Consider the following 144,179-nt stretch of genomic DNA (forward strand, 5'->3'; position numbering starts at 1 on the left):
TCAGCCGACCAATCAAATACCGCAATGTAATTGAACTCGCGCGCGAGTTCTCGTACCGTCTAAATGAGCCTAGTCCCATTTTGTAACTGTATATTTTTTTATATTAAAGTTTAAATAAATAAATAAAGCGTCTAAATTCCCGCGTGAAATGTATTTGATATTGAATTTCGTACTAGTCGCAACTCGGCTCTGCCCAAAAGCCGGGATTCTGAAGATTTGTTGAAATGCTCTTTTCAATAAACCCCTTTTACGAAATTCAACTTGAATATTGTCTAGTGCTTGGATAGTCGCATTTTGTTGTTGTGTTGGATAAATATTGATATAAATAGGTTGTGAACTTTCTTTAAACTTAAATGAAGGTTTGACAGATAGAAATACATAAAGATATAATAATACCTAGTTTTAATGGAATAGCATAAGTTTACATTTACACAGAATGTAATTTTAATTTGTATAATTTTTCAGGAAACATTTCTTAATGATTTGGTGCCGTGAGAAAAGTACACTCACGCCTTGAGTAGGTATGCCTATTTTATCTACATCTACATTATTATCCAAGTATTTATGTATCACTAAGATATCTTTAACTTACGTAATGAAGCTGCACCGTGTAGATGACATCCCTTTGCACACCAGATAGCTAAGTGAAAATCAATGAAGATATTATTATCTCACGTCCCGTATATGCAGACTCCAGACAAAGGTTTTAGGGCCACCCCACACTTCGTCTTTTGAGCGTCGGCGTCTAGTCAGGCCCCGTAGACAACAAGCCAATCGCTAACGCTACGTGGCGGACGAAACGCAACCTTATGTTTGATATTGTCAGTGACTCATGGTACGGGTACAGGATCTATAGAAGAGTGTCGTGTCGTAAGCATAATTATTAAACCGCAGTAATAAGTCCTTTGAATTTTACCCTCACAATTGTAATTTAGCCTTCGAAATAATCACACCTTCTTCACAAATCGGACTTCAGTGATTCTATGTAGCTCTTAGCGTAATGGCACTACCTGGTTAAATTGTTATCTTAAAAAACCGGCCAAGTGCGAGTCGGACTCGCGCACGGAGGGTTCCGCACCATCACCAAAAAATAGAGCAAAACAAGCAAAAAAAACGGTCATCCATCCAAGTACTGACCCCGCCCGACGTTGCTTAACTTCGGTCAAAAATCACGTTTGTTGTATGGGAGCCCCACTTAAATCTTTATTTTATTCTGTTTTTTTAGTATTTGTTGTTATAGCGGCAACAGAAATACATCATCTGTGAAAATTTCAACTGTCTAGCTATCACGGTTCGTGAGATACAGCCTGGTGACAGACGGACGGACGGACGGACGGACAGACGGACAGCGGAATCTTAGTAATAGGGTCCCGTTTTTACCCTTTGGGTACGGAACCCTAAAACCGGCAACGTGCTTGCAATCCCCGCTAACGTCTACGTAATTTACTTTCTATACATCTCGCTCGCATTAATATACGAGTACGAGCGAGATGCATAAAAAGTAAGTTACGTTCTAACATAAAATAAATAACGCAATGTACCTTTTGTCAAAGTGGTTCTCTGTTAACGGCATGCAACTAAACATAGATAAAACGAACGTTATGCACTTTAAATTAAAAGCAAACAAAAATATTTTAAGTATATCACTTGACGGGATCAACGTTCCGCAAGTAGACCAGGTTCAATACCTAGGCTGCACCATTGACTCCGGACTCACGTGGTCCCCCCACATTCAGTCGCTGTGTGATAGGTTGGCATCAGCGTGCTTCGCACTCTCTAGACTGGCCAAAACCCTATCATTCGAAAACTTAAAAAAGGCCTATTATGGGTATTTTCATTCCTTATTAACTCAAGCGGTAGATCTATGGGGCACAGCAGCCGACCGCGACAGAGCATTCAAAATGCAGAAGCGAGCCATAAGAATACTAACACGCAAACCTTACGACCACCCCGCGAAAGACCTGTTCAAGGAGTCCAAAATACTTACGCTGCCAGGAGTCTACATCTTAACTGCATGTAAGTATGTTCGAGCTAACTTACTCAGCTACGACATGACCCATGCACACAGCAGGAGCACTCGTAGGCGTAATCTATTGTTAATTCCACAACGTAGACTTGCCAAATCTAAGAAGTCCCTCGGCGTCATAGGAGCCAAATTATACAATTCACTCCCACTGGAAATATCGGAAGTACAGAGTGACAGATTGTTTGCTAACAAACTCAAAACGTTGCTAACAAACCTAGCCTGTTATAATATTGACGAATTCGTTGATGGGGTTGCTGGCTGAAAACTAATAAATAATAAGTACCTCAAGTGATAACACTGATAACCAACCAAAGTACATACTTGCCATACAAACTAATTTTTAAATTGATAACCTATCGTGTGTTGATAAATATTATTATCTATTAATAATAACAATAATTTGTTAATAATATTAATGACAAAAATAAAATGAATGGATTAAAATGTAATATAATTGTATATATAATGTAATCATTGACATGTAAAATGTATTGTACCATTTTATCAATAAATAAATGAAATGAAAAAACACTAGATAGCGCTAAAAGGTATAAGTCGTATTTTATGCCACTATCTGGGGCCCGTTTCTCAAAAGCTTGTAACTTATAATACAAGTTGAAGTTCCTTTCTAACAAAAGCTGTCAAAAAGTGACATCCGCTTGTATTACAAGTTACAAGCTTTTGAGAAACGGGCCCCAGATGTGCCACACGTATAATGTACTAATCCACCGGCTGCCATTTTCAATGTGCCTATATACATTATGTATCCTGTGGCTGGCATTTTCAATGTGCCTATACATTATGTATCCTGTGGCTGGCATTTTCAATGTGCCTATACATTATGTATGGCAGAAGCGATGGAGTCCGTCCGGAGCCGAGCGCGTCCGAAGCAGCCGACTGGCTTGCGGCCGTACAAATGTGAAATTAATTCTCCAGCTAGCTAACAAAACGTATATAGCTAATTCTACATCAAAAGTGATCATTTCAATAAACTTAGTTCCATGTTTTAGTGGTGAGAGAGAGGCTTAAGAGACGCAACAAGAACGCTTACGAGTAGATTAGATTAGATTTATTTATTTCACAACATATAATTACAGTACAAATTACATTAATGTCAATTTATAAGAATCTATATTGTGATCACAAACTTTCGCAATGTCGATGCTTCTTACGCTTGTTTTGCGTTGTAGTTGTGGGGCAGATGCTTCATAGTGCGGTGTCTATACATGGTAATCTATGGTTGACCCAGATGTCGATACCGTGCCGATGACCGGCCTGAACCCCCTGACCCCTCTGACCCCTCAACCCCCACTTAGTAGATACAATGACAGCAAACACAGGTAAACATGAGTACCTACAAGTGGCATGCATGCAGATGCACAGTTTATTGGAAAGGTAAATATTAAAAACAACCAATCTTGCTAATACTCCTGTAAGTATTAGCAAGATTGGTTGTTTTTAATAAACAAAAATAGTGAGGATCTATTTAAGGGCATTTTCAGCATCGTGTTCTGATTAGGAAAATAGAAGAAAAAAAATGTTGACGCGGTAAATTTTTCTCCAGGGCGGCCGACTTACGACCTGGCCTGTGTGCCATAGATTTTTTTGCGTCAAAAAATGTTTTGTTCTCCTTTTTCCTAATCAGAACACGATACAGAATATGCCCTTAAACGGATCAACACTATATTTGTTACATTCTGTATAATACCGTTCGGATTAAGCATGTTGGTAAATAAATTGTGAAATATTTAATGTAGCACGAATCTTTGTCTTTTTTTTTCATTGTGACTTGGTAAAGCGATGATTTCATTGTATGTACCTATTAACTTTTGAATTAAAGGAGAGTTACTCAAAAGCCTTAAAAATAAACTCCGAAAACCCTAAATACTAAAACAAATGATTCAAAATTTGATAAAACATTGAAACATTGTCAAACTCAAACATCAGACAAAACCTAACGAACTAAAGTACAGTCAGCAGCAAAAGTTGCTAAGCGGACGAGGTGTTCAAGATTATCTTGACACGCTCTTATTCTCTTAACAATAAAGCCGCGTCAAGATCATTTTGAACACCTCGCTGGCTTAGAAACTTCTGCTGCTGACTGTACCTACTAAATTGAATAAAAGCCTTATTTAATAGAGTAATCTCCATGTTGTAGCGAGATCGGTTTTTGGGCCCGAACATTAATCGTGCCTGGACCTCCATTCGTCTCACTTAAGGTTCCGTCTCTTTCTTTCAAGATATCACTTTACTATTCGTCTTTATAAAGTTTCTAGAGTTCCGCAGACAAAATGGCAGACATATGTCGATAATGTCACTGATATTTTACTTATGAATAAAGTGTATGTGGGCCATTTTATATAAAGTTACACTACACTTTTTTTCACAAGCTCTTCCGATCCTAATATGAGTGTGAGAAAGAAAGTGTCCCAAGGTTTTTATTTCCAATCTGTATCATTTTTCATAGACTTGTATGATGACTTGATGAGCACGGATCTAATATCCGAACTTGAATAATACATACGAACTTGAAGAAGGGGGAGTAAACATCAAATCAATAAATATATCATATTATACAAGATTATATTTGTAAAATTCGAATGCCCCTCTCGTACGCCATAGAATCCCGCGTAAGGTGTCAAGGATTATGAGTTTGTGCTTAAATTTTTATCTTGTATGGCGAAGTAAGATTGGAAAGTTTATTTTCTCACAATTTACGATGGAAATCGAACATTGGAATACTATTATTTTCCACCACAAACATAAGAAATATAAGCTATAGAAATTACTTTATCTACACACAATTAGAAACCCTCTATGATGCGTTCAAAAACGCACCGCTGACATGTGGCCGGGCCCTTAGTACCTACTTGGAAATACTAAATATTTCTCATAGCACTTCTTAATTTTATTCTCAAAACTCCGCATCACTGTTTTCGCCTTTTTGTATTATCAACCTTCAGGTCTATACAACACGTAGGAAATTTCTCTTACACAACAAACTAAGATACGAGTTTGTCAAGTTAGTAGATATCTACTGCCTTTTGGGTCTTAACCCACTGCTCGATTATTTATCTATTATTCACCTTAAGTTCTATGTGACAAGGTCGAAATTATTTTAACAAAAGTGAACGAGATACTAGTTTGCCGATTTAGTAGATACATGCTGCCAATCGGGTCTTAAAGTAACTTTTAATGGTCTAAGTTTCATCCATGAATACGAATTAACATATTCATGCTTCGTTTTACTTATACAATTTTTTTCTGAAATAATATAATATTTAACGCTTTTTTGTGAAAGAAATAATAAACGGAACATTTTTCGACATTTTGACGTACGGTTTAGCCGGTTTAGTCCGGTTTAGGTGTATTCTGATTGTAATAACTGGTTAGGATAGTCTTCAAGGTCGTATCAAAACAAGATCAAACCCAATATCTATCTATCTATCTAATAGGTGAGTTTATTACCTCATCTAAAAAAAACTGAAATTTTCTTTGCATTTCGTTGAAAAAACCCATTTCCTTCTCTACCAAAGGAAAAAGTCCTTTACTTTATTGAACCCAAATAAAACACGATACATTCACCTACCTATATAAATACGTTTCTGAATGGGAGTTATTTTAACCTCAAAATGACGTAATTTGTGCCTTATTCCGTTGAATTTACAGTTGGTTGTCGAATGGCTTTAATAACGTAAATGAACTTTGGTTTTAAAATACTTTGTTTACAGAAATGATGAAAGAATATAGTAAATATTGAGTTTGTATCGAATCACGTGGAGGCACTTATGATGAAATAAAATCTTTTAGTTTCAGGGGAGTTTTATTTTTTAGAGTAGTAAATATTTGAAACATCAAATATGTTTAGATTATTTGTATGAGTACGAAATATAATTTAATGTGTGTACTGTGTAAGTACCTATGTAAATGTGTGACTCGCAATCTTCCGAATGTCATCCAATCAACGAGCCAATTAAGGGGCCCACTGATTACCAGTCCGCTGGACGATATCGGCCTGTCAGTTAAAAGCAAAAGTTGACAGTTCCGAACAACTGACAGGCCAATATCGTCTGGCGGACTGGTAATCAGTGGGCCCCTTAACGGACGCCAGGCGTTCCACTCATTCTGTTAACATTTTGGTCCAACTGCCATCATTTTTGAGGGCAACTGGACCAAATGGCATGGCATGCCAGGATCGCCATTTTAGTTTGGTAAGTCAATACGTCAGTAACCCACGTCTTGCACCTTGGGGCGGCATCGGATCTCGTCATTCCTCACTCGATCTTGAAGCTTGATACCGAGCATGCATATGGCGCGCTCCATGGCTCTCTGTGCTACTCGTATTTTATGCGCGAGTGAGCGTCATGTCTCGGCACTGTAAGTCATAGTGGGCAGGACACGTTCGAAGATCCTATAAAAAGATAGGACAGGATCCGAAGCAAGACCAAAGTTAGAGACATCATGGCCCATGGCATAGAGACGTCATAGCGCAAAGAAAGTGGACATGGGCGGGGCGCAATGTGAGAATGGACAAAAGTCGTTGGACAACTGACAAGACGAGTCCTTGAATGGAGGCCTTGAGCGAACACCCAAGGGAGCGGTAGACCACCGCAGCGCTGATGGGTGGACGACATCCGAAGAGACGGAAGTCGGGACTGTATGTTTTGGGCACAAGATCGAGTGGAAGAAGAGGGAAGAGGCCTACATCCAAGATTGGATCACCAAAAGTCGACCATGATGATGATTTAATTTATTTTAATTTAATTATTCGGGAAACATACAGCACATAATAACACGATAAGGTAAAAGATATAGTTAGAACATATTCGTCGGTGCGAATAAAAAAATCGCCATGTATTTTTTAGCTACTTTACAGGAGACAAAAAAAACTGTTTATTTTCCTGTTTGTAATATATTTGGTGCACCTGTATTTTTTTTCGTACATTTTTATAATATAAATTATTTTAACCAGAATTTTGCTACATAGCGACTTAAATTTGGTTCACTTAAAATCGTCATGTGTAAAGTTCACACATAGCGATTTGTTGCCAAAGTAACGTAGCACGAGAAATGATACATAGCGGATTTTAGGGTCAATAAATCGCCATGTGCAACATTATCGCCATCACCCTGGACGGAAAACAAGGCATTTAATTTCGTTATGTGCAAAAAAATCACATAGCTATTTTTTTGTACAAATTTTGTTAGTTATTTTCAAAACTAATATAGATATAAAAGAATATTGATATTGGTCGACGGGAAATTAAAAAAGGAATTAAAATATGCCAAAATCAAAAAATCTTAAAAAAACACATAGCGATTTTTTTATTCGCACCGACCTGTTTTGGCCAAAACAGTTTCTACTTATAGTTATTACAAAATTCCTTCAAAATTTTCTTGATGATGATAGGTACAAGTATAAGTTTGCATTTATATTTGTCTAATGAACGATGACGACCTTCACGGAGTTAAGTAGATATTTAGTTGCATTCCAGTAAATAGAAATCATTTAAAAGACACGTCTGAAGAAATATGATCAGCTCGCTTCACCGAGTTCTCTCCATCCAAGCAAGAAAACCGTTCTCGGAGAAATATCGAATTCCTTTTACAGTCTGTTTACTTTCAATCACTTTCGCAACCTCGCACCTTAATAAAACATGTTTATTTTAAAGTGAGCTCTGTGATTATCTTTTAAGGTTGGTTTTATAATGATTCTTTTAGCTGTTACGAGAGGTTTTGAAAGGGTTCACGCAACTTACACGGCTGTAACGAGGTACAACGATACGATTTGATACGGTTTATAAATAATAAAACACTATAGGTATAACGGTATATAACAGTCAGTATGGGACCACCATAAGGGCTGATTTAGACGGCGTGCGAACTCGTATGCGATTTTAAGTTACATTGAGGATTATTGATGGTTACATTTAATTCAGCCGACCAATCAAATACCGCAATGTAATTGAACTCGCGCGCGAGTTCTCGTACCGTCTAAATGAGCCTAGTCCCATTTTGTAACTGTATATTTTTTTATATTAAAGTTTAAATAAATAAATAAAGCGTCTAAATTCCCGCGTGAAATGTATTTGATATTGAATTTCGTACTAGTCGCAACTCGGCTCTGCCCAAAAGCCGGGATTCTGAAGATTTGTTGAAATGCTCTTTTCAATAAACCCCTTTTACGAAATTCAACTTGAATATTGTCTAGTGCTTGGATAGTCGCATTTTGTTGTTGTGTTGGATAAATATTGATATAAATAGGTTGTGAACTTTCTTTAAACTTAAATGAAGGTTTGACAGATAGAAATACATAAAGATATAATAATACCTAGTTTTAATGGAATAGCATAAGTTTACATTTACACAGAATGTAATTTTAATTTGTATAATTTTTCAGGAAACATTTCTTAATGATTTGGTGCCGTGAGAAAAGTACACTCACGCCTTGAGTAGGTATGCCTATTTTATCTACATCTACATTATTATCCAAGTATTTATGTATCACTAAGATATCTTTAACTTACGTAATGAAGCTGCACCGTGTAGATGACATCCCTTTGCACACCAGATAGCTAAGTGAAAATCAATGAAGATATTATTATCTCACGTCCCGTATATGCAGACTCCAGACAAAGGTTTTAGGGCCACCCCACACTTCGTCTTTTGAGCGTCGGCGTCTAGTCAGGCCCCGTAGACAACAAGCCAATCGCTAACGCTACGTGGCGGACGAAACGCAACCTTATGTTTGATATTGTCAGTGACTCATGGTACGGGTACAGGATCTATAGAAGAGTGTCGTGTCGTAAGCATAATTATTAAACCGCAGTAATAAGTCCTTTGAATTTTACCCTCACAATTGTAATTTAGCCTTCGAAATAATCACACCTTCTTCACAAATCGGACTTCAGTGATTCTATGTAGCTCTTAGCGTAATGGCACTACCTGGTTAAATTGTTATCTTAAAAAACCGGCCAAGTGCGAGTCGGACTCGCGCACGGAGGGTTCCGCACCATCACCAAAAAATAGAGCAAAACAAGCAAAAAAAACGGTCATCCATCCAAGTACTGACCCCGCCCGACGTTGCTTAACTTCGGTCAAAAATCACGTTTGTTGTATGGGAGCCCCACTTAAATCTTTATTTTATTCTGTTTTTTTAGTATTTGTTGTTATAGCGGCAACAGAAATACATCATCTGTGAAAATTTCAACTGTCTAGCTATCACGGTTCGTGAGATACAGCCTGGTGACAGACGGACGGACGGACGGACGGACAGACGGACAGCGGAATCTTAGTAATAGGGTCCCGTTTTTACCCTTTGGGTACGGAACCCTAAAACCGGCAACGTGCTTGCAATCCCCGCTAACGTCTACGTAATTTACTTTCTATACATCTCGCTCGCATTAATATACGAGTACGAGCGAGATGCATAAAAAGTAAGTTACGTTCTCGATAGCGTTTATGTCAGTGCCAAACTGGTGGTAGCTAACACTGGTCTATATTGCGACGTTACTGCAGCAACACTGAAATGAGTATTATTCGGTACCATTGTTGCTAACTGTACCAGAAAATATTTGCATGACAAACAAAATATACGATATGATGCATTAAAAAAAGCTAGAAACAACTCGTGGCAAATTTAATACCAAGCATATATATTTGCCATCTAAAAAAGCCTTTGGAAACTCAAAAGCGTATATGCATGTACACACCATGCATGCTTTTGAAAATTATTCAAAGAGAAACTACAGTATTCAAACACGAATTGTAAGCTGCACTTTATGAGGTAGAGAGGCTGATTCAGATTTAACAACTTGTAACGGGTTTGATACGAACTTGGTGATCGTCTTGGAGATTGGCGCGCATCTCACGCACGACTTTCATTTCATTTCGCATGCACCAATCAGCGTGAGCGTTCAAGTATCAAAATAAGATCAAAACCGTAATAAATAAGTTGTTTGATCCGAATCGGGATCCTGCTTGTTACATGGAAATGTAGTCAGGAGTCGTCTCATAAGGCGTCTCGCTCGCACTTATTGATGCGTGTGAGATACCTGATGGCACGACTAAAGATGATATTAAAATAAGGTAAAAACCTTATCAAGTTGTAAAAACAGAATTGCTTCCTGCACTTTATGAGGTAGGAGTGCATTTTAACGTGCATGCGATAAAATATAGTTCGCATGGCGCTTGCAATTAGAGCTCCGAGCCGACGTCAAATACATTTACCCTAAAAGCGAGTGGGATTGTTCGGAAACAAGAAATTTGAAAAAAATGAAATACCAATCTATCTAATAATAATACCTTTAAACGAGCAATTCTTGTTTATTTATTTATTTATATATACCTACTTTATACCTACCTATTTATTTCGGGGATCTAGGAAACGGCTCTAACAATTTCGATGAAATTTAGTATATGGGGGTTTTCGGGGGCGAAAAATCAATCTAGCTAGGTCTTATCTCTGGGAAAACGCGCATTTATGAGTTTTTATATATTTTCCGAGCAAAACTAGGTCTCCCAGATATTATGATATAACAAGTAAATATTATTTCTAAATTAAAACATTTAATGTCACATACCTTTATTTTTATATGTCTAAATTCAAATACTAAAAATATCTAGGTATATTTTATTTTTTATATTTACATAATTATACTTGTGTATTTTTACTAAATTAAAATATTAAAGTAATAAATAGGTTAAATGTTTCATAACTAAACATAAATTCAATACGTATTTGATGTAATTTCGATACATAGACCTGTACAAATCTGAATAACTGTCATGCCAACTATATTTTGTGAAAATCGCCCTTGCGCGTTACAAACTAAAGTCTTCAAAAACCACGCTGCGTGTGGACTTATCAAACTAAACTAGTCTCTGCTGCTCAGAAAATAAGAAACATTTAAGTTTTGGTTTCTAAAACAAAGTTTCTAATGCTAGTCTTTAGTTACGTTTTAATGCGAAAACACTATAACTCGAGTAACTATATTTTGTGGCGTCAATATTTAAAAAAATAAAAATTGTTTTTCATATTTTAAAATCCATATTGTGAGAGAAATTGTCAATATACGGTTACCTATTTACATATTATTATAATACAATTTCATGCTAACAAAAAGCCCGAACCGAAGGTCTCAAGAATTATAAAATAAAAAATACAAATGTCTTGACGATAAAATAGTTAAAATAACTGTGCACAGAAAAGTACAGCTGCGAGTAAAATCTTGTCTCAGTGAAAGTTACGTGTTTACACAAAATTAGAGTTACGAAAAATAATAAGGGATAAGTTCGCTTTTATACTGTCTATCCTGTGCCATATTTGTGTTTTTGTGTTATGCACAGTAAAGAATTTATACATACATAATTATTGTTGACTAGTTTCTTACAATACTTAGTATTTTACGAGATATTTATCTAAAGTATTTTATCATAAACAATCAACAAAAATCTGTTTATCTACCTCTCACAAGTACGACATTACCCACAACTTTTCCTCGTAAAAGGCGACTCTAAAGTCAATCCTTTAAAAATGGCAGTTTTTGAGATACAGTGGTTTGCATGAAATGGTACCCTAGGTTCAACTATAGTCCCTATGGTGGTATAAATAAGGTGCAAAGCATCCGCAACTATATAGTTTTATAGCAAGGGAGTGGCTTTCGTAGTTTTATATTTTATTAACACTTTAGTTTTACGCCATTTTATTTGGGTCTAAAATAGTACTTAGGGATTTAACTTTGAAAACTTTTGAGATAAAAATATTATCATCATATTTCTAGAGAAGCTTTTGGTAAAACTATTTATCAAAAATTGAAATACATGTTTGGCATTTCTTTTGGAAAATTTAAGATAAGCTAGATGCGTCGTAAAAGTGGGAATTTATGACCCGATCGTATCCGTAGTGGTCACAGCCAAGTCCTGTTTCAACAAGATAGATTCTAGCTGGCCCAACATTTATCAAAATAAATGAGCGTGTTGTTGTAGCTAAGCTTAGGATATACGTTATCTAGTATACATAGGTATCCAAGTTATAACTTATAACGTTTAGGTAAATATATTTAGTAACATATTTTAATTTTTTGATATAATTGCTTTAACCTTAATTGCTTTGTCTCATTTCATAAGACGAAACCATATTATAAATAGAGTCGTTAAGTTTGGATTTATCTGGGGGCACGGCCGTGCCCCCGCCAAGACGAGGCAATGGGCAAAAGGCAGTGTATATCTTTTCTCGGCGTGTTTCTTCGTATAGGTTTTTAGTGAATAAAACTATGTAAATACAAAATACGACTTTTTGTGGTCACAGATACAGGGTAAGTACCTAAGTAAATCAACAAAAATTTGTTTTAGTTGCAAAAATGTTTCCTTACAAATATGTAGCATCAGTACTATTTATTCCCGCTAAAAACTAATAAAATTGTTGACTGATTTGCCAAGTTCAATTGAAGTTTTTTTTTTTTTTTTATAATATGGGCCTCGTAGTTTCTTACAATTACCTACCGATTTTCCCTCACTGCCCATACGAGTATTCATGTGAGTATATAATTTCCTCTCCAGCACGTGTACTTGTGTAGGTATAAATTGTAATGTCCTGAATACAACATTGTCCGGCCCTCGAGTAGGACGAATCGCACTCGACCCTCCGGAGGTCACTCGAGGAATTTACCCGACCATAACTTGTATTCTTCACCTTACACACGGTTCTCTAGAGTTAGGTGCATTTTAAGTCTAACGCTGCGTCTTACGTAAGCGAACAACACGCGAACGCGAAGAACTCACAGCGGCGTTCGCGTTCGCAACGAGACGCCCACGTTACCCACGTAGGACACTTCTATAGGTGTCAAAGGATTGATTCACCCCGCGCCGCATCGCTTCGCTTCGCGTTCGCGTGTTGTTCGCCTACGTAGTACGCTGCGCCTGCGTAAAGACAGGCAAGAAAAGAACGACACGCGGTGCTACGGAATATATTGCGACATACGATGAGAATGTGGCATACTGTATTGGTTTGTGATATGTACGAATATTGGGATTATTTTACATTCTAATAAAACACCGTATTCTATAGGTGTATAAGTCAGCTAAAGGTAATATTTGGATTGCAACTGCACTAACTTAATCTACTACTGCATTGCTGTTCAGCATTGGTCGGCAACGCGCATGTAACACCTCTGGAGTTGCAGGCGTCCATAGGCTACGGTGACTGCTTACCATCAAGCGGCCCGTATGCTTGTTTGCCACCTATGTGGTATAAAAAAAATACCAAAGTCCATGTTGGTATCTTGAATAATTGACATTGACGCTGCATCTATATCACCGGGGCAGTTGGAATCTGAATAAAACCTTAAGTTATCCTGCCGTTACAACTGTGTGTATTGTATATATCTGAAGAACCTCTTGTATTATCGTATAAAACGAGGTTCGGGGTCGCGGCTCTACTGGATGTAATGCGACATATGATGACAACGTGGTATGGGTTGATTTCTGATACATAATATAAGGCAATTCGACATTGAATATGAAATATGAATCAAGACTACGTATTTATTCACGTAGACCCTACACTATTAGAAACGGACACTATTAACAATGGTAAATGAAGATTCTGTCAAAACTTAACAACATTTCATGTTTGATTTGACGGAGATTTACATGCATTTATGTATCTTAGGTACCGTCGGAGAAACAAAGTGCAAAGATACCTTACCGATTTGACAGAAATGGCTTTGGACAGAAAAGCATGGGGGGTTTTCGCAAAACGTTTTAGGTTTGATTTGCAAAATGCCCTTGAATCAGTTCGTAGATTCCAAACTGAGTAGAATTTATGGCTAAGTGGACGCTGCCTGGACCTGCGGCCTGAGTGGACGCTCGAGTTGGCGTGCAGCGGGGCGGGGCGTGCGGCGTGCATGTCAAACAAATGCAAGCGTATGGGAGCGGCTTTAGTGCACGCTGCTCAAATTACTTGTGAGCCCCACGCCACGCTGCACGCCCCGCCGAACGCTCCGCTTCCAGCGTCCACTCAGGCCTTACACTTAGATAGCCATCAATTACAAACTAAAAATGCTGTTAAACATTACAAACAAGTACACCAAATAATCTGCAACAGAGTTTCAACGAAGTAGCAAACAGAGCCGCGGGCACGGAAAGTTTCGAAATTCTAAAGTTTAGTGGATTCAGCGCCAGCCATGTCGATTTTCAGAACTTGGGAACTAATACTATTCGACAATTCTAAAAACTTTCGAACACAAGTTCAAGTTCAGAATACATGTTATGGTGAGGTCTCCTATATTGACAGTTTTATCCATAGAGTTGATAGAAAGATAGTGGTAGAATCGCTGAAAAAACTGAAACTTCATCACAACGATTTTGCATGTGCACATAAACTTATTAAGGTTCGTCTCTCTATCACTCTTCCACATTAGTGTGACAGAGACAGTTGCGTTTCGTTCGCTACATTGCGTCAGCGATTGGCATGTTGTCTACGGGCCCAGTTTTTTTAGTATGAAATCGTCGACAAAATAAATCAGTAAATAACGAATTTCTATAGTTTTCGACAACATCTGAATACAATTGAATGAATATGAAATGTGTGGAAAAGTGGCAAATGTTGGGTAATATTATATGCCAAGGACTGCTTGGCGATCATAAAGAAAAAGTTTTGAAGTACGTTATAAAATACTCTCCAAAGTTGTGCCGCGACTCCCGGAAAATTTCCCGACCATCGATTCATCGTCTAACTTGTTGTGCAACTAGTTGTACAACTTACGGCTTACGTAATGAGTTTGAAGCCTAATGGCCAAACTTTAAATATAAATTTTATCGATACATTTTGGCAATATTGGTATTTGCAGAGTCCAACGGCGAATTTTGTTGTAACGTTTTATTTATAATTATTGTAAATACCTATTTCGTTTTCAGCTTTGAATAATCCAATGAAAGCATTAGAAGAAAACAATTGCATTGAAAGGTTAATCGCAACATTCGATGGTGACCAATTAAGTAAAAAAGTCGTTAAAATATCTTTGAAGTTTCAACAGCTAACCAATTTACGAGTATGATATTGTTTGATTATGCTTAAAGTGAAATCAGACCTGATCAGGCTTGCGTAATACCCACACAGTTGGGAGACTCAGGCTGAGATGAGAACCAGAGTGGCGTCGAGATCCACCGGAAAGAAACATGACAAAGACTCCGTATTTCCAGGCCTCCTCCTCCGGACTCTCATCATATTTATGATTGTTGTGGCAGAAGATACCGCTTTGGTGTAGGAATTTACAGTCAACCTCATCCTACCCGACACTGAAACAATCATCTCCAACAGATGATGTGGAATTTAGATATATTTCGTCTGTAATAGACAAGCAATAATGATTGATTCCGATTCAGATAATTCATACAATACCAAACAGATTGAAGCTTATTTCAATATAATTATATCGCCCACCACGATCTCATTATAAGACCTGATTAAATTGACACACTTATATCGCTAATAAGCCTTAATAGAGAGCCTGATAAAAGTTGTCGCGAGGGAATTTCTTAATTAAAATTATGTCGAGGCGTTGACATTTTGCCAAGGCTTTAGAAAATTATTTTTTGATGTGCTTATTAATTTTGAATTGTATAACACGATGGCACTTTGATACTTACTCAATTAGTAATAGGGAAAAAGGAAATATATAGCGTTATACTCGTTTATTTAAAGTTTTTTTTGCTTGTTTCTGTTCGTCACAGCCTAACTTGTCGTAGTCTAATAGTCAACTATCTGAGCTCTCGATGACCTTGGTTCTTAGGCGAATCTCCCCATTTACATAAAATCAGATTCGTACCAAAAATCTGAGTTCTAGAATTATCCTAATAAGGTGGAATTCTTAACATGGCCTACAGCGCATGGTGCCGTTAGATTAGGAGTCATTGAGTTCACGACCAGTCATTGTAGAGAACTTTACAGAAAGACAAATATAAATCAATTTACACTAATGGTTTTATTGGCTGTATAGGTAGGTACTTCGCGAACCCCTACGACTCTGCCATTTTGAACAAATCCGCCATTTTGAGCAATAAGCATCCTAAATATAATGACCCGCATTCATTTTGCAATACTTAAGATGTTAAATTTAATTGTTAACTTTTAGGGTTGGCATCTTATTGCAATATGAACCTTTTTGCGTCGCAGTCGGAGAAAGATTAAAGATTCAGATTAAACGCCAGGTTATTTGGGAAACCAAATAACCTGGCGAAAATATTTCTTTTCCAATAATTCGATCGATCATTTTCAATATCGTCAACGCGGTGAAGGCTTCCGTGGAATTGTCGAGGAATATTGCGCAGAAACTGGAAGGGCTTTAACGTAGATTTTTTTTTTAGAAACGCTTAGTACGAGTGCGAAGTATAAAATTTCAAAAACACTAAGTTTATTTCTGGATTCAAAGACCATCATACTGAAAATTTTCCTATTTTTAAATCCTTAAGTTATTACTATTTTGTACTGCTGTACTGATTAAAACCAAAATATTTCTTTGCTAATCCGCGAAAAGCAAAGTAATATTTTTGTTCTTTTCGCGGATTAGCAAAGTAATATTTTGGTTTTAATTAATATGGATTTCCGCAAAGTAACGCCTGATTCTATTAATTACTGGTTGTACTGGTAAGAAAAAGAATAATGCGCGAAATTCAATTTTTTTTGGGAAGACAACCCTTTGTCCCTACATTTTTTAAATTCACCGCCTTTCTACTGACAAACTGGGTTGTGCCACAGTATATACAATCATTTCCAGTAGTACAAGGAATCTGATTCCTTGTAAACTCCTTGATTCCAGAAACATCCGCGGAGACATCCTGCTGCCGACATTCTAAATATAGCTTAACAATTTCCTGGCGCATTTTTTTTATCTATGCCGCGATTTATAAATGGCATGTAAATCTATAACTGCTTGCTCTCTTTCTAATTTATAAAATGAAACCAAAGTACTTTACGTCTTGCTTGCGCTAATAGGTTCATATAAATAAATGACATCGTTTAACTGTGATAAAACTTTTGAACCAATGCTATATGGTGTGCATTCTAAGTATGTGTTCCTTAAAATCATCGCATTGCATTTATCGCATTTTTGCGATATGTAAAAGGAATTTTGAGGTGCGGTGTACCTTACTCTTCGGAAAAAATCGGAAAGTGGCTGGCGGTAGAAAGTGGAAGGGGGCTGCTAGTCTTGAAACGCGTTTAACCATTCTTTAGTCAACACCCGGTAATCCATTGTGGCTATTTGCAAAGTCCAGTCCAAGTTTTAACATAGGCTAAATCATCATAAATTTAATGGAAGCCACAGAAGATACATACATACATATAATCACGCCTATTTACTGGAGGGGTAGGCAGAGACCATTGATTTCCACGTGCTACGATCCTGACATAATATCTCTTTCGCTTCCTTAATTTTCATAAAGAAGATATAAGCAAATTTCAATAACGTGCGGTGTACCTTACCCCGAGGAAAAAAATGGATGCGGAAAGTGGCAAAGAACAAAGAAGATTTATTGCCGTATTCGAACTTCAAGATATTCACAAGAGACGACACGTACTAGATCCTTTCTAAATACGTTATAGTTTAGATTTCAACTAGTTCTCTTTTGCAGCGCAATTCGGGCAACCAAATGTCACTTTTACGTTAGATAAAGTTAGATATCTATTCGATGTGAATTGGATCTCTAAGTCATATCTTGTGGAAATCGTTCATGCGTATCTCCAGAATCGCGCAAATGTGAAATGTGACAAGTTAGATCTTAAACATATCGTTATCGTATCTTGGTGATGTCTAAAAGATATCTAATAGATGTCTATTTCAAAATCAGAATCGGGCCCATAATGTATTGCAAGTATCTCTTAGCCAGTGAGCGTTCAAAGGCACATTCCATCAGGCTATCATTCCGGCTCGCTGCACGCACACGGCGACGTCACCGACATGGGCGATGTTTGTATTATATCATGTTCTTATATATTAGATACCCGATATTTATCTGTCTAGCGTAAACTAAACAAAAACGAAAAACATTCAAATGATGGGCATAGCTGTTTATAATACATATAAAATGAATAAATATTAGGGGACATCTTACACAGGTCAACCTAGCCCCAAACTAAGCAAAACTTGTACTATGGTTGCTAGTCGACGATATACATACTTATACAGATAAATATATACATACCTATTTATATACATAGAATACACACAGGACTCAGGAACAAGTATTTGTGTTCATCACTCAAATAAACGCCCTTACCGGGATTCGAACTCAGGACCATCGGCTTCACAGGCAGGGTCACTACCCATCAAATCAAATACACATCAAAAGTGTAATTTATTCAACCAAAAACGTCACTTTTGACACTGACAGATCATTATCATATCGGTGTGACATCTTATAAGCATTGTTCGAATCGGGCCAAAAGTGAAAAGTCTTTGGTGCGCTCCAATAGCATAATTATCCACGCTGCTCTGCCCTGCTGCTGGTCAGCGACCCATTGTCAACCCACAACACTCATCTCCCTCCCTAGATCACACGTCTCCCTCGCACTTCGCTTTCGAAAACTATTTGAATTCTAAACCGGAAATCTGCCGCCGGACACCCGAAAAAAGGCGATAAATATAGCCTTTTCAGTACCGTAGTCTACGAACATAACTAGATAATATATCAAAAGTAACCCGCTCCGTAAAGTGTCACGAGCATAACCCATAGCTTGTTACAGCGCTGATAAGAGTTTATGGCTTTCAGCGTTGTTCCGCTTCACAGCACCCGTGCAATGACACCCTGTATACTATCAAACACCGTCAATCAAGGCGCCAATCATAGCCATCCTTTTTTGTGAGAAATGGAGTGTAGTGGTCATACAACAGTCGCGTAACGCCCTGTATACTATCAAATACCGTCAATCAAGGCGTCATCAAATAACCATCATATCCAGAGGAGAACAGCATTAAGGTCAAAGGTGTGATATCGAAAGATCGAAAGATCTGACGATCAATATTTTAAACTAAAGTATATTTTCAGAGTAATTGGTCATATATTCCGTCGCACCTTATCTTTGGTTTCCTTATAATTTTCTAATTTTACACCCTCTGAAAAAAACCTACTGCAAAAAAATACCTACCTACTGCTGTGGTGTGATGACCCGAAGTGGATCTTGGCCTCCGACACCAAAGACCGCCATGCTTCTTTGTCGATAGCCGTTTCTGTCCAGTTGACTGCGCCGATTTAACTGATATTTATAGGGCATATAAAATATCAGCATATCTAAGTAGCAATAATAGTTATTTATAAAACGACACGTTAGACAACCCATCGCTGAACTAGGTATCTTCATGTCCCAACCGAACCACGCATGGAAACAATTTGTATTGATAACTGAACGTGTCTGGCGTCCTTAACACCGATACCTATCTTAATACAGTTTATAAAACATTTCTCTCCAAGGAATCCAGCGATTCCTTTGTGGTATTTCAACTTACATTTTCTAATAGAAACAACTATGAATTCTCAAAAAGGAACCTTATTTCGTTAACAGTAAGATGGACTTTTGTTCTGATGAAAGAAATGTAAAGCTGTCACACATAGGAAGTTGTGTGAGCTCTTTGCTGTTTCTGATGCATTTTGTGCCTTGTGAATGAGCTTTGGAACAAAGCTTATGAATACGGCGAAATCAACTTTTATGAACTCAGGCAATATTGAGCTAAAGGTGATTTTATGTTTTATTTGGTTAGATAGGTATTACTGAATCGCGATTAGAAAGGGATTGAGATAGCTGTCAATCCATATTGATTTTGACGTAAGTGTATGGAAATCTGTTATTTCTAATCCCTTTCTGATCGCGGCATGATAATATTTAAAGGGGGTGCAATCTTTTCGAGCGCGGGAGCCATACCTTTGCCCTAGTCTCGAGTAGAGGGCGTTACTTTTTGATATTTACCACATAGCAGTGAAACAACTACGATCAAAGTCAAATGGCATTCTAAAAGTTTTAATCTTCTGTCGAAATATGGGAGTAAATGGCTACATAACTAACCATGACAATAACTCTCTATTACACTCTATTCTCTTTGGTAAGAGTTAAGAGCAAAAACTAAACCATTATTGGGAGATCATACATACTTTAAAATGTAAAAAAACGACAGCTACTAACTAATCATATGGTTCCAAGAATTCCAATATCGGTTTGATGTCAGTGCACGTTCCAATTGGCCTAGTAAATTTATAGCCCACGATGTACAAAGGCAGCGTTAATACAATGAAGCCATTTTATACTCGTATAGCGTCTAATCAAGGCCTATCAAGCACATGGCTGACTGAGGGAAAGTGTAAGGACCCTTGAGGTCCAAAATCAATCGTGGGTAACATAAGGACCCTCCTGATTTGACGTAACGCAACTTCGGATCCTTTGTAGATCGGTTGTAGGTCAAATTATTGATGTTTTTCCTCGTTAATTTTAAGACTTACGGTAAGAAGTACGGTCATCATCTTCCTCGCGTTGTCCCGGCATTATTGCCACGGCTCATGGGAAACTGGGGTCCGCTTGGCAACTAATCCCAAGAATTGGCGTGGGCACTAGTTTTAAGAAAGCGACTGCCGTCTGACCTTTCAACCCAGAGGGTAAACTAGGCCCTTATTGAGATTAGCCCGGTTTCCTTACGATGTTTTCCTTCACCGAAAAGCGACTGGTATATATCGAATGATATTTCGTACATAAGTTCCGAAAAACTCATTGGTTCGAGCCGGGGTTTGAACCCGCGACCTCCGGATTGCAAGTCGCACGCTCTTACCGCTAGGCCACCAGCGCATCTTTTTATTATCGTCCACCAAATCTTCAAAACAGAATTGGCCCCATGTTCTCGGGTTGTTTTTACTGTAAGGCCCTGGTCTCCTATAAACGCCATCGGCCGCTTACAGCGTCTGCGTCACGATGCTTACTATAGAGATGTACTGTTGTGGTCTGTTTTAGACGTCGACGTCAGCGTCTTTTTTGTTCAAAAACGTTGACGCTGACGCCAGACGCCGCGTACAGCATAAAATAGGAGACCAGGGCCTTACGATACTAATACAAGAAGGAAGCGGAGAGAATTCTTAATTATTTACTCTTATTGCCAATAAAAGTACACAATTTAGACATTTTATAAAGAGGTATATAAAGTATTGAGACGAGAATTTCATATTTTTGAATTTAGTAAAATATGATGGTTTTTGTTAACATTCACGCATACATATCGCTCGTGCGAGACACGGCCGTATGATGGCAAAATTCTTGTTCGTTTTGATGGAAAATAGTAGTACTTACATATAACCTACACTTCTTTCTGCGATGGTGGCACATCATACCAGTCCACATTCCTCGTTCGGCGCATTCCTTGTCGCGCGCTCATAACAAGAATTTACAATGAAATTGAATTGAAGCGCGAAACCAAAGGCGAGGGCTTAATTAACACGAATTTGTAATTCCTGTATCGCTCGTGGCACACACAATGTGTTTCATCACACTTGTGAAGAAAAAAGGGAAATAAATAAACGTTCTTAATTTAGTACGTAAATTACAGCCGAAGGTCGAAATTTAGGATGTGCTGAAAATGTAAGTTTGAGTCTGAAAGTTGCACATACCGAAGGTTTTTTTTTTCAATATAATGTACAGTCACCTGCAGGGTACCACCCCTGCATACAAACTTCTATGCAGGGGTGGTACCTTTTTCTCTGCAGCTGACTGTACCTACTTGTTACAGAGTGCCCATCTGCCTATATGAACGCGAAGGCTTGGCCCATTAGTAAAAATAGTTAAATTTGATCTCCTGAACCAACGATGTAAATCTTGAAGGATCAAGAACCTTTTCCTAACTCAATCCCACTTGAAATCACATTCGCCGTATCAAACCGACCGCTATATTTTAGAGGAAGCCATCCCGGCACCAGCGGGGTAATTTACGTGAGTGATCTCAGGGCGCAATTACCCCACTTACCCCAATGCCCCGCTCTGCCGTTTAACTGGGAAAAGGAAGTACTTACTTTTTTGTTTTGTAATCAGGATGGGTCTAATGAATCGGCGACTATTTGTTAACTGAGTTAAGTGAAAAAGTTTAAGGGTGCGAAAACTCCATCTATACAAAGTATCTTGAGGGTGTTTTTTATCTAACCCTCCAAGTGGCAGAATCCGACTCCCGGACAATAACGTCAATTACATTTGATTTGTTAAAATAAAATCGAAGTTTAAACAAGTCAAAAATGACATATGCCACTTGAACTAAACAGTTCCGTTGCGTATAAATTCATAATTCGAAGTAGAAAGACCTTGAGATTTAAAACATTTTTTGTTCTTAAGATGTTATTGAGCTTCACTAAAAAAATATTTTCTGAAATTCAACCCAAGGTGTAAACAATATTACTTACAAAATAATATTACCTACTTCGTCTTCTGCAAAACATGTTTTAAGCGAGTTAACCAATTTATAAAATCAGTCACGTTTGACCTACTTGTTGAAAACATTAAGGGTAACATTCCATTTCTGACCGCAGCTGCACTACTGGTACTGAATGAACGCGTCGCTGTTACTGTCAATTTCCATACTTCCATAGTAAAATGAACAGTAGTGCAGCTGCGGTTGGAAATGGACTGTCACCTTTAGACTGTTGTTAACTAAATGACTTTAATTCTCGCTTCTTTTCATGTGGTTTTTCGTCGCAACGCTAAATCATGGAAACATGCTAAAACAATTGGCAATAACTACATATAAGTGGTTTAAAATAACAAACACCCATGTGCCCCATGCAATTTAGCACTTAGTACCCATGTACTAAAGTGCTAAATCGCATGGGTTGGCGTAGTATAGTCATGGACTTTAATTGTTTAATTACCTAACCACTAATACATATACGATTACCTGCCGCGTAGCCAACATGCCAATCGCTTACGCTTCGTAGCGATCGAAACGCAACTGCCACTGTCGCACTAATATGGAAGAGTGAATAGAGTGATAGAGTGACACAAAGCGATTCTATGGCGAAGGATTTTGAGTTACCGAAACGTCCCGCTTGGCGCGCTGTTCAAAATCCCATACAAAACTAGACACAACGCAAACGCTCGTCACGGGGACATTAAAATTCATAGCGTAGGCAGGCGTTGCTCACTCCGCGATTTCGTCGCTTTGCTACAGGTAGCTAATAAAAATACATCCGTTTCACACCAATTTTGGTGGCTAGCCATAAGCCGCGCGTGGCGCTGTCGCCACCTAGCGGCTATATCTGTGCTGATCGTAACATACGGATTTTGTTAGAGAGTGTGTTGAGTCTTCTGTACCTAGTACTATTATTTATTCTGTGGCGTAGGTAGGTACTAAAGGCGAGCACCCGAATGAGCTAGGAGTCCCAAACCAAGATCGAAATTAGAAATAGTTGAATGATTGCATTATTCTCGTATTTTTGTTCGAACCACTCGAATTCATTAGAATCATCAGTTATATATTATTGTCATTCTGATATAGTGTACGTTCGAATTAGCCTATATCCTCTAGCCGCCCATACGTCAAACCTTGCCAAGCAAAATGAAATTTTATTATGTCAACACAAAGTTCAAATTAGAATGGAACAGTAGACCTTTTTATAGGTCTTTGGGCGGCTAGAGGATATATAATAGTTAAGTAGGTATAGGTATATTAGACATCGGGCTTGGCGGTCAAGGTTGAGAGCTGTGGGGTGAGTGGAAACTTATACTTATCTATAGCAACCGATAAGTAGGTACGGTAGTAGGTAGGTAAGGTACTGCCGCGCGGCCACTTAAATATTAAGTAGATATCGATCGAGCCAGATTCAAATTTAATAAATCATTATATTTTTGAGCTGGTTTTAATACCACCCCGAGAGTCATCTTGTAGCTGACACCGTAAGATTGTGAACCCGTTAGTTTATAATCTAACGTAGGTTAGGTTAGGTTAGTTTATATTTATAATAATCTCCCTGCCGTCAGTTTATAATTTAACTAGCGAGATTATAATCTGACGAGTGTTTACAATTTTACGGTGACATAGCTACTGTATAACGTTGTACGATACATATTTGAATAGGTAATTTGCAACTCGTGCTGATTTAAAATACTCCCTTCGGTCGTGTTTTAATTTATCGCCACTCGTTGCAAATTTTCTATTTTTCGCACGTGTATCGTAACTATTATAAATTTGTAGACAGTCTTTAAGTATTATAATCTATTTGAGTCAAAAAGGCATTCATTCCTTATTTATAAGCTAACAGTAGACCTCTGAACTCAATAGTCTAAATAAGATTGAATATACCTAAACAAAAAAACTCTAGTGTTTTCGTCTGTACAGTTTTCTAAAACTGAATCAAACAATTATTCAACTTATTTCATTAATTAAACGCGTGAGAAAGTTTTCAACAAATAATTAGTTTTTACTTCGGGCAAAATAATGAATTATGTACGTTTGAGGCACAAAACTGGTACCTACCTACCTACGTTACGTAGGCTACGTAAAATTCTTATTGGTTGTAGGACTTAAGTTAGGGTTGCCATACGTCCCGTATATACGGGACTGTCACCGTATTTAAGTATCACGTCCTGTATTTTTACTGGTCCCGTTTTTGTCCCGTATTTTGTCGACCGGTCTGGCCTAGTGGGTAGTGACCCTGCCTATGAAGAATATGAAACCGATGGTTCCGGGTTCGAATCCTGGTAAGGGCATTTATTTGTATGGTGATACAGATATTTGTTCCTGCGTCATGGTTGTTTTCTATGTACTTATGTAAGTATTTATTTATATATTATATATATCGTTGTCCGAGTACCCATAACACAAGCCTTCTTGAACTTACCGTGGGGCTTAGTCAATTTGTGTAAAAACGTCCTATAATATTTAATTATTTATTAATAGCGCTCTAGAACAGGGCTCTCCAAACCCCAGCTCCAAACAGCAGAAACCAGATACACCCCCCCCCCCCGCGCGAAAGTTTCTGAGGCGCAATATGGCGCTAGAATACCACTATCCCTTATCAGCTCCGACTTATTATGGCAACCCTAACTTAAGTACCTTATTCTTTCTTATTTATTAATTACCTTATTAAAAATTTACTAGTAATGATGGAGTTTTTCTTCTCCCTACCTCTTTGTTATATTTTGTACTTAATAATTATAAAATAATAACTATTATATTGGAGTTACCGTAAGGCGCGAGTAGGGTCCAACCTGAAATAAGCGGCAGATTCCTGCAGCCGACCTGCCTCCACACTATTGGCTCGCCTTTCCTGTGGGTTAAGACAGTGAAGCCGAAAGGGTAATGCAGGTGCTGAGCATCCCTGCGTTTCCTTAATTCCGTACCAGGCGGTGTTAAGTCTGGAGAGGTCATTGTCTCTCCGATTTGCACCATAAATCGTCTGCAATAGACGCAAAGGCCAATGGAATTATAAAAACGCCGATTAAGAAAAATTTTGTCAGCTGTGTTTTTGTTAGTGAATACATGAATGTAAACGATGTATAGGTACATATTGTCGATTCACTACAAGGAGATTGGTTGCACGTGAGCGGAGGTCGGAGGATCTTGAGGGAAGTCTGAGACAAACAGCGTGTGCTTCTTATGGCGTATATTGGGAAAGTGTCATGAGTACATTAGAAATTCGCTAGCCTAAAATAATTATAACTAATTACAGCGCCACCTATGGACTGTATTGGGAACTATCTATCTTACTAGAGATGTACGAGTATCTATGTAGATCGATAAGCCATCTAGGGATTCTAGGGTTCGATAAAGTATGTGAGAGGTCACGTTGGCGCTGTTAACTGCACAAGTTATTAACAGAGATCTTGACATTATTTTGAAATCTAATTATCCTGTAATTATTTAACTTTTAGATTGATATTTTATGGATTATTCTTGTACTCGTACCTGTTTTGGTGATCACAAAATGAATTATTATAGATTGATATAGTTACTACCCAGTTAGTACTGCAATTTTACGCAGTATTATGAAATAAATAATATATCTAAATGTACTAAAACTTTATTTTTATTTACAGGTAAATATTCTAAAAGTAATAGTTTGTCTTTCGAATTTAAACTGTTCTGACATACTAACATTGAATAATTTTACGGTTTAGACGCTCGCACTGTTAGTGCTTGTGAAAGGAGGCCTAGGCTCTCCGAAACATGTCGCGCGAGTGACTTAAAACAAGTGAGTCTAAACCGTAAAATTTTTCAAAGTTTGTCTTTCTTCATTCATCTTCATTTGTTTGCCGAGATACACGTGTAGGTACACTGAAATAGTAACATTTCATAGTAAAGTCAGTTAAAGGGCAAAAAGACTTAAACCCACAAGAAGGCTTTTTTCTCGCTTTGTTTTGTTTTTCTGGTGGTAAAGTGTGTAAACTCGGTAATCCCCTTTCGTGACCTTTGGGGATCAATTACTTTTTTCATCTTGGCACGTTCCCGTTTGCATACTAAATGATGTTAAGACTTGTCTACAACCTTAACTGATAAATACTGCAGGGCTCTAGTTTAAATACATACATACATAATATATCACGCCTAATATTTCCCGGAAGGGTAGGCAGATACCACGGATTTCCATTTGCTACGATCCTGACATACCTCTTTCGCTTCCGTTACTTTCAAAACATTCCTCATACAGTTCTAAGTTTCTAGTTTAAAAACTCCGAAATATGACTTTAAAAATAAAAAAATAGATAAATTTTCTTTCTTCTTCGCAATCTCTGTGTATTTTGTACAAGCTTGAAACACAGCTTTTCACAATTACCGTGCAGAATAAGGGCAATAAAGAAAAATCTCACGTAAGTACACTTTTTTTGCTCATTTTGTCAATGCCAAAGTTGCGGTCCAGATAACACAATCTTTACGCTTTACAAACGACTACATACTTATATGTATTTACTGGTCTGACACACCATTTACTATTACATATTAGGGTTGAAGATGCTACTAAAGATAATACAAACACTATCTTCTCGGTGCTGTGATGTAGGTTACTACCGGTGGTGGTTTTTAATATTATTAAGTAGATTAATAACATGCCTAAATCAATCTGTATTTTCGTTTTCACATAAGAAAATACATATTCAATTACGATAGAGTCAACATCAACAGTAGCAGATGAGATTACGCGTGAAAGGTATCTCATTAACAAAAAGACATGTCTCTAATATGTAGAATAATTAGACTGTAACATATACTTTTGAAAGCACTTTATATATTCGATTTTATAATATAAAGCAGTAAATATTACGAGACGATCTTACACAGATCGCCCCACCTTAGTGTTGTGGGTACTAGACAACATTAATATAACAGAGAATACATAGAAAACGTACATAACCCAGGAACTTTACCATATAATATAACAGAGATATTATCTTTGCCGTTACTAAGGTTAGTGAAATATTTTTTCATTATTTCTTGAAGGTGTTCCGCCATTTTGCGTCGGCGGGCCGACAGTTGATTGTTCCACGATTCAATTTGTACGGCTTAGTGACAAGAATAGCTCTCAGTGGTCTAAATACGTTTCCATAAATAATCAGTTTTAAAAATACGCCAGTTTATTTTCGACTGTCCCCACCCTGAGGGGCTACCGCGAAAAGCGTATTTCGCAAATTGCGGGCATTTTTCGCTGTCACTATAATTACGCCTTCATTGGAGTAAAAGAGAAAGATCCCCGCAATTTGCGAAATTCGTTTTTCGCGGTGGCCCCTCTGCGACAGCAGACCTACGAATTGACACATTTTCAGTTCGATTAGCAACGCGATAAAATAGAGTTTAAGATGCTCGTGTAAATAATGTGCCAAGTATGGTTGCTTGTCCATTTCAAGTAGGTAAATTTTTTTCAACAACTTTCTTTTTACCACATTGCCATGGTTAAGCCAACATTGTTTCACCTGACCGACATAAGGCACACACATTGATGCGTATACAGACATGTCATGCTGACATAGATACTCAAAAGATTTCCGTATTAGGTTAAGGTGACATTCGAATCACGACTGTACCAGCAATCAGTATTGCAGGTGACATTCGAATCACGACTGTACCAGCAATCAGTATTGCTGGTACAGTCGTGATTCGAATGTCACCTTAACCTAATACGGAAATCTTTTGAGTATCTATGTCAGCATGACATGTCTGTATACGCATCAATGTGTGTGCCTTATGTCGGTCAGGTGAAACAATGTTGGCTTAACCATGGCAATGTGGTAAAAAGAAAGTTGTTGAAAAAAATGACGCGCGACGCCGTGCGGCGTAAGCGCCATCGACAATAAGGTCCCTTTTCATAGATCATGCCCCTTATATTTCGTGAAACCGCCCGCCCGCGTGAACGCTGCAGCAGTAACGTTGCAGTCAACGTTACTGCTGCAGCGTTCACGCGGGCGGGCGGTTTCACGAAATATAAGGGGCATGATCTATGAAAAGGGACCTTATTGTCGATGGCGCTTACGCCGCACGGCGTCGCGCGTCATTGTATTTATATCGGAGCATCGTTAATAATGACGTAAGCGCCATCGACAATAAGGTCCCTTTTCATAGATAACGTCACATATTACTTTCAGCATAAACGAGTTTTCAAATTGCATTTTTGTTTAAGTTTCATACTTCTCCCCGCGACCATTTGAGGAAATTGCTGTAGGGAATAACTTCCCCCCCTCTGAGACTATACTAGTATAACTAGTAACATAACCTACTCCTGGCTCTTATTCCGTTGCAGTAAAGTCTACAATGGGCAGTTAATATCGGTGATAGTGGATGTGATGCATATAAGTGTATTCTCTTGTAAAGAAAATTCAGTTAAGTTCTCGGGAAAACCAGTGTAATGCGAGCTTGAATTCTGCCAAAAATCTCACGGCTCCTGTGCTGCCCCCTATATGTACTTCATGCACGCTTATAAACGATTGTCATCTTGGCTCCCGTTTCTCTAAAGCTTGTAACTTGTAATACAAGCGGATGTCACTTTTTGACAATTTTTGTTAGAAAGGGACTTCCACTTGTATTACTTAAGTTACAAGCTTTTGAGAAACGGGCCCCTGGGCCCTAGCAGCTAAGTACGAATTGTCAAAAAACAGTTTAAGGCACAGTATGTATACTCTATGGTTTACGATGGGTGCTAGTGCTGCACTCTGGCGGCAGAACATTGCAGTAATACCCCCTATTAAATCCCCCATTCGCTCTTTTTGTTGTAAGCTATCGGAATGCCTCCCGACTCGACCGTAGACTCGTGGGATTGATCGAGTTGATCTAAACTTGGTTAGTTTGCTGCACTACCTACGTATTCCAGAGGGCCCACCGCGAACCACGTCCCACGTGTTGCCTCTCTGTCACACTTACGTACGAATTTACAAGTGCGACAAGGCAACACGTCAAACTTGGTTCGCGGTAGGTCCTCAGTTTCCAGTTTACGAAGATCCATTGCACCACGAAGCATACATTATAGGAACTGTTGATCGATGGGCCAAATGTTATACCAGTGCACTAAATTTTAATATTATCCACAGAGTTTCTTGCCGGTCCCATATTGGGATACCGTGCTCCATTTTGAGGAGGGATTTAAATCTTCTCGGGGCAGAGGTGTAGGGTTGGAGCCGGTGTAGCTTTATTTGACGTTCGTGAGCGCATTGTAATATGCCTACTTAAATAATAAACTCTTTATATGTACCTATGTACCTATATATAAGAAAAATCCTTATTTAGTTTCAATATTTTATTATTCTTGTACACAAACATATCAATCAATTAGTAACATGTCAATAAAACTTCTATAAAAAAAAAACAATCATGATAAGTCCGTCCACTTTACACCGGCTCAAACAGAACAAAGTGAAGGAGTGTCATAATATTATAAACGTCATATTTTCATAGAAATTAGACTTTAATGATGACACTAACAATACATACTTTGTCATTACAAGTTTATGCCATGCAGAGTTAGCTTGGTCCGTCTCTATTTTATTAGTTTTTAGGGTTCCGTACCTCAAAAGGAAAAAACGGAACCCTTATACCATCACTCGTGTGTCTGGCTGTCCGTCTGTCACAGCCTATTTGTTGTTTAACTGAGTGTTGTATATAACTTAACATTTTCGTGCGTTTACGTATTAGATACCTAAGTCTTAGATTTTTACAAAATTAACGTGGTCTGTCAAAAAATATGGCACGCAGGGCACGGATGTCACTTTTTGACAGCTTTTGATAGAAAGTGACTTCCACTTGTAGGTATTATAAGTTACAAGCTTTTGAGAAGCTGCCATTGAGTTGATGATTCCTTACATTCCTTTATACAACTCTTTCAGTCTTTTCTGGTGTTGCACCACTTGTGTCTAAAGCAAAAAAAACCTGTCACATAATTATAAATAAAGTTAATATACCTAAGATACCATTTAATATTTATACTTGAAATAGGTACTTTTTTACTTTTAAAATAAAACAACAAAAGGATCTGGGGCCCGTTTCTCAAAGCTTGTAACTTGTAATACAAGTGGGAGTCCCTTTCTAACAAGAGCTGTCAAAAAATGACACCCGCTTGTATTACAAGTTACAAACTTTTGAGAAACGGGCCCCAGAATTATATTATAATACCTAATCGTAAATATTTTACTAAAGTTAGCTAAATCAGCAGCGATATTGATAACACAGACTTGTGTAAACAGCGTAATTTTAAAACGTCAAACTTCTATGAAGTTATGCCGATAAATCTAACAATTTCATCATGTATTAAAATGACCAATGAACTAACGGCTACTGTTGATTGGATACGCTAACTGCTAAATAAAATTGAGGCCAAAGATCTTTTTTAAGTTTGGATTAAAAAAACTACTTACTCGAACTATTTTCTACTTCTTTCTCCTGTTTCGGCTCATTCCATGATTGTGGCTCACTGGTTCCGAACACCAGGTAGAAAGTGTTACCCAGCACGTAGAGCAAGGAGGAGAGGTAGAAGACATTTCTCCACTGACTTACATCAGTCTGAAATAAAACATTACCAGTTTGAACAAGAAATACGTGAAATACTAAACTGGAAACCTATTAATATGACAAAAATTTAGTATGTGTTAAAAAAATATAATAAGCCACATTATACACAGTATAATTTTATAATAGTTAGATATAGTTTCTAGCCAGTCACTTGTAAGTAAGGCTTATCATGCCTTCGTTTTCCTCATTCTCCGCTATGGAATAATTTTCTGGGGAAATTCAAGGTATTATTAAGTTTAGATGCATCGAATCTAAGGTTTGAATAATAAAGGTAACCTGTCTGAAAAATTTACAGTTTTTTGAAAGAAACGCTTAAAACTTAGAAAAAGTTCAGTAAAGAAAGATGGATTAAGTACCTCGTCTTTTATTATAGCTCCAGCAACTAGCGGTGAGATGAATGATATGAAGTTTGCGACGCAGTTCGTGATGGAGAGCATGAAACCCGCAAAGTTGGGAGCCATGTCCAGATACGCCAACTAAAACAACAAAAAATGGTTAATTCATAAATTACTGAAATGTTCGCAAAGATATTTATTGTAGTGATTAGTGATGTTTGTAAAGAATAAGTCCAGCGGTGAAAACTTCCTGCTAATAGTGGTGGTGGTCAAAAGTTTCTTAGAACTTACAGACTAAATGTCATTCTTCAGTAATCGTTTTCCAGTGCAGCATTAAGAGAACGGGATAATAAAGCTTAGTTCCTCCTCTAGGTTACATAACCAGATTTCCGTCAATTTTGTAACAACTGATGCCTGCATAAATATTTAGGATTAAATTAGATATTACGCATTTTCCACGTTTTTTTTCGCTCAGTAGGCTTTGCACGACGGATCCGAAATGTATGGAAAGATTCGCGGATCTGGATCCAGATCCGGATAATTTCATACATTTCGGATCCGGATTGCAAACCTAGTAGTAGCATAATCCGGGATTTTGCTAGTATGAAGCGGACATTGAAGACGATAAATCCAAATTTCAAGTTCCAAAAACCATTTACCATAAAGCCCGTGTAGTATCCTGCATTAAGCCCGACGACCACACACAGCAGTCCGACCGCCAAGCCGATATTCCCAGCAGGCACGAAGGCAAACCCGATGAGAGTCACGGCCGGCACGAGGTAAGCTGTAAATAGAAAATTAAGACAGAGTGTACCACCTTATTGGCCTTAGCGTCTATTGCAGACGATATGGTGTAAGACATTACACCGCGCCTGGGACGGAATTGAGGAAATGTAGGGATGCCCAGTACCTGCATTATCCTCTCAGCTTCACTGTCTCATCCCACAGGACAGGCGAGCCAATACGTGTGGAGACAGGTCGGCTGCAGGAATCTGCCGCTTATTTCAGGTTGGACCCTACTCCCGCCTTACGAAAACTCCATTCCATGTTTTATTTTGCGGTATCCTTCTCCTAAATGGATTGCAAACCAATGCTAAGAGGACCATCTCCGAAGGGTACCGAGGACCCAGCAATAAGATAACAATCGTGGATAATATAGAAAACACCAAAACTTTAATAATGTATAGAAATTCACCTGACTTTTTGGTTGTTACCTTGGCTAGGCCCCCTGGAGCCTAATTGCAGCCTGTGATTTATTGTCAACCATAACCAGTACCACCGTGATTTTGGGTTTTACCAAAATAGGGGGAAATATCTACATATTATCAGCTTTCAGACACAGAAGTAATAAATTAAAACCTTAATCTTCACTCAAGTTAAATTACATGTGGATGCAATATATCAAAAAAGGATTGTCTAAACATATAATTATCTTAAAAGTACTAGATTACCTTACCTATGCTATTGCTTAATTTTCTCGTAGTAGTTGCACTAAGCCAGCCCTTGGCTAGTATAAAGTCCGACGCTAGACCAAAGGGGAAGCTTAGCAGGTACATTGTGATGTAGGGGAGCGCCGAAAGAACGCCGTTCTGAACAAACAACACTCATTTTACTCATTAAGTCATGGCATCATGGTATTTGGGCTATACAAATTCATGTAACTATAATTGAAATACTCACTGCTTTAATATTAACTCCAAGCACTTGACTCATGTAAGACGGTATCTCCGTCATCAGCGTCCAGAATCCCCAGTTCTGGCAGCAGTGCACAACGATCAGGCTGATGAAGGGCAGAGATGTGAACACAGATTTCCAGGGCACGGAGTATGACTGGAACAGTAAGATTGGAATTGGGTTAGGTTGGCAATACATTATTGATTGATTGATTGAATCTTTTATTTGTGTGTCTACAATTTTATTTCAGGTCAGCTTCATGATAATCGTAATAAAAATGTTGGTTATAATATATATTCATCTTCCAGTTCAACATGAAAGCATTAAATCAATTAAGATATTCTTCTTAACAAGCGCTGGTGGCCTAGCGGTAAGAGCGTGCGACTTGCAATCCGGAGGTCGCAGGTTCAAACCCCGGCTCGTACCAATAAGTTTTTCGGAACTTTTTTACGAAATACCAGTCGCTTTTCGCAGTCGCTGTTACTAAAACCGGACTAATCCCAATAAGGGCCTAGTTTACCCTCTGGGTTGGAAGCTCAGATGGTAGTCGCTTTCGTAAAAACTAGTGCCGACGCCAATTCCTGGGATTAGTTGTCAAGCGGACCCCAGGTTCCTATGAGCCGTGGCAAAATGCCGGGACAACGCGAGGAAGATGACCTATAATAAAATTTAAAATTAATTGTACCTTATGACCACCCACATGTCCTAGCGAGCTCTGTATATACATCCTCTCCTCCTCGCTGATCATTTTCGAGCCCTGCGGGGAAGCTGATCCAATGAGGATGTAGATGGCCGTCCATATGACCCCACATATGCCGCTGGCGTAGAAGATGGAAGGCCAGCCCCAGTACTCGGCGAGGTAGCCGGCCAGCATCAGTTGAGCTGCTGTGCCGAATTGAGATCCTAAGAAATCAAGTACATTCTTTTGTAAAATACATCAATAGGAGAAAAAAAAATGTAGCAGCTGGATAAAAACAAATTCGATTTTTGCAAACAAAGATTTATTGAGTCGTAAATCACGGGAGCGTGAATTAAAAGTTGTGAATCAATGTGTTTGCGCTTTGGTGTAACTTGTCGTCACATGTTACTTACACCAAAACGTAGGTAACATTGATTCATAAGTTTTAATTCTGATTATATAAATATTTTAGCTAATGTAATATAAAAATAAAATTTTCATATAAGAACTTATTCAGTTTAGCTCTCTTTCAAACACAACAAAGCAATTTTTGTGTTATTTTTTAATTTTCTACGAGACAGAAAAGTAACACAAAAAAAGTTGATTCACCCAAATAATGAAGCAGAAATATAAAAACCGGCAAAGTGCGAGTCGGACTTGCATTCCAAGGGTTCCGTACATAAATTCCGACTCACGCTTGACTGCAATTTCTAATAGGTTTTCCTGTCATCTATAGGTAAAGAACTATTTTGTGTATTTTTTTTTAAATTTTACACCAAGTAGTTTCGAAGATAAAGGGGGGGGGGGAATGGTCGGACGGACAGACAGACAGACGCACGAGTGATCCTATAAGAGTTCCGTTTTTTCCTTTTGAGGTACGGAACCCTAAAAATGAATCACGGCGATGACGATAGTTCCTTACCTGAATAAATAAATGACATAAATCGACCTTTATCTTCCAAAGGCACCCATTTCCCGATGAGGTTGTGACTGCAAGGGAATAAGAAGCCCTGTGTCAAACCCTGTAGAACACGACATGCGCATACTGCCTGCCAGCCTCCCTAGAATCAAACGGACATCCATGTTTTAATAATCTGTAGGGCTACCGCGAAAACCGAAATTTGCAAATTGCGGGGATCTTTCTCTTTTACTCCAATGAAGGCGTAATTAGAGTGACAGAGAAAGATGCCCGCAATTTGCGAACTTCGATTTTCGCAGTTATAGCCAGATTAACCCTTTGAACGACACGCCTATCGTGTGCGGCGCGTCAACGTGAACCTTGTCAGAATGCACGAAGGTTTATTGCTGTTGCCGCGCGCATCAGTTGACGTCTTTGGCGGTCATATGGTTAATATTTTTAATGTGAACAATAAAGAGCTTTTGCTGAGTTGTTGGTAAGTCTATATCTACTCTCTGTAAAGCCCCAGCAAGACGTAAGAATCACGCTGGTTGCCATCATCATCTTTACCATCATGCCATTGCATTGTTAACGTGTCATCAGTGATGTGATTATGACCTTCGAACTTACACGATGAGAGAGATAAGGGTATGGCATTAATTCAATGCTATCATAAATAAACATCTTGGCCAGCAGTGCTTTGATTGTACCCAATAACATACAGAAATAGAAAAACGAAGAATGCATTATACTTGACAATAGAACTTACGTAAGTAGCAGCAGTAGGCAGAATGAGAGTGATGATGGAATTACATCCAATGCTGATGGTGATGAGAATACTGCCTCCGATCTTGTCTGCCAAAAGACTGCCAGGGATCTGCAGCACTACGTAGCCCCAGAAGAAGGATGAGAGGATCACGCTCTGGGTTTGCATGCTCCAATCGAATGTCTGGAAGATGTTGGTTTGTTATGGTGAGTTTGTAAAAAATCTATTGGTAGTCTAAAGATAATATAAGTGCTAAAGGGTCCAGTCGTATCCACTAATTCTGTTTTTAATTTACCTATCTTATTGTATTTATCGGCAGCACCTGCTGAAATTTTTCTTTTAACATGTATACTTTCTTTTACCTAATGTGTATGTATATACAACCTAATGTGTAAAAGAAACACACTTTTAACATATTCAACATCTATTACCCATACCCATAGGAGTATATTTTTTGACCACAACAACTTGTAAAGGATATACTCGTATACTAAAGATAATTATTCAAAAACTGAAGAGGAAGTTGCATGTTATCCACAAGAGAGGCAAAGTAATTTGTTGTTAGTATGTCTCACAACAGTTTAAATTCGATTAAATTCGATTTACTCATGTTGGTTGGTGGAGTTGACTTGTAAGTGTCGACTTTGAATGACAAAATATTTAATAACCTTCATTTGGATTTGGTTGCTAATGTTTTATAGTCAGCATTTTCCTCGTGTTGGTGTGGTGTAAAATTTTGTGTTTAACTCGGTAGCAAAGTTTGTTTTAATCCTCGTGGCTAGAAACCTCCGCAATAATTTTGGAACTCGCTTGTTTGGATATCAATATTAGCACAAGGAGTTGAACAACAACTTTGCGCCCTTGTAATACAAATAACTATTTAACGAAGCCCTACCGTCAGATTGCCAGCGCTAGCTAATAATATTACTAGCTTTTGCCCGCGACTTCGTCTGCGTAGAATCAGTAATATCAGCTATAGTAAGTATAACGCCTGGATAAAGTGTAATAGCAATCATTCAATTTGAGCATTGCTTACATTAATTAACAGGCAATTCGTTAATTTTCTCATTTCCGCCTCCCCTTTTCACCCTGTGAAAAGACCTGGATGATTTCCGACATAAAAACTATCCTATGTCCGTCCCCGGGACTCAAACTATCTCTATGCTAAATTTAAACTAAATCCGTTTAGCGGTTTAAGCGTGAAGAGGTAACAGACAGACAGAAAGACAGACACACTTTCGCAATTATAATATTATATATTAGTATGGATTAGTATGGATTTAGCAAATAAGCCAGCATTATAAACAATAACAATTTGTTATCAACTCAACGCGTGCTCAAGTGCCGATTACGAGTTTATCTGATCTTCTCATATCAACATGACGAACATCTCTGATTTGAAAACCAAATTGCATAATAAGTATAAATAATCTTGTCGTTCCTGTTTTTCTGTATAAGGCCAAGTTTAAGGTTCTCCCCCTGCTAGATGGTGTGCTCAAATTACTGCAACTATGTAATTAAAACTGCACGAGGCCATGCACTTGGCGAAGGACAGAAGCCTATGGAGATGGCAGAAGGAAGTGGTGTGGACGTATGTGTGTGTGAAGTGTTTTCTACTACTATAATATATCACAATCATAATTAAATAAGCACTGCGGGAACGACTGAAGAAGAAGAACCCTAAGTTTCAAAATATGCAGTTAAGTACACTCACATTGTCTGCAGAGGAGTCAGTCATAGCCACGATGGCCATGCTCATGTTGACTCGCATGGCATACCCGATGACTAACGCGAAGAACATCATCACAGCTTGCAGGTGTCTGATGCCAAAAGCGGCTTCTGAAAGACATGATTATTACCGACCGGATTATTGAACGGTCATATTGAATTCTTATTATTTATAGACTTGTTAAGTTGTGTTTATAGAAAACTGCACATTCTGAGAAGAACCTAGAACAGGAGGAAACCACGAGTATAGACACAACAACAAAAAGAAAAATAACGGCCAAGTGCGAGTCGGACTCGTGTTCCAATGGTACCGTAAATTAAGACCGACTCACGCTTGACTGATTTCTAATAGGTTTTCCTGTCATCTATAGGTAAAGAACTATTTATGAATTTTTTTCAAAACTTTAGATCCAGTTGTTTCGGAGATAAATGGGGGGGGGGGGTGGTCGGACAGACAGACAGACGCACGAACGATCCTATAAGGGTTCCGTTTTTTCCTTTTGAGGTACGGAACCATAATCCGCAAAAACTGGCGTCTACTCCACGGACAAGAGCCAGGCTCTTGAAAATTTATGTTGATGGCCTATTTCTATCTCTTAAGTCTTATTTGATCTACCTAAATAAAAGTTATATATATACTTACCCCCTTATTCATAAAACTTTACTGGCCTGATTTAGTTAAATTATGTTTTATCCCTTTCTTATAAATACATAAGTCAAAATGACAGATAAGGACGAACGATCATTAGCTAATTGAGTTTTATGAATAAGGGGTTAGAATATTTTTCTCACTCGGTTTCTTAGCATCCTGCATCTTGGCACTTTAAACAATAAATTCACTTTTGTAAAAAAATCACTTTTATGCAAAAACTCTGAACAAGTTGGGATGCGCACTGATTATTTATTGATTTTCTTTCAAATCTAAGAGTAAATCGATGTAATCTACAAATCAAATTATATCTGCGTGGGACGTGTGAAGTGATTTCACTTTCAAGTGGTTTTGCCTTAAATCTGAACCACTTGTAGGTGCAGCATCCACAATGCAGATGAAAAAGATTAGCTTATCTTGACTAGAGTGCTCATTATCAGTCAGTCTCTGAGTAGCTATCATCCAAACGATGCGCTGTCTAAAACAGCATCTTTTTGTACAAACCACGACCTAAATAGACCACGCATTATTAATTAAATTAATTAATTACAATCTTTATTTCAGGCAACTAAAGGTGTACCTAGGTGTGGCTACTCTGGTGTGTACCCTGGTGTAGTTTTCCTTTTCAAATATTATTGTACGTTAAGTAAGTTTGTCTATCTAATTTGATTTTTGCACTCATTAACTCTAATTTTAGCTGGAAGAGATCCCTTATAGGGATAAGTTCGCCGTTGTACCTAAATTTATGTGAAATTCATGTGAACCTGTTTTTATACACTAAAGTGATTTACTAACTATACGCATAGATAATAGTATTTTATACAATCGTGTGGTGTGCCTAAGTAAAGGTACGAAATTGAAAAGCTTGATTATATCACTATTGTATACAATACTTTTTCTACGAGTCAACAAAAAAAATACTTAAAACTAGTAGAAGAATCATATATGTAGGTAAAAAAACCACACACAGCTAAGATACGCGAGCAGCCGCGATACCTTCATACTCGTACCCCCGGCCGGTTGGTCAACGACACCTTCTCGTAACTCATGAGGCCCTGGTACTTGCTCCGCGCTTTCGATTGGTCAATTTCATTATAGATGACTAAACTGTATCGAAATGAGTATTATAGTTGACTAAACGGTATCGAAATTAATATTATAGTTGACTAAACTGTATCGAAATAAATATTATAGTTGAGTTGGGGTCCCATAGTGAAAAAAGTATGCGATTTCACTTTGGTATACGAAGTCTTAATTCAAGCATTCACGACAGATTGCATGCAGTCGACGAGTAGAAAAATACCTTAAAAGTAGCATAAATATCATTAAAAAAAAGCGGCCAAGTGCGAGTCGGACTCGCCCATGAAGGGTTCCGTATTTAGGCGATTTATGACGTATAAAAAAAAAACTACTTACTAGATCTCGTTCAAACCAATTTTCGGTGGAAGTTTACATGGTAATGTACATCATATATTATTTTTAGTTTTATCATTCTCTTATTTTAGAAGTTATACAAATACAAAACTTTATTAATAACACCAAAGTTACAGGTCAAATTGTTTCAATAATAGGTACAGTAGTACTTAAACCAAATATCTCAATGTCACAGAGTAATATTTTGTAGATCTGATTCATATTAATTATTCATTCATAATTTGTATAAAAAAGCCATTATTACATTATAACTATTATATAACCTATGTTGCCTATGTATACGGTAGTTTGAAAAACTCCTCGACGTTATACAAAGATAAGGTTAGTAGCCACTTTCGCAGTCTATATTTAAATATATCAGTGGAAGCTGCATCTCTGACCGCTGCGGGCATTGTTACAGGGGGAGGGGACACACATTTTACCACTTTGGAAGTGTCGCTCGCGCAAACTATTCAGTTTAGAAACAAAAGAATATTAGAAACCTCAATATCATTTTTGAAGACCTATCCATAGATACCCCACACGTATGGGTTTGATGAAAAAAAATTTTTTGAGTTTCAGTTCGAAGTATGGGGAACCCCAAAAATTTATTGTTTTTTTTCTATTTTTGTGTGAAAATCTTAATGCGGTTCAAAGAATACATCTACTTACCAAGTTTCAACAGTATAGTTCTTATAGTTTCGGAGAAAAGTGGCTGTGACATTACGGACGGACAGACAGACGGACAGACAGACAGACATGACGAATCTATAAGGGTTCCGTTTTTTGCCATTTGGCTACGGAACCCTAAAAAGTATTATAAAACTGAAAACTACAAAACACATTGATTACCGTTAGAATACACCTCATTGTCGATTTACACGAGTGTATAATTATTATTATATTCAGATTAAAACGTTCTGATTATAACAATCAAAATTGATAAGTAATTTAATTTAAATGATACTTGTCTTGTATGTTCCATATTGATGTTGAGTTGATCTGTGGTTTGCACCAACCATAACCGACGGACGGATTAACTTGACAAATACGAGTAGCTATTATAGAGACTTCGTCTGGCATAATATTTGTACCGAGTATTGTGTAATGTATAATTATGTTACGATTACGGTCGGTTTGGTGAAATTATAAATTCAACATCTCTATGGTTTAAAATTAACTTTAATATCTTGGTTAAGACACGACTATTGTATTCGAAATAGTTTGTTCTGTGGTGACATAAACAGTTTTGAATGATTCACGGTTAGTTTCACTAGATCGACCGGGATATGGATCGTGAATACCTACCGCCATTATCTTTTGTATTGTTTTCGAGCTGCCGATATTTCGGCGCAGTTACATGCATCTTGTTGTTGTTGTTGGCAGTTGCATGTTCTTGTTTGTTGTTGTTATTTGTTGTAAAGGTAATCAACTAATCACGGTCCATATCCCGGTTGATATAAGTCTACTGGGGCAACATCGTAAACCTATGTTTAACGCAAATAAATGATCTTTAGTTATCGTTTCATAAATGGTGGAAAATACGCAGAAAATACTAAAAAGAACATTGGTATTTGTAGTGTTTGTGTTATTGAGCTATAGTAGGGATGACGTAGTCTCGGGTTCACGGGTGGTGGGGCGACAGTCACGTGAGAGCCGTTGGTGAGAGCGGACGTGTCGATCCTAGCTACTGGTGACGTAACGAGCCATATACCTGTCTCCCTGGGTGAGAAAGTACTACATATGGCGACGAGAAAAAAGGTTTGTGGAAATATATATTTCGAGTAATAACAAAAAAAAATACAAAGGAAATGAGGGTGTTTCAATAAATACACTTATTTGTGTCAAGTAGATGTCTATCTATCATATGATGTCTAATTAACTACACGATCAGAGACCAAAAGTAAGTAAATAACACGAATTTAAAGCATAATCAGTCGCTAAAATAAGTTGTAAAAATAAAAATGTAGGTAGTTGAAGTAAACAAAGAAACTTATCTAAATCGTATCTATCAAGCGTATTTAGAGTTAGACGGATTGAGTACAGACACTGTCGCGTTTCCAGTGTAGTAGAATTTTGAATACCTACGTAGATGGCTACGTCATCAATAGCTTTATTATACTGGTAATAGACGCGTGCATGCATAATTTAACATTTTTTCTATAGTGAAAGTTAATTCGTAATTGACCGTAATAAGTGGTTTGTTGTAGGTACCTACCTGCAAATATGTAACTATGCTGACAAGTACCTAAGTATATCTAATCACTTTTGGTAGTTTGTAAAATGAGATATAAATCTATATTGTTGTTCCTTTTGAGATTATGGATACAATATTCTGGTTGGAGTAATATTGTCGTACAAAAGTTACAATTTAAGTAGATATTGCGGTAACTTTATCTAAGTATTGAATAAGGGTATAAAAAGAACAGCGAACAATTGGCACTTATTTCTTTTATTTTAGAATGCATATATTATGTAACTTGTTAATCTAACTTACCTTAAGCAAATACACTAAAGTAAAAAAATAATAATTGATAATCGTTACGTAAAATAAAACAGTATTTATAGTAGGTACATTATTCAGTACTTAGATGGTGTAGGCAGTATGGGCCCTCATGAAATTGTAAACCATACGTAAATGGTTGTGGGCGGTATGGCCCTTCATGAAATTGTAAACCATGCGTACCTAAATGTGTTGTAGGCAGTACGGGCCTTCATGAAATTGCAAACCGTGCGTAAATGTGTGTGGGCAGTATGGGCCTTCATGAAATTGTAAACCATGCGTAAATATGTGTACCTAGGCAGTACGGGCCTCCATGAAATTGTAAACCGTGCGTAAATGTGTTCTGGGCAGTACGGGCCTTCATGAAATTGTAAACCGTGCGTAAATGTGTTCTGGGCAGTACGGGCCTTCATGAAATTGTAAACCGTGCGTAAATGTGTTCTGGGCAGTACGGGCCTTCATGAAATTGTAAACCGTGCGTAAATGTGTTCTGGGCAGTACGGGCCTTCATGAAATTGTAAACCGTGCGTAAATGTGTTCTGGGCAGTACGGGCCTTCATGAAATTGTAAACCGTGCGTAAATATGTTCTGGGCAGTACGGGCCTTCATGAAATTGTAAACCGTGCGTAAATGTGTTCTGGGCAGTACGGGCCTTCATGAAATTGTAAACCGTGCGTAAATGTGTTCTGGGCAGTACGGGCCTTCATGAAATTGTAAACCGTGCGTAAGTATGTATGTAGGCAGGGCGGGCCTTCATTAATTGTAAAACGTGCGTAATATGCTATATATATATATAGGCACTTACACCAATGTGAAAGAGTACGAATTTAGGCAGTATGAGCATACGTAACAAAATGTGAATCATACATATGTTTTATGGTATGTTGACTAAGAAAAAAATATTGACATTAGGAGATAGTGTCACTTTTGACAGAATAATTACAGAAGCTAATACACTAAAAGCGGTAGGGTATCAGCTGGAAGGATATGGACAAAACAAAAATGTGACAAATAACAATTCCGACGTTAATGCAATTTTGAATCGTTTAAGCAAATCGAGTTCGAATAAACCAAGAACGCAAAAATGTGGAAGGTGTGGCTATAATGCTCATACTTTACCAAATCAGGAATGTCCGGCAACAAAAAAAAAAAAAAAAAAAAAAAATGTCACTCTTGTGAAAAAGTGGGACATTTTAGCGCGTTGTGTAGGAGTATACCTCAAAAACGAAATAGAAACCAGTATAGAGGAAGATAGGAGAATTAAAAGAAGCAGGGGTGAAAAGAGAGTAATTTCTACTGATATGAAACTAAAACCGAAAGTGTACATTACATTTTTTAACAGTTGTTTTGTAGACTACATGCTGCTCGAATGAGTTCAGGTGATTCGTATGCTTGTATAAAAAAAAAATATTGTTTATTAAATTAAAATTACTGTATTGAGCAGTAAATATTCAGCTGTGGAAATAAAATTTGTATAAAAAATCGTTCACGGGAAGGTATTTACAGAAAATATGATTTTATAATTTAATCTGGAAAAAACAGTCTGGTTGACATTCTTTTCGAACTTAGGTACCTACGTACAGTGAGCTGCGAAATCGCATGGAAAAATTATGAATTAACTCATTGATAAAGGCGCCATGCACTTTTGTGGCTGATGGTACGTTAGTAAAATTCTAATTTACTTCTTATTACATAGAGTTCATAGTATTTGGGCCCGATTCTGATTTTGAAGTAGACATCTACTAGATATATTTTAGACATCACCAAGATACGATAACGATATTTTTAAGATACTCTTGAACGATTGTCACAATGTCTAAAACGTCTCGTAATGTATTTTTAGATCTCAAACCATTTTGAAACGATCTTAAAACGATAATTTAACGTAAAAGTGACATTGGTTGCCCGAATTGAGCTGCAAAAGATATCTAGTTGAAATCTAAACTAGTTGGTATCTAGTACATACCGTATCATTCTCTTCTCTAGAACGGATCTTGTTTTCCGTATACCGCGGTTTGTCATTATTCGTTATGTGTTATCTAGAATATTCGATATCCTAAATATCGGAGAACTTCCGCTGCTCAAATGCTAATATGGCGAATGGCGAATAGTCATATCATACTAAAAAGTTTACAGTCGCATACGACTTTTGTTTTCGGACGTTATAATCTCGTAAAACATTTCCCAGCAGTTGGCTACTCGCATGCGCGTGAGAGAGCTCGAAAACATCAGTGTGACGTGACCATAACCTATGTGTAATTGGAGAGCTCATTTAGGCATACCGGTTTTTCTAGCCCTTGACTCGCGCAGGATGTCAGCGATTTTAATATTTTTTCAAGAATTGATTAGAGCGTCATTCAATGTTGAGTAGCTGTACTAGAATAGGGTTAGGCGAACTTTAGTGAAATAAAATAAAAGCCGAGGTATATGTAGTCAAGATAAATAAAAATACCTGCTGAATTCGAACGTCAGAATTTAAAATAAAAAAAATAAATAAAAATTAAATAAAAATTAAACTATATCGCGGTAGACCCGTTTGGGTAATTAAATATGTGTACATAACGCGAGAGTTCTGAAGTGTAATACCTGCCGAACTATTTTTCAATAGACACATTAAGGATAAAGTGACATCATTATTATTATACAATTAACATGGATTAGATGATTCCGAGGTAAGAGACAGGAACACAATACATAAGGCGAAAGGGAAGGAGTATAGGGACAGGAAGAGAAGAGTGGAGGACACCATTAATAGAAGGTGACAAAGAGTAAAGAAATGGAAAAGTATTCAAGAGATGGAAAATCAAATAAATTGAAGGAAATATAAAACTCAATCAAAATGAACGGGAAGAAAAGGAAACAATAAAATTAAAATTATATATACGAACGTAAACTAATAAAGAACTTGTGATTACTGATGTAAATGTTAACGGATTTCTTTCAATAAAATTGTAATAAGGAAGGGATGTAGTGTTTGTGTTATTGAGCTATAGTAGGGATGACGTAGTCTCGGGTTCACGGGTGGTGGGGCGACAGTCACGTGAGAGCCGTTGGTGAGAGCGGACGTGTCGATCCTAGCTACTGGTGACGTAACGAGCCATATACCTGTCTCCCTGGGTGAGTAAGTACTACAGTATTGTTACTTAATTAATAGGTGTTGTTTTGTAAACCATAGTTTCAATATTGTACATTAGAATATAGTTGGATGCTTTACGGTACAGACAGCAGCAGAAGTTGCTAAGCGGGCCAGGTGTCCAAAGTGATCTTGACACGACTTTATTGTTGAGAGAATAAGAGCGTGTCAAGGTAATTTTGAACACCTCGCCCGCTTAGCAACGTCTGCTGCTGACTGTACTATATTTCTGCTGAGAAGGTAAACACAATCATTATGGAATATAATATAATATATAAGCTAGCTGTCGTGGCCGAGGAAGATAGATCTTGGCAGGAAATGGGTTGGAAGGCTGTCGCGGACGCAATGTAGGTACCCCAAAACAGTACCTTGACTTAATATTAATAAAGTACCTACATTATGAAATGTACGAGTCGTGATAAGTTGAGATGGAGAATTTGTGGAAGAGAGAAAATGTTACAAGTAAGTAATTTAAATCCGGAGAAGGCCTATGATGCCAAAACAGTATTATTAAAATTTTAAATCATCAAAAAAAAAACTTTGAAATACTTAATATTTGACTTTTTTATAATTCTTAACATCACCAGTACGGCTACCATAAGTTTGGCACTGACATAAACGTCGTCGAGTACGTAATTTACTTTCTATACATCTCGCTCGTACTCGCATATTAGTGCAAACGAGATGTAAGAAAGTAAATTACGTTCTCGATAGCGTAAATGTCAGTTCTGACACTGTCAGTGACTCATGGTATCCATCAAAATATAATATGTAAACTGTTTTTCCAATAACATTTCAGTAAATCATGTACCTATGTATGACACACAAAAAGAAATAATTGTAAAAGTCGTGTATATTACTTGTTAAGCGTTGCCTACCTCACCCCTGTCTTATACCTTTAAACAAGCAATTCTTGTATATTTATTTATTTATATAGGTATCTTCAGTATATATAAATAAATATACAGGAGTTGATCGTTTAAAGGTATAAGATATATTGAAGATCTCGGAAACGGCTCTAACGATTTCGATGAAATTTTCTAGGTATATATATGGGGGTTTTCGGGGGCGAAAAGTCGATCTAGCTAGGTCTTCTCTGGTGGCCAGTTATTGGAAGATGGCCAGTAATATACCAATTACCCTAATTTGTTTTCAATCTCAGTATTCACGTGGTGTCTTTATACGGTTTTTAATAAGTCACGGTACTGATTTTAATATTTTATATTTCGTTTTCTTTTACGACGGATTTAGATACTAAGACCGCTTTGCGGTTTTTCTTTGGTTATTGGAGAGAACAGATAAAAAATATAGCTAATTTTATTTTATGGAAGATCAATGCCGCCCTTTTGCATCACTAAGTAGGTTGTAGACTTCGAGAGATGATAAAATAAAGTGAGAGCATGCTGGTAAAATACATTTAGGTACCTAAAGGCTTCGTCACACAGGCGCGTTTTTCGGGCGCGGCGTGAGCGGGGCGCGCCGCTTTTACATATAAAACGCTCACGCCCCGCCCGGAAAACGCGCCTGTGTGCCGAAGCCTTAAGAAGTACCAACAAATTCTAAAACAGATTACATAAATATCATATCATAGACCAAAAGATGGCCAGAAGACAAATCATAATTTGACCTATAGTATAAACTAAATTGATATATAAATTGTATAAGTAGGTACCTAACCTATGATGATAAAATAAATAAAATAAATCTCAATACTAAATGTGAAGTTGGGAGCCCATTATTTTATTAGGTACTTCACCATACAATTTAATGATTTCGAAAACGGATAGGATACTTTTTATGTCCGCATTCATACAATCGCGATTCTCTGGAAATTAAAGTTGAAGTTAAGTACGAGAGGATCCACATTACACATTTTTAGTAAACTCGTTCGCGTCTCTCCTGTAGATATCGCAAATTTAAGGGAATCTTAACCACATTTTTACGTGGTACCTTTACAGGCGGGATGCATTTTTTCAGTACTTGAGACTCAATTAAGAAAAACGGGATATCTATAAACTCCAGAGTCGTTATCTTTGATTGTATTGTCCACAGAAGTGACCTTTTTCTAAAATGTGTTTGACCCGAGAATACTAAGAAGGGTTTGGGATGCAGGCTTAACGATTTATATCCAGTGAAGCTGCGGGCATAGACGCCACATGCGTCTTATTGTTTCTAAACCAACTACGATATTAGGTTACCCCATGATAAATACCTTGTTGTGAGTGAGTGCTATCGATTTGTCTTCAATGTGCGTCGGAGATATTTGATATATTCCTTCAATATTGTAAACGGCTTCAGTCTGATACACTGCAGTGATTTAAACCGTACAATATTACATATTTCACTGACAGCAGCATTCATGTGAGATTTGAGAATAAATCGAATAACTTGAAACAAAGTTATGTACAGCGAGTATATAGGCTAGGTAGGTACTTACGCGCCACACTCAAGTGTATTATTTATAACTTAGGTACCTAATAATTTTTTAGCAAATATTTCATTGTTGGTACGAGCTTTTATCACTAACTGTACTTTTATTTCAAGGCAACTAATGCTCATCGAAACAATTCTAACAACTCCAAACACAAATAGTTTGCGTTGTTTTATCACAGAGTTCCCTTGTCCACCTCCTGTCTCCATCATCAGATCAGTTCCATGTCGTCATAATATTGCATTGTCACCCGACTTACATATGTACCTATGCAACATGTCAGCTCAATCGGAAATCGGGAAGTTGGTCTTTAGCTTCCAAGATTTGAACCACACTAACATACATCAATCCTCGTTTACTGCATTTAGGTACTAATGACTGGACTCATTATCTATCCATCATTAGTAGAACATTCGTTGGTACGGCCTCAATATTAGTTTTAACTTATTGGCTATGTGCGAAGTCCGCGGTGGAGCAAATACAAGTGAAAACCAGCAATTTGGCGGCAAGCAAAACAACCAGGTGCAAGCCAATTTAAATTGCGACTAGATCTCCAAGTACTACGTCATCCCAATATATAGCATAAGAGATTAAGGGGAAGGGGGGCTGGAACGGGACCCCCATTTTCCGGGCAATCTCACAAAGTGGCGGAATGAGCGGGTTGTCTTCGGGATTTCTGCATGTTTTATTGTATTCTTTTCAAGAGCTAAAGGGATTGTTTCAATTTTCAATATTAGAATTATTAACATATATTAAATCCGCTGGTATTTCTTAAATTGATATTTTAGAGATTTCTACACACAGTCTCAACAATAAAGTACGTCTAAGGTAACTTTGCACAGACTTGAACAAAACAAAATGAGGAAGTGTTATTATACGTCATATTTTTATAGAAATTAGACATGAATGATCTCATCGGCACACTGTCTTTGCACATGCTATTCTTTATTCAAACAAACACAAGTATAAGTTTACAACCTATGCCAAGACACTTAATACTGTTAGTGCATAGTCAGTATTTTAAATTAAACATACATAGGTATTACTAAGTTATATAAGTAGAGATAAAAAAAATCCTGATAATATGCAGAGGTAGATTAGTCTGACTTTAATATATATATAGGGTGGCTTTACGGTATCTGTGTATAAATACATATAATTATGTAGGCCCACTAGCTGATAACATGCCCACGCCCCACAGTAGTGACAACTTATATTTTAAAACTTAGAAACCAAATTTCAGTGAAATCTACAGATATTTAAGTGCCAAAGAGCCTTTGACCAATACCGACAAGGGAGAAAATTGCAGAAAACGGATACAAATTATATATTTTTTCAGACATATTGGACAGACGTGGATTGATGACTCAAGCGTTCGACACCGGTGTTACAATGTATACAATTTTCACTAAAATAGGGTGTCTTTTCGACGAATAACCGTACTTAAGTAAATAGGTTCTTAACTTTGGGTACGAGTATGTCCACCGGAGAGCCGTGAACCGAACTACAACGTGTGAGCATAATTTAAAATAAGCTTACACAAAAAACATTTTGTTACCTACATTTTTTAGGTCCCTGACGCTACATTAGGGCTTAACGGCCAAATACGCAATGTAACGTCTTAAACCGGACATAAAGGTGTCTCAATCTTGCGACCTCTTTTATTATGTGTCAAAAAGCATTCCTTATCCTGTCCCAACATTCTAAATTGAATCTTACGTCAGTTCAAATAGAGTTTATATTCCTTGATACGAGTACATCGTATCATCATTGTTAGGGGCAATCTCACACATTATTGTTAGTTTTATGTGGACACCTTTGCATGGATATCTAGCGACCCTTTGGGGCCTGTTGAACCTTTTCTGCATGCGATAAAATTTTGGTCGACACGGATCTTTGACTATTATTAAACAAACTATAGAGAAAAGGATCTGAGAAAATTGTTCAAATATCTGAGCATCTGTTGAAGTGATGACCTTAACCTTATCTTATATATTTATTTATTTATACTTTTAAACGAGCAATTCTTGTATATTTATTTATATGTATGTCGGAGCGAGACACCAGAAAGACGTATTGCAGCATTACAGTTCATAGTTAGACGCCTGTATAAAGTCGATTAGCAATGTTTTGCTACGTATTATTTGCTTGTAACGGAATAATAAAGTTGCGTAGAGAGTATAACGCCATCTATTGGCGTATTGTTGAACTAAGATGACAGGTAGAAGGCTTTGGAACGTCAAGAGGTGTATCTTGAGTGAACGTAGGCACGAGCTGGCATTTTTGTCGTTATGTTGGTAGACAGTCAGGCAGGTTTACCAACGTGAATTGGAGGCGGGAGCAGTTGGCTCCGCCGCTGGAACTGGCTTCCTTCTTCTTGATCGGACCGCGCTAGAGATCGGACGTTAGCCAAGCTCGTGCCTAATTCGCTACGTTCCTGAAGGCATTCTCACGTTCTTTAACCGTTTAGCTAAGTGTTTTATTCCAAGTGTTATTTTGATTTCTTATGTGCCATTAGAAGCTTACTTTTGTAAAATAAAGAAACTATGTGTTGTTTTGAAAAGATGTGTCCCGCCGAGTTTGTTGCCGGGTTAAATCTTCTCGGGTCAGAGGTGTAGGGTTGGAGCCGGTGTAGTTTGACTTAAATAAAGATTTGAATGATTTCATTTGATCTTTTTTAATTGAATCCGATTCCATCGTAAGATCGTTTAGTTATTTTGATTATTTAGTACTGAAATATAGTAGGCACTAGTATGGTTAACGAGTCTGAATGTTTATTTCATGTGTTGGTAGCATACCTACTATTTTGGCTGTGAAGTAATACATCGAGGTACCATGCCCACCACCCGCACAATTAGCGTTCCCCCTTTCCCTTTTCGACATGTATATTTATATTCCGGGAATCTCGGGAACGGCTCTAACGATTTCGATGAAATTTGCTATATGCGGGTTTTCGAGGGCGAAAAATCGATCTAGCTAGGTTTTATCTCAGGGAAAATGCGCTATTTTGAGTTTTTATATGTTTTCCGAGCAAAGCTATATTTTATGGAAGTGAATTCGAATTCGGAACGAATTCTAAATTCAAAATGGTTTTTAATGGATGTTATGTCTGTAATTGTGACGTTGGGATGTCAACAGCAGCTGTAATACTGTTGCGGCGTCATTGTCGCCGCCCGAGTGACGGATAGAACAATCACGTCAGTATTGCGGCGGCGAATGTCACCCAATTAAAAAAAAAAACACATACATCCTTTAAGGTGACAGTCCATTTCCAACCGCAGCTGCACTACTGTTCATTTTACTGTGGAAATTGACAGTAACAGCTACGCGTTCAGTACTAGTAGTGCAGCTGCGCTCAGAAATGGAATGTTACCGTTAAGGTGACTTTCAGATAGCAACGGCAGCTACTGCAGCGGCGTTACTGGACGCGTGTACGCGGCCGTGATAACTGTCATTTTCCTCCACAAAATAAGTGACGTTCACCGGCGCATTACTGTCACAATTCGAACGCCAATACGTCATTCATTTTAAATAGGCAATTGACAATGTCAGCGCCCGCGTCAGTGTCGCAACAGTAATATTGTAGTCGCCATCTGAATGCAACTTTCAAAATGTATCGATATGACAAACGATGTATAGTGTATAAAATGATTATATTATTTTAATTCCTACGCAATCACTACATCTTATTAAACAAAGTCCCCCGCCGCGTTTGTCTGTTTGTGTGTATAAACTCAAAAACTACGGAACGGATTTTCATGCGGTTTTCACCTATGAATAGAGTGATTAGACGACTGGTCTGACCTAGTGGGTAGTGACCCTGCCTGTGAAGCCGTAACCTGGTCCTGGGTTCAAATCCCAGTAAGGGCATTTATTTGTGTGATGAGCACAGATATTTGTTCCTGGGGTGTTTTTTATGTATTAATGTATTTGTATATTATATATATCTTTGTCTGAGTACCCACAACACAAGCCTCCATGAGCTTACTGTGGGACTTAGTCAATCTGTGTAAGAATGTCCTAAAATATTTATTTATTTATTCTGGGGTAGGTACGTTTAAATGTATTATTTGTTAAGGTTTTGTGTAGCCCGTGCGAAGCCGGGGCGGGTCGCTAGTACAATATAGTCGTAAATTTTATAAACTGTATTTAAGGCTAATCTTTTAATCGCTCTCTTTATCGCTGTGATGTGAAAACTTCCAGCTGTGTCGAATGGAACGGGATTAATGGCTCCTTTTTCATTACAGGAATATAATTAATAAATAAGAAATACGGCATTAGCAGTTAATTAACGGTTAAGTTGTTGTAATGGAAATAATGTATTGACATGTAAAATACTTCTATTTTATCAATAAAAGTTTGATTGATTGATTGATTGAATCCACTTTCAGTCCAACGTTTAGTGAAATGTAGCAGGAAAAATCCTAAACTCAGGAAGAAAATGTTATTTAAAAAAATCTTTATCTCGGAACGTTCAAAATTTTGCTAGAACCCTAAGGCCCACTTGCATCATTCCACTAGCCCGTAGTTAACCGGTTAAAGCTGGAGTTACCATGGTTACCAGTACAATTTGATACCGGGTAAACGGTTTAATCGCTTAAGCCCGGGATGGTGCAAGTTGGCCTAAATGGCGTAACTATCACGGAGCGTGACTGTACAATCGTACCTAGATCTGTGGTTGCGTTGTACGATTCCCACCGAACGGGCGGAGTCGGTGCGCATTTCACATTTGTACGGCCGCAAGTCGGTCGGCTCCTCGCGGACGCGGCCGACTCCGGTCGGATTCCATTGCTTCTGCCATACATAATGTATAGGCACATTGAAAATGCGCTCCAGTGCTGCCCGACTCCAGACGGTCGGTGGGAATCGTACATAAATCAGCTGCGAATAGACCTCTAGCGACGGAAACAGGCTAGACAACTTGATAAACCAATTTCCTAAAATTTCCGAAACCCCTCACGTCTGTTCCTGTGATTAATGAGAGAAGGAACCCTATTCCTGTCCCGAAGGAACTATCCTTCTCACCGGGAAAATTGGTAAGACGGCACTTTATAAAATATGCCCGCCCCGCGGGCCCGATCGCAGAGTTTCAGCACTATCGGGAATTAAGTTGTTGACCGGCGGAAACAGAAGTAATATGTTTTGTGTAGGTTTTTGATGAGACAAAATAAGTTTGCGAACCAAATTTGGTCGCCCTGTGGGGACATGTACGGAAATCGTTAGAGTGTATGTGCATGTCATGTCTATGGCGATAACCACTATGGATAACCTATATGACGTCATCGATATTAAACTTTCGTGAGACATATTTTAAACTGTTTATACGACAACGGTTTCACTCACTTGAATTTTTAGTCGCTATTGGCGACATGGCTATTGGTGTGTATCAGTGCACGAGTTGCAGTGTCGCCAATAGCGACTAAAAATTCAAGTGAGTGAAACCGTTGTCGTATAAACAGTTTATATGACGTCACTCGCCCGTAATCTCAAATGACTCACGCTAGACCGGGCCGTGCCCGGGCCGACGCATCCGACATGTCATTTTCTATGACGGCTGATCGGTGATCACGTGGTGCTTTCCATAGAAAACGTAGCGCCGGAAGCTCCACCACGGCCCCGGCCCGGTCTAGCGCGAGTGATCTTGTATTTGTAATTCTAACCGATTTAAAATAGTTGTCAAAACCGGCCAAGTGCGAGTCGGACTCGCGCATGGAGGGTTCCGCACCATCAACAAAAAATAGAGCAAAACAAGCAAAAAAAAACAAGCAGAAAACGGTCACCCATCCAAGTACTGACCCCGCCCGACGGTCAAAAATCACGTTTGTTGTATGGGAGCCCCACTTAAATCTTTATTTTATTCTGTTTTTAGTATTTGTTGTTATAGCGGCAACAAAAATACATCATTTGTGAAAATTTCAACTGTCTAGCTATCACGGTTCGTGAGATACAGCCTGGTGACAGACGGACGGACGGACGGACGGACGGACGGACGGACGGACAGCGGAGTCTTAGTAATAGGGTCCCGTTATTACCCTTTGTTGGGTACGGAATCCTAAAAACGACTGAAGTGTACAATTTGTTTAATGACGTCGACAACCCTATTACTACCACCGCATACAAGTACAGCCATTTTATATAATAACTTCCACGCTGTTCTTAATTCTTGATGAAGAAAACTCTCTAAAAAGCTCAGACGAAAGCTTAAAGCTCTTAAAGAACCTTATTAACTCCAGCTGCGTTTTTACGGAGTTCATCTCGAGCTTAAGCGGCATTATAACTCATCTTTATATGAAATAGATTTTATTTTATTCGAAACTAGCGACCTGCCCCGGCTTCGCACGGGTTAATAAATTATACTTAAACCTTCCTCTTGAATCACTCTATCTATAAAAAAAACCAGCATCAAAATCCGTTGCGTAGTTTTAAAGAAATAAGCATACATAGGGACTTATAAGGAACAGACAGACAGCGGGAAGCGACTTTGTTTTACTATGTAGTGATGCATTTTATTATCATGCAACATATTAGATTCTTTAATCTTATTAAAATAATAATTGATGTTTTATCATGCTAAATATGTAGAAGTGCGGGTGAATGAACTAACCCTCGGAAAATGCACTAGCCCAATTCAGATTTTAACTTGTTGCTGTTTTGAATTGATTTTGATACGAGTACGACCTTGATAGTCTTGTTGATTGGCGCGCATCTCACGCACGACTTTAACTCCATTTCGCATTCACCAATCAGCGTTAGCGATCTTCAAGGTCGTATCGAAGTAAGATCAAAATGATAACAAGTTGCTAAATCTATATCGGGCTCCTGGTTATGGTTATATAAAGTATGGCGTTGCTGCCGTTTCGTGGTCGAGGAGTGTTAACCGACAGTCGTAAACCTTATTACAAAAAGCATAAGGTCCACCGATGGACAGTTTAGAGTGTTGCTGTTTGTACTGACAGCAGCAGAAGTTGCTAAGCGAGCGAGATGTTCAAAATTACCTTGACACGCTCTTATTCTCTTAACAATAAAGTCGCGTCAAGATCATTTTGAACACCTGGCCCGCTTAGCAACTTCTGCTGCTGACTGTACGTACTTAGGTACTTCGGTCATTCTCAAAAAATATGTCTGCGGTATAATTGCCGAAACCTATACAAAGTGTATGAAAAGAGTCGTGGCAATTAGACGCAATCCGAGACATATACTTAGGTACTCAGAGAATGACCCACTTAAAAGCAGATCACTATCAAATCAAGTTCATAATTTTAAAGTTAAAATGCCTCCTTGGATAAAAAGAAAGAACACTTGACTGGGGATAGCGGCTTTTAAGTTAGTTTTTAATTTAACAGTTTAACCGACTACGAAGAAAATGGAACTGCTGATTAAATGAGAAAGTAATTATTTTTTAAAGCAATGGCGAAGAACTTGCTCTGCGAGTAAAAAGTAGGAAGTTGAGTCGTAAGTCAGGTTACATAGCATCTCTTCCTTCTCATAAAATGACATTGCAGCCATGTAGGATGACTCACGTTAGACCGGGCCGTGTCCGGGCCGGAGCTTTCGGCGCTTACTTTTCTATGACAGGTGACCGTGGATCATATGATGACAAATACGAACGAAATGCACGATAACTGATTAATATTAGTTTAATTTCATGATATAATTGTAAGTTGACATGTTAAACAAATTTTCCGCGTAATAATCTTATACCAAACTAGCGACCCGCCCCGGCTTCGCACGGGTTAACAAATTATACATTAACCTTCCTCTTGAATCACTATCTATTAAAAAAACTGCATCAAACTCCATTGCGTAGTTTTAAAGATCTAAGCATACATACAGACAGACAGAGAGAAGCGACTTTGGGCCCGATTCGGATTTTGTAATAGACATCTATTAGACATCGCCAAGTTACGATAACGATATCTTTAAGATCTAACCTGTCAAATTTGACATTTCCGCGATTCTGCAGATACTCTTGAACGATTTCCACAAGATATTACTTAGAGATCTAATTCACATCTAGTAGATATCTAACACGATCTATCGTAAAAGTGACATTGGTTGCCCGAATTGCGCTGCAAAAGAGAACTAGTTGAAATCTAAACTATAATGTATCTAGAATGGATCTAGTACGTGTCGTCTCTTGTGAATATCTTGAAGTTCGAATACGGCAGTTTGTTTTATACTATGTAGTGATACTTTTTTCAAAGCCTGTTTCATCACGCAATCTTCGCAGCAAACAGGCACGTGTCTCGTGCTTTAGCCATTTTTGACGTAATTTATGCTTCTTCGTGCGCGCGGCGTTATTCCTACAGCGCTGAGCCGGGGCGAGTAATGGGCCAACCAATACCTACGTGAGATCCTTGCTAATCTACATATTTACTGTCGACATATCAAAAGTAAAGGCCTAGAGAACTATACATATAATGAGGATTAGAATTTGTTTATTTTTTATAAAACCACAATTTTTTATTTTTATTTTTATTTTATTTTATTAATTCATTAAATTTACACAGCATTACAGCGGACTAATACGCTGTGAAATTTATAATAGACAGTATTCATACAAACAAGGTACATGATACAGTCTAGAAAGGAAAAACAGAACAAAATGTCAGAAAGAAAAACTAATAAAAGATAGAAGATTCACGCATACTCGTATCCATCGCCTCACAGAACTTCATTTTGTATTCCTCAAACTTGGATATAAAAAAAAAAATATTGTAAACACGGTTACAGTATTTACGTAATTTTTCATTTATATTGATGTCAAATCCGTAGTATAGCCTGACCTGAGTAATATATGATAATTGTCAAGAGGGCGCTGTTTTTCTCATGTATAGGGTGACAATTCAGTGTAGTATGAAAAAATTAGTTCCAGTGAAATTCCGCAACATGGCGCACCCTCAATAGATCCTGGTTCACCTATACCTATTAATTTGTGTGGTATTATTTTAGCGTGCGAGTTAATAAATACCTAAAAGTTTTGGGCGAATACGGAAAGACGTATAAATAGAAACCTCTTAACCCAACGGGTACTTAGAATTTAGGAACTTATATAATAATCTGTCAGGCCGGTGCAAGGAACAATATTTAATGAAATGAAATGTATGCTTAATAACTAAATAATAATGTAGAAAAATCGAGTGAAAAAAGTGCGAGTCAGACCCGCCCACCGAGAGTTCCGTACTTTTTAGTATTTGTTGTTATAGCGGCAGCAGAAATACATCATCTGTGAAAATTTCAACTGTCTAGCTATCACGGTTCATGAGATACAGCCTGATGGTGACAGAAAGAACGACGGATTGTCAGCGGAATTAGTAATAGGGTCCCGTTTTTACCCTTTAGATACGGAACCCTAAAAACTGGGGACGAAACGAGGGGAGGCATTTAGTGGGACACTAAATTAGGCTATCAAAACAAGCAACAACGGTTGCACTCCGGGAGTGCCGATAGAAGTGAAAACTCACCTCACTATGTTACCGACGCCCGGTAACACGATACATACGTTTAGCAGAGGTATTCTATTTATTTATTATATATTATTATCATTCTCAAATAAGATCACACTTTTTCATTGACATGTTTATTTACATACTGCAATGACAACGTCAAATTGTTTGAACATAGGTAAAGAGTCTTGAAAAGGAGTCCGCAACATAAATGTCAAATAACATTGAGTTTTTCTTTATTGATTTAAATGCCATCTAAATTATGAGTGGCCACCTTACGCACCTTACGCCCCTTACGGTCTCGTGATCGCCTTACGCTGTCTCGAGTTTATCATTTTTTCCCCACCTCAAAAAGTGTCCAGCGCCGCTAAAGAAGTTTTCACTTCAAAAATTATGAGACGATAACTCGCTAGCGCTTAGTAACACAAGCTCACGCGCCACGTCCCACGCAGATATTTCACGTTCCGCGCTCCTGGAACGCTTTAGATAGCTAAAGACGATACAAGAACGAAAATATAGCTAAAAGAACGTCAAGGGTTGTCTATTGTTTAGGGGCAAATGGAGATATATCGGTCGACGGGTGGTAATGCCAGATTTATGTAGTTCTCCTAACGATTTAGATGAATAAATGGGAAATACGAATTATTGTTAGCGTAAAAACCTGTTAAAGATTGTTAGAATTATCCGTATCTAATTTTTTTCGCTTCGCTGAAAACGCGTCTTCAGTAAGATATATAATATATACATAGAAAACACCCACGACTCAGGGACAAATATTTGTCTTCATCATACAAATAAATGCCCTTACCGGAATTCGAACCCAGGACCATCGGCTTCACAGGTCACTACTAGGTCACTAGGTCAGACCGGTCGTCAAATAAATGATGTAATTTTGTTGTCAAACGCGTACGTCTCGCTCGCGCCAATATCATAAGCATATGAGATCATTTAAATATCGTTTCGATGTCAAGTGTAGGTTCGAATTGTCCGGCCGTTTATTAGGTACACAAACGGCCTGAAGGACAATTCGAACTCTTCAAAATAAATATATAAAAAAGCTCGCCCCTGGCAACACCAAAAAGAATAAGTACATAAATAAAATACCTTTCGTCGTCTATAAATAATTCTCGCAAAACATTAAGGCTTCCGTACCGTTTTACGCGTCATAATATCAAAAGAACGATCAAATTCGATGACAACATAATCCAAGCAACGTGAGCACAATGGGTTCAAACGAAGGCTTACTCGTATTTTACAGCCCTTTTACACATAAGAGCGCAATATCCATCTTATCACCTTTTAACAAAACCCAATCATCGCTCAAAGCGTATATTATCAATGCTTTATCGTAGAGCCTCTACGAATCAGTGCCTCTACGGGACGCGTCGGCTACGGACGTGCTGCGCCGCGCGGCTACGAATCGGGATATTCCAAGCGTTATTTTAAATTGTGTGTTTGAACATTTGTGACTGTGTTTTTGGTGACAGACTTTTTTGTGTTTTTCATCGGCGATTGATAATGGTAAGTACATAGGTCTTTTTGAGGGTTCCATAAATTAAAGAGGGAATAAGAAATAATTGATTATGTCTTATTGTTTTATATTGGTACCGGCAAAAAAAAACAAAAGTATAAGAAACTTAATTAAGTATATCGATAGGGGCCAATATAAATGTTAGGTTTTCTTGCACCTATATTGCCCTAGAAACGTACATCTAAGATATAGCTTCGGCGAAATTATTTATTAATTGAAATTGATAAAAGTGGTTATATATATTTTAAACATAAATATCAAATATGTTAACATTTGCTCCTTAATGAAAAAAAGTTTGTAATGTGTTACATATTTATTTGTTTAGAAAACGTGCATGTTTTTATGTATAATTAAATATATTTTTTTAGGATTAAATACCAAAAGAAAATACATGATTAAAAATCCATCTATTAAATACTTACGTAAAATTAAAGGTGTTTAATTGCAATTGTAATTATATTATACAATTGCTCATACAATATAGATATAAAATTACATTCATGCTAAATCTATACATTAAATTAACTAAAATTTAACAATTTTGAAGATATAGAAGAAAAACAATGGAATTATATATTTTTATAATAAATAAATAAATAAAATAAATAAATATTATAGGACATTTTTACACAAATTGACTAAGCCCCACGGTAAGCTCAAGAAGGCTTGTGTTGTGGGTACTCAGACAACGATAGATATAATATACAAATACTTAAATACATAGAAAACAACCAAGACTCAGGAACAAATATCTGTGCTCATCACACAAATAAATGCCCTTACTGGGATTCGAACCCAGGACCGCGGCTTCACAGGCAGGGTCACTACCCGCTAGGCCAGACCGGTTTTTTTAGAATGATAAGCTATGTAAATAAAAACACAATATTAGAATTTAAAATTAGTTTTAGTTTCAACTGTAGCAAAAATATCAAATATAAATATAATTATGTCTCGCAAATACGAGTATAATAAAGCTTTTATGATGTCAGAAAAAGGAAAATTCAATAAAAGACGTCAAACGTGGCAGGCCCGAGAAACTCGAAAGGAATATAATATTCAATGAACATCGAAAATACATATAATTGAGAATGACATAAATCCCAGTATAATAAAACTATGTTATCGAAAGAAAAATCAGCAAATGGGTTAATATTTACTGAAGTATTAACAAATAAACATTCAGCATTCTTACGGAGCTTTTTCGTTATCCTAACCTAAACAATAAAAATATGAGACTTGCCTCCGTCTACAACTTCGTCCATTTAGAAGTAGATTAAATAAGAAAAACCGACCAAGTGCGAGTCGGACTCGCGCACGGAGGGTTCCGCACTATCAACGAAAAATAGAGCAAATCAAGCAAAAAAAACGGTAACCCATCCAAGTACTGACTCCGCCCGACGTTGCTTAACTTCGGTCAAAAATCACGTTTGTTGTATGGGAGCCCCACTTAAATCTCTATTTTATTCTGTTTTTAGTATTTGTTGTTATAGCGGCAACAGAAATACATCATCTGTGAAAATTTCAACTGTCTAGCTATCACGGTTCGTGAGATACAGCCTGGTGACAGACGGACGGACGGACGGACGGACAGCGGAGTCTTAGTAATAGGGTCCCGTTTTTACCCTTTGGGTACGGAACCCTAAAAAATATCTTAATATCACATCTTTAAGCCACAATACAAGCTCACAGGAAATTGTCATATACTTGGAAATGTCGACCCGACCCATGCCACCGTGATCGGGTGGCCGAAAGGTGCCTAGGCATCCGTCGCGTAAACAGAGGAGGCTGGTTCGATTCCAGCTCTGGACACCTTCGAATGTAAAGTAAACAAATACAATGCATTTAACATGTCATCTCCCAGACTTTTAATCAACTTATGTACCTTGTTATTTTAACAATTATGTAAGGTCGGTAAATTCTCTTTTTCTCTGGTACTAATTTACTGTAAAACATTTTATCTTGAGTTTATGGGTAATTCTCTTTTTTTTTAATTTATTTATTTCAAAAATATACTTATGTCTAGGTATACAAAAGTTTCGCCAAACTGTAGACAGTTTGTTGGCGAATAGTGCGCTCTCAATTGTTTTATAAGTACTTTATGCGTTATACCTACAGAGTACACAGCAAACTGTATATATATACTATTCTTAGGTTAAGTTAAATCTAAAGTTACCATGCATAATATATAATAATTCAACAAGACCGGTTTGTAACACTGTAGGTACCTACTTCACCTCACGACAACATCACCCTGATCCTTATTATTATGATTTTACGTTTTGTACCATCCAAAAAAAAAATTCCCGTTGTTGCCACAATTAGAAACTTAGTCCAATTGAATTGTACCATCAATTATTATACCTAACTACGCATGATCACCTAGTTTGTTATGAACAGAGGAACTGAAGCTATCAACTGAGTGAAAACTTGGTGCCTCGCAATTGGAGCTAATCACGAGTGAAACACGATCGCTGGGGAGTTATAGCCGCTTGCTCGCACGCCACCCGCGCACGTATCAATTAAGTGCTGGCTTCAAACATTTGATAGATAGGTAATTAAATAGACAAATTTATTAACATACGTACATCACGACACATCACGACGTCGATATACAGGGTTATTTTTGGAACGTTAGCCATATTGTGCGAGGTGATTAGGTAGGCCATACTGAACAACTTTTTCTATGGGACCAACTCCGAAATCACTTAAAAAATTTTGGCCTTTTCATAATACATTTTGGTCGAGTGGATGTCGACGTTTTCTAAGGGAAGGCCATTTTTTTTTTTTTTTTTTCGGGATTGGTCCCATAGAAAAGGTTGTTCAGTATGACCTACCTAATCACCTCGCACAATATGGCTAACGGTTCAAAAATGCCCTGTATAGATCACTCGAGCGTCTCTCTGTCTGACTGTCTATCCGTCTGTCACAGCCTATTTTCTCGGAAACTACTGGACCAATTAAATTGAAATTTGGTACACATATGTAAATTAAAGACGCAAAGATGGACATGTAACTTAAACAAATGAATTTTAAACCTGAGGGGCATTTTTGGGTGATAAATATGAGAAAGTAAAAAAATAGTGTTTTTCAAACTATATCGTGTTATTATTATATCAAATGAAAGAACTCATTTTGAGAATTTCAAATATTATTTTTATAATTTTCAAATAAATAGGTTAGAAGTTATTGAAGATAATAGCAAAAAAATGATCATTCCCCCCCTTTATCTCCGAAACGAATGGGTCTAAAATTTTGAAAAAAATACACAAAATAGTTCTTTTCCTATAGATGACAGGAAAACCTATTAGAAATGTGCAGTCAAGCGTGAGCCGGACTTAATGTACGGAACCCTTGGAATGCGAGTCCGACTGGCACTTCATGTTCAAATGTTTCTGATATACCTATATCTGATGTAGACTACAATACGATCGCCGGTGAGGGAGCTATCGTAGATTGCACCACTCTACCGGGCGGTAAACTTGCCAATTAGCACTTTAAACATTTGATAGACAATTTAATAGATACAATTTCTAATATAGGTACAAAGAGCCCTTATAAGAACCGCCCCCTCCTTCCTTTGTATCCCTTAAAGGGATAAGTTCGCCTTTGTACTACCTATCCTGTGCCATACATTTGTGTTTTGTACAAAAAAGAGTTTATACATACATACATACATACATACATACATACCAGTGGCGGCGCGTCCATAAAAGCCGATTCCCACCGGCTTGCCTGTTTTTAGACGTTTAAGCAGAGTTATAAAGGAAATATGTACGCCAAATTAGCCCCGGCTTGCCTATGGATATGTTTGACGCGCCGCCACTGATACATATACACACATACATACATACATACATATCGCTAAATGAAAATACCTCGTCTTGTTTTAGATTGAATGACCTAAATTTGAAATGAAGCCCTTATTTGTGTCGTAAAATCGGTTGATGTAACTTTATTATCATAACTCTCAGGTTAAATATTTTTTTTAAATATTTACATGGATAACTTTAACCCACAGTATAATTAAATTTGTTTGACAACTTTCAGTTCTTTTCATATTCTAATTTGGCTTTCTAAATGCATTATTCAGGCAAGGAGTTGACATTCAATTATTAAGTTGGAGAGCCCAATATTACGTCCATCCCCCGAGTCCGCCAAACATTATTATCCAGATTCATTAATATCTAATAACTAGGTATAGCGATACAGAAACCACATGGGAAATGACCTAGATATTAGATAGCCTGCCTTGTGGGACAAGCATCATTGACACACTTTAAAAAATATTGGTTGTTGGTACCTCGGAATTGTTATAGAAGACTAGTGCTGATTTATTTATTGGTTATGTCATTTGGTAAATCGATTTTATATGCTTGCATTGGTAGTCTTTTTAATAGGTATGTTCCTCCATGTCCAATATGGATCTGGCTTTCTTATATGTATGTTAATAAACTATGACTGCTACAACGGTCTTTGTCTACATGTCTACAAAGATGTTATGTGAACAAAATTGGACTCACTTTGAAAATTTAGTCTGCTTTAAACTTTCTTTAGTGACTTTTGCTTAACATAAGTCTTTCGAAGGGAAGTATTTCAAAATAAAAAAGAGATCCGAAACATTTGGAACGCTTTCAATGAGCTATTGGTGTATACTTACCTAATTATTTGAAGGGATTTTTTAATGTATATTTTACAACAGAAATATCTTTCCACATTATTCTCAATAGCATTAAAGGAGCGGATTTGTAAGGACCTAATTAAACGAATAACTCATAATATCAAATAATAAGAGATTGTTAGCATAGTCTGTTTGAAAAACAAATTGATTGCGTATCGTATTAGAAATATTTAGTTTAAGTCTGAAAGACTTAGCCAAGATAACAATATTTTATGGTAGAGACCAATCAAAAAGTAAACGTTTCGATTAGCGTTTACGATAAGTAATTGTTACATTAAAGCTTGAAACTCAAGACAAGGTGACGATTACCGTTACGTCGCTGGAACCATTTTCACACAAATCTTCAATATTGTTTCCGCAACGTCAAAAATAGGCCGTAAGGAAAATGTGCTATTCAATGCGTTTGGAATTAAATCTAAATTTGAATTTAAAAGGGTCCTGATTATTACAGGCTTGGCACTTGAATTACAAGCGGTGAATTTTGTAATACATGCGGACGCCTACCATTACACTTAAGGGGCTATCTTCATAAAAGTCTTAATTATTGTTTACGTTTAAAACAAAAGCTAAATTTTACTTAAAAAGGGCCCCGATTTTACAAGCTTGTCACTATCGGTGAATTACAAACCTTCATTACAGTATACGCAAAGTCAGTATGTTTGTAAGGCGGTCGAATCGATACGTTTGACATATTTATCTTTTTTCAGGGTACTTTTCGGAACTATTGCGACCGGGTTCATTCAATTCTAAACATTGTACTCACATTCGTTTAAAACATTAATATAAGTTATCATTTTAATACAATAAACATTTGGTTACTTCTGGGTCAATTTCTGAACACGATTTTTTTTCTGTCCGTGATGAAAATCGCGGGTTAGCATCAGACAATACTTACCAATTTTTTTTTACATAAAGAAGTCACACTTTCACACCGAGTTCCATATGAATTCACTGATTAGTTGGTTTTTAGAGTACACATAAAAATACCTAAAGGCTCAAATTACTACTCCCGTGCCCTGTCCGGAATCTACTTTTGAGCATAATGAAAAATCCTACGAAAAATTCTACATTAGTATCACTAATTTAGTGTCAAATACTTAAACTAGATGATATTTACTATCACTGAGCACATATACTATTAACTTCATTGTGGTAAATAACTCGTGATCGATGTTTAAATTTTGTCCGAGCGCGCGAGTAAAATTTCGTCGGCAAAACTCAAAGGGCTCTGACAGCCGACGTTTGTATTTGAACCGCCTCGTGTCCCGCCTCACCTGTACTGGCAGTATTCGGCTGTCTCTCAAAGCAAGCGGATGTAAGTCAAGCCGCGGCGTGTTCGAGCAAATCGCGTAAGTATTTCGGAATCCGGGTGGGCGACAATTTTTTTCTAATTTCGATGCCCCTTATAAATTTTATTTTCCACATAGCTTTTCAATAGCAATTGTCATATTTAGGAGCCCTTTCTGTATCTTTATGTAAGCGATAACATAACAGTTTGGTCAAACACGATTTAAATTTTTGGCGATTTTTTTTATTACGAATTCTAATTTCCGTGCCCTAATTCCCATAACAAATTTACCTAAAACAGCTGATTAAGTGGCACGGGAATTAGAAAGTATTACATATATTGTCAACAAATCTTTTATTGGGGGCACTGTAAGTTAATTGGCAATGTTTACGTCATATTATTATTACTTATATATATTGGCATTGAATATATATTATATGTAATAATAATACGACGTATATCTTTCTATTTTACATTTAAGGAAATCTTAAAGAATGCACAAAAATCTGTGAATAGTTTTTTAGTATAAGTACTATAGTACTTACATACAGGATCGACCCGAATAACCCGGGCAATTTTAATACGTAAGGTAAGGTGGGGTAAGACGACACCGGGGTAAGACTATCACTTGTATGGAATCCTTGTACTGTTAGTCTTGCCCCACCTTACCTTATTCATTGATCATATTATAACATTAAAATATTATATAAACATAAAACTATTTCTGGAATTATTACATATTATAATACCTGTACCTAAGGTTACGAGGGGCGTTCAAAATATTCTCGGTATTGATATCTTACGACCTCTTCTAAAATTTCTTTCGTTACTGGCCGCTAAGGTTTATTCATTGACATTAAAAAAAAGTATAATTCGAACCGAGATAGTCTTTTGTTTTTCTGCAATTGCTGAACAAACATGAACATCCTGTGCGAATTGACAATGTTAACTAAATTAGAACATCGATGCGTGATAAAATTCTTGACAAAACAGGGTAAAAATCAAAAAACCATAAAAGAGGAAATGGATTGTGTTTACCGTGAGTCTGCTCCTTCTTTATCTACCATTCAAAAGTGGTCAAGCGAGTTTAAACGCGGAAGGGAGAGTATTGAAGATGGCCCTAGACCTGGCCGGCCTGTAGTAGCTACTTCACAAGAAAATATTGATAAAGTGGAAAAACTTATATTGGAAGATGGTCGAGTGAAGGTAAAATCTATAGCACAAGTAACCAATCTCTCTATTGGTACCGTACATGATATTATACATGACCATCTTAATATGTCAAAAGTAAGTGCAAGATGGGTTCCGCGAATGCTGACTCGGCTTCAAAAAGACATGCGTGTAGCTTGTTGTTCCGATTTTATTGACCTGTGCGGTGAAAATCCTGATGAGGTGCTGCAAAGAATAGTTACTGGAGATGAAACCTGGGTTCATCATTATGACCCAGAGAGTAAACAAGAGTCCATGCAGTGGCACATTAAGGGTTCAGCTCATCCCAAGAAGTTGAAGGTCATCCCTTCAGCTGGCAAGGTCATGGCCACGATATTTTGGGATTGTGAAGGAGTATTACTAATCGATTATAAAGAAAAAGGTGTAAATATCACAGGACAGTACTACGCTAACATTCTACGTCAATTAAAGGATGTAATTAAAGAAAAGAGGCGAGGAAAGTTAACCAAAGGTATTCTGCTTCTGCATGACAACGCCCCCGTCCATACTGCTCATATTGCCAAGGCAGCTATTGTTGAACGTGGGTTTAAAACTGTTACTCACCCACCGTATAGTCCGGACTTAGCCCCCAGCGACTTCTTTTTGCTCCCCAATCTTAAAAAGGATCTGCGTGGAAATAAATTTTCTGACGATGAAGCATTGAAGGCGGCAGTGGAGGAGCATTTTTACACGAAAGATAAAAAATATTTTTACGAGGGATTAAAAAAAATAATTGATCGATCTTTTAAGTGTATGAACATAGGGGGGGAGTATATTGAAAAATAAAAATATCAAACTTTTCGTACTTGTTTGTTTTCATTCTCATACCGAGAATATTTTGAATACCCCTCGTACATGAAACAAAATGAATCACATTTGCAATGTTTTGTTTTTGTAAATTTGACAGCTGACAGCGTATGCCGTATAAAGTTTAAATATCTGGGAGACCGAGCTTTGCTTGGAAAACATATAGGTACCTACCTACCTAAAAACTCAAAAATGCGCGTTTTTCCAGAGATAACACCTACCTAGATAGATTTTTCACCCCAGAAAACCCTCATATATGATAAAATTTCATCGAAATCGTTAGAGCCGTTTCCGAGATCCCCGAAATATATACAAGAATTGCTCGTTTAATAGATTAGTTGTTATAAATTAGCTTTTCTAATACAAGAAAAATTAAATATATCCTATTCTTACTATATTATAAATGCGAAAGTATCTCTGTCTGTCTGTCTGTTATCTCGTCACGCTTAAACCGCTGAACCAATATCATGTTGATGATATTTGGCATGGAGATAGTTTGAGGCCCGGGGGACAAAGGATCTGGGGACACGGCAGTGCCGCCGCCAAGTCGAGCAAAACAAAGTGGCACGGTCAAAATAACATTTAATTTTAACATGTAATCTAAGAATTAATGCACTTTAAAATCCCTTAGTTTTGTCACTGACACAATCACTCACGATCATCATTATTCTAAGGTACTTCTAGCATACCCACAAGTTCCAAATTTGAAACGTAATTAGGTTTAAGCTTTTTAAGCCAATAAAAATCTAATAATACTGCAATATTAGTCACGTTCTAAAGATCTAATAACTGCATAAATAAGTTTGTAATCCTATAGAAATATATGCGATAGCAAATTTACCTTTTAGTTCTTACAATTAGTAGGGAAAGTAAAGGTACACTACGATGTACGATGTGAGTATGAATAAAGATGTATATAGTTATGATATGTGTATACATAGTATCAGTATGGTATGGGTATGATTACCTGAAAAGAAGGACAGCCTACAAAAAGAGATGGGATCCTATCAAAAACATTACATGTAAAAAGATGCAAGTCTCGCAACGCAGTTCTTCTACTACAAAAAAAGTTTTGAGATGTAATGTGAAACCAAGTCGGTTATTTTAGACAATGCCAGGGGGGTATTAAAACCGTAATACTATTAGATACCTTATTAGGGTTCCGTAGCCAAATGGCAAAAAACGGAACCCTTATGGATTCGTCATGTCTGTCTGTCTGTGATAGTCTTACCCCGGTGATAGTCTTACCCCACCTTATCTCATATGTGGTTAAACAATTGTTTGTGTTATGAATTTATGAAGGCAGCATATTCGATTTCTTCAGATTAACTTACACAATAACTTCTTCTCTCTGTGCCCCTATTTATTTCTTAGTATCATTTCCTATACGGCCATAAAGCAGATCATACACCTTGTACCTATCTACATGCAGATACATAATGACACTTTTTAATGAATAGTTTTGTATGTAAGGCGGACATGTTTACGCAACTACTCAAAGTATTGTTTTGAAATATATATATTTTACTAAGAAAGAGAGATTAGTTGCCATTAAAATCAAGGAAACTATTAGTCAAATACGTAGTTTTTAGTGTATCATACTTTCGTAGATTTGTCGTCCGAAACTAAAATTAAAGTAGATAAATATGTTCGATGCCGCTTCAGTATGGTTGAAGTATATTATTGTAGATTAAAATATACATAAATAATAGTTTTAACTACCAAAATAAGCTAAGAAAACAATTCCTGTGCCATGTTCTAATTTCCGTGCTAGTAAAATCTAATTCCCATGGACACACTAATTCCCGTGCCCTGACCAAAATTTTAAATTGAAATAACTTTTATAGTTTTATGAATATTTTTACCCCATAAGAAAATTAATGTTTATTATATTTTTTATCAAATTATCAGCATATTTTTTTTTGTGTAATGTTGGTATTTCAAAATTCCATGGGAATTAGACAAAAATGCTCGTTTGGTGAAATTGACCCTTCTCTCCGGTCGTTTTAACATTCACCGGGTATCCGGACCCCGAAAATATCTAAATTTGAATTTTGTAATGCATGAGGACGCCTACCATTACACTGTAGGGGCCATCTTCATACAATCTTCGTTATTGTTTACGCAGCGTCAATACGTCCGTGAGGCCGGCAAATCGATATCTTTGAAATATTGAACGTCTAACTTAATTGGTAACCGGCGCTGGGGAATAGGGATCGTATTACTTCTTGTAGACAAAATACTTCTAATTGGCTTTGATGATAGTTTGATTTGAGATTATTATATCTACTTTATAGAAAAGTATAGCTAGCTATCTTTTAATTAACATTATAATGAGCATTTATCAGAATAAAAGGTTCTTAGTGTATGTATTAGCTTTATGTTTCGTTTTTATACATGTATATTATATGTATGTATGTACATAATATTTCTTATGTTTTATGACATGTATGACAGCTTACTGATATGATTTCAGTATTCAGATGCACGTTTGAATTGGCCTGTCAGCGTACTACGTAGGCGAACAACACGAGAACGCGATGCGAAGCGATGCGGTGCGGGGTGAATCAATCATTTGATACCTATAGAGGTGATCCACGATCTCGTTGTGAATGCGAACGCCGTGGGCCCGCCGCGCCGCGCCGCGCCGCTTCGCTTCGCGTTCGCGAGTTGTTCGCTTACGTAAGATGCAGCGTCATGCTGGTGCAGTAATGCCAGTTCAGTATTCATCCGAATGTCACCTTAAGAGTAATAGGATCGTATTTATAATTTAACTAGCGACCCGCCCCGGCTTCGAACGGGTTAACAAATTATACATAAACCTTCCTCTTGAATCACTATCGATTAAAAAAAAACCGCATCAAAATCCGTTGCGTAGTTTTAAAGATCTAAGCATACAGACAGACAGACAGGAAAGCGAATTTGTTTTATACTATGTATAGTCATTGTATTAACACAAATTCTAATAGAATTTGAAGTTCTATGTTAACAAAAGTTCAACCCGCCGAACTCTTACACAGCGACTAATGTTGTTTGACTTAAAGGGCAGGCGCGATGTGGGCTTGTACAGTCAGCAGCAATAGGAGGATTGACCAACACGCCAAAAATATACCCTCTAATTATTGACCGAGCCAGCAAGTGTCTCGATTCAGCCCTTTGGTTTCGTTGCACATGAATATAATAAAACCATCTTTATTTATTATACATTTTGAAAACAACTTAGTTCCGAAATACGTAATATCAAATTGTTACTTTCTTAAAATGGCCGAATGTGTTAATGAACTTTATTCATATTGTCCAAGTCCCGAAACACCCACATGTTTAAAATTATGTTTCATAAATGCCGAATTTTCATTGTTATCTTTAGAGATGTATAGGGTCTCTTTAAACAATTCTACCTATATGAGAGAATTACATACTGCACAGTAACTACAGCAGAATGAACAATCCGCAACAATATTAGCGGATGAAACAACGCGCCAAAAGTATCTGCAACCCTGGAATACGTTTACAAATAAAGATATAAAATATAAGATAAAAAAAATCTATTTTTCCTAATCAGCCTTTGCCTTTAAACGGATCCACCCTTTTTGTTACACCAGTGAGAGACATATCTTTTTTTGTCAAGTTATTCTCGATTGGTAGGTGTGTTGTCTGGTTCGCTGCTTTCGATGCCGACTGTACTTGCGCGTATTTACTCAGGCCACACAAACATGACCCAATATCGACTGGTCATCCGATTCCACCAGTGGGTGTAGTGTAGGTTTATCGACGAAAATATTCCGCGCTTTAACCAACTGTTGAAAGGGAGAAATTTTGGTAACTACGAGTACATTATTGTCATAGTAAGGTTTATTAAATATGTCTCCATAAATGACTAAGTGCCATGAAGATACCTATGCTCTTCAGGGGCGCATTGATTACCAGTTCGCCAGACGATATCAGCCTATCGGATCTTCGGAACTGTCACCTTTTGCGGTTAACTGACAGGCTGACATCTGGCGAATTGGTAATCTGTAGGCTTCTTTATAATTATTCGTAATTTTTGAAGTGAAAACTTCTTTAGCGGCGCTTTGCACTTTTGAGGTGGGGAAAAAATTCTAAACTCGAGACCGTAAGACGATCACGTGATCGTAAGACGGACACGTGACCTGATCGAAAAACGTTTACACGCTTGGCAAGTCTCGACAAGCATCCACAAACACAAGCGTGTGAACGGGGTTGTTTGGCTTGGCTTGCGTGAGCTTGCAAGAGCTTGTCGCGATCCGGGCTAGTGTCGGTTTTTGGAGACAGATCAAAGGGAGCTTGCGGCAAGCGCTTGCGACATATTTACACATTGGCGCGTGTTTAGTGTTTACTTAGAGCTATTGCCGACACAACTTCAACGTCCACGTCTGCCATGCTTGCTTGTCCGGAACACAGTAACGCACTCGCAAGCATGTAAATGGCATCCAAGCGTTCGTAAAGGCTTGAAGCTTGTAGACGCTTGCCAAGCCTCGACAAGCGTGTAAACGTACCAATGTCATTGAGTTTTTCTTTATTGATTTAAATGCCATCTAGTGAGTTTCGCTCTAACTGGTATTAATATAACTAGAGTACTAACAGTGATGTGCTTAGGGGTTTCAAGTAATTAACGCTAACGCTAGATGGCGTTAACCTCAATTATGCATTTTGCACTAGTCATTGAGTTTTCACTTCTGCCGGCACTCCCTGAGTGCAACCCGTTGTTTTTTTTAAGTCTTATAAAGGGAAGAACACTGCTGTTGTGTGTAATGCGACATGCATGTACGCAGTTTCCTTAATAATTGAGACTTTCTAACAGTGTTGTATATTTCTTTGGGGCCTATTGCATAACATTTTACAACTCATAATACAAGCGGACGCCTCTTTTCATTCCCTTTTATTAGAAAGAGACTAGACTTCCGCTTGTATTATGAGTTGTAAAATGTTATGCAATAGGCCCCTGGTATTTGAATTCGAAAAAAAACCGGCCAAGTGCGAGTCGGAACGCGCACGGAGAGTTCCGCACCATCAACAAAAAATAGAGCAAACCAAGCAAAAAACGGTCACCCATCCAAGTACTGACCCCGCCCGACGTTGCTTAACTTCAAAAATCACGTTTGTTGTATGGGAGCCCCACTTAAATCTTTATTTTATTCTGTATTTATTGTTATAGCGGCAACAGAAATACATCATCTGTGAAAATTTCAACTGTCTAGCTATCACAGTTCGTGAGATACAGCCTGGTGACAGACGGACGGACGGACGGACGGACGGACAGCGGAGTCTTAGTAATAGGGTCCCGTTTTTACCCTTTGGGTACGGAACCCTAAAAATGAACCCTTCTTGGATTTCTCCTTCGCATCGGGCTGTCGCGTCCAATTATCTTGATATTAGATACTGCGCGCGTCATGTTCACCTTTATTTGTGTTTAGAAAAAAATAGCTAAAAATAATATTCATAATATCTCGAAAGTGGAGCTGGCTAAAAATTTAATTCAAAGATAAGGTTTCTACTTAGATCTGACGCCATTTTAACTATTTTGTGTGATATATTTTGTATGACTATCATTTTACCAACGGAATTTTTTAAATAATTTTTGCCACAGAACATATTAAAGAGGTTAGAATGGCTATCGCGCGCAGTTAGTATCGGAACCGGTGTCGCCGCTCGTTCCTCTCCACATTTACTAACACTCGCGCAACGGTAGTAAAAACTTGTGTGCGTGGTGAATGGATACGCCTCCTTTAGACAGATTTGATATCTGGCTTCTTAATCTGAACGTTATTGTGGCGCAAAAGGCATGTTTACTTCGTTTTTCGGTCAGCGCGGGCGAGTAGCATGCGAGCGTTTGCTCAAAACCGGCGGCGACACGTACCCTGCTCGCATCGCCATTCTACTTGTTCTGTGATTTTTGCTTTGCTTGTATTTTATACTCGCAAAAAACACAAATCAATGTGAAGCCCAGACACACTTATCTCGCAGCCGCACCGTATTATTATGTTTAGTTATTATTGTGACAGTTGTAATTCTCTACCTACATTTTGAATAATTGATGACTAAAATACTTAGGGGATACAATTATAACCAAACGGAGTGGCCATTAAATTAACAGGCGTTCCCCTCTGTCGAAATAGGCGGCTAATGGTCATACAAAATGTTTCGACTGATGTTTATCTGACATCGCTATTTTTACGTTTACGTATACATTTGACGTGCACCTCCCCGCAAAAATTGGCAGACTGTTTTGTACTGAAAATTACAGACAAGGCGTCTCCGTTTGGTTATTTATATCCTGTAAGCTAAAATACGTTTAAAACGGTCTCCAATCATTGCCCTCAAATTACGTTTAGTTCTCAGTAGGTAATTCACTAGTCGATTTTCCATATCAAAGCTACGAGTAGATTAAAATAGGCCAGCCGTATCTATTCGGTTGCTTTTTAGAACGAACATTGGATTGGATTTGCCACTGGCTTTTAGAAACGAATTGGTTCGCGGAAAACTTGACTAGTTGTTACGCGGAGAGATATTCTATGTTGGAATTTGATCGAAGAGAAAATTTCACCCGAATTCAAAAATAGAGCTATATTTTTTTAAACAGGATACATGCTACAGTACTGACTGTAGCAATGTAAAGCAAACTAAAATATGGTATGCCCAGGACCCGAACCAAAAGCAGCAATGTACATCGAACAACGATGAAATGTAAACAAAACAGTTCAAAGGATAAGATATAAATGAACACGATTCTCGAACAAATCAACCGTATTGCTAACCCACGATTTTTCCCGCGAATTTGTGTTGTAATGTTAAGATCAATCAAATTACGTTGTTTTATCACAGAGTGCCCAGGATAATGTGTCTGTCGGCGGCCGATCGTAAGATTAGGCATATTCCTAGGCATATCGTGAAACGTGAATATCTTTGACCCGTTCCATGAGTCGACGGAGCCCCGCTATGCGGGGCTCCTATTTCTGGGCAGTTTGCCCTTCGGGCATCTAAAGCAACCTAACGAACCTATCCTACCCATATATTGGTTTAATGTCACTATCGTCAAAACATTACACAGGAACATTACGATCTGCCTGATCTTACGATCGGCCGCCGACATGTCCATCAGAGCAGCGGCGGTAGCACAGTCGTGTTTTTATCGCTTGTCACCATGCGTCACGCTCTAACATGTATGCAAGTGCGAAAGTGATGGGCATAGTGACAGGCGATAAAAATTAAACCATGCTGTGCCCGCAGCTCACATTGCATTGTCACTTACACTGCGTGTGCGTTTACGGCGCGTCAGCATTTTTTCAGCAGTGGTGTGGTATCCTTAAAACGAGATAAAATGTCGTTCAGTGAATAACGCTAAAATAATTACGTTTGCCGGAGCCTTAGGCGTGTTTACGCTTATAATACATTATACTTATCATGTTTACTTACCTTTTCTAAGGGGGAAATATAATATCCATTTACTTTGATGCCTGGGTTGTTTTTCATCGGAAGCTGAAAATTTAAATTTAAATAAGAGCCTATTTATTTAAATTTAATTAAATATCTAGTGGTTTTAAAATGGACGCATAACCCTTTAAGAAGCTAGAACTAGAGTGTATTTGCAACAAATAAGTCCTTTCCTATAGGTAGGCGTATTCTGATTGTAATAATAGGTAATGAATTTGATCTGGATTTGCTATGGATATAATCGAATGGCCTCTGGGGGTCAAAAAATAAATAATATATGAATAGGTACCTCTTTTGGCCAATATATTCCATAATAATGTACACGTTGCTATTTATATCCGGTACAATTGCTAATGACTGTGGGCCCGATTCGGATTTTGAACTAGACATCTATTAGACATCACCAAGATACGATAACGATATGTTTAAGATCTAACCTGTCAAATTTGACATTTCCGCGATTCTGGAGATACTATTGAACGATTTCCACGAGATATTATTACGATATTTTAACGTAAAAGTGACATTTGTTGCCCGAATTGAGCTGCAAAAGAGAACTAGTTGAAATCTAAACTACAAAGTATCTAGTACATATCGTATAGTTCTCTAGTCTAGAACGGATCTTGTTTTCCGAATACAGCGGTGTATATGTGATAAATTGAAACGTGTTAATTTTTTTAAGTGTAGGTATTACTTACAGAACTTTTTTGCCATACATTTTGGTCAATTGGAATCTTTGATCACAGACTTCTACAGAGAAAGTGATCCTAAATTGGTTTCATGTATGACATACCTATTTTAATTCATAATATAATAATAAAATCAATAACTCTGTCTCAAACACCAAACAATTTTCTACATTAAGAAATGAAAGCAAACATAATAGAACTGCCTTTCAGTAAACATTATAATTCTTGATAAAAATCCTTTCACGATGACAGTAAGATACCCATCAGTAAAATACTGTTAACCAAAGAGTTAATAATTGTAGTAGAGGTATAAAGTCTTAGAAAAATTCGTGCCCCGAATTTGTCAGTTAACAGGAAAACTATTTGTTTATATTTTCATTTCTACATGGTACAGTAAAAAAACCGGCCAAGTGCGAGTCGGACTCGCGCACGGAGGGTTCCGCACCATCAACAAAAAATAGAGCAAAAAAATCGCGTTTTGTTGTGTGGGAGCCCCCTTAAATATTTATTTTATTTTATTTTCAGTATTTGTTGTTATAGCGGCAACAGAGAGATACAGCATTTGTGAAAATTTCAACTGTCTAGCTATCACGGTTCATGAGATACAGCCTGGTGACAGACGGACGGACGGACGGATGGACGGACGGACAGCGAAGTCTTAGTAATGGTTAATAAACTTAAAAATTGTAAATCAATTTTTTAAACATGCATATTACGTCTGCGAGCGATATTCCAAATTTTATATTAAAGGAAAAAATGTAAAAATTACGCTTCCGGCAGGACTTGAACCCGCAACCTCCGCAATCCGTGCGTTAGCTCTGCCAATTGAGCTACGGAAGCCTACCAGAATATTGCGAATTTTTCCATTCCTTCCCTCATGCACACGCCTTTGGGGTGGCGTATAGCGACATCTACCGACGACACGACACCTATATTCCAAATTTTATATTAAAGGAAAAAATTGAAAAATTACGCTTCCGGTAGGACTTGAACCCACGGAATATCGCTCGCAGACGTAATCTGCATGTTTAAAAAATTTATTTAGTACGGGTTCTAGCACATTGTTACTGGTGAATTCTCAATGCAACTTGAGACTCCGGTGCCGTTAAAGAGATGTAATCGTCTCTCGGTAGATGTCACTATACGCCACCCCAAAGGCGTGTGCATGAGGGAAGGAATGAAAAAATTCGCAATATTCTGGTAGGCTTCCGTAGCTCAATTGGCAGAGCTAATGCACGGATTGCGGAGGTTGCAAGTTCAAGTCCTGCCGGAACCGTGATTTTTCCATTTTTTCCTTTAATATAAAATTTAAAAATTGTATTTATAAACAGTCAAACTTTTGGCTTTTTCCTTCGACTGTACTTCTTTAACAACCAATGCCTCTTTGCTATTAACAGATTGAATATAGGACGTTAACCCACATTCGTTTACGGCGTCGGCGTTATTTACCAGTTCGATCGGCACTTTAACGATTATTGGAGGAACGTTACTGCGTTTGTGCTGCCAACTATCGGTAATATCGGTACCTATGTAAGACACACGAACCTAGCCGCCGCCATACAATCGAAATCCCGTTCTCATTTTGAAACGAGTTTTGACAATAACTATGGGCCCGATTCGGATTTTGAACTAGACATCTATTAGATATTTATTAGACATCACCAAGATACGACAACGATATGTTTAATATCTAGCCTGTCAAATTTGACATTCCCGCGATTCTTAAGATACTCTTGAACGATTTCCACAAGATACTATTACGATATTTTAACGTAAAGGTGACATTTGTTGCCCGAATTGAGCTGCAAAAGAGAACTAGTTGTAATCTAAACTACATCATATCGTATCGTTCTCTAGTCTAGAACAAATCTTGTTTTCCGAATACCGTGGTATATATATGAAGGGATGTTTACAAAAACTAAATAAAATAAATACAATAAAAAATAAATAAATAAAAACAACACAACTGCTTAGAGCGGTTGACACTTTTTTAACAACATTGTTAATCGTTTCAGGTGTCAACCAGTGTAGTCAGTTATGTTGTTTTTGTAAACATCCCTTCATATGTATCTCGGATACGACCTGTCTCCACGCGTATTGGCTCGCCTTTCCTGTGGTATAAGACAATGAAGCCGAGAGGGTACTTAATACCTACAGGTGCTGGGCTTCCCTGCGTGTCCTTAATTCCGTCCCAGGGGGTGTAATGTCTTACACCATTAATCGTCTGCAATAGACGCTAAGGCCAATGATGATGATGATCTCGGATATAATTTTTTGTTGATAAAAATTGTAATAGGGTTGGTTGGTTAGTTATTGTACATAGTTGGTTGGTTGGTGGTTGGTTGGCTGGTTGGTTAGTTGGTTGGTAGGTTTGTTATTGTAGTTTTTAAGTTTATAAAATGCATATTATATATATATTAATCTGTAAGGTATTTGTAATATGGGCCTTGTTGCCTGATTTAAATTTCTAAATAAAAATAAAATAAACACAAAGCAAAATTATGAGGCTTGTATGACTCGTATGGGAATTATCCGTTTTGTCAATTCCCTTGCCACTGACGTCGATAAAAACAACAAAAATAAACGCCTTTACCTCTATTCCGTTTTACCAGTATCGTAAAAAATAACGGTGTTCGTTCCCTTCCTCTAGGGACACGTATTATAGGAGATTCTTTTGCAATGTAACAATGTCGTTCTACTTTCCCGGACTAGTGCGGGAAATAGCACTTTCCGTGCGTATGTCGACAGTTTAAAGTGCCATATATTATGTACTGTAAAACATTGTACGATACACGTGCGAATAGGTAATTCGCAACTCGTGTCGATTTAAAACACTCCCTTTGGTCGTGTTTTAATTTATCGCGACTCGTTTCGAATTTCCTCTTTTCCGCACTTGTATCGTAAATAACTATTTCAGTATAAAGGCGAGAATATTAATCAACTGAGGGTTATAGAGCATCCGCTAGATGGCACGGAGCGGGCGCACGCATGCGCGTGCCATTGTAGGTAAAATCCGCCATACGCGTCCGGCGTCCGCGTCATTTAGCGACTTAGCGGCGCTCATACTATTTGTCGTTAACCCGCTCAACCGCTGATTAACCGCGCTCATTAGGCTTTGTTCAGACACATACATACATGCTATTACAGTACAGGGTGCATTTTTTACTGCTGTATACTGTTGATAATTTTAACAAACTTTTGCGTTTGTCATATCAAACATGTTGAGAGAATATTCTCTCAACATACATATGTATGTATCAAAATAAAGAGAGTATTTTGAAGATAATTCGTATTGTTGTAGTGAAATGATTGCCATTACAAAAATTAACACTTAATTCATAATGATGTGTTCATACATTTTGCAACTCGCTGTACCTACATCTGATCTGACACATAAGTTTATTGTGACGGGTAGCCATACACAACAATACATAACAATATAACAGACAAACTCAGTATATGCACTTCAAACTATCCATTTACTTGCTTTTGGTAACTCTGTTAACCACCCATATATTCCCTTATTACACAGAAAATAAAGTTCAACGAAAAAGAGTTGAGTTCAGTAAAGTTTCGAATTTCGTTTTTGCTGCAACCAGCGAACTCTTTTATTTTGCGCTGCCACGAAAGGTTAAACACGAGAAAAAACCTCGCCGTTGAAATTAAATCTTTGTGCAGTGGAACTACGGTCGAATTTAGTTCGAAGTTGGTTACTTTAGATTTACGGTAGCAGTGTAAAATGTTGTACTAAATACTAGTAAGTGAAGGTGGTTAGTGTCGTTACTTGTAAGGTAAATAACTAGAGCATGAATTTTATGGGAGACTGTTAACTAACTGTACCTCGTTTTCACAGACACGCAGACACCGCTTAATGAAGAGTTTACTAGGACCACGAGGTTACCAGAGTCACCACACATAAGTGCAATTTTATAACACATCAAAATGATTATTATATTATATATGTTACTCAGAACATATTATAATTACGCGTTATGTACCTAATACGCATTATTGAACCCACCTCCTTTCAATTAGTTATTGTAAATTTTTAAATAATTTAAAGTACCTATACAACACGTTTGATCTTATTTCAGTGTAGGTATTTTTCGTATGCCTCTGCCCTGATCCGGACCGTTCTAGCCAGTGATCCTTAATGCGTTGCTCCTTAATCCTGAATTTTAAGACAATTGGCAGTGAAAGCGCCCACGACAAGATCGCAGCAGCAACGACGCAACAGTAATGCAACTGTAGTTGCCATTAAAAAATTACCTTTAGGAAAACGTAAAAAAAAAGCGCTGGTGGCCTAGCGGTAAGAGCGTGCGACTTGCAATCCGGCGGTCGCGGGTTCAAACCCCGGCTCGTACCAATGAGTTTTTCGGAACTTATGTACGAAATATCATTTGATATTTACCAGTCGCTTTTCGGTGAAGGAAAACATCGTGAGGAAACCGGACTAATCCCAATACGGGCCTAGTTTACCCTCTGGGTTGGAAGGTCAGATGGCAGTCGCTTTCGTAAAAACTAGTGCCCACGCCAATTACTGGGATTAGTTGCCAAGCGGACCCCAGGCTCCCATGAGCCGTGGCAAAATGCCGGGACAACGTGAGGAAGATGAGATGAGGAAAACGTCAAAAAAAAATGTGTATACATGTATACAGAAATTCAAAGTCCAATGATCCTGTGCCTTATTTGCCTGGAAGTTTTAGACTGGGACAAATTGGTCCCACGTTCCTACCGTATGCAACGCGTTATGACAATCTGAACCCTGAAATGTATACGCTTGAACCACAGTAGAATGGCGATGCGAGCAGGGTACGTGTCGCCGCGGGGTTTTGAGCAAACGCTCGCATGCTACTCGCCCGCGCTGACCGAAACATGCCTTTTTGCGCCACAATAACGTTCAGATTAAGAAGTCAGACGTCAAATCTGTTTAAAGGAGGCGTATCCATTCACCACGCATCAGTGTTGGCCGTAATGTGTAATTCTAATTAACAATTAATCATTTCCATTAACCATTAAATCCGCAATTAGTCAATTGCATTACGCATCAATTTAAATTAAGTTAATTAGAATTGAATTTTGAGACGTTTAATTACATTGATTGTCAATCTAAATTAACGTTTAATGCAATTAAATCAATTTTTTCATAAACTAATAATTAATGTTACTATTGCTTAGAAACTTAGAGCTAGGTATTAAAATTAAAAATAAGCATATGAATACAAGCTTCAGTGAATTATCAGGTCGTGATATTTTAAAATGAGACAACAAAATGACCCTGAAACCTGGCAGTAGGTACCTACTGGAACTCAGGTTTGGTGCAACATAGACACACGCCGTTTAGGCTATTCGACTCGTCACAATGAGCACTTGGGAGAGCAGTACCCAAGATGGAGCTGATGCTGAACCTTGGCTGTACCTAGTGGAACTCAGGTTTGGTGCAACATAGACACACGCCGTTTTGGTCATCCGACTCGTCTTGATGAGCACTTGGGAGAGCAGTACCCAAGATAGAGCTGATGCTGAACCCTGGCAGTACCTAATGGAACTCAGGTTTGGTGCAACATAGACAAACCCCGTTTTAGTCATCCGACTCGTCTTGATGAGCACTTGGGAGAGCAGTACCCAAGATAGAGCTGATGCTGAACCCTGGCAGTACCTAATGGAACTCAGGTTTGGTGCAACATAGACAAACGCCGTTTTGGTCATCCGACTCGTCTTGATGAGCACTTGGGAGAGCAGTACCCAAGATAGAGCTGATGCTGAACCCTGGCAGTACCTAATGGACCTCAGGTTTGGTGCAACATAGACAAACGCAGTTTTGGTCATCCGACTCGTCTTGATGAGCACTTGGGAGAGCAGTATCCAAGATAGAGCTGATGCTGAACCCTAGCAGTACCTAATGGAACTCAGGTTTGGTGCAACATAGACAAACGCCGGTTTGGTCATCCGACTCGTCTTGATGAGCACTTGGGAGAGCAGTACCCAAGATAGAGCTGATGCTGAACCCTGGCAGTACCTAATGGAACTCAGGTTTGGTGCAACATAGACAAACGCCGTTTTGGTCATCCGACTCGTCTTGATGAGCACTTGGGAGAGCAGTACCCAAGATTGAGCTGATGCTGAACCCTGGCAGTACCTAATGGAACTCAGGTTTGGTGCAACATAGACAAACGCCGTTTTGGTCATCCGACTCGTCTTGATGAGCACTTGGGAGAGCAGTGCCCAAGATAGAGCTGATGCTAAACCCTGGCAGTACCTAATGGAACTCAGGTCTGGTGCAACATAGACAAACGCCGTATTGGTCATCCTACTCGTCTTGATGAGCACTTGGGAGAGCAGTGCCCAAGATAGAGCTGATGCTAAACCCTGGCAGTACCTAATGGAACTCAGGTCTGGTGCAACATAGACAAACGCCGTTTTGGTCATCCGACTCGTCTTGATGAGCACTTGGGAGAGCAGTACCCAAGATAGAGCTGATGCTGAACCCTGGCAGTACCTAGTGGAACTCAGGTTTGATGCAACATAGACACACGCCGTATTGGTCATCCTACTCGTCTTGATGAGCACTTGGGAGAGCAGTACCCAAGATAGAGCTGATGCTGAACCCTGGCAGTACCTAGTGGAACTCAGGTTTGGTGCAACATAGACACACGCCGTTTTGGTCATCCGACTCGTCTTGATGAGCACTTGGGAGAGCAGTACCCAAGATTGAGCTGATGCTGAACCCTGGCAGTACCTAATGGACCTCAGGTTTGGTGCAACATAGACAAACGCCGTTTTGGTCATCCGACTCGTCTTGATGAGCACTTGGGAGAGCAGTATCCAAGATAGAGCTGATGCTGAACCCTGGCAGTACCTAATGGAACTCAGGTTTGGTGCAACATAGACAAACGCCGGTTTGGTCATCCGACTCGTCTTGATGAGCACTTGGGAGAGCAGTACCCAAGATAGAGCTGATGCTGAACCCTGGCAGTACCTAATGGAACTCAGGTTCGGTGCAACATAGACAAACGCCGTTTTGGTCATCCGACTCGTCTTGATGAGCACTTGGGAGAGCAGTACCCAAGATTGAGCTGATGCTGAACCCTGGCAGTACCTAATGGAACTCAGGTTTGGTGCAACATAGACAAACGCCGTTTTGGTCATCCGCCTCGTCTTGATGAGCACTTGGGAGAGCAGTGCCCAAGATAGAGCTGATGCTAAACCCTGGCAGTACCTAATGGAACTCAGGTCTGGTGCAACATAGACAAACGCCGTATTGGTCATCCTACTCGTCTTGATGAGCACTTGGGAGAGCAGTGCAAAAGATAGAGCTGATGCTAAACCCTGGCAGTACCTAATGGAACTCAGGTCTGGTGCAACATAGACAAACGCCGTTTTGGTCATCCGACTCGTCTTGATGAGCACTTGGGAGAGCAGTACCCAAGATAGAGCTGATGCTGAACCCTGGCAGTACCTAGTGGAACTCAGGTTTGATGCAACATAGACACACGCCGTATTGGTCATCCTACTCGTCTTAATGAGCACTTGGGAGAGCAGTACCCAAGATCGAGCTGATGCTGAACCCTGGCAGTACCTAGTGGAACTCAGGTTTGGTGCAACATAGACCCACGCCGTTTTGGTCATCCGACTCTTCTTGATGAGCACTTGGGAGAGCAGTACCCAAGATTGAGCTGATGCTGAACCCTGGCAGTACCTAATGGAACTCAGGTTTGGTGCAACATAGACAAACGCCGTTTTGGTCATCCGACTCGTCTTGATGAGCACTTGGGAGAGCAGTGCCCAAGATAGAGCTGATGCTAAACCCTGGCAGTACCTAATGGAACTCAGGTCTGGTGCAACATAGACAAATGCCGTTTTGGTCATCCGACTCGTCTTGATGAGCACTTGGGAGAGCAGTGCCCAAGATAGAGCTGATGCTAAACCCTGGCAGTACCTAATGGAACTCAGGTCTGGTGCAACATAGACAAATGCCGTTTTGGTCATCCGACTCGTCTTGATGAGCACTTGGGAGAGCAGTGCCCAAGATAGAGCTGATGCTAAACCCTGGCAGTACCTAATGGAACTCAGGTCTGGTGCAACATAGACAAACGCCGTTTTGGTCATCCGACTCGTCTTGATGAGCACTTGGGAGAGCAGTACCCAAGATAGAGCTGATGCTGAACCCTGGCAGTACCTGCAGGTTCAAGATGTGACGGATGACCTAAATAGCGTGGGCCTATGTTGCACCAAACCTGAGTTCCACTAGGTATAGCCAGGGTTCAGCATCAGCTCTATCTTGGGTACTGCTCTCCCAAGTGCTCATCAAGACGAGTCGGATGACCAAAACGGCGTTTGTCTATGTTGCACCAAACCTGAGGTCCATTAGGTACTGCCAGGGTTCAGCATCAGCTCTATCTTGGGTACTGCTCTCCCAAGTGCTCATCAAGACAAGTCGGATGACCAAAATGACGTGTGTCTATGTTGCACCAAACCTGAGTCCCACTAGGTACAGCCAGGGTTCAGCATCAGCTCTATCTTGGGTACTGCTCTCCCAAGTGCTCATCAAGACGAGTCGGATGACCAAAACGGCGTGTTTCTATGTTGCACCAAACCTGAGTTCCATTAGGTACTGCCAGGGTTCAGCATCAGCTCAATCTTGGGTACTGCTCTCCCAAGTGCTCATCAAGATGAGTCGGATGACCAAAACGGCGTGTGTCTATGTTGCACCAAACCTGAGTTCCACTAGGTACTGCCAGGGTTCAGCATCAGCTCTATCTTGGGTACTGCTCTCCCAAGTGCTCATCAAGACGAGTCGGATGACCAAAACGGCGTTTGTCTATGTTGCACCAAACCTGAGTTCCATTAGGTACTGCCAGGGTTCAGCATCAGCTCCATCTTGGGTACTGCTCTCCCAAGTGCTCATTGTGACGAGTCGAATAGCCTAAACGGCGTGTGTCTATGTTGCACCAAACCTGAGTTCCACTAGGTACAGCCAGGGTTCAGCATCAGCTCTATCTTGGGTACTGCTCTCCCAAGTGCTTACCAAGACGAGTCGGATGACCAAAACGGCGTTTGTCTATGTTGCACCAAACCTGAGTTCCACTAGGTACAGCCAAGGTTCAGCATCAGCTCCATCTTGGGTACTGCTCTCCCAAGTGCTCATTGTGACGAGTCGAATAGCCTAAACGGCGTGTGTCTATGTTGCACCAAACCTGAGTTCCACTAGGTACAGCCAGGGTTCAGCATCAGCTCTATCTTGGGTACTGCTCTCCTAAGTGCTCACCAAGACGAGTCGGATGACCAAAACGGCGTTTGTCTATGTTGCACCAAACCTGAGTTCCATTAGGTATAGCCAGGGTTCAGCATCAGCTCTATCTTGGGTACTGCTCTCCCAAGTGCTCATCAAGACGAGTCGGATGACCAAAACGGCGTTTGTCTATGTTGCACCAAACCTGAGGTCCATTAGGTACTGCCAGGGTTCAGCATCAGCTCTATCTTGGGTACTGCTCTCCCAAGTGCTCACCAAGACGAGTCGGATGACCAAAACGGCGTTTGTCTATGTTGCACCAAACCTGAGTTCCACTAGGTACAGCCAAGGTTCAGCATCAGCTCCATCTTGGGTACTGCTCTCCCAAGTGCTCATTGTGACGAGTCGAATAGCCTAAACGGCGTGTGTCTATGTTGCACCAAACCTGAGTTCCACTAGGTACAGCCAGGGTTCAGCATCAGCTCTATCTTGGGTACTGCTCTCCTAAGTGCTCACCAAGACGAGTCGGATGACCAAAACGGCGTTTGTCTATGTTGCACCAAACCTGAGTTCCACTAGGTAAGTAGGTACAGCCAAGGTTCAGCATCAGCTCCATCTTGGGTACTGCTCTCCCAAGTGCTCATTGTGACGAGTCGAATAGCCTAAACGGCGTGTGTCTATGTTGCACCAAACCTGAGTTCCACTAGGTACAGCCAGGGTTCAGCATCAGCTCTATCTTGGGTACTGCTCTCCTAAGTGCTCACCAAGACGAGTCGGATGACCAAAACGGCGTTTGTCTATGTTGCACCAAACCTGAGTTCCATTAGGTACTGCCAGGGTTCAGCATGAGCTCTATCTTGGGTACTGCTCTCCCAAGTGCTCATCAAGACGAGTCGGATGACCAAAACGGCGTTTGTCTATGTTGCACCAAACCTGAGGTCCATTAGGTACTGCCAGGGTTCAGCATCAGCTCTATCTTGGGTACTGCTCTCCCAAGTGCTCATCAAGACAAGTCGGATGACCAAAACGACGTGTGTATATGTTGCACCAAACCTGAGTTCCACTAGGTACAGCCAGGGTTCAGCATCAGCTCTATCTTGGGTACTGCTCTCCCAAGTGCTCATCAAGATGAGTCGGATGACCAAAACGGCGTGTTTCTATGTTGCACCAAACCTGAGTTCCATTAGGTACTGCCAGGGTTCAGCATCAGCTCAATCTTGGGTACTGCTCTCCCAAGTGCTCATCAAGATGTGACGGATGACCTAAATAGCGTGGGCCTATGTTGCACCAAACCTGAGTTCCACTAGGTATAGCCAGGGTTCAGCATCAGCTCTATCTTGGGTACTGCTCTCCCAAGTGCTCATCAAGACGAGTCGGATGACCAAAACGGCGTTTGTCTATGTTGCACCAAACCTGAGGTCCATTAGGTACTGCCAGGGTTCAGCATCAGCTCTATCTTGGGTACTGCTCTCCCAAGTGCTCATCAAGACAAGTCGGATGACCAAAACGACGTGTGTCTATGTTGCAGCAAACCTGAGTTCCACTAGGTACAGCCAGGGTTCAGCATCAGCTCTATCTTGGGTACTGCTCTCCCAAGTGCTCATCAAGACGAGTCGGATGACCAAAACGGCGTGTTTCTATGTTGCACCAAACCTGAGTTCCATTAGGTACTGCCAGGGTTCAGCATCAGCTCAATCTTGGGTACTGCTCTCCCAAGTGCTCATCAAGATGAGTCGGATGACCAAAACGGCGTGTGTCTATGTTGCACCAAACCTGAGTTCCACTAGGTACTGCCAGGGTTCAGCATCAGCTCTATCTTGGGTACTGCTCTCCCAAGTGCTCATCAAGACGAGTCGGATGACCAAAACGGCGTTTGTCTATGTTGCACCAAACCTGAGTTCCATTAGGTACTGCCAGGGTTCAGCATCAGCTCTAACTTGGGTACTGCTGTCCCAAGTGCTCACCAAGACGAGTCGGATGACCAAAACGGCGTTTGTCTATGTTGCACCAAACCTGAGTTCCACTAGGTACAGCCAAGGTTCAGCATCAGCTCCATCTTGGGTACTGCTCTTCCAAGTGCTCATTGTGACGAGTCGAATAGCCTAAACGGCGTGTGTCTATGTTGCACCAAACCTGAGTTCCACTAGGTACAGCCAGGGTTCAGCATCAGCTCTATCTTGGGTACTGCTCTCCCAAGTGCTTACCAAGACGAGTCGGATGACCAAAACGGCGTTTGTCTATGTTGCACCAAACCTGAGTTCCACTAGGTACAGCCAAGGTTCAGCATCAGCTCCATCTTGGGTACTGCTCTCCCAAGTGCTCATTGTGACGAGTCGAATAGCCTAAACGGCGTGTGTCTATGTTGCACCAAACCTGAGTTCCACTAGGTACAGCCAGGGTTCAGCATCAGCTCTATCTTGGGTACTGCTCTCCTAAGTGCTCACCAAGACGAGTCGGATGACCAAAACGGCGTTTGTCTATGTTGCACCAAACCTGAGTTCCATTAGGTACTGCCAGGGTTCAGCATCAGCTCTATCTTGGGTACTGCTCTCCCAAGTGCTCACCAAGACGAGTCGGATGACCAAAACGGCGTTTGTCTATGTTGCACCAAACCTGAGTTCCACTAGGTACAGCCAAGGTTCAGCATCAGCTCCATCTTGGGTACTGCTCTCCCAAGTGCTCATTGTGACGAGTCGAATAGCCTAAACGGCGTGTGTCTATGTTGCACCAAACCTGAGTTCCACTAGGTACAGCCAGGGTTCAGCATCAGCTCTATCTTGGGTACTGCTCTCCTAAGTGCTCACCAAGACGAGTCGGATGACCAAAACGGCGTTTGTCTATGTTGCACCAAACCTGAGTTCCACTAGGTACAGCCAAGGTTCAGCATCAGCTCCATCTTGGGTACTGCTCTCCCAAGTGCTCATTGTGACGAGTCGAATAGCCTAAACGGCGTGTGTCTATGTTGCACCAAACCTGAGTTCCACTAAGTACAGCCAGGGTTCAGCATCAGCTCTATCTTGGGTACTGCTCTCCTAAGTGCTCACCAAGACGAGTCGGATGACCAAAACGGCGTTTGTCTATGTTGCGCCAAACCTGAGTTCCATTAGGTACTGCCAGGGTTCAGCATGAGCTCTATCTTGGGTACTGCTCTCCCAAGTGCTCTTTGTGACGAGTCGAATAGCCTAAACGGCGTGTGTGTATGTTGCACCAAACCTGAATTCCACTAGGTACACCCAGGGTTCAGCATCAGCTCTATCTTGGGTACTGGTCTCCCAAGTGCTCATCAAGACGAGTCGGATGACCAAACGGCGTGTTTCTATGTTGCACCAAACCTGAGGTCCACTAGCTAGATAAAAATTACGGGCGCCTTTATAAAATTACGATATATTTTTGTTAATTGATAATTATCAATAATATTTTTAATTGTCATTAAAAATTGATTTAATTTTTAATGGTTTGTGAAGCATTAACCATTAATTCTTTTTAATTTTTAATGGTTCGAAATAAATTAATATTAATGCAAATTGATGTTAATGCGAATTGACAATTAATTTTCCTTCAATGGTTAATGGTTAATTCGAATTAACCTTTTCAATGGTTAATTTTTAATGGTAATTGGGATTAACGTTCGGCCAACACTGCCACGCATACAAGGCTCTAGCTAGTTTTTACTACCATTGCGCGAGTGTATGTGGAGAGGAACGAGCGGCGACACCGGTTCCGATACTAACTGTGCGCGATAGCCATTCTAACCTCTTTAATATGTTCTGTGGCTTGAACATATGTATACCTACTCGTTATGCGTTGCGTGTGACAAGTATTTTTCCAGGCATACAAAAAGGATTCAGATTTCGAAACGCATTGCATACGTTGCGTACGTCTCAGTTTATTCCTTCCTTTGAAAGAAACGTGTTAGGTAGGTACACGTTATACGTTATACACGATAACGTAGGTATCTTCTTTCCATCAGAGTCCGTACCATGAGTCACTGACAGTGTCAAAACTGACATTATACGCTATCTAGAACGTAATTTACTTTCTATACATCTCGTTCGCACTAATATGCGAGTACGAGCGAGATGTATAGAAAGTAACTTACGTTCTCGATGGCGTTTATGTCAGTGCCAAACTGATGGTAGCCGTACTGATCTATGCCCTAACGCCATCAGTCACACAACGCAAACGCAATAAACAAATCGATTTCTTCGCCGCCGACTAACTTCGGGCACGCAACTTATCCTATTGGAAATGTTTTTGTTCCAAAGCCACCAAATATACGGCTGCCTTTCACAAAATGTGTTCTACGACTTTTGGTGTATAATTAAGCTTGCGTTTGCAAGTTTTGGGACCGTAAAATAGAATCCATTTGGAAATTGCGACTTCTTTTTTAACCGACTTCCAAAAAGGAGGAGGTTATCAATTCAATGTTCCTCAGAATTTTTTAGTTCCATTTTATTTAATTTCTACTATTTTATGTCGCACTTGTGAGGCACCTAATCGTTTTTGTTTCAATGGATATTTTTATAGAGTTAAGGTATCGTTCTGATTCAGACTATACCAGCATTACTGCAAGAGTATTGCAGAGCGAAATTGCTGTGCCGATTGCATAGCCGCCGCAAATGTCAAAAATCCGGGCAGGCAAATCGATTTTGAAATGAAGTCGGCTGTATGGTCGAGCTGTAATACTACTGCAGATTAGCTGTCGACTGCATTGCTGCAAGAAACGTCAAACAGGTCATTTTATAATTTGGTTCATTTCCTCTGTTCTACAGATCCCCCGCGGCCTCAACACAAACCGCGTACGAAAGAATTAAATTACACCCGCCACTGACTTCCCACATTTCCTGCAACGTCGGGAGTAATGAAATCTTGAAAAACTCCTTCCCGTTTAGAATTATCTGTTGTGAGATAAAATGTGGGAATTAAAAGCAAGATGGCGGAAAAAGTGTACATTTGTGTAATTACTCTCTGTGGTCACAATTTCTGTGTGTAAGTAAAGGCACCGTTTGGATTCAGACTGCACTAGCATTACTGCTGCATTAAGGTGACGTTCGGGTTTCAACTGCAGCTACATTAAGGTGACGTTCGTATTCTGACCGCAGGTGCATTACTGTTGTGACGTCGTTGTTGCCGCCGCTGCATCTGTCAATTCCCTTGATAAAATGAGTGACGTTCGCCGTCGCATCACTGCTGCGATTATGACGTTCATTCCGTTGCTCATTTTACCAAGGAAATTGACTGATACAACGGTGGAAACACTACGCCACAACAGTAAGGGTAACATTCTATTTCTGACCGCAGCTGCACTACTGGTATTGAACGCGTCGCTGTTACTGTCAATTTCCATAGTAAAATGATCAGTAGTGCAGCTGCGGTTGGAAATGGACTGTCACCTTATGTTGGGTTTCGTGATTATATTCATGTATTTTGTGGTAACACGAATAAAACGCGCCAATTAAATTTAAAATACTGGCAACATTGGGGACACGCCGAGGTGGCGTGACCGAGCGGTGGTTTGAAAAATAACCGAACAGTGGGCTGGCGGGGCATTCTTGGCTTGACGTCGGAAGGGTGAACAACTAAGTGTCTTTGATTGTACCTAAAAGTGTGTATACCTAATACCTAAGTGTAATTACAAGCTTAAGTGGCAGTTGAATAAAGTGTAATTCAAGTATTGAGTGGTTTTACTGGATATCTGGTGAATATATACAACAAGTCAGAAATTGGGATAACCAACGCTAAATTACGTAAGTACACGCCCTTACACTATACATTTATTTCTTTTTCGACTACGTATTCGTTTGAAATTCCTTGTTAGTGCCATTAAAATAAATAATATCAATGATTCTAATATTTTGTTCTAATATCATTATTTAGGGTACCCTTATGAAAATAATAAATAAATTGCTTAGGCCAGGGATCGGCAAACTTTTTAGAAAAGGCCAAACTCGACAATAAGCAGCAATAATATAGTAGGTTAAAGAGCCACGTGTTTTTTATATAACCACGTGTTCGGGCTTTAAGAAGTGTAGGGTAATTTTTGATGTTGTACTGCTTAAAGTAATGCTGCTCGCAAGAAGCGGTTTGCCGACCCCTGATGATGATCATGATGATGATGATGATGATGGTGTTGATGTTGACGTTTGTGTGGATGTTGATGTTGACGTTGGTGTTGACGTTGATGTTGACGTTGATGTTGATGTTGACGTTGATGTTGACGTTGATGTTGACGTTGATGTTGACGTTGATGTTGACGTTGATGTTGACGTTGATGTTGACGTTGATGTTGACGTTGATGTTGACGTTGATGTTGACGTTGGTGTTGACGTTGGTGTTGACGTTGATGTTGATGTTGACGTTGATGTTGACGTTGATGTTGACGTTGATGTGGATGTTGACGTTGATGTTGACGTTGATGTTGGGGTTGATGATGATGTTGATGGTGATGTTGATGTTGACGTTGATGTTGACGTTGATGTTGATGAGGTTGATTTCTTAGTTATAAAATAAATAAATGAATAAATGTGTTTGTCAATGAATAATTTTATAACTTTACCTTAGTTTTAACTGATGTCGATTCTTTAGGTTGCGTTATTAGCGTCATTACCTTTTTTTTTTGGTTAAAACATTGCTGTGACCTACCTAATGTTTATTACGTTTTGTTTGAGGTGTAAATCATGAGTGACATTGGCGATGGAGGACCAAGCCACAAAAGAAGACGGTTGAAAACGCCAAGCAGTCATAATGATGCTACTCGTCGAACGTCTGCAGCGCGATCTCCACGTCGGGAGCACAGCCGCAGCCGTGTACGCTCTCCACATCGGGAGCACAGCCCCAGCCATGTAGAAAGAAGAAGCCGCAGCCGTTCCCGTCGTCGAAGTGCCACCGTACGTACCCGCAATAGTAGGTCGCACGGACGTGAACGTGAGTTGTTAGATTTACGCGCTCAATTGGATACTTTGCAACGCGAGTTACAAAAGGATCGCGACAGTAGGGCGCGATCACGACTGTCTGAGGACAGACGGCGCTCATCACGTAGATCTCGCAGTCGTCACAATAACACCAATTGCACTGATACCGTGATGCCTGGTACTAGTCGTGATGTCGGACGTGATACCGGTCGTGACGGTGTTGGCGAGCAACAGCAACGAAGGTCCAGGAGCCACAACTTCTCTACCGATGATGTAGCACAAATAGTTAGTTCTATTAGAAGTAATCTATCATCTCAACCGCATACATTAAACAAGGGCATAGACCATAAAAACATTCTCCCAAATTTTGATCCCTCGTCTAAAAATCAGCGTATTGTAATATGGCTGAAAAAGGTCAATGAATGTGCGGCTGTATACGGATGGGATGATAAAACTACGATACATTTTGCTATGCAAAAGCTCCAGGGTTTGGCCAAAGTGTGGTACGAAAGTTTAGATACTATATTGTACTCATGGCCTGAATGGCAAGAGAAATTGGTCAAGGCATTTCCATGCGAGGAAAACTATGGCCAAATCCTGGAGGAAATGCTGAAGCGGAAGAGCAAATTTAACGAACCAATAGAGGTTTACTATTATGAAAAATTGGCTCTCCTGCATCAGTGCGGCCTTAGCGGCAAGAAGGCTGTGGATTGTATAATTCACGGTATAACCGACAGAACCACAAAATCGAGCGCTGTGGCCGTGCGATGTGCTGATCCAGAACAATTATTGCAATTTTTGATCAGTAATAAAGAATTAAGTAACCCAGATCGAGGACATATGAGAAACAGAAGTTGGTCTGACAATTCTAATGCTAATAATAATCAAGGTGCTAAGAATAAGGCACAGCCACAGGGCCCATTTTGTTTTAACTGTAAAGATAAAGGTCATCATTTCTTGCAATGCCCGAAACCACTACTTAAATGCCATCATTGTAACAAGGTTGGTCATAAACCTGAGGATTGTTTTAGTAGAAAGTCTGAAAATAAGTCTGCTAAAACTCCCGAGGTTCGGTCATTGTGTGCATCACAGAAAGGTAACGCTAAATATTATAAATATGCTCATATAAACGGTAAATCGATAGAAGTTTTTATTGACTTTGGCAGTGAACTTACCCTTGCTAAACAATCTTTTGTGTCTTCTTTGGGTATTGTATATGATCAGGTAGAGTCAATAATGAAAGGGTTTGGAAACGGGTTGGTGAAATCCATTGGTGAAATACGGCTCGATATCGATATTGATGGTGTTAAAGCCAACGTCCCCTGCAAAGTAGTGGACGATAGTCTCCTTGACAGACCTGTTCTAGTTGGACAGTCGTATACCGAGTTGCCTCAAATCATAGTTATCAAAGATTGTGCGAACTTACGTTTCATAGACATTGGAAATGAAATGCCACAGCCAGAGTCAAACCCTTCCTCGATAGTCAAAATTGCGGTTGTCAATGATGTCGAACTGTACGGGCCTGCGTCAATCAAAGCCGTCACGGAAGACAAATTTAGTGGTAGCGTCCTGGTTAGGGAAAGTATAGTAGGCAAACCCGGTCAGCAATTCTTTTTAACTGGGGGCCTTTATACTGTAAAGAATGGTTTTGTTCATGTAGTCGTAACCCCATGTTGCTGCCCATGTTTGATGATGGAAAATTTCACTGTATGTCGTGTCGAAAGGGTAGCTTTGGTGAACCGAATTACTGCGCAGTCCCCTACAATACTTGAGGGTGTAGAATCCAATCAGATAACAGAATCTCAACTTCGGATAGGTGACAATGTTGCTGAAGGGCACAGAGATAGGCTTTTACAGTTACTAAATAAATATAAACACTGCTTTGCGTCTAGTTTAGGAGAGTTAGGATGCACAGATGTTACTCAAATGACTATTGAATTAAATGACCAACGACCTATAGCATCTAGGCCATATAGGCTGTCCCACCATGAAAGAGAGCAAGTTCGTAACATGATTGATGAGATGATGGCAGCTGGCATAATCCGAGAATCTGTATCGGAATACGCCAGTCCCATCATTCTTGTACGGAAACCCGATGGTAGTCTACGAATGTGCATTGATTACAGAAAGTTAAACTCGTCCACAATAAAGGAAAGATATCCAATGCCAATTATTGATGACGAAATTGCTCGCTTATCTGGTCAGGCTTACTTCATAACATTAGATCTTGCCTCGGGATATTATCAAGTACCCATAGCAGAACAAAGCAAACATCTAACTTCGTTCGTTACACCCGATGGTCAGTTTGAATTTAATAGAATGCCATTCGGGCTGGCAAATGCACCGGCTGTTTTTCAGCGGATGATGAACCGCATTCTAGGCTCTGCTCGTTATACCAAAGCAACGGTGTACATCGATGATTTGTTAATATTTGGCAGGAACCCAGACGAATGTCTAGATAGATTAGAGGAGGTCCTACAAATGCTAGATGAAGCCGCGTTGACCCTAAATATCTCGAAATGCAGCTTTCTTCGCGAGAAGATCGATTATTTAGGATATGAAATTAGTGCTGAGGGAGTCAAACCGGGAGAAAAGAAGATCCAGTCTGTGCAAAATTTTCCGCGTCCAAGCGATGTTCACAAGGTTAGGCAGTTTCTAGGTCTAGTTGGATTTTTTCGAAAATTTATCGGAGGTTTTGCCCAAATTGCGTATCCCCTTACAAAACTATTAAAGAAAGACGCTGTTTGGGAATGGTCGAGTGCACAGGAAGAGGCTTTTGAGACTTTGAAGGCTAGGTTGATTAGTAGGCCTATCTTAGCTATTTATGACCACACAGCTGAGCTAGAACTACACACAGACGCCAGCAAGCACGGTATAGGAGGTATTTTGCTACAAAAGACTCCTGGCACTAATGATTTAAGGCCGATCGCCTATTACAGCCGCCAAACTTCACCCGAGGAAAAGAGTTTCCATTCATACGAATTGGAAACTTTAGCCGTTGTCTGTTCCTTAAAGAAGTTTCGTGTATATTTGCTCGGAAAGGACTTCAAAATCATGACTGACTGCAGCGCGTTGCGTTCCACATTTTCAAAACGAGATTTAATACCACGTATTGCCCGTTGGTGGCTCATGTTACAAGAGTACAATTGTTCCATAGAGTACAGGGCTGGAATAAAAATGTTACATGTCGATGCGCTCTCCCGTAACCCAACAGCTGATCCTGTCTCTAATTTTGAGCCCTTCCCGACTGTCATGAATATAACCAATGAGGACTGGTTACTCACGCTTCAATTAGGGGATTCAGAAATAACTAGAATCCGTAATACTCTTATGAGTGAAGTTGACCCTACAGATCTGCAACATATTAGGGATAATTATGTCGTCAAAGACAACAAGTTGTTTAGGTGTCTTAAAGGTGACAGAAATGACCTTCGATGGGTGGTTCCCAAGGGCGCAAGGTGGCAGGTTTGCAAAATGAACCACGATGATATTGGTCACTTTGGTATTGAGAAAACGTTGGAAAAAATAAAGAAACAGTATTGGTTTCCGAAAATGTCACGATTCATAAAAAAATATGTTACTGCTTGCATTGAGTGTGCATACGCAAAGCAAACCAAAAACAATCGGGAAGGATTGTTACATCCCATTTCAAAAATAGAAATTCCGTTCCACACTTTGCATGCCGACCACCTTGGGCCCTTTGTCAAATCGAAGAGGGGAAATTCTTACCTGTTAGTAATTGTCGATGCCTTTACGAAATTTACATTTGTGCGACCTGTGAGAAATACCAAGACCTTGAACGTCATTAGGGTTTTGAACGATATATTTTATACTTTTAAAGTTCCGGTTCGCTTAGTGACAGATCGGGGTAGTTGCTTCACATCCCATTCCTTCCAAAAGTATTGCGCTGAGAAGAAAATTAAACATATACTGAATGCGGTAGCTAGTCCACAGTCAAATGGACAAGTGGAGCGCTACAATCGCACCATTTTAAATTCCTTAACAGCGCTAAACTTAAACCAACATGAGAAGGACTGGGATAATGAAGTAGGAAAAATCCAATGGGGCATGAACAACACAATAAACAAAACAACGGGAAGGATGCCCTCCGAAGTATTGTTTGGTACATTCATGAGCGGTGATATTAACCCCGTGCTCGACGAGATCTCCCAATCAACCCGCGAAACTAATAATTTAGATTCGATTAGAAAAGAGGTCAAGGACAAGATTGATAGGGAGCAAATAAAACAAAAAGCATACTACGATAAAGGTAGACGACCGTCTCGTTGTTACAATGAGGGCGACCTTGTTAAAATAACGAAAACTTCGTTTAACAACGATGGTAAAAGTAAGAAATTACTGCCTGCATATGTAGGGCCATTTCGGGTATCAAAAGTGCTAGGAAATGACCGCTATAAAATAACGTCAGTACCGGGGTTTAGCAACATGAAAAAGGGGTATAATTCCACTGTAGCAGCTGAACGTATGAAGCCCTGGGTTCACGTTGCTACCCTTGAAATCCATGACGATACCGATACTGAAGAGGATACCCATTGATGAATTGTTGAGTTGATATAATTTTGTACTATGAGACTATTTTGGGCTGATGTACAAGTATAATTATAAAGTTATTAACCATAACGTATTGTTAAAATGAGCTTTAATAATTTCTGAATGTTTTATAATAAGCATGTTTTGTTGAATGAGTGTATTCTAACTATACTTAAATAGTATACATATTTATATTTTTCTTATACAGTGAGAACAGTTTAGCTCACTGGAGTAAATAAGACAGTGGGAACAGTTTAGCTCACTCTAAGTAAATAAGACAGTGGGAACAGTTTAGCTCACTCTAAGTAAATAAGAAAGTGAGAACAGTTTAGCTCACTACATGTATATAAACTATGAAAATAACTTTGATTTATAATGTGTTGGGTATAATGAGACCAGGTTTGCTCATATATCAACACATAAAGTTAATACTAAATGTGTGGACACTGTGAGAACAGATTAGCTCACATAATTATAATGTATTTTAATATATTTATGTGTTCACAAACACTTCGATGAATCAAGATATTTTTTTTTTGTTTTTGTCTTGGTTGTAGTAAAATCAATTATGTACAAAAAAAACCCGGTCAGCCGATTGTTGGGTTTCACATGATGCGTGCATGGGGACATGCACGTTATCAGGATGGACGATTGTTGGGTTTCGTGATTATATTCATGTATTTTGTGGTAACACGAATAAAACGCGCCAATTAAATTTAAAATACTGGCAACATTGGGGACACGCCGAGGTGGCGTGACCGAGCGGTGGTTTGAAAAATAACCGAACAGTGGGCTGGCGGGGCATTCTTGGCTTGACGTCGGAAGGGTGAACAACTAAGTGTCTTTGATTGTACCTAAAAGTGTGTATACCTAATACCTAAGTGTAATTACAAGCTTAAGTGGCAGTTGAATAAAGTGTAATTCAAGTATTGAGTGGTTTTACTGGATATCTGGTGAATATATACAACACTTAATACAGCTGCAGTTGACATTTGAGTGTCACCTTTATTGCGGCGCGACCTTGCTGTCGGCTGCATTGCTGCCGCAAATTTCAAAATTGCGGGCGGGGATTTCGATTTTGACTTTTTCTCTCAACGCTTGTCATTTTGGCTAGGCACCTTCTAAAATATCTTATACCTACAAAACAAAATTATTAATAAACTTTTTTTATTACGACATCAATTTTAACACTTTTTTTTTTAATTTTTCCTAAAGATGTTTATATTGTTGCCACTTGTTATTGCATGTTAGCTGTATTATTGTGGACATCTGTTTCTGGCTTTGTTTTCTGTTCATTGTGCTATGTATCATGTACTTTTTGTATTGCTGTTGATGCCCCAAATAAATAAAAATATCTGGGAGACCGAGCTTTGCTCGGAAAACATATAAAATCTCAAAAATTTGCGTTTTCGCAGAGATAAGACCTAGCTAGATCGATTTTTCGCCCCCGAAAACCCAAATATACCAAATTTCATCGAAATCGTTAGAGCCGTTTCCGAGATAGCCGAAATATATATATGCTCGTTTAAAGGTATTAGATAAAATAAATAAAACACCAATGTCAGTGCCGTTATTTAATTGATTACGGAGAGAAAGTTAAATGACGCTAAAAAACTTCGAGTACCCTTCTAAATAATATTCAGCCGTTCAAATTTTAAAACTGGGAAACTTATAATGAATTCATTTTATTTTTAACTTTTGGGTTATAGCGGTTTTTTTGGGTTTGCATTTTTATTCGTGTATTACGGTGCTTTGACGCACGTTGTTGCGAAGTGTTATGCTATTATGTTCTGAAATTATGCATGAATATAATACCAAACCAATTACCCTACAAAGTACCATTTCTACAAGTAAGTCGGTTTACCCCCCTATTTCTAGTTTATTAGTCTATATAAGTATTAGATACGTAAGTATGTGGACGTACAGATGTAGTGCATAATTATTTTCCATCGTATTTTCACGGAAACGTACGAGAGTGTCTTGTTATTTCATTCAGTCTCGGTACTAAAAGTCTGAGGTTGACTAGAGTAGCATGACAAATACGAGCGTTTTTGAGAAAATACGATGGAAAACAATTATGCACTACATCTGTAGGCACGTAGATTGCCTAGGTTTTTGCAAAAATATTAGTCATAATAACAAAAGCAGAGATGCAAATTGATGCAGGGCAATATTATGCATAACAATTAAATGACAGGGATTAAAAAAATGAGAAGAAAAAAATAATAATTTAGAATTAGATTAAAAGATTAGATTTTTCAAAATATATTATTAGACTTATTAATATGTACTTTGACATCTAGACAAAGTTTATTGCATTTTACAACCTTCATATTCATACAGGTCAGGTTGTTGACCAGTCTAGGCATTTAATTGACTTATTTTTAGCCATCGTAAATCAATCTACTTAAAAATATCCCACCTATAAATAGCACACGGCTCACAACAATAGTTCTCATATTACCTACATGAACCGGGATTTGGGTGTGGGTATAATTTCGTGTGTTAATAACTTTGTTTATTGTGAAATATTTAGTTACCAAACTATGAGTTAAACATACATATGTAGTAAGCTCTAACTGTGCTTAGAAATGTTCAATTAATTTCTGTTTTTTTAGAGTTTTTACCTATTTTTTGGTTAGTTTAAAATATTCCCTCATCCAAAACCCAAGGTATACCTACTCATATAAAGTCTGTGGGGTAATATAGACCCTTGTGGCACACCGTGACACGGTATTAAACTTCTTTAAGAACTTCAAATGCGTGGGACGAATCGAAGAACAAAGAACGCTTTTGAACAAGTTTCTTGCGAACTCTAAACCGTTTTTACGTGAAAGTTCTGTGATTTTTGTCCCGGGCTTCCGGCGGTTTGTATATTACTTCGCTTTGATGATCGGAACACTCAGGCGTAAATTGAAAACGGCAATTTTTACTGAGATTACTTTTCGACAAAATGTCGTAATACACAGATCAAAGTTTCTAAATTTTTAGGATCAAATCAAGTATATTCACCGAACGCATTTTTTTGTATGAGCCGTTACTTATCCTAAACTTTTGAAAAACGCTTTTGCGTTAGGTTAGGTTAGATTAGATTGGTGACCCTTCTAAAAACCCCACCGGTTTAAAAAAACGCGTTCGTACAAATGAAAATTTGACAAATGAAACATCGGAGATATAATCTTTATCTTTAAAATAGGCCTTGTGTTTCCGATAAATTGCCTTTAAAGATTTTTAAAGAACCCAATAACCATCCATCCTAAGATAGAGGTTACCACGCCACATCGAGATGAAATTAAATCGGACAAATCAGCGAAATCAATTTTGTCTGAATGTGGTTTTTCAATTATATTATATGGAAATTTTATTTTCCGACATTTCTAAACGCTTCTCACTGCACCCACCTTGACATTTTCTTGTTTGTAAGCATACCAACCACATCCATATTATACTTATGTACCTACCTATTACATATTCTTTATTTTTTCCACACAGTAATAACTAATACATAAACATAAAGGAGCCTCGTCTGCCAACAAACCACTCTGTGCATGAGTTGGCAGAAGAATAATAATAATAATATGTAACTAGTTGTAAGCAAGATTGTGAATAAACGTTTATTTTTATATAAACTTCTATTTAATAGATTTCATTATCGCGCTTCGACAATGACATTTGACACCAAAACACCTCTAATGAAGATTGACTCGGCTGACGCCAGGAATTTAAATATTGAAATTATTCTCAGCGGCTTCGTCGGCATTCCACTCGATAGACTTTTAGAAAACCAATTTACCACATTGTGGACTTAATAGGCATATTAATCGGAGCTTTTTGTTAAATTGACACGAACCTACAAATATTGGAACAAAATGCTGTTTTCTTTGATCGATCATGATTAGAATTTACCTCAGGAAAATAATACAAAATTAAGACTCACACGAACCGAGACGCTGCCATACAATTGAATTTACGTTCTCGTTTTTAAGTGACGTATTAAAATAATATGAATTTTCACTTGTAACAATAATCACTTGTAATGTCTGGTACAAGTTATCGTTGCTCGAAATTGTACTAAGTACTAAGAAATGAGAGCGAGTAGAGGTGTCACGTCACATACTAACGTAATACTGTCTTGTAAACTAAAAATATTTAAAAAATATATTTATTTCTCGAATAACAAGTATAACAACTTTAAATAATAAATATACATAATAAAGGAAATATCTAATTAAATAAAAGAAATAATTAATTAATTCCCACTCTTAAGATGTAGATCAAGTCAGTAAGGCACGTTCTTAATATGAATTCCGATCAGCGATGGCGCTTGCCCTAACTAGTTCTTCGTACATTTCTGAACTGGGTTAAGTGAAGTCAATTTGCTAGCTACTGGTCTATTACGGGCTTTATGGCGTGTAATTTTAAATACTCAATCAGTTTATGGACCGCTCGGGTTATATTGGTAAATTGTAATTCTTCAAACGTGAATAGGAAAGATGAAACTGTGTAGAAATAGTTATTTGTTTTACAAGGGGGCAAAGTTGTTGTTTAACCGCTCGTGCCAATATTGATACCCATGCAAGCGAAAGATTCCAAAAATGGAATCTTAATTGAGCGTTGCGAGGGTTTCAAAGCACGAGGGTTAAACAAAATTAGCCCCCAAGTGAAACACGAAAATTTTCACCACACCAACCCGAAGAAAACAATAACTGTATGATATCAAACAAAACCAAACCAAATCAAATCCAAATTAATGTTATGAAATATTGATTATCCAAAATCATCATTTAAAAGTCAATTCTACCAGCAAACACAAGAAAACAACTCAAAATTTGCATTTGATTACTTTGCCACACATGTGATTAAAATGCAACTTTGCTATCAGTTTTTGAACAATCAAGAAATCCTTTACCAGTTGTTGTGGTGAAAATATATTAACTACAAAAGTAAATTACCTTCTACTATAAAACCGCCTGGTATTTTAACGGCCTAGTCAGTATAGAAACCTACGAATGCCTACGAATCAGGACCCGGGTTCGAATCCTGATGGTAAAGACAAATTATATATAATATGTGTTTGTCACAGACAAGTCGCCTAGTCGCCGGTCTACCTAGCTTTATTTGACGTTCATAAGCGCATTGTAATTATGCCTACTTGAATAAACTACCTGTATCTTTATCTTTAAGTGTTCCTGAGTTATGAATGTATTATATGTATATTATAAGGTACGTCTAGTGCCCATGCTCACAACATAAGCCTTACTAAGTTTCATGCGGGACTAGGTCGATCTGACTGAAATTCTCATGTATTATAATGTTATATTAAAAAACCAAAGCAAATCTAATTTACCAACTGAGATTGGTATAAATCAATATTAAATCAAGGTGAGATATTTAGTTTAAAATTTAAATGCAGCGTTAGTTAACTCTTCGTTGAACATTTTTCAAAAGTAGGTTAAGTGAATTCAATTTAACGGAGAGGTTGTTCCCGGTTATGACGAGAGGCTCTGGGGACTTTAGTAACCGCTTCATTTCAATTTCATTCATAAATGGATCTGCTTTTGAACTAAATCAGCATTTCAAACAATCAGGGGTAATTTAATTTAAACTATTGTGAGACATACTAACATTGAATAATTTTACGGTTTAGACTCACTTGTTTTTAGTCACTCGCGCGACATGTTTCGGAGAGCCTAGGTCTCCTTTCTCAAGCACTAACAGTGCGAGCGGCGTTCACGACGGCCGTGTATCGCGTACTGCGGCACGCCAAAAAAAAAACAAGTGAAACAAGTGAAAACAAAAACAACAAAACAAATGAGTCTAACCGTAAAATTATTCAAAATCAGGGGTAATTTAGAGTCCGGGAACTAACTGCAAATTTACCTACTGTAAAGGAAATGAGAACAAAATATTACTTTACTAATTGCACGTCATATTCCGCAAAAGTACTAACCCGTTATACTAGTAATATACCTAAATACCAGGGATCGGATACCGGTATTTTTTTTTATGGGAAGGAAAACGAATTTTTTTCGTTATTTGTTAATTATTTCATTTCTAATTAGGCACTCTAATAATACCAATACGAAGTCGTTACCTAAAAACACAACTGAGTTCTACATTTCGAGTATAAAATAGTTCGAAATATATGGTTATTTCGAAGTTTTTGCAAAAAACCGGTTCCGATCTCTGCTAAATTATTCTCTTTATTTATTTGAACTCTTAGGCTAGGTTATTTTATAATATGGATATAAAAATAAAATACAAAAACACTTACAAAAACAATACAAAATACGTATAAACATATTATAAAAAACCTAACCTAGGGTGCCGCCAGCAGCGGGGCAAGGCCCAAGCTGACGGTGGTCAGGGCTGCAGAGAGAGGAACCGGCGGACTATCCGCGCCGCGTCCAAGATCACCGCCTTCTGCATCTGACCCTTGATCCAACCACCTAGCGAGAGTCTCTCTTATTATTATTATTTGTATCTCCGTTATAAAACTCTCGGGTCTTTCGAGCCCGGTCATTTATAAGGCGTGCGTGGGGATATAGATCCAACACGTAGAGGCCATTTGGAGAGATTTGATGTCATGTAGAACGCCTGCTGGAACCCATTCACGGGTACATCAATAGATACCCATGAACCGGTTTCAGCAGGCATTGGAAGCTATTGTAGAGAATATGGACAGAGTACTGGTCTATGTTTTAAGTTTGGGTGGAAAAAAGACTGGGCTATTGCTAAGAGTTCCGGACTCTTATACAGAGTTATACAGTGTTATCGAGGCAGGCGGTGACTCGCCACTCGCTAGATGGGCACCTGATGCGCCATCGTACAGACGGCCAGGCGCAACACCGGCGTGAGCGGCTCAGGGGTGTCGAGAGGTGTGCTGCGCTTTCTCCGAAGTTACTCGCGGCGTTATGCCCTTTAACACTTCCACCCCTGGAGCATATAGCTCTAACGACTCCTCTCTGGACGGCCAATTAAGGCAAGCCAGAGCCGAGAGTCCTGCGGGTCCCCTTGGGGTCCACTCCGACCGACGAAGACACGCCGGAGACGGAGACCCTGTACGACTCTCTGGAGCACTCGGGTCCGTGGGGTCGTTACTCCCCAACAGCTCGCCACAAGCTGCCCTGCGGGCTTATTATTATTATTATTGAAAACTTAATTGCCGTACTAAAAATACTTGACACATTATATAACACAGGGTTCTGATGGGGTTGCCTCGTTTCTGTAGCACCTCGGGGATGTTTGCCGATGCCGGAATAGATGGATTCCATGCCATCATGCGAATGAGGTGTGCTTCAACCCTGAGCAGGATACGGGACAGCCCCAATAGAATCCTGGGCATTGTATCAAAGGCGTGGCACTGGCTTTTTTTGCATGCGCCAGTTCCTTATGTACCGGGTCATAGGTTAAGTTAATTGTTTTATTTTGTTATTTTATTATTTATTTGTTAGTTTTATATAATATTAAGCCTAACTTTAAGTTTAGTAATAATTATACTAACCCATAAAGTTTATCGCTTTATGTCTGAAATAAATGTTTTTTATTTTATTAAAAACGTTTCTAATCAGAATGGTCGCGTGTCCACGTGTCCACGTGCCCGTAATTTGCCGTATTTTATGAATTGCATAAATGGACCGGCTTTATTACCCAAGCATGTAGTTTGGCCACTAGACTTAATCAAGATAAATGTGAGGTTCCACGGGTATAGGTACCTTACGGCGGTTGAATCGACAAAGGTCATAAATAGTCATATTTACCTACTTTTGGCCCTAGGGACCAACGAAAATATTTCATACCGCCGAAATTTATTTTGACCTTAATCAAATGCCACTGCGATAGACATCAGTCAATTACGTGATTGAGATAATTGATAGATCAGTAGATAAAAAGAAGTCGCCGCCAGAAAGTCACTCCAATAATGCTACGCTCTCATTTTAAAACGACATGGTTAAATTTGACATGAAACGTGGCATGAAATGAACACTTACTAGCACTGTCCTATGTGGCTACCACCAGTTAGGCACTGACAAACAAACTTACTTTCTATGCATCTCGCTTGTACTCGTAAATTAGTGCGAGCGAGATGTACTTATAGAAAGTAAATTACGTAGACGTTAGCAATATGTCAGTTTTTACACTGTCAGTGACTCATGGTACGGTTACTAAACTAATTTTCACAAATGCCTGCTGCAAATTCCTTGTTTTAAAGATGACACAAGATATGTCAAGCACTTAGAACGTTTAGCGCCACTTGTACCATCCCACTAACCCGGGGTTAACCGGTTAAGCCGTTAACCCATTGTCGAATTGTACTGGTAACCATGGTAACTCCAGGTTTAACCGGTTTACCCGGGGTTATTAAATGGTGCAAGCAGGGATCGGATACCGGTATTTTTTGTATAGCAACGAAAACGGTATTTTTTCGTTCTTTGTTAATTATTTCATTTATAATTGGGCAATCTAATAATACGGCAATCCCTGGGTGCAAGTGGCCCAAGTACATTAACTATAATGTACTTGGGGTTATTAACCTAGTATTACAAATCGATGACCCCGCGACAATACCATCGATTTGAGGGCGTTACCTGTCTCTTGTTATGTGTTTACATGTACCTGAACAAGTATCGTCGGATTTGCTAGGTATTGTCCGCATATACGAGTATGCCAGCGATATAACTGGTTATTGTAAAATACTCCAATGTATGTATAGGGGTATAGGTACGTGTGCCTCAGGGCACTGCTGCGGGCTCAGCATGGTTCCTTTTCTATCGACTATCACTATGCCCGTCGCTGTCGCACTTACATACTTGTTAGAACATGACAGGCATGGTGACAAACGATAAAAATGCGACCGTGCTACTATACAGTGTGTAAGTCTAATACGGGCAATAAATTAAACCAGATATAGAATTTACCCGTCTTATCATTAATTAAAATGTTTTTTTAAGTTACACTTAATTATGACCCCGTGATTAATTTTTTCCACATGTACCGAGCAGCAATGTACCTACTGCAAACATTAAGAAACAGAAGATGACATGACATTACTAGATACGAGCTTTTTATAGTAACTGCCAACAAGCGTTGACAGTTACTTTAAAAAGCTCGTATCCCGTAACTTGTGTGGTGTATTACATTGCGGGCCGAATTATTTTGTATGGTTAAAATTTTCAATGCATTTCTAAGTAAAATCTATCTCAATATACTTTTTAGGTCCTATGCTAACCACCGTTTAAATATTCGCCCGTATTGGATTTACACACTGTATAGAGCTGGGCACAGGCCTCCTATCATGCACGAGAAGGCTTGGATTACAGTAACCACCAATTATTTATAACTCAAGATCGCGTCCCAAAATTGAACTTGGGCCTTGTGACAAATTGTACAAGTTGCCTTTAGTCGCACCATATGGGCAAGCGAGCATTGTGCACGTGCCAACGAGCTCCCGCCCACCGAAAGAAAAAGAGACGACCTTATGTTTAACAACGAGTATTACAAAAATGGATGGAAGGCGAAAGATAATGAAAAAAAAAACAGATTTCATTGAATCTTTACTTCGTAGACACAGAAATAAATATGGAAGTATTTTTTATGCTCCTCAAGTGCGAGTATAGCCTATATATCTATAGTTAACCACCAGCAACCAGAGCCAGGATTTGAACCCATGGCCTTCGGATAGAAAGTAGGACGTGAGATACACTCGGCTACCACTGCATCTGGCTGGCGATTATCACTTCACTACATTTTGATGCGGTTTTTTTGAATAGATTAATTCAAGAGGAAGGTTTATGTATAATTTGTTAACCCGTGCAAAGCCGGGGCGGGTCGCTAGTTGTGTATAATGTGAAGCTACACCATACATTTTTAACGTCCCGCCATCACATTGATAATCGTACTGGGATCTGGGATTCAGTCATGCCTTTAGTCACATTGCTTTCTAGGAGTGAGGTATTTCCATTCAGGTCATTCTATATGAAATACTTTTATTCCGTGACCATACAGAAGGAGCGAAAAATAGATAGGTAGACTATAGATAGATAAAATACTCTTTATTGGCCACACCTCAGTAAAAAGATACAAAAGAAAAGAAAATAAATAATCGATTAAATGTTGAGGCAGGCAACATGCGGTCTTATCCTTAAAGAGCGATCTTTTCCAGGCAACCTTTGGGTAGCGAAAAAATATAGATTTATTTCAAAGAATGATCGCATAAGAGATGTTAAAACTTCACAAGTGCATTAGTCCTGTCCAATCCAATATATTTACACCCATTTTCTCCTTTAGCATCAGAATAAGATATTCATAAGATAAAACTGCGAGTGTTGATCCAAATAAAAGGAAAAATATATCAAAAAAGCCTTTGAAACGACAGTTCCAATCTTTCGATAAACCGGTAAATAATACCAGCTCCTTTGTTTAGTTTCAGAGAAGATCAAGAGCTACAAAGAATAGTTGGAAGCGGGTGATACTTTCTACTTATTGGTTATTTGAGAGTCGCGGAGCGTGTGAGATTATGTTACTGATTATGAATATATTCATTGGATAGGGTTGTACACACAGAACATATTAAACAGGTTAGAATGGCTATCGCGCGCAGTTAGTATCGGAACCGGTGTCGCCGCTCGTTCCTCTCCACATTTACTAACACTCGCGCAACGTTAGTAAAAACTTGTGTGCGTGGTGAATGGATACGCCTTCTTTAGACAGATTTGATGTCTGGCTTCTTGATCTGAACGTTATTGTGGCTCAAAAGGCATGTTTACTTCGTTTTTCGGTCAGCGCGGGCGAGTAGCACGCGAGCGTTTGCTCAAAACCGGCGGCGACACGTACCCTGCTCGCATCGCCATTCTAACTTGTTCTGTGGTTTTACAGTCAAGTGAAACATACCTATGGGTGCATATAACCAAATATATCTTACTCAGAAATATATGTCCCATAGTGCTTAATTCGCTGACAATTTACATTTTTTGAGGTGTACAGCTCACAGTGCCACAATACAACCCTTTTCCTTTTCCTAAGCGAAACTAACAGTTAAATTATCTTTTTTCCAAGTCGGTGAAACAAAACGTCATCTCCAGCAAATAGGGAGCAGCGTTTATTCCCCACTGCGAGGAAGATTGCGAACAAACATACGTTATTTGTATACAATTACTAAAACATAAACACCCTGTTATCGGATCGGCTGATCATTTCTGTGCTTAGAGAATTGTTCATAATATGAACAAGTAATACATATTATGTATTACTCGACTGTTATAAAGAGGTTAACGTTTTCTAACTCCCTTATTTAGTTAAATTATTTTTTATCCCTTTCTTACAAGTACATAAGTCAAAATGACAGATAAGGACAAACTGTAGCGGAGTTTTACCTTTAGGGGGATGTAATGATGACCTCGCTACATGGATCTCTAAATATATTAAGCACAGTATAAAATAGCTACTGCAATGACCATGAATCAACACTCGATGGGCGCACAATTCCATCTCCTCTCAATCTCGTATCTCTTGTTATGAATGTAACCTCAACTCTCTCAGGGAAAATTAGAAGGGCCCCAAGTCCCGTGGCTTATATCGGTGGATGCACGGCACAACTGAATCTCCACAACACAGGAGAACTCATCGTGCATCCCGCAACTCATATACTCATGATATACTCTCATAATCTCGTATATCTCTCAACTCATAATATGCGATGAGTCCCGAGGCGGGAACCATTTGGTCCCCGACGAGCCTCCACAACAACCCCTACAGCTCATCCATCAGCCTCCATAATGAAACCTCCAGTGACTCAAACCGATAAACTCTAGCCACCTCACTTGTTACATTCAAACTCGAGCTACACATAAAGAATATCAGACAATTCTTCAACTCAAGGTCGTCGCTAATTCAAGGTCACTGCAATATCCATATATATCAAAATATAGATTTGTTTAGCTTACCAAGAATCTCCTGTACGTGATGCACGCGCCACGGCGTCACACCACCTCTTACGTACCAGAAATTCAGACGACCTCTCTCAACTTGTCTCAACTCGGTACCCGCCATCTTCTCCGCTGTCACCCATGACACTAGCCGACCTCGATCGCCAGTGTTACCAGTGAAAGTACGCTAAGAGTGACAGATAGGATACATACCACAATAACAGACTTCGCGATCTCCGCGACACTCGCGAACGGCAAAAGGGTTACATCAGTAGCGTCATTAGCTGACGCGTCCATTCGGCTATTCGTTCTCTAGCCCAAATGGCCGCATTCCTCCTTACTCTTGTCGCTTCCTCTGGCCGTTCTTCCATAACACTTGGCTCTCTCACTTCTGCCTCATGTGTATCAGCAGCGTGAGCTTGCTCAGTTTGCGTAGGACTACTTTCGGAATCTAACACAGAAACTTCTTTCTCGGTTGCCGACTCGGTAGGGATTGTTAGCTCATTAATTTCTATCTCGGGCTCGGGTAACACTATCGTTTCTGATGCTTTTATGGGCTCCACAATTTCAACCATCTCACGGTGTTCAGTTGGTGTCTCTGCCCTCTCGCCGTCTTGTGATGGTAATCGTGCACAATCCGTTGGGCCGTACGCATCAGACTCCAAAGGATACAGATGGGCCATGGATCTCGCAAACTCTGCACTCCCAACCACCACCTTGGCTGCTCGGCACCAGTGTTGGCCGTAATGTGTAATTCTAATTAACAATTAATCATTTCCATTAACCATTAAATCCGCAATTAGTCAATTGCATTACGCATCAATTTAAATTAAGTTAATTAGAATTGAATTTTGAGGCGTTTAATTACATTGATTGTCAATCTAAATTAACGTTTAATGCAATTAAATCAATTTTTTCATAAACTAATAATTAATGTTACTATTGCTTAGAAACTTGGAGCTAGGTATTAAAATTAAAAATAAGCATATGAATACAAGCTTCAGTGAATTATCAGGTCGTGATATTTTAAAATGAGACAACAAAATGACCCTGAAACCTGGCAGTAGGTACCTACTGGAACTCAGGTTTGGTGCAACATAGACACACGCCATTTAGGCTATTCGACTCGTCACAATGAGCACTTGGGAGAGCAGTACCCAAGATGGAGCTGATGCTGAACCTTGGCTGTACCTAGTGGAACTCAGGTTTGGTGCAACATAGACACACGCCGTTTTGGTCATCCGACTCGTCTTGATGAGCACTTGGGAGAGCAGTACCCAAGATAGAGCTGATGCTGAACCCTGGCAGTACCTAATGGAACTCAGGTTTGGTGCAACATAGACAAACCCCGTTTTAGTCATCCGACTCGTCTTGATGAGCACTTGGGAGAGCAGTACCCAAGATAGAGCTGATGCTGAACCCTGGCAGTACCTAATGGAACTCAGGTTTGGTGCAACATAGACAAACGCCGTTTTGGTCATCCGACTCGTCTTGATGAGCACTTGGGAGAGCAGTACCCAAGATAGAGCTGATGCTGAACCCTGGCAGTACCTAATGGAACTCAGGTTTGGTGCAACATAGACAAACGCCGTTTTGGTCATCCGACTCGTCTTGATGAGCACTTGGGAGAGCAGTGCCCAAGATAGAGCTGATGCTAAACCCTGGCAGTACCTAATGGAACTCAGGTCTGGTGCAACATAGACAAACGCCGTTTTGGTCATCCGACTCGTCTTGATGAGCACTTTGGAGAGCAGTATCCAAGATAGAGCTGATGCTGAACCCTGGCAGTACCTAGTGGAACTCAGGTTTGATGCAACATAGACACACGCCGTATTGGTCATCCTACTCGTCTTGATGAGCACTTGGGAGAGCAGTACCCAAGATAGAGCTGATGCTGAACCCTGGCAGTACCTAATGGAACTCAGGTTTGGTGCAACATAGACAAACGCCGTTTTGGTCATCCGACTCATCTTGATGAGCACTTGGGAGAGCAGTACCCAAGATAGAGCTGATGCTGAACCCTGGCAGTACCTAGTGGAACTCAGGTTTGGTGCAACATAGACACACGCCGTTTTGGTCATCCGACTCGTCTTGATGAGCACTTGGGAGAGCAGTACCCAAGATTGAGCTGATGCTGAACCCTGGCAGTACCTAATGGAACTCAGGTTTGGTGCAACATAGACAAACGCCGTTTTGGTCATCCGACTCGTCTTGATGAGCACTTGGGAGAGCAGTGCCCAAGATAGAGCTGATGCTAAACCCTGGCAGTACCTAATGGAACTCAGGTTTGGTGCAACATAGACAAACGCCGTTTTGGTCATCCGACTCGTCTTGATGAGCACTTGGGAGAGCAGTGCCCAAGATAGAGCTGATGCTAAACCCTGGCAGTACCTAATGGAACTCAGGTCTGGTGCAACATAGACAAACGCCGTTTTGGTCATCCGACTCGTCTTGATGAGCACTTGGGAGAGCAGTACCCAAGATAGAGCTGATGCTGAACCCTGGCAGTACCTAGTGGAACTCAGGTTTGATGCAACATAGACACACGCCGTATTGGTCATCCTACTCGTCTTGATGAGCACTTGGGAGAGCAGTACCCAAGATAGAGCTGATGCTGAACCCTGGCAGTACCTAATGGAACTCAGGTTTGGTGCAACATAGACAAACGCCGTTTTGGTCATCCGACTCGTCTTGATGAGCACTTGGGAGAGCAGTACCCAAGATAGAGCTGATGCTGAACCCTGGCAGTACCTAGTGGAACTCAGGTTTGGTGCAACATAGACACACGCCGTTTTGGTCATCCGACTCGTCTTGATGAGCACTTGGGAGAGCAGTACCCAAGATTGAGCTGATGCTGAACCCTGGCAGTACCTAATGGAACTCAGGTTTGGTGCAACATAGACAAACGCCGTTTTGGTCATCCGACTCGTCTTGATGAGCACTTGGGAGAGCAGTGCCCAAGATAGAGCTGATGCTAAACCCTGGCAGTACCTAATGGAACTCAGGTCTGGTGCAACATAGACAAACGCCGTTTTGGTCATCCGACTCGTCTTGATGAGCACTTGGGAGAGCAGTACCCAAGATAGAGCTGATGCTGAACCCTGGCAGTACCTAGTGGAACTCAGGTTTGATGCAACATAGACACACGCCGTATTGGTCATCCTACTCGTCTTGATGAGCACTTGGGAGAGCAGTACCCAAGATAGAGCTGATGCTGAACCCTGGCAGTACCTAATGGAACTCAGGTTTGGTGCAACATAGACAAACGCCGTTTTGGTCATCCGACTCGTCTTGATGAGCACTTGGGAGAGCAGTACCCAAGATAGAGCTGATGCTGAACCCTGGCAGTACCTAGTGGAACTCAGGTTTGGTGCAACATAGACACACGCCGTTTTCGTCATCCCACTCGTCTTGATGAGCACTTGGGAGAGCAGTACCCAAGATTGAGCTGATGCTGAACCCTGGCAGTACCTAATGGAACTCAGGTTTGGTGCAACATAGACAAACGCCGTTTTGGTCATCCGACTCGTCTTGATGAGCACTTGGGAGAGCAGTGCCCAAGATAGAGCTGATGCTAAACCCTGGCAGTACCTAATGGAACTCAGGTCTGGTGCAACATAGACAAACGCCGTTTTGGTCATCCGACTCGTCTTGATGAGCACTTGGGAGAGCAGTACCCAAGATAGAGCTGATGCTGAACCCTGGCAGTACCTAGTGGAACTCAGGTTTGATGCAACATAGACACACGCCGTATTGGTCATCCTACTCGTCTTGATGAGCACTTGGGAGAGCAGTACCCAAGATAGAGCTGATGCTGAACCCTGGCAGTACCTAATAGAACTCAGGTTTGGTGCAACATAGACAAACGCCGTTTTGGTCATCCGTCACATCTTGACGAGCACTTGGGAGAGCAGTACCCAAGATAGAGCTGATGCTGAACCCTGGCAGTACCTGCAGGTTCAAGATGTGACGGATGACCTAAATAGCGTGGGCTTATGTTGCACCAAACCTGAGTTCCACTAGGTATAGCCAGGGTTCAGCATCAGCTCTATCTTGGGTACTGCTCTCCCAAGTGCTCATCAAGACAAGTCGGATGACCAAAACGACGTGTGTCTATGTTGCACCAAACCTGAGTTCCACTAGGTACAGCCAGGGTTCAGCATCAGCTCTATCTTGGGTACTGCTCTCCCAAGTGCTCATCAAGACGAGTTGGATGACTAAAACGGCATGTGTCTATGTTGCACCAAACCTGAGTTCCACTAGGTATAGCCAGGGTTCAGCATCAGCTCTATCTTGGGTAGGGTCTCCCAAGTGCTCATCAAGACGAGTCGGATGACCAAAACGGCGTGTTTCTATGTTGCACCAAACCTGAGTTCCACTAGGTACAGCCAGCTGTTCAGCATCAGCTCTATCTTGGGTACTGCTTTCCCAAGTGCTCATCAAGACAAGTCGGATGACCAAAACGGCGTGTGTCTATGTTGCACCAAACCTGAGTTCCACTAGGTACAGCCAGGGTTCAGCATTAGCTCTATCTTGGGTACTGCTCTCCCAAGTGCTCATCAAGACGAGTCGGATGACTATAACGGCGTTTGTCTATGTTGCACCAAACCTGAGTTCCACTAAGTACAGCCAGGGTTCAGCATCAGCTCTATCTTGGGTACTGCTCTCCCAAGTGCTCATCAAGACGAGTCGGATGACTAAAACGGCATGTGTCTATGTTGCACCAAACCTGAGTTCCACTAGGTATAGCCAGGGTTCAGCATCAGCTCTATCTTGGGTACGGTCTCCCAAGTGCTCATCAAGACGAGTCGGATGACCAAAACGGCGTGTTTCTATGTTGCACCAAACCTGAGTTCCACTAAGTACAGCCAGGGTTCAGCATCAGCTCTATCTTGGGTACTGCTCTCCCAAGTGCTCATCAAGACGAGTCAGATGACCAAAACGGCATGTGTCTATGTTGCACCAAACCTGAGTTCCACTAGGTACAGCCAGGGTTCAGCATCAGCTCTATCTTGGGTACTGGTCTCCCAAGTGCTCATCAAGACGAGTCGGATGACCAAAACGGCGTTTGTCTCTGTTGCACCGAACCTGTGTTCCATTAGGTACTGCCAGGGTTCAGCATCAGCTCTATCTTGGGTACTGCTCTCCCAAGTGCTCATCAAGTCGAGTCGGATGATCAAAACGGCGTTTGTCTATGTTGCACCAAACCTGAGTTCCACTAGGTACTGCCAGGGTCCAGCATCAGCTCTATCTTGGGTACTGCTCTCCCAAGTGCTCATCAAGACGAGTCGGATGACCAAAACGGCGTGTGTGTATGTTGCACCAAACCTGAGTTCCACTAGGTACAGCCAGGGTTCAGCATCAGCTCTATCTTGGGTACTGCTCTCCCAAGTGCTCATCAAGACGAGTCGGATGACCAAAACGGCGTGTGTCTATGTTGCACCAAACCTGAGTTCCACTAAGTACAGCCAGGGTTCAGCATCAGCTCTAACATGGGTACTGCTCTCCCAAGTGCTCATCAAGACGAGTCGGATGACCAAAACGGCGTTTGTCTATGTTGCACCAAACCTGAGTTCCATTAGGTACTGCCAGGGTTCAGCATCAGCTCTATCTTGGGTACTGCTCTCCCAAGTGCTCACCAAGACGAGTCGGATGACCAAAACGGCGTTTATCTATGTTGCACCAAACCTGAGTTCCACTAGGTACAGCCAAGGTTCAGCATCAGCTCCATCTTGGGTACTGCTCTCCCAAGTGCTCATTGTGACGAGTCGAATAGCCTAAACGGCGTGTGTCTATGTTGCACCAAACCTGAGTTCCACTAGGTACAGCCAGGGTTCAGCATCAGCTCTATCTTGGGTACTGCTCTCCTAAGTGCTCACCAAGACGAGTCGGATGACCAAAACGGCGTTTGTCTATGTTGCACCAAACCTGAGTTCCATTAGGTACTGCCAGGGTTCAGCATCAGCTCTCTCTTGGGTACTGCTCTCCCAAGTGCTCACCAAGACGAGTCGGATGACCAAAACGGCGTTTGTCTATGTTGCACCAAACCTGAGTTCCACTAGGTACAGCCAAGGTTCAGCATCAGCTCCATCTTGGGTACTGCTCTCCCAAGTGCTCATTGTGACGAGTCGAATAGCCTAAACGGCGTGTGTCTATGTTGCACCAAACCTGAGTTCCACTAGGTACAGCCAGGGTTCAGCATCAGCTCTATCTTGGGTACTGCTCTCCCAAGTGCTCACCAAGACGAGTCGGATGACCAAAACGGCGTTTGTCTATGTTGCACCAAACCTGAGTTCCACTAGGTACAGCCAAGGTTCAGCATCAGCTCCATCTTGGGTACTGCTCTCCCAATTGCTCATTGTGACGAGTCGAATAGCCTAAACGGCGTGTGTCTATGTTGCACCAAACCTGAGTTCCACTAGGTACAGCCAGGGTTCAGCATCAGCTCCATCTTGGGTACTGCTCTCCCAAGTGCTCATTGTGACGAGTCGAATAGCCTAAACGACGTGTGTGTATGTTGCACCAAACCTGAATTCCACTAGGTACACCCAGGGTTCAGCATCAGCTCTATCTTGGGTACTGGTCTCCCAAGTGCTCATCAAGACGAGTCGGATGATCAAACGGCGTGTTTCTATGTTGCACCAAACCTGAGGTCCACTAGCTAGATAAAAATTACGGGCGCCCTTATAAAATTACGATATATTTTTGTTAATTGATAATTATCAATGATATTTTTAATTGTCATTAAAAATTGATTTAATTTTTAATGGTTTGTGAAGCATTAACCATTAATTCTTTTTAATTTTTAATGGTTCGAAATAAATTAATATTAATGCAAATTGATGTTAATGCGAATTGACAATTAAATTTCCTTCAATGGTTAATGGTTAATTCGAATTAACCTTTTCAATGGTTAATTTTTAATGGTAATTGGGATTAACGTTCGGCCAACACTGCTCGGCACCCACCACCACGGCCTCGGACCAAACTTGAGATTTTACCAACCCTCCAACCGATTCTATTCTTGGAACCATTCTTAATCTGTACAATGTCACCGACCTCCGGAGACCTCCCTGATACCACTCGCGGTTGTTTATGAGAGTGGGCGAATCCGTCCCGCAGACCCGGCAGGCATCGATTGGCGAACATCTCTTTGTATTCGTTAAGAATCCTCCGACCTCTCTTCCAGCCCTCAACCAAGTCCACCTCGGTACTGGTACCTTGCGAGGTCCCCTCGCCAAGCTCCGGGCCCATTTCTAGACACCGACCCAGAGACAGAAAATCAGCCGGTCGCAGGACTCCCTCCGGATCGGAACCCACTGCAGTCAAAGGCCCCGTGCTCAACACAGCCCCAATCCCCCTCACCACTGCATGCATCCGACCGTCCGCCAATAAATGCTTGTCAAGTGCTCGCCTCAAGCAGCGCTTTACCAGTGCAACTAATCCCTCGCAAAAGCCGCCTTGCCAGGGCGCAAGCTGCGCGATGAACCTCCACCCGATATGCCTCTCCCGGCAGCATGAATGGACCAGTACCTCACCCGTCAGCCCGAACCGTAGTGCACCGTCCGATATCAATATTCTAGGTGGTCCTCCAGCCGCCACGAAACGCCGCATCGCCAGCAAGCACTCCTCAGCCGTCAAAGCCCCGACCAACTCCAAATGCACAGCACGAACTGCCAAACATGTCATAAGACAAATCCATCGTTTTTCTCTACCAGTACCTGTTTCCACCAATACCGGACCCAGACAGTCCAATCCAGCAAAGGTAAATGGAGAACCACAGTCAACTCCTTCACTGGGCAGTGCAGGCGGTGGTGGCAGTCTATAAGGACCTCCAGAACACCTCTCACACCGCGAACACCTCTTCAGAGCCCTCCGCACTTGGGCACGCCCATGGGGGATCCAACACCTTTCGCGCAATACACCCAGTGTGTGTGGAACCCCAACATGGCAGCCGTCTCTATGCGTCCCCAGAACTATCCGGGCTGCGAAGGGCGACCCCTTCGGAATCAGAATGGGATACCTCCTATCATACGACAAATTAGCATTCGCGAACCCCCCCCTACATCTTAAGATCCCATCCTCGTCCACAAAGAGACCTAAGTCTCGCGACAAACTGGCTACCCTTCCCGAAACTTCCTCCGAAAAGAATTTTTCTTGTAACTTCTTTATCTCAGTCACTGTCTCTTCACACTTCTCTTCATCTAATGGGTTTTGCATAGAATCCAAACTTTCATGAAGTGCAGTGGCTGCAGGATTATCCTCCATTTCAGAAAAGTTAAGATCGCTATCTTGCTCTTCATAGCCTTTAATTGTCATCTCTGGACCATCCACCGTGTCCAGAGCCCTCCCGGCCAAGCACATTTCTTCCTTCTTCTGCTCCTTAGGCCAATCACGTTGGTCTTGTAGAAGGAAGTCTGGACCATGGAACCATAGATCCTGTTTCTGATGCCACAATTCTGGTCTGGTAGCTATGTCTGCAGGGTTCTCTTTTGAGTTGACATAGCGCAGCTCTGCACCTAAGATGTCCTTAATTTGCTTGATCTCATTGACTCGTCTCGATACAAATGGTGGAAGTAATCTACTAGATTTGATCCAAGCTATGACAACTTGACTATCCGTCCACAAATATATCTTGCATATATTTAGGTCTATGTGGCTTTTAACATACCTCAGAAGTCTACTTCCTATCAGATACCCTAGCAATTCAAGTCTAGGAATTTTGAGATCACTTTTGTCTTCTGCTGGGGTTACTCTGGATTTTGACATGAGAAATGAAGTTGATACTTGCTTTCCAGTTATGACGCGCAGATAAACAACTGCTGCATATGCATTCATAGATGCGTCAGTGAAGCAATGTAGCTCATACTTCGTACATTCCGACTTTGATCCACTTGCGACATGTCTTGGCAGTTCTACGTTCTTAACATCTATTAAATTCTCAATTATGTTCCTCCATGATGTTGACAAGTCTTCAGGCAGAATCTCGTCCCATTTTAACTTCCTAGTACAGATCTCCTGGAACAAGAGTTTTCCTGGTAGCATGAGTGGTGACACAAACCCGCATGGATCGTACAGACGTGCTAGCACTCTCAAGACTCCTTTCTTTGTAATACGTCTGTCTATGATCTCGCTCTCAAAGGTTTCGTTATTCAGTTTGAGCTTTAAGGTTTCATTTTCCAAATTCCATATCAAACCGAGGATCTTCATTTCACTTTCCTGTTTAGCTCTCTTTTGCTCGGGAATCTTGTCTACAAAATCTTTGTCATTAGACATCCAATCTCGTATGTTCATTCCTAATTCTTTGAATGAGTTTGTAGTTTGAGCATACAAATTGAGAGCCTCTTCTCTTGATTGAACTGATGTCACTAAATTGTCCACATAACATTTATCTGCTATCACTGGAAGAAGACTTTTGTTAGTCTTTGAAAGGTGATATCGAATTGTTGCCGCTAAGAGGAAAGGACTCGATATCACTCCAAAGGGCACTCTGCAGAACCTGTACTGCATGATGTTGTCATCAGTTAGCTCCTTTTCCAAATCTTTGACCCAGAGAAACCTGGTCACATCCCTGTCCTCTTCTTGTAGACCAACCTGAAGAAAAGCCTTTTCAACATCGGCGGTGATAGCAATTTTCCCAATTCTAAATTTCAGTACCAATCCTGTAAGGTCTTCCAACATGTTCGGACCTCTGTATAAGCACTCATTCAAGCTCTTCTCGTTTTTTAGCTTAGCTGAAGCATCGTAGACCAGCCGGCCTCCTTTTCCCTTCTGTTGAACCATATGAAAAGGTAGGTAGTGAACTGGATGGTCAGCAGGAATGGTAGGATCCACAACTTCTATTATATTCGCTTCAAGCTGTTCCTTTAAGATTTCCTCATACTCTGTCATGACTTCTTTATTTGACCTCCGTAATACACCCTTTAACCTTCCAAAGGCAAGTCCAAAATTAGTAGGCAATTTAGGTGGATACTCTATCCACGGCCACTTGACCTGGTACCGTCCTTCACTGTATTTGACAGTATTGTTAAAGTGCTGCACGGCTTCTTCCTCACATGTAGTTTTTGGAGAATCACATATCCCGATGCTCTCAAGTGACCATAAAAATTTGACATCTATGGTACGCAGATGAAGATCTGGTTCTGTAAAAAAGTCTTGATTGATTTCATGACACTGGCAATATGTAGCAACTGATAGAATGTCCCTTTCTCTGTTGTTAGTAGCACTTCCTGCGAGGAACCAACCAAAATCAGAATCTACCAGATAAGTATTATTTCCCAAATCAACACTCTTTCTGATAAATGAGAAGTATAAATCATTTCCAATCAACAAATCGATGCCTTCACCAGTAGAAGCATCGTCCGCCCAGATGTCTATCATTGGTGACTCTACCTTAGCTATGGGTAGCTCTGCGGTGATGTATGGAACTATATTCACTCTAATCAGTCTTTCAACATTACGTTTACTCACTACAGTTATTGTTGCATATGGGCATAACATTTCTCTGGGCTTTTCTGATCCAAAAGTATAAATCATCAAACAATCTTCTCCATCAGATTTAATTCGTAATAATTTTGCTATTTTGTTTGTAATGTAAGTTCGTTGACTTCCAGAATCAAGTAAAAGTCTAATGCTCAGACTTCTCCCCTCCGCTGTCCTTACTTGGGTTACTGCCGTCTGTAAGAAATTGGATGGTTTATTTAACTGTACATTAACTGAAGTAATGTTTGAAAGTACCATATCACTAGCCTCACCCCTTTGCACCTTCTGTCGACACAGTGCTCTATTATGCATCCTAGAGCAATGTACACATTTTCTCCTTCTTGTGCACTTGGAGGCATGGTGTCCTATTTGGAAGCACGCATAACACCTATCTTTCAACTTCCCAATCCTCTCTTTATATGTGTTAAATTTGGTACAGTCCTCACTATAATGTTCTTCATTGCAAAATATGCACATTCTCTTAGGGCGTTTCTTGCTAGGTTGAGTTGAAATTGCTTCCCTCTTTTGTTGCCATTTCCTTTTCTTTACAGCTCCAATCTGCAGTGTTGCTGTTGAAGCAGGTGTACTCATCTCCGTTGTGTCACTGGACTTTACTGGAATCACAGAACTCTCCATGTTTGTAACAACCGAACTCTCCATGGCTGTTATTACAGCATCCAAAGCCTTCCGGATTGCAGCAAAAGAATCATCGGTTGACATAAGCCACACTTGGTATACTACTCTCGATGGAAATTTATTAAGTATAATAACTCTAAGGTGACTAGCATCAACTTTCTCCCCAAGAGCCTCTAAGACCCTAAGGTGCTTCTCTATATTGTTCAGAGTACGCCTACAATCTTCAGGTGAATCCTTAGCTACAGCTAGATTTTGCAAAGCATCATTGTGAGCATCGATGACCTTCGTAGGTTTACCAAAGCGGCTATTGAGAATGTCTACCGCAATCGGATAATTCATGTTAGTAGTTTCCAGACCCTCGACTGCTTGAAGGGCTGGTCCCTCTAATGACGCTAGCAAGTATGAAAGCTTCTCAACGTTGGCAATGTCCTTATTATCAACATTAGCTGCGAATTTATCCCAAAAAGTGTTCCATTTTAGGATGTCACCGTTATATTTCCCTAACTCTAACTTAGGTAGACGCGTTCTATGATTGTTTTCCCCTTCATGGCAGTATAGTTTTATTGCGATTTCTAATTCGGTCAGCGTGTCCTCCGCCTTTACTTGCATATCTCGACATTCATTGCAGAAATCTTCTTTTATATCCGTTGCACCAGACAAATATCTATCTAAATCTGTTGTGAGCGATAACAATCTATTTTTAACGTTTATTCTCACAGCAATGATCCTGTCCCTTGCTACGCCAGTTTCAATGCTGTTAAGGGCCTCTGCGGCTCCCTTTAACGCTTCTGCTAGCCTATCTAGGCGTAATTGTAATGTGGAAAGCAGAAAGTCCATTTTGTACGCAATGCGAGCTACCAATACACTTTATATGCTTCTATATCTTATGAGTATCTTGCATTTTGTTTGATGCTAATCTGCAATGAAAAGCGTTCACTTGAAGTCGAGTTTAAGTACTATAAAAGTTTGTTAATCTTACATGAAATTGCAAGTGCTTTATTACTTCATAATGAAGTCGCCTTAAATCTATTACTTACAAAAGTTTATTTAGCAGTCCACTTCGACACTTTGGCACTCCTTAATTAAGTAATTGCACACTTTTATTAGTTTTTCACTTCTAAAACAAACTTTTCTCACAACACACGAAAGAAAAACGGGTAAGTTCGCAAAAGTAAAAACCATAGACTTAAGTAGACTAAACTTCATTCTTAAACCTCCTCTACACGACCAGACCGATAGATCTATCATACCGAACCGTTCCGTACCAAACATAATAAATAATCCGTGACGTAAATAATGTCCGTAGGGAAAATAAAACAACAAGGAAATGTTTCAATATATCTTTTTTTGTTATAAACTAACGAGGAAACGCAAAATGTCAAATTTAGTAAATAAATTTGACCATGAATATGACCGAACGTAAAAAGTGGCGTGTTTCTGAACGTGTTCAGAAACTAAATTAATGCTGATCTATGGAAAAGAAAAAAAAAACAAGGAATCGTCTATCGGCCGGTTCACCGTGTAATAAAATTCTACAATCAATTCGTACTGAACTCGAGACATGCACATTCTCTTCATGGCTGGGCAATATCACTGTCCATGTGTACGCACCACAATAGGTCATAACTATCCCATGTGTACGCACCAGCATGGGCATACCCAAACCAAAAAAAAAGTCAAGTTGAATAAAAAAATATTTCAACATTTAAGTACGACAACTCTTTTCTCATTCCAAACACGTGAACCGCAACCGACATATTTTTAAGCACTCTCCACCAAAACATGTAGCGGAGTTTTACCTTTAGGGGGATGTAATGATGACCTCGCTACATGGATCTCTAAATATATTAAGCACAGTATAAAATAGCTACTGCAATGACCATGAATCAACACTCGATGGGCGCACAATTCCATCTCCTCTCAATCTCGTATCTCTTGTTATGAATGTAACCTCAACTCTCTCAGGGAAAATTAGAAGGGCCCCAAGTCCCGTGGCTTATATCGGTGGATGCACGGCACAACTGAATCTCCACAACACAGGAGAACTCATCGTGCATCCCGCAACTCATATACTCATGATATACTCTCATAATCTCGTATATCTCTCAACTCATAATATGCGATGAGTCCCGAGGCGGGAACCATTTGGTCCCCGACGAGCCTCCACAACAACCCCTACAGCTCATCCATCAGCCTCCATAATGAAACCTCCAGTGACTCAAACCGATAAACTCTAGCCACCTCACTTGTTACATTCAAACTCGAGCTACACATAAAGAATATCAGACAATTCTTCAACTCAAGGTCGTCGCTAATTCAAGGTCACTGCAATATCCATATATATCAAAATATAGATTTGTTTAGCTTACCAAGAATCTCCTGTACGTGATGCACGCGCCACGGCGTCACACCACCTCTTACGTACCAGAAATTCAGACGACCTCTCTCAACTTGTCTCAACTCGGTACCCGCCATCTTCTCCGCTGTCACCCATGACACTAGCCGACCTCGATCGCCAGTGTTACCAGTGAAAGTACGCTAAGAGTGACAGATAGGATACATACCACAATAACAGACTTCGCGATCTCCGCGACACAAACGATTATTAGCTAATTGAGGTTTGTAGCGCGTTTATGAATTAGGGGGTAAATATGTACCTATTTATCGACATACGGCCCGATTCGAACTTTAAGATACGTCAAATATTACTTCTAGATCGTTTTAGTTTCTAATAATTTATTTAGTTTATTATTTATTATTTAATACAAAGTACATTATAAATTTAGAAATACTTATCATTAAAGTAGGTACACACAATAAATAGACACAATCATCAAAAATACTTAAAACTAAGAAATATACTAGAATTTTTCTTATTCTGATAAATGATGTTCTTATTATTTCTGACAAATATTGTTTCTGTTCATGTGGTGCCTTATCTGTTAAATATATCTCAAGAGTAGGTAACAATAGTTATACATATTAAAAACATAAATACTTAAAGAATTTTCTACCAAACATAAATGGCTATTTTAACCATATGGGTTTAAAGATTTTTATTACTCATAAAGAACAAAAGTTCACTTACAATGAGCTTAAACTATAAAGAATTTCATGCATGGTTTACAATTACAGACATCCAGATATCGATGATAATAATTAATATACATTATCACTGATATATTTTTTCAGCTTGGTTTTAAACATTTTTAATGATTTACAATCTTTCACTTCACTGGGTAAGTTATTGTACATCTGTGCTCCCTCGTACATGACGTTCCTTTTGCCGTATCCTGTTCTGTGCTTAAAAAGTTTGATCTTGTCTGTATTTCTCAAGCAATGTCTAAAATTTCGTTTTGTTAATGTAATGTTTGTATGTATTTTATTCGCAATGATTTTTTTAATTAAGATACAGTAGTATAAGTGTATAGTTGTTTTATATTGAACAGTTTGTTTTTTTTTGTAAAGTGTTTTGGTATTCATGAGGTAGTTATACTTGTATAAAATATAAACACCCACTAAGTATATCAAAAACTGGGTCTTTCGAGCCTGGTGGACACTTATAAAGCGTACGGGGGGGGGGGGGGGGTATATAATAGATCCAACACGTGGAAGTATTTTGTTATCACGTAGAATACCTACTTAAACCCATTCACGATTATAAAAATTAGATACTCGCCACCCACTATTATTAATATGAGTTCAACAAAATAAATATCATCGTATTTTTTATTCAGGTCTGAATTATTTTCCTACACACTCACTCCTACGCTCCAACGATCCCATTAAAAATTGTTACCAATAACATTAGACCACATTTATATTTATAGCATTAAGACTATTACCTACTGAAATATTAACCAAACGAAAAGCTCCTAAACGTTCGAAGAATAATCAAATAAGTCGGGAAAGGGCTGTCGCGTTTCTTTTGATGTCCGCACTGTTGCATAAACTACTAATTTTCTACTCCAGCACTTAAATGTGTCAATTAAATGACTGACAGTGATATCTAAAGCAATGTCATTTGAATGATTTGTCTATAGGCTCATAAGATGACTGCTAGCAGTCATCTTATGAGTATAATACAACTGCTTTATTTTTTTTAAAGATACAAGTTCCGATCATCTTGATTGAAAGAGGTATGTTTTCATTTACAATAATAACTCTTTTTTTTTTAAATAATAACTCATTTTTTTTTAAATAATAATTCTTTTTTTTTTTATAATAACTCTTTTTTTTAATAATAACTTTTTTTTTTTTTTTTCTTTTTTTTTTTTTTGCTGCAGCTGTCATAGAAAAAGTAATGTATGCAACAGCTCATAATTGGTTCTTAAAATTCTCGGGTCTTTTTTTACAAAACTCGACTACGTCTCGTTTTGTAACTTCGACCCTTGAATTTTAAGAACCCTTATTATATCACTGTTGCATAAACTACTATTAGAGGTTAAAAGTGTTGAATTTTTTTAGAGACAGGTTTTTAGGGTTCCGTAGCCAAATGGCAAAAAACGGAACCCTTATAGATTCGTCATGTCTGTCTGTCTGTCTGTCCGTCTGTCTGTCCGTCCGTATGTCACAGCCACTTTTCTCCGAAACTATAAGAACTATACTGTTGAAACTTGGTAAGTAGATGTATTCTGTGAACCGCATTAAGATTTTCACACAAAAATAGAAAAAAAAACAATAAATTTTTGGGGTTCCCCATACTTCGAACTGAAACTCAAAAATTTTTTTTTCATCAAACCCATACGTGTGGGGTATCTATGGATAGGTCTTCAAAAATGAGATTGAGGTTTCTAATATCATTTTTTTCTAAACTGAATAGTTTGCGCGAGAGACACTTCCAAAGTGGTAAAATGTGTGTCCCCCCCCTGTAACTTCTAAAATAAGAGAATGATAAAACTAAAAAAAATATATGATGTACATTACCATGTAAACTTCCACCGAAAATTGGTTTGAACGAGATCTAGTAAGTAGTTTTTTTTTATACGTCTTAAATCGCCTAAATACGGAACCCTTCATGGGCGAGTCCGACTCGCACTTGGCCGCTTTTTTTATTTTATGAAGATTTGTTAGATGTAGGTAGGCGTAAAAGGCGTTAAGGAAAGTGTGAGGTTGACTCATCGGAACCTACAAACCTGTGACCCCTGATATTTCTAGATAATTAATTGTAAAACTACAGTTCGTTCGCGTCACAGAATAAATAATAGTACTAGGTACAGAAGATACTCCCTAACAAAACGCGTCTATTACGACAGATATGACCGCTAGGTGGCGCAAGCGCGAGCAGGCGTCCCCGTTCCGTAGCTGTGCGCGGCAACTACTATGGCTAGACACCAAAATTGGTGTGGGCCGCATACACGGTGGGTATTGGTGTGGGTACTTGTAGCGACGCGACAAAACCGCGGAGTGGGCCACGCCTGGTCACGTTAAGAATCCAGTAAAATCATCTTTGTCCAACGGCCTAGCGATGCTCGTATTAACCAATCAAATCATTCCTAATTATTAGAAAATAATTTTGAACTTAACTTTCTAATTAGGAACGATTTGGTTGGTTACGGGAATAGCAAATCTATACTGGGTAGCTAGGTATGTTGTACAGTCAGCAGCAGAAGTTGCTAACCGGGGGAGGTGCTCAAAATGATTTTGACGCGACTTAATTGTTAAGAGAATAAGAGCGTGTCAAGGTAATTTTGAACACCTCGCCCGCTTAGCAACTTCTTACAGTTTACCCAATTTTATGACAGATTAATGTTGTCGATTCGATGTATTTAGCATCGCTTAAAAAATATCACGCGGCGTGGCGGTGACAGTTTAATTTGAAGTCTGTTGAGGCGGGCGCTTATAAAATAATCAAGCTTGAAACCCTTTGAACTCAGGAAGTTTGTCGTCGTGAGCTGTCTAATCCAAACCCGTTAATGACTGTCTAAATATATATTTATAACTAGCATTCACCCATGACTTTAATCGTGTAAGGTAATATATTTTTAATTCTTTTGAATAAAAAAAGAAGCTCGTTGATTGTTTTGTTTTATCCTTTTATCTACTGAGATACAATAATTATCTAATTTTGTGTAATTGTTTAGGATGTGTTGTAGATAAAATATTATTTTATTTAAAGTCATACACCTATAATGAAAAGTATTGTACTTAATACAATAGTGATAATGAGCAAGATTTTCAATCTCGTGCTTTATTTAGGCCACTCAGCAATCTTCGTAGCCTAAACTTCGGTGCTCGACTGAAGAGCTCTATTATGTACGCCTCATTGTTAGAAAGGATGCGGGGGAGCCCTAGCAGCCTTCTAAAGGTGTTCGCCGACAGGTGGGATTCACCCATGCTGAAAAGATGGATCGGCCTTCACTCGACATTTGTAAATTTTAATTGGTAATTTTGAAATTTTAATTGATGACATGTTTTTTAATATAATTGATTTTTTACATTTATTCTTATTATTTTAATGTTTTTATTTATTTCTGTAATTAATAATTCAATTATGTTATTTTATTTTTTACCTATATCTGAATTTTATTGTACCATTGTTTGAATTTGTGCTCATCCGGTTGTGTCTGTGTTTTGTGACTCTGTATTAATTACTAACAATAGTCGTAAGTTATGCTTTAATTGTACATTATACAAGGTGGCTCATTCAAATCGGTCAGTATGGGAATATCTGAAACTATAAGACATACGAAGATTTGTTCTTAGGAACCATGTCACCGATTTTGATAAAAAGAAAAACTGCATTCATACATTTGAAAAAAAAAACTGTACCCAGCTCGGGAATCGAACCCGGTTGTTTTGAAAAAATAAACTTACACTTTTTCTATTTAAATATCGATTGTGTAGGTCTTAAGCTGTAAATGTCTCTAAGAAACATGATGTCTAAAATGAATAAACGGTGATCCTGAACTTGTTGAATATTGTAACGGTAGTCACGTCGAACACCTACTATGATAAATTAAAGTATGTCAAAACAATGCATTTTATTCATTTGAGACATCATGTTTCTTAGAGACATTTACAGCTTAAGACCTACACTAAGTTCTTGATGATATATTATCTACTTTCGCTAGTCTTTCCGGTCCACGGGTGCAACATCACATTCTAATCTTTTACACGGAAAAATAAGATTGTTCGCAATAAATACAGCTCCTTTTCTCTTCAGTGGCAGTAATCAAAGAACAAAGCTTCAGCTTAACGGTTCAAAGTCACTCAGCGAAGTTAGCGGGAATTTTACGCTCCATCGCGCCCTCTAGCGAGACCGACATCAATTTAAATTACAACGAACATCTATTAGCGGAATAGCGGAGACGAAAACAATCTACACTTGCGGCGTTCTAAAACGGGTATACTCTTTATAAGTAGGTATGTACTTCATTTCAGATAATATTACTTTATATGATCACAGAATCAGAAATTCTAAACCTTTTCAATGTACCTAGTTGTAGTAGCAGATCACACTAAACAACTTGGATTTCGACAACCAACGTGACAGTGATGATACCTGACATCGAGCGCTGCCGATGCTAATTTCTATAAGTACTATACTGAACAACTTTTAGTATGGAGCCAACAGATAATTTGCTGATGTTCCATTGAAAATACCTATTGACACGATCACGATTCGCCGAAATTTGGTTTTGCGTTTTCGAGGTTGTTCCCAGGGATCGGATACCGGTATTTTTTGTATGGGAACGGAAACGGTATTTTTTCGTTCTTTGCTAATTACTTCATTTCTAATTGGGCAATCTAATAATACGAAGTCGTAACCTAAAAACACAACCGAGTCCTACATTTCGAGTATAAAATAATTCGAAAAATATGGTTACTTCTAAGTTTTTGCAAAAAACCGGTTCCGATCCCTGGTTGTTCCCATACCTAGTAAAAGTAATTTAGAATGGCCTACATATTCATCACTCAGAGTATGATCAGACATAACAAAATCACTCTATATTAATATTAAAAACTATGTTACGAGTATAATATTTATAGTTGTATGTGCTGCGTAATTGTCTAATGGTACGAGTAACATTTGGTAAGTATTGATTGCATTTGACATACTCGTACGTACCTAGTTACCGTAAAATGGGGTGAGTAGGGTTCGCGGGGAGCGATGGGTTATGAATGGGGAGAGAAGGGATGAAAGGGGGGTGAGATGGGATTTTAAGGCTACTGCTACAAAAATAATGTATTCCAATTTAAAATGGAGCTATAGTAATACTCATAATAAAAAAAAATCGATCCAACAATCTTGCAAAATCACCTTTGTATGAAAACCCAACTCACCCCAAATACGAGGGACTACGGGGTGAGGTGGGATTTCCTGTTTATCGTCAAAGTTATGAAATGGAACTAGACATGAGCGCCGATAGGCATTTAGCCGGCGGCGGCGCGCCGGTCAAAATTGGTCGGCGGCGGCGGCGAATCGGCGGCGTGGCCTTGAAACACCTTCGATTAATGAAAAAAGAATTCTAACCAAAATTTTACCGAAAAAACATGTTTTTGCTGTAAGAAAGTTATGAAATAAATGCTTTTTTTTATTTTCAAGGATAATTTATTGAATAATGGTACGAAAAAAATTGATATCGTATAAACTGTGGATAAGCGGTATCGCGCGGCATCAGAGGCGGTCTTAATCTTGGCGAGGCTCTGGCCGGAAGATCTTAGCGAGGCCCTTATCTTTTGTGCCAAGTTAAAAATTGCGGATTGACTGTATCAGGGAAACGTCTTGTCGACAGTCCAAAGAAAATCGAGCTCCGTCATTAACCAATATCGACCCAACAAAACCGATTTATGTCAAAAAGTGAGGCCCAACGCCGAGCTCCATGTAACACTGAAGACTTGATTTCGACGCCTCCCAATGCGAGGCCAGAGGATGAGCTGCAGGTAAGCATACAGCTAAGAATCGAACGCCAAGTGTAAGCTTGGCTGACGGCCGAACGCCTGGAGCGCAGATTGCGACGCGCTTCTGTGCGAGGCCGAGCTGCAAGAGAGCAGAGCGAGGGTGCAGGCCGATAAAGACTGAAGCCATAGAGCTGTTAAAGATCTGCCCTAGTAGCACGGTAGCATTTTTATCGTTTATCACCATGCCTGTCACGTTCTAACAAGTATGTAATTGCGAAAGTGACGGGCATAGTGATAGTCGATAAAAAAGGAACCGTGCTGAGCCCACTGGAGCTTTCCTGCGGGCGCATTCGTGCGATGCCAAAGGCCGAGCTGCAATGGAGCTAAGATCGGATAAGGACCAATGCTCAAGCGTTTTAAAACAGGCCGAAAGTTGAGCTCCAAACAGGGCCAAAAACTTGCAGGTTCAGATAGCGGCTTAATTCCATGCGAGCGATGCAAGGCCAAAGATTGAGCTGCGAGAGAGCAAAGCTTGAAATTTGAACAGTGGCCAAGTTTAATTGAGACCCGATTCCGACGCCCTTCCGTGCGAAGCCAACGGCCGTACATTTGGACGTGGAAACGCTTAATATCTCAAAATTAACCCCATTTTATACCTTTTAAAGACGTTTAACCATGCTTGCAATTTGCAATAGTTAAATTCGCGGTAAATGACGGATGGTTAGCTGGCAAAATGCATTGGATCGGTAATCCAAAGATGTGGGTTCGAGTCTCACGTTAGCCAGAGTTGATCACATTTAATTTTTTCATTGTGATTGACATATGTCTAGTGTATATATATATATATATATATATATATATACAATCTATAAATTGTAATGTGGAACGTCCCACAATAAAATGGAAGGAAATCAGTATGTTTATTACAAGCATATTGATGTTAAAATTGATATTAAATAATTTCGTTTCCCAAGACTAGTAGAGTAAGACCAAAGAAAGTCTGCAGCGCTAGATTAAAAGTAGTTTTTAAAAATCAGTATGCGACAACACCACAGAAAATGGATTAAATAGTCTTGATACTTGTGAAATTTCTACCATATTTACCGTCTATGAAAAAATTAAGCTGTATGCACAGCTTAATTTTTATGGTAAAATAAATTTCATTCCAACAATAGATGTCACTATTAATATGTACCTAGACATATACTAATATTGATAAATAATATTGGGAGAATGTGACATTTGGCTTCATAAAAATTAATAAGCTTTTGTAATATCCGCGACGGCGGTAAATAGGTACAGAGGGCCTACCGCGAACACCGAAGTTCTCAATATGCGGGCATCTTTCTCTTTTACTCCCATTAAGGCGTAATTAGATTGACAGAGAAATTGCCCGCAATTTGCGAACTAAAGTTTTCGGAAAAACTAAATAAACCATTAAAACAATAAACATATTATTAAAAATAAATTGTAGCTTTAACTAGTAGGTACCCATGCCGTGAGCATAAGCATGGAGGTTGTGGGTTCGAGCTCAAAACCAGGCTAGTACCAATGAGTTTCACGAAATGTTAGAGGAAGTTCATAAGTATGCCTATACCTATTAGGTGTGTTCAATTTGCTGTGAAACCTTAGTCTAAACCAATATTATATTATCTAAGTAGGTACATATGGTGAAGTATTAAGATGTTTCATTCCACTTACCCGTCATCAACTCCAAATTTTGTAAACATTGTCGTTTTTCAGCTTGAATCGCCTCGTGCTGACTTTTTACAAGTGTAAAATTATTCGTCATGCGGAAAGGTAACTCCCGCACGCCGGTTTTGTAAGGTTTCACCATGTTTATTCCGTTCATCACAAAACACAACGAATATTTAAACGATTTTGACAAACACATACCATAGTGCATGACGTTTACTGACTGCTAAAAAACATTGCCATATGTAGTTTTTTAATTCGCTGTCAAATTATTGCGCTGCAGACTTTCTTTGGTTTGACTCTAGCGCGGTTACTAGACAGATAAGTTTGCATTTGCCTTCGATATTTTTGAATTATATGGGCCTAAAATACCTTTTGAATGCCTATAAACTATTCAAAGTGGCGCAGTTAATGATCGAAACTCGATTAAAAATATATTATCTGATTCTGAAAGTAGTAGTAACTACCAAGGTCACGCCGATGCCACGCCGATAGCGTAGCGTCGTCGGCGGCGGCGCGAAAATTTTGTCGGCGGCGGCGGCGCGCCGGCGCGGCGCTCATATCTAAATGGAACTACCCAAAATAAAATAAAAACTAAAATACAAACGTCCGGAACACTTATTATGTACAGCATTCAGTTTGCATATGTAAAAATAAAATGTTATCGAGGTTTGTATGTCAGTTTTGCACTCACTCAGCCCATTTTACGGTACTAATTTACTTGGTACAATTATCTACACAATCTAAACTAAGTGATGTAATGTTAAGTGGTGTGGAGATCACAAGTGGGTTTCTGATCGTTAAGCATACAAGCCAATTAGAACGTGCATCTGACATCAAACCAATATTAGAACACAAATACACATATACTTACCCTATAAATTACTAAATAAAACTATTATCTTTTGCGAGCGAATGACAGCTAGCTAACTGATATGATTCCAATATCAATCAAATATCGGTTTGATGATACTTATCAGTACATAATATAATAGGTACATACTTATGATTACAATTTTCTTTTCAGATAATATTGCAGAGGACGTCTTTACAAGCGCACTGAAATAAAACGCAAGGTAAATAACAGCAATAAATATTACTATGTACGACTTTGTAAGATGTCGCATCCTTGGAACACTGTTAGCTTGTTTCCATCTTTTGAATTTGAGTTATTTTTTTATATTATAAATGGGCTTATACTCATGGCCACAGACTAGCCGAGGCGAAGACGTGGCCTGCGATGGAGCGAGCCTGCCCAGAAGGTGCCTGTTCACCCTTGATTTGAAGGTTGCCGGGTTATATGAGCTCGGAAATAATATAGACGCCGGCAAGGAATTCCATTCCTTGGCAGTGCGCATAAGAAACGAGGAAGCAAAGCGCTTCGTGCGAATTGGTGGAATATCTACCAAGTAAGGATGGAAACCGGCCGTGCCTCTAAAAGTCCGATGGTAGAATGGGGACGGTGGAATAAACTCGTGTAGCTCTTAAGCAGCCCCGAAGTGCTTCAATTATTATCGTATTAGTCAGACAAATGCTTGTTGTAGTCTAGATTCGAACTTGGGACCTTCGCAGCTAGGTTAATAACCATCACTCGACCGCATCAATAGAATGCAGGCCGTAATTACAAAGCTCTGTGCTCCACAGATTACTTCCCTACTATTTATACACGTACCTAACTAAAGCGTTTGTTACGAAGATTATTAACTAATACGGACAACTTTGGGAACAAATCAAATTATTTTATTAAATATTTCGATTTATGTTTTTAAGTATGCTATTAGGTACCTATAGATGAATTATACTTAAACTGAAAAATCCATGAACGACCCGACAATAATCCCACCAATATTTTGGATACGGAAGGTGTCTGGATATTTGAAAGTTTGTATATACCTCCAAGAAAAGAGCGTACTCCCAATTTTAAATGCCGGTAACACACTAGCAACCCCTTTGGTGTTGCAAGTATCCACAGGCGACGCTAATGACATACAACCAACTTAATCTTTTACTTCCTTACTACATAGTATAAAACAAAGTCGCTTCCCGCTGTCTGTCTGTCCCTATGTATGCTTAGATCTTTAAAACTACGCAACGGATTTTGATGCGTTTTTTTTTAATAGATAGCGTGATTCAATAGGAAGGTTTATGTGGCGGGTCGCTAGTATATCATAAAAAAATGTTTAAAAATAAATTAAATCCCTTTGTCTATGACGCGGTGGTCTATGACTTGCACCGCTCAATGACATTCCAACATGAACGATGTCTGATGTCCAGCAAAGGAGAGGAATGCCGAAGGGCCCAAGCCTATTCACGACACTCAACACTCGTGCTCGCTAGGTACGTGCTCGATAATCCTACCCACAGAACATATTAAAGAGGTTAGAATGGCTATCGCGCGCAGTTAGTATCGGAACCAGTGTCGCCGCTCGTTCCTCTCCACATTTACTAACACTCGCGCAACGGTAGTAAAAATTTGTATGCGTGGTGAATGGATACGCCTCCTTTAGACAGATTTGATGTCTGGCTTCTTAATCTGAACGTTATTGTGGCGCAAAAGGCATGTTTAGTATTGTTTACTTCGTTTTTGGTCAGCGCGGGCAAGTAGCATGCGAGCGTTTGCTCAAACCGGCGGCGACACGTACCCTGCTCACATCGCCATTCTAACTTGTTCTGTGATCCTACCAATATATTAGATACGACAGAAGTCTGGGTATCTAAAGTTAATTCCTTAATTATTCAGCTAAATGGACTTAGATAGAAACTAGCGACCCGCCCCGGCTTCACACGGACACAAAACCTTGAGCAAGTATACACGTAAACCTTTCTCAAAAATCACTCTATTGATAGGTGAGGACCGCATGGAAATTCGTTTAGTAGTTTTCGAGTTTATCGAGAACATACATACACACAAACAGACAGACGCGGCGCGGGACTTTGTTTTATAAGACGTAGTCTATCAACCGCCTATCAAGCCTATCAACCTATCACTATATAGGTTGATAGGCTTCGGTAAAAATGGCCAAGTCCATTTTTTAGTTATTACATATAAATTAAATTTGCTTTTAAGCAGAATGTATAACATCTAATTTTTAAATGTCGTGTTGTTCCTGTAAAGATTATTTTCACATTTTCATACAAAGTGTTCCTTTTTCATAGAAACACAATGAAAAATGATGAGAAAGCGCCACCAATTTGCGTCCATTGTTATCAATAATGGACCCTAATTTCTGGTTGTGACTTAAATCCATCAACAACAGGCGGTCTAGCATGAGTTGCGTTCTGGCGCGCGACTCCATACTGGAACCCGCGCAAAATGTATGGAGTCGCGCGCGAGAACGCAACTCATGCTAGACCGCCTGGTCTTGATGTTATTTTAGTATAATTATAGTTCTTTATACCTAGTTTGTGGTCATTAGTTTTACGAATTTTCATACTGTATTTTTTATAGAAAAGACTGATAATTGAGAACCTCGTCAGTGCTGCCAAATCCGTCAGCGGGAAATTGTGTTATATTCCATTTTTTTCAACAGTAGGCAAAGAGCACTCCTACTTTTGACTGCCGAAACTAAAAGCAATCGCTGCGTTGTCGATAAAGACAACAATAATCGTGTACTTAATAGATTAATTGTTTGTTATTTCAGGCTATAGCATGAAAGGAGTTAAACCAAAATTACCTTTTAACACACTGAATTTCAGTACCTACATATCTGTATGACCCGGGAGCTCGATTATAATGTTACAACTTGTAACGGTTTTCATCATCAAATAACAAATTGCACCTTACAGCTCATGCCATCTTATTTTGATACGACCTTGGAGATCGCTCACGCTGATTGGTGCATGAAATAAAGTGAAAGTCGTGCGTGAGATGCGCGCTCATCACGAAGACGAGCATCAAGGTCGTATCAAAACAAATTCAAAACAACAAACACAAACAAATTGTTAAATTAGAATCGACCTCCAGGTAAGCTTTCTGAATAGCGGCTGCTATACTATACTCCCTCGAAAGGGGGTCTATTGTAATGACTGGGTTGGGCTTTTGCTTGTGGCCTGCGTACTCGTATTAGTTTCCGTTCAAAGGAACGGAATGATTGAATTCGTGTTATGTTCGTACTAAATAAAAGCATCAATACAGTGAAGAGAAATTTATCCGAAACAGATGTATTGTGCGCAAAATACGATTTGACACAATACTATGTTAGTGATACCTTTGAAAAATTATACCTACCTATACGTACGTATACACTAAGGCGCATTACATAATCACCATTTATTGAAACTTGGTCTATAAATAGATACGAGTATACCTACATAATATCGGGTAAACATTCCTTTGACAAGCTCTGACACTATATACTTAGATCATACTGAAAATTCCTGGACTGGCCACTTAGAAAAAAATAGTTATCTCATATATATCAGAATCCAAAAACTTTCAGTATGACCCACGTATTAGCAAACATAAATGCCAAAAGTTTTATGTTTCGTAGGTCAAGCTAAAAGTATCATTCCAATTGCAATATTATTACAGTACAGTCACCTGCAATAATATGTCACACAACAAAGGCCGCAAAAATATCTGACACTGTGTAGAGAATGTCACATATTTTTGCGGCCTTCGTTGAGTAACATATTATTGCAGTACAGCTTTCCACCATAAATTTATTGGGAAGATTTTTTGAGCGTTCGTCAGTTATTCCTCCAGAGCCTCTCATCTAATTTTCTTTTACATTGAAAAGACTAAATTATTTCAAAAATGAAATCAACAAACATCTATCTCCATGAACTAAACGACTCAATTTCTCGTTCTAATTTAAGAGCCGCAAACGGAATTAAGATAAAGTACTTGGGGAGTTTTTCTATCTTCGGAATTCTATTAGTAGCTGTTGCACAGGGGGCTATTTTAAACTTCAAGTTTCGATTTTAGCAGTCTCTTAGAGGAAAACAATACACGTGTATCTGAATTTGCCAAGTGAGAATTTTTAGCTGGATTCGTCGGATAACGAAAGGGTATACAAACATCTAATTGCTTAATCGTACATAAACACTTAATAAAATATCATTTTTGAATAAAATTTGATTTTATACAAGCTTTTGACCAACGACCGCGAAGCTCGAGCGAAGCGTCTCTGTTTCAGCTTGAGTAAAATTACTTTCGAATGTCCGTATATCCGTCTGTTCTCAGTGTTCTCTCGAACAGGTCGCATTTTTACTATATCATAAAAAATAGAACCCTGATTTAGCTTTTTAGGCATCAATAGAATACGATTTTTATTAAAGTCAACCTCCTACTACTAGTACTACAGAATTCAGCGAAATATTCATTCAATTTCAGGCATGCGTCAAATAGCTAAGTTGAGCCAATAATGCTAAGTGAATGTCGTTCGTCTGACATTCTGACATCGATCCTATCTGACCTTTATAAATATCACGTTTAAGTGCTATGTTTCACTGTACACACGTCGTTACAATTCAAACTTTGCATCTATATTAATACGTTTGAAAATAGCTTAAACCGTCTCGTTTTGATAAACACCAAATTATAATTTGCCGTCGGATTCAGCCTGTTGCTTCAGGGTCTGTATAATACTGTAATTTGAATAGGTGAATATTTAAATTAGTTTTCTTAGAAACTTACGGTATGTTTGCGTACACATTGTGGTTAAGTTTTCGTTAGTAAACTATTGTTTGGTTTGTTGGTGTACCCGTTAGTAATATTATGATTTATTGCGAAGGGAATCATTAAATAAGAAATAATATAGAAAAATATAGAAATAAGTCATTGTAATGCCCTCACAGGGTAGTGTAATGTGGTGAATGTCCACTTTTAGTGTTTAGCAGTAACGCTTTGGTTTACTGCGACATAAACGCATATTGCTTGTGTCAGCGCAACCTAACGTGTATAAAACAAAAGGCATTTAGAGAATAAACGTTCAGAATGTTCTTATACTATCACACATAAGGTGTTTAACTTCCACTAACTCCTCACCCGACTCTACTCGTCAATATACTTGCCATAGAAGAAACTTATAATATCTGATGGCGACCCAGACCAGTGAACCAACAAGGAACTAACACTCAAGAAAGAAGGAAGAATCAAGCAAGAAAAAAAAAAGAAGAACCACTTTTTCAACACCAATCCACGCAGTCAGAACCAACCAGCTTATCAAGAATCAAGAAACAACCGGAGAAGAACCAACCAACATCAAAAAGCGGAAACCGCGTTAAGAAAAGAAATTAAGAAGAGACGAAGAAGGAAGAAAGAAGAGCGTTGTCCAGGGTTATCCCGGCTCGCAAATCAAGAGGTGTCCAGGGTTATCCCGGCCCATTTCAAGAGGAGTCCAGGGTTATCCCGGCCCACCAACATAATCATCGGAAGCAGAGCCAGCCAGCCATACGAAGCGTCAAGCGAGCGCCACATGGAAATGCCAGCTCGCCAGGCCGCGCCAACAGCTGCCAAGGATGCCGGTCGCGAACTCGCACCGGACCGAACGAAGACGAAGCCGAGGACGGCCAGCCACGCAGCAATAGGATGTAAATCCTACATGTAATTTATGATTTTAATTAATTTTCTCTAAAAGCCAGCATTTTTTTCCAATGCAGTAGCAGTCATATTTAAATCGTTCATAATTATTAAAGGTTGTCGCTAAACTCAATTTCGTTTCGAGCATACAAATTTTTCATAAGAAGTCATAATATAATATTAAATATAAAAGTGTCGAATAGTGTCCTCAATCATGTATGTTGCAATTTGCAGCGCGTGCCACGCGTTGTGCGCACGTCAACAGAAAATTTAACTAGGCCGCGAGACTTTGCCGCGAGTTAGAATATTTTAATAAGCGATGAATGAAATTTGATACATCGCATAACGATTAAATAATTAACAACTCAATTCAATAACATTATTTAATTGTTTCTTAGTAATGATTGATACTTTAGCTACGTGTCGGACTGATCACCTGATATACAGCGAAAGTTTGATTTATTACATCATTTTTTTTTTGGAATTTTTGAAGTTAAATAATAATGTTTCATTTATAGAAAGCTTACAGTACGGTACAAGTTTGAAAGTTTTAAGGAGTTTAGGCACATTTATTTATAAAATGTGACCTTATAGCTAGAGCACTAGTCCTTCGTACTTGATCATAGTGTGATATACAGTATCCTCCGTGAAAGTTGTAGGAGACTTATTGTCTTAATGCATTTGTGTCTCTAGGTACAGGCAGAGCCGTACAGCCTGGCCTGATATGCCATTTTATAGAGTTGATAAAGGGTGACCATGCCCTAGGTGTTTATTGAAGAATTGCTATGGATAGCATTGATAGGTGAAGGGTGCGCACAGAGGCGCAACCCAGTTATGTCCTTGATCATAGTCGACCTTATAGGTGTCCGTGAAAGGCTTAACATTTAATACGGCATTAGTTTATTTTATTGTCAGAATTATGGGAGATACCGTAACTATAAACAGCGAGAGTGAATATTTTAAAGTTGAATACCAATTGTTTCTAAATGTTTTAAAGTTGAATAGTAAATGTTTTAAAGATGAAGAGTAGGTAAATGTTTTTAAAGAAGGAGATTTATATTTTATGAGAAAAGGAAGTAAATTAATATTTTAACGTTTGAGAGATGACAACATTTTAAGTGATGATATTTTCTTATTAGCACAACGATTTTTTTTCTTTTCCTTAATAGGACTACGACACTTACGACACATAAGAACCTAGCTAAATAAAGATTGTTTGCATTATACCTATATAATTTGTTAATATTTTTTTGTATTGATTTCAGAAAAAATTGTAAACAAGTAACATGCGTTTAAATTTTTTCTTCTGCCACCCCGGCGGTGAGAGGAACTTTCGGGGGAGGTGTAATGTGGTGAATGTCCACTTTTAGTGTTTAGCAGTAACGCTTTGGTTTACTGCGACATAAACGCATATTGCTTGTGTCAGCGCAACCTAACGTGTATAAAACAAAAGGCATTTAGAGAATAAACGTTCAGAATGTTCTTATACTATCACACATAAGGTGTTTAACTTCCACTAACTCCTCACCCGACTCTACTCGTCAATATACTTGCCATAGAAGAAACTTATAATATCTGAGTAGCATGTACTATTCCTAAGATATATAATTAACACCATGTATTTTTATGCATCACTGTACTGTACATGTATACAATAAATAAATACAAATAAATAAATTGAAGTAAATTACTTACCTACACCCTCAGGGAAAAGCGGTTTATAATTTCGTATATTGTAACATACAGGGTGTGGTGCTTAAAATGTATAATCATAATAATACTCATTGTAGTAGTTAGTTGTTGTTTTATGTAGTTTTTAATTTATAATCATAATAATGATTAAATAATTTAAAGTACGAAACAAACTCAATATCTACGATTATCTGTCTTCCCAGAACAATGGCATCATTACATATGTAAAACCTTATCTGTTATCTAAAACCTTAAAACAATATGTTTTATTCACACCAACATTTTCACATAAATGATGACACCTCCATTACCTCTTGACATTGATTAATCATTATACCGCGAATCGTGATTTTGTACCGTATCGATCCCTATCATCAAAGCTATTCCTGAATACTATTAGCCAAGATTGATGATTGTTTGTTCATGTTTTTGTAACCTTTAGCTTTAGTTATCACTATAGTGTATAGTTGTAGTTCCTATCTTCCTAGTACCTATCCCATATATAGTACGTGATCAATAAATAAAAAATAAACAAATAAAAACCTAGCCTACCTAGTTACCTACCTAGTTAAATGAAAGTTATAGTTAACTAAATCGTTGTCGAATGGATATTTTGATAGCACACGCAGCGCAGTGCAAGTATTTACACCTCATAATTTCTTCTATGGTTATTTTAGTTCAGTTAGATGTATCGTATTGTATTCGACATTAAATAGTAGTATATTATGGTGTAATCATTATAAGAATAGATTGAAGTAGACGCGTAGAATAATACATTATGATAAAAAGTATGCTACTACGTTGGACAATTACACTCGAGGCGATATTGTACGCGCAAGCTGTAAGCGAGCACGCAATAAGAAAGCCGATGAAATGACCGATGCTCGCGTGTTTCATACGAGTTTTTTCAACACACTTGGTAACAAGCAAACCATTTGAAAAACTAAACCGACTATGGTCTTCATAGTAAAAATCTCCTCCTCGTTTAAAATCGGTTAAAATTGACACCTACTTCACCAAAATCCTCCCCGTAATCGGGTAAAAAATACTTATTTTACTATGTATTGCTTTATTCATTTATTTAAACGGAAACAATTTGCGGAATTAATTCTAAATCTACCCCACTTTATTACTCTTGAATAACAATAGTATTTAATATACTAACAAACTGTTCAAAAACCTAATTAATCCCTTGTTTTACCCTAATGGAATCTGGAGCACCTTTCCTTCGTTAAGCCCGACACTTATTAAAATGGTTTAATTTATTGGACCAAGTGTGAAACCCTGCGGGGTCCCGAGGGACTGCGTCGTAATGTATCTCAAGGATCTGCTGAGATGAATTTGGGGGGTAATGTCTAATCTAATATACTGGGAGAGAAAAATATGTCGATTTAGCGCAGAGTTTTAATACTTACCTACGTCTACGTCTATTTAAAATGATTAAGAATGATTCGCATTTGAAGATAGATGACATACTTTTATGACTCTGAGAGACAATTACCTTTTATAGAAGTTGTGAGTTTGCTATCACATACGTAGTTACTCATTTCTTTAGTAATTTTATACAATATTGCATTGTCATGTAAGTACATATAAGTTTTTTTTTTTGTAGCGAATACCCTGAAAATTGAATAGTTTTACCTAGAGGTCGATTCTAATTTAACAATTTGTTACACTACAAGGTCAAAATAACAAATTAATAAATCTGAATCGGGCATAAGAAAGTCCGCCTGTAGTATCTGTCTACAAAGTCCGGAACTAAGTAACCCCAACAAGTCAAACTTAGTCAGTTTTGGAATTGTAGTTCGTGGTCTTCTTGTTTGCTCATGTAGCAAGTTTTAGTTTAGTTTCTGTACCTACCTATCAATCTGCAAGTTTCTATATTAGGCACAATTCTGTTAAAGTGTGGCTTGTGTAATACTTCTATATATGTATACTGACAGTTCGTAAACCTTATTACAAAAGGAATAAGGTCCACCACCAGGTGGACAGCTAAGAGTGTTGCTGTTTGAACTTATCAATAACCGTTTGCATTTTGAGGGCTTAAAGGTACCATTCGGATTCAGACTAACTTCACCAGCATTACTACTGCAGTAGCAGCAGCTACAGCCGACCTGATAAAACTCCACGAGAATTGGTTGAGAAAGACGTGTAAAACTGCTAGACAGCCGGACATACGGAAGCATTGATCAAGCATCGCTAGCGTTTGGTGCTTGTCCGGTCAATAAAGCTGTCACAAACTTAAATCAATTCTACGTGAATATCTCTCTTCTCAGGATTATTATTCCCATCTGATTGTGGGGTCTGCTTTTCTGGTCTTTTCTCTCCACTTCGCATGTATCGTCCACTGAAACGTCGCAGGCCCTCGTGTCCATCTCATCTACGGTCTTCCTCTTCCTCTGGTTACAACAATGTTCAGATCCATAGCAACATTCACGATGTAATCTTTTTACGTGTCTCAGTCGACTCTTAAACAAATTCTACATTAATATTTACGTACCTACTTTAATATAATTAAATCTTAAAGCACTTTTTTATAAATGTCACATACTTGTACTTCATAGTGAGATACTAAACAAAGGAAATATTAGACAGGACAACGTCACATGATATTTACGGTTTTGAATTTCAATGGAAACCTTCCGACCTTTCAACAGGAAAAGTACTCTAAAAACTTTGTTTTATTATATAACGAAGCCATTAAAAAAACAACCTTATTTCCTTTTCGTAAATGTTAAAAATATAATGGCAGAAAACAATTTTATTGTAGGGTCGAGTTTTGTGGTTTGAAAAATAGCTATCGCTCAGATCTTATTTTGGAAGCACTCGTCATATCCCTCGTCAAGGGTCCGGGACAGGAGGACTGATTTTGTTTGTAAAGGTCACGGGTCACGCGGCTATTTTTGTTGATAGTTTCAATGAAAGAATGCCGGAAATTGAACCTGAAGGATGGAATAAGCCGTGAATCTACGGGTCGTAGGAAACCAAAACGGTAATGTGGTTTACAATGTAATTTTTATTACGTCACCCTAGGCCCGTAAGTGGGATTTTCTCCACACTACGCGAGGAGAAAATTTCACTTCCTGGCCAAGGCAAGACGTAAAACTTTAGACAAACCACGGACGGTAATTCGTAAAGCCCCAGATCGCATATTTATGGCCATCACCTTCGGTTCGGGCCACAAACACCTGCGATCTGGAGCATTCACGAATTCACCTCCCTAGGTATGTAATGTACCTACTCTTCATTATAGTGTGGTAATGTACTAATGTTTATCCTTGAGGTTTCGCAAAAAAAAATCAATCTATAAATGTTTATATACTTAAATACATAAAAAACCGGCCAAGTGCGAGTCGGACTCGCGCTCGGAGGGTTCCGCACCATCAACAAAAAATAGAGCACAAAAATCGTGTTTGTTGTATGGGAGCCCCCCTTAAATATTTATTTTATTTTATTTTTAGTATTTGTTGTTATAGCGGCAACAGAGATACATTATTTGTGAAAATTTCAACTGTTTAGCTATCGGGGTTCATGAGATGAGAGACAACCTGTTGACAGACGGACGGACGGACGGACGGACAGCGAAGTCTTAGTAATAGGGTTCCGATTTTTACCCTTTGGGTACGGAACCCTAAAAAGCGTCCGGAAAGATAAATTATACATCGAATAGGTACCTACACGATTTTTACTGACAAAGTCTGTACGAACACAATTACGAGCCAAGTATAATCAAATTGTTACGTGAACAATACAATTTGACTTCTTGGAGAAGAGATTACAGATACTGGAGCTCCTATACGCCCCGCCCACACGTTAGTCTCAGAGCTAGCCCCGGAAAATACATAGGTACAATTTTAAGAACAACGAAACGTTTTCTAAAATCAATTAAAGACATGCAAATAAGAAAGTTCCTGGCTTTGAACTTATTTGGGCAAAGATTAAAGAAATTGGTACGATTAAATATCATGTTTTAAGGATACCTCAAGCTAGAATGGTCCGGGCCCGGGACGAGGCTTCCGACACTTCTTTGACTTCTTCTATGACAAGTAATCGGTGATCACACTGATTATGTGATGCTTTCTATAGAATCTGGAGTCATCCTTTTAGATGATGTATCTGTTTGTAAAGAAAGAAATAAGATGTATTTATTGTCACAACAGAAAATACGAAAAAAGAAGCTTAAAAAGAAGTTATTTAACCTACAAAGAGTGTACCTATAATCTAAAATCTTAACCAGTCTACTGTAACTTAATAACTAAACATTTGCTGTGACAAATGGTTTGGGCGTCAGCATAACGTGTGGAGTAATGTGGTTGTGTGGATAAATTTGTGTGTAAAGCACTGAGCCGATTCCAATTGTCGCTTAGTCTATGGCGCGGATGAATACCTATGCTACAATTACTTTAAAGCCTCTTTAATGGCCTGCTAGGGTATGTACACCTACAAGCGGCTGCCACACGGATCAAGTAACAAAGATTATTATAACAGGTTTTTCTGCTCTTTAAATATCTTTTTCTGGGACCAGCTCTTGGTGTATACGATGCTGTTTAGCATATCGTTAGGCATTCCTATTTACATTCCAGTAGTCTGTGCCTAACTGAGGACTAACCAAACTTGACTTGTGTGTTTTGTGTTTTCAGCTTACTTATTATTGTTTGTTTTAATTTTGAAACTGTTAGGTTAAATTTCTGGGTAACAATTAACTACTATTCCTTTTAATTTCAAATATTGAAAAGTTCGCAAGGCGTTATTTGAAAGGTAAAATATAGTTTTATTATTATCTTTTATTTTATGATAACATTTGCATATTTGAAAATGTTTTTTAACTAAATTATAGATTAAATTCAAAGTAGTACTTAACTTAAGTTAAGCAAAGCATTTCCGTCTCAGCTCTGCCATAAATGCTTTGTTTATTTCAAAAGGAGCCATAGGGATTCGCTAGGTCACATATACATTAGAATAATATACCTATGTTTTTTTTTACTTCCACAAAGCTTTCAAAATCTTTTAAATTTATGTGCCATCATGATGTGTATTTGATATTCAGATACTGATTATTGATGATGATATGATTATATTACTTATTGCCAAAATTCTTCTTGGGCTTGGGTTCAAAAATCAACTCCTAATTTCTAAAAACGACGTTCAATTTTTTCCCGTCATTCGAAGTAACCCCGGTTTACGGTACCTACATATTCGAATCACGTTGTTGACAAGGTGTCAACCCATATTTTTGCCTTTTAGGCATACGTATAAATTCTACTCAAATGATATCTGTCACCCGCGCGGCATGGAAAATTCCCCTTTTTTCGCATCGCGAAGGGAATAATTAAATTGAAGTAAATTACTTACACCCTCAGGGAAAAGCGGTCTATAAGTTCGTATATTGTAACACACAGGGTGATAAGGTATGTTATAAACTAATCTTATTCTGATTTTGAGCGTTATAAAAGTTGTTGAAGAAATATAATGCATGTGTAGAACGTTGAAGAAAAGCGTTGATCAGAGTTGGTGTGGTGCTTAAAATATATAATCATAATAATAATCATTGTAGTTTTTTGTAGTGTTTAATTTTAGTTTATAATTTTTTGCTTATATTACTTATTTAATTAAGTTTATACTTAATCATAATAATGTTTAAATAATATAAAGTACGAAACTAACTCTACGATTATCTGTCTTCCCAGAACAATGGCATCATTACATATGTAGGTATGTTTAAGGTATATATCAATCTAAAACCTTAAAACAATATGTTTTATTCACACCAACATTTTCACATAAATGATGACACCTCCATCACCTCTTGACATTGATTAATCATTATACCGCGAATCGTGATTTTGTACCGTATCGATTCCTATCATCAAAGCTATCCCTGAATACTATTAGCCAAGATTGATGATTGCTTGTTCATGTTTTTGTAACCTTTAGCTTTAGCTATCACTTGTGTTGTTGTATAGTTGGTCAAACCAAATTTGTCAGTAAATATAAGAACAAAAAAAACCGGCCAAGTGCGAGTCGGACTCGCGCACGGAGGATTCCGCACCATCAACAAAAAATAGAGAGAAAAAAAACAAGCAAAAAAATATTTTATCAGGTATTCAATAAGTTTTATTGTAAAAATAGAGGTATGATTGGATTTTTTCTAGTCTGCAGTTTGGCGTACGACTTTCAATCCGGAGGACGCGGGTTCAAACTCTGACTCGTACCACTGAGTTTTTCAGGACTTATTTTATGTTGCTTAAATATTTACCAGTCGCTTTTCAGTAAGGAAAATATGGTAAGAAAGTCTAGTTTTCCTTCTGGGTTGGGAGGTCAGATGGCAATCGATTTCGTAAAAACGATAATTATTGGGATTAGTTGCCAGGTGGACCCTAGGCTTCCATAAGCCGTGGTATAAACTCGGACCAACATCAGGAAGAAAAGCTCGGATTGTTCAATTAAGTCACCTAGAGACATAGGTAGTAATCATTTCAAAGATATCAATGTTTTTCTATTTTAAAAGTAGTTACGACACAATAGAACCGCTCAACAAATACACACCGCGGTATTCGGAAAACAAGATCCGTTCTAGAGAAGAGAACGATATGATATATTATGTACTAGATACAGTTTAGATTTCAACTAGATATCTTTTGCAGCTCAATTCGGGCAACCAATGTCACTTTTACTTTAAATTATCGTATTAAGATCGGTTTAAAATCATTTTAAGATCTAAAAATACATAACGAGACGTTTTAGACATTGTGGAAATCATTCAAGAGTATCTCCAGAACCGCGGAAATGTCAAATTTGACAGGCTAGATCTTAAAAATATCGTTGTCGTTATCTTGGTGATGTTTAATAGATATCTAGTTCAAAATCCGAATCGGGCTCTGAGATACACCCGCAACAATAAAGCTCTGAGTATGAGCAATATCTCAGCACAAGTACCTACCTTGGTTCTCGAGAGTTTCTCAAAGTTCACGGCGCTGCAAGGATCGCACGGAACGTGGAGAAATCGGGACGATGAATCTCAAGTGGCACAATGTACTTTACAATTTCTCTTACAGTTTGTGAATTGTGTTTCGTCCCGATCAAAGTGGATCAAATCCTATTTGTTCCTTGATCATATCTGTATCATAAGTATTTATTTTCTCCAGAATTTTTACTTTCTTTGACACCTAACCCTGTCTTCGAAAATATAGTCTGTCAAATAACTTTCACAGCGGAAAAAGGTGCGGAATTCTAATTTTATATGGAACCACAACCATTAAATTTGCCGCTTTAAAAAAATCTAACGAAGTTTTAAAACGTAACAAATATAAGAGCCTCGGTAGAGAGTACCATTTTGTACCATTTGGAGTTG

General features: G+C 39.0%; 2 protein-coding genes across 2 annotated transcripts; both read right to left on the reverse strand.

The window, feature by feature from the left end:
- Positions 1–30,865: 30,865 nt before the first annotated feature.
- On the reverse strand, positions 30,866–107,080 carry LOC134651723 (putative inorganic phosphate cotransporter). Its single transcript, XM_063506825.1, has 11 exons — positions 106,975–107,080; positions 89,663–90,064; positions 37,096–37,220; positions 35,385–35,564; positions 34,640–34,778; positions 33,724–33,941; positions 33,045–33,194; positions 32,821–32,953; positions 32,024–32,148; positions 31,386–31,505; positions 30,866–31,020 (listed from the first exon to the last, which is right to left on the reverse strand). Exons 1-11 carry the CDS (start codon positions 107,078–107,080, stop codon positions 30,868–30,870), a joined length of 1,851 nt encoding a protein of 616 aa, XP_063362895.1. The 3' UTR covers positions 30,866–30,867.
- Positions 107,081–113,892: 6,812 nt separating this feature from the next.
- Positions 113,893–117,336, reverse strand: LOC134651724 (uncharacterized). The gene has a single exon (XM_063506826.1). It carries the CDS (start codon positions 117,334–117,336, stop codon positions 113,893–113,895), a length of 3,444 nt encoding a protein of 1,147 aa, XP_063362896.1.
- Positions 117,337–144,179: the final 26,843 nt, after the last annotated feature.

The sequence above is a fragment of the Cydia amplana genome, chromosome 10 (genome assembly GCF_948474715.1).
Source record: "Cydia amplana chromosome 10, ilCydAmpl1.1, whole genome shotgun sequence".
NCBI classification, from domain to species: domain Eukaryota; kingdom Metazoa; phylum Arthropoda; class Insecta; order Lepidoptera; family Tortricidae; genus Cydia; species Cydia amplana.

Excerpts from the sequence above, each read along its gene's own strand:
- LOC134651723 (XM_063506825.1), bottom strand. The coding sequence starts at position 107,080 with ATGGCGGGTACCGAGTTGAGACAAGTTGAGAGAGGTCGTCTGAATTTC. Across the intron at positions 37,221-89,662 it reads CATCATGATCATCATCAGGG|AAGCCGCTTTTGGCATCAGA; the intron begins GTCGGCAAACCG and ends CATGTCTTTCAG. Across the intron at positions 31,021-31,385 it reads GAGCTATAATAAAAGACGAG|ACTGATGTAAGTCAGTGGAG; the intron begins GTACTTAATCCA and ends GTTTTATTTCAG.
- LOC134651724 (XM_063506826.1), bottom strand. The coding sequence starts at position 117,336 with ATGATAGACATCTGGGCGGACGATGCTTCTACTGGTGAAGGCATCGAT.